At 42.1% G+C, this 144,179-nt stretch overlaps 6 protein-coding genes and 5 pseudogenes across 8 annotated transcripts; 5 read left to right on the top strand and 6 right to left on the bottom strand.

Annotated features, from left to right (window-relative positions):
* Window positions 1-2,566: 2,566 nt before the first annotated feature.
* Window positions 2,567-5,191, bottom strand: LOC127030950 (olfactory receptor 10A2-like). Its single transcript, XM_050917634.1, has 2 exons — window positions 5,176-5,191; window positions 2,567-3,528 (listed from the first exon to the last, which is right to left on the bottom strand). The coding sequence occupies exon 2, from the start codon at window positions 3,524-3,526 to the stop codon at window positions 2,567-2,569; it is 960 nt and encodes a 319-aa protein (XP_050773591.1). The 5' UTR covers window positions 3,527-3,528; window positions 5,176-5,191.
* Window positions 5,192-20,815: 15,624 nt separating this feature from the next.
* LOC127031246 (olfactory receptor 10C1-like) lies at window positions 20,816-22,061 on the top strand. 2 transcript variants are annotated; one of them, XM_050918002.1, is made up of 2 exons: window positions 20,819-21,741; window positions 22,034-22,061. In XM_050918002.1, exons 1-2 carry the CDS (start codon window positions 20,819-20,821, stop codon window positions 22,059-22,061), a joined length of 951 nt encoding a protein of 316 aa, XP_050773959.1. The 2 variants fall into 2 exon arrangements, with proteins under 2 accessions (XP_050773960.1, XP_050773959.1); XM_050918003.1 differs by lacking the exon at window positions 22,034-22,061 and having other exon boundaries at window positions 20,816-21,775.
* A 15,396-nt stretch (window positions 22,062-37,457) lies between these two features.
* Window positions 37,458-38,438, top strand: LOC127030949 (olfactory receptor 10A7-like). The gene has a single exon (XM_050917633.1). The coding sequence runs from the start codon at window positions 37,458-37,460 to the stop codon at window positions 38,436-38,438; it is 981 nt and encodes a 326-aa protein (XP_050773590.1).
* A 3,667-nt stretch (window positions 38,439-42,105) lies between these two features.
* Window positions 42,106-43,050, bottom strand: LOC127031200 (olfactory receptor 10A4-like; annotated as a pseudogene).
* Window positions 43,051-55,358: 12,308 nt separating this feature from the next.
* On the bottom strand, window positions 55,359-58,092 carry LOC127031193 (olfactory receptor 10A4-like). 2 transcript variants are annotated; one of them, XM_050917956.1, is made up of 2 exons: window positions 58,079-58,092; window positions 55,359-56,298 (listed from the first exon to the last, which is right to left on the bottom strand). In XM_050917956.1, the coding sequence occupies exons 1-2, from the start codon at window positions 58,090-58,092 to the stop codon at window positions 55,359-55,361; spliced, it is 954 nt and encodes a 317-aa protein (XP_050773913.1). The 2 variants fall into 2 exon arrangements, with proteins under 2 accessions (XP_050773913.1, XP_050773912.1); XM_050917955.1 differs by lacking the exon at window positions 58,079-58,092 and having other exon boundaries at window positions 55,359-56,303.
* A 22,191-nt stretch (window positions 58,093-80,283) lies between these two features.
* LOC127030948 (olfactory receptor 6B3-like) lies at window positions 80,284-93,713 on the top strand (annotated as a pseudogene).
* Window positions 93,714-94,289: 576 nt separating this feature from the next.
* LOC127031294 (olfactory receptor 6X1-like) lies at window positions 94,290-95,244 on the top strand (annotated as a pseudogene).
* Window positions 95,245-97,038: 1,794 nt separating this feature from the next.
* On the bottom strand, window positions 97,039-104,131 carry LOC127030947 (olfactory receptor 10A2-like; annotated as a pseudogene).
* Window positions 104,132-109,510: 5,379 nt separating this feature from the next.
* On the bottom strand, window positions 109,511-110,486 carry LOC127030946 (olfactory receptor 10A2-like). Its single transcript, XM_050917631.1, has one exon. The coding sequence runs from the start codon at window positions 110,453-110,455 to the stop codon at window positions 109,511-109,513; it is 945 nt and encodes a 314-aa protein (XP_050773588.1). The 5' UTR covers window positions 110,456-110,486.
* Window positions 110,487-122,943: 12,457 nt separating this feature from the next.
* Window positions 122,944-123,899, top strand: LOC127031161 (olfactory receptor 10A7-like; annotated as a pseudogene).
* An 8,457-nt stretch (window positions 123,900-132,356) lies between these two features.
* LOC127031270 (olfactory receptor 5V1-like) lies at window positions 132,357-136,285 on the bottom strand. The gene is made up of 2 exons (XM_050918023.1): window positions 136,264-136,285; window positions 132,357-133,255 (listed from the first exon to the last, which is right to left on the bottom strand). Exons 1-2 carry the CDS (start codon window positions 136,283-136,285, stop codon window positions 132,357-132,359), a joined length of 921 nt encoding a protein of 306 aa, XP_050773980.1.
* Between the last annotated feature and the right edge of the window lie 7,894 nt (window positions 136,286-144,179).

The following is a 144,179-nucleotide window of genomic DNA, read 5'->3' as shown; positions in this document are numbered from 1 at the left end:
TGAGATATCTCTATTTTAGGCCACCAGCTGGGACATTCAAAAACCAAGCTCTGTACCACTCGAGATGCAAAAATAACTGTTCACGCTAGCTGGCCCTTAGGCTGGGATTTCTAAATTTCAGTGTGGATTTCGCTCTCAGCAACCTTAGGTCTTCTGACAATCCCACATGTATAGCTCTTCACGTCAAGAAGATATCGAGGAAATATTTGGCTATTTAAATTAATTTTAAAAAGAGGCAACAGAGGATAAAAGATACATTTTATTGTTTTTATCAAATACTTCTCATGGGTTACAAGTTTTTAGACTCTTAGCTCTTCAGAATATTGAACTAGGTCAGGTCCTGTTCATACCTGGATTTGTGTTTCTATTGTCCCTCTCCCACCCCCCTACCACCCAGTTACATTGGTTTTGCACTACATCAGTGGAGTTACACCTGGCTTACATTGGTCTAAGACAGTGGTCTCCAACCTTTTTACATACAAGATCACGTTTTGAATTTAAAAGCAACCCAGAATATACTCCTCCCCTTCCCAAAAGCCCCACCCCTCTCACTCCATCCCCTGCTCTCTCCCATCCTCACTCACTTTCACTGTGCTGGGGTAGGGATTTGGGGTTTGGGAGGCAATGCAGGCTCTGGGCTGTGGCCAAGGGGTTTGCAGTGTGGGAGGGGGTTCTGGGCTGAGCTTGGGGCAGGTGGTTGGGGTGCAGGAGGAGATGAAGGGTGCAAGCTCTGGGAGGGAGTTTGGGTGCAGGAGGGGGCTCCATGCTGTACCAGAGAGTTGTGATGCAGGAGGGGGTTGGAGTTCAGAAAGGGGCATGGGTTGTGGTTCCAGGAGGGGGCTCAGGGCTGGAGGTTGGGATGCAGCCTCCCACCGGGCAGCACTTACCTCTGGTGGCTCCTGGGCAGCAGTGTAGCGTGGCTGCTGCTAAGGCAGGCTCCCTACCTACCCTAGTCCCCTGCTGCTCCTGGAAGGGGCCAACATGCCCCTGCAGCCCCTGGGCGGGGGGCACGTGGCTTTGCTCGCTGCCCCTTTCTGCAAGCACTGTCCCCATAGATCCCATTGGCCACAGCTCCCCATTCCCAGCCAATGGGAGCTGTAGGGGCATACTTTCAGGCAGGAGCAGTGTACGAAAGGAGACCCCCTGTCCCCCTACCCCGGGGCTGTGGGGCCACGCTGGCCTCTTCTGAGAGCCTGTCTTAGCAGCAGCCCTGTTGTGCCACCAGAGATCACAATTGACGGGGAGCTCCTCTAGGATCAACCAGTCAATCACAAAAGACCAACTGGTGACCACTGGTCAAAGAGGAAGCAGAATTTCACCTACTGAGTTTAACTGAGTTACTCTGGGCCAAGTTATTATTTGCGCAATAAATCTCCTTTACACCTGTCTAGCAGTAGAAAGGGGCCATAAAATAGAAGTACCCTTCATTTGCAATCCCTTTAAACTGCCAGTGTAATTATCACCTGATCATAAATAAGATTCCATATTATTGGACCAATTGCTGTTGGTGAAAGAGAAAGGCTTTCAAGCTTACAGAGACCTGAAGAAGAGAATGAAGCTATTACCTCACCCACCTTATCTCTCTGATATCCTGGGACCAACATGACTGCAACAATACTGTGCTCAACAATGGAAGATATCAAATTTTGTCATCTGTAATGGAAACTCCATAAAATGAAGAAAAAGGCAACCAAATTTAACAATGCTCAGACATGAAGAAGAGCTCTGTGTCAGCTCAATAGCTGGTGACTCTCACCAACAGAAGGTGGTCCAATAAAATATATCACCTCACCCACTGTGTCGCTCTAATAACCTGGGACCGAAATGGCCACAGCAACAGTGTAAATCTCTATATTTAAGCATTTTTGAGGCCAGAATCAGGCTCCATAACTTTGGGCCTGATTCTGATCTCATTAATTGTAAACCAAGAATAAGTCAACTGATGTCAATGAAGTTTGCAATGGTATAAAATGTAAGTGAGAGGGCTTCAGACCATTAATCTTTGTTCCTCGCCAGATTCTATTCTCATTGACACTGGCGTAAATCCAGAGTAAGCCATGGATGACAATGGAAATACTTTGGTTTCACATGAGTGTAACTAAGAATAGAATTTATTTCAATGATAAGTAAATATAAAGCCTATTCACTCTGAGAATAAACATAGGCTCCATTTCTATTACATCATATTTACACTAATGCTCAGTGACTTCATTGGAGTTACTCCTTATTTACAATCCACTGGCTTGGGGAAAAAAAAAACTTCTCTGATTTAAAATAAAGTAACTCAATTGAAATTAATGGAGTTGCTCCAGGTTTACACTGGCATTACTCCATTGCCTTGAAAAGAAGTCTCTCTTGATTTGCACTAGTGTGCAAGTCGATTTGTATTTAATGAAGTTACTCTTGATTTACACCGGGATAAGCGAGAGGAGAATCGGACACACTGAAGGCAGTGAAATCACTCCTAATTTACACTAGAGGCAGAGGAGAATCAGGACCATTGACGTTACTCCTGATTTATACAAGCATAACCAAGAGCAGACTAGGGCCTGTAATCCCCAGTGGCTCACAATGAAACACATTCACATGCTTTGAGAAGCTGTGTGTCGGTCCACCTTTTTCTCAGTGCTGCTTTCACACGCTGGTTTCTCAGGCTGTAGATGACAGGATTCAGCAGGGCAGGTGCCACTGTGTAGAGCAGAGAGAGCAGTTTATCCAGGCCAGACGTGTAACCAGAGTTGGGTCTCAAGTACCTAAAGACAGCACTGCCGTAGAACAGGGAAACAGAGACCAGGTGAGAGGAACACGTGTGGATGGCTTTCCGTTTCCCATCCAGCGATGGGATCCTGAGGATGGCAGTGACAATGCAAATGTAGGAGGCCAGGATGAGAGTGAAGGGGATGATGATGACCAGGATATTCATTAGAACTTTTATCACCTCATTTATATGGGAGTCTGGGCACAGCAGCTTCACCAGCGGCGGCACGTCACAGAAGAAGTGATTGATGACGTTGGAGCCACAGAAGGGCACGCTGAATATCAGAGCTGTTTGCCCAAGGGACACAGACATGCCGGTGACCCAGCATCCTGAGACCAGCAGGAGGCAGAGCCTCCTGCTCATGAGGACTGGGTAGTGCAAAGGGTTGCAGATGGCTACATAGCGGTCATAAGATATGACGGCCAGGAGGTAACACACTGCGGTGCCTAAGAATAGGAAGAAGTACATCTGGGTGGCACAGCCAGAGAAAGAGATGGTTTTCTTCTCCAAGAGAAGGTTGGCCAGCATCTTGGGGATGGTGACCGAGGTGTAGCAGATCTCCAGAAAGGCCAAGTTCCGGAGAAAGAAGTACATGGGGGTGCGGAGGACAGGGTCAGACACAGTGACGAGGATAACCAGAGCATTCCCCATCAGGATGAGGATGTAGATAGTGAGGAAGGCGAGGAAGAGTAGGGGCTGCAGCTCAGGATGGTGAAAGATCCCCAGGAGTGTGAATTCCATTATAATTGTGTCATTCCCCCCTGTCATTTCTTCTGGACCCTCCACCTGCACGGGGATGAAATACAAGTCATCTCACCAGGGATGTCTGGAGTTCATTGGTGGATGGGCAGCACAGAGCTAATGGCAACTAGATTCAGTGCTCTCCTCCCTAATTTCTCCTGGAGATGGTGTGACAGTTAATAATAATAACAACTATTTATTATGTGTTTAATAGCAGTGCCTAGACACTGGGCCAGCGGCCAGAGCAAATGCTTGGGAATGAGGAGACATGGCCTCTAGTCCTGTCTTTGCCAGTGGCTTCAGCAAGTCCTTTTACTTCTCTGTGTCTCCATTCATCTGTAAAATGAGGCTAGTACTGATCTCCTCTGTAATGCATATTGAGATTGACTAGTTGAAAATACTCTGTAAGAGCTAGATATGGTTGATATTAATAATGCGCTAGGCACTATGCAGATGCATAGTTCTTACAGTCTAAGTAGACAAAACAGGCAAAGGTTGGGAGAAAGAAGGTGATATTTATACACCTATTTTACAAATGAGAAACTGAGTCAGAGAGATTATGGCTGGGGTTGTCAAAAAAAACTAAGGGCTGGATTTGTAAAGGTATTTAGGCACCTAGTGGGATTTTTAAAAACACCAAGGCACCTAATAATATGGGAGTTGTGTGCGTAGTTGCTTTTAAAATTCTTGAATATCCCTAAATACCTTTACAAATCTGTCTATAAATTAATTAGGCACATAATGAGCTGTACCTCTTCTGAAAAATCTCACACCTCCTGACATTAAGTCCCCTCCTATAACAAGACCATTTTTCTTTTGCAAACAATGAATGTCTGAAAATGGCTTTGAAAATTTCAACCTTAATAATTAAATAAGTATTGTCAATCCATACATTTCAAAATACTTTGCTATGTGGGTTCTTTACTAGAGTGATATGTATTGAAATAAGGGGACACGTTTTAATTTTGCAGTTGGAAGAATGATCTTCACAGAGATTGCCAGAGGTTATACAGTGAATGAAAAGATAATTACTGTCAGTTACACTGCTGTAAATCTGGAGCCACTCTAGCAAAGTCAATGGAGATTTTGTGGATTTTTGTTAGCGGGTAAAATCTGGGCCTAAATCCCAGACTCTTACCCTCTTCATTTTACTGCACTCCCCAGTGACACCATATGGAAATACCAAATCTCATAAAGATAACACTTGTATTCAGAGCCTCAGTGGTTCAAAGAATACAGGTACACCACTCATTAGTAACCAGTATCAAATAGACCTTGGTCAGTGACCATCAGCCAGCTGGAAGTATGGGACTGCTGCATAGTTACCAAATTAAATAACTTGGTCATAACTTGGTCAGGACAAAAGAGCTCAACATGTCATCTAATCTGAGTTCCTGCATAGCACAGGCTGGAGCATTTCACTCTTTATTGAGCCTGCTTGGTTACTTCTCTATTGAATCATCACAACCTATCGTCTATTGGACTTGTGTCCACATACAGAAAATATACACCACCAAAACTAGCCACAGATGGAGACCTGTGCAGGGAGGCTGTTGAGTAAGCAATCTTAGAGACTGAGAATCTGGCAATCTTTCCCAGACCTGAAGCAGACCTCCATGTAGCTCAAAACTCTCTTTCACCAACAGAAATTGGTCCAATAAAATATATCATCTCACTCACCTTGTTGCTCTGTCTAATTTTATTGTCATACATGGTCCTTATTAGGGTAGCATATGGGATCTGCGGCTCAGGGTTGAAGCAACCCCCCCACCCCAGACATGATCCAGCAAAACATTGAAGCATACTCTTACCTTTAAGGACATGGCTAGTCCCATTGACTTCAATGGGAACATTTATGTGCTTAAAGTTAGGCATATGCTTAAGTGTTTTCTGGTTTGTTGTGTGTAGGGGGTGGGACGAGAAGCTGAAAAGGATTTGATAACTAGATCACTTATTGAGGTACCTTCCAGTCCTACACTTCTATGACTCTCTGATTTCCTTATGACAACCACTAGCAGGAGAAGTGTTTGAAAGCTGTGTATGTGCTTATGTTGTGTGGCTGTGTGTGTGTGCATATCAGAAGAACTTGCTTGTGGCAGAAAGTAGAAAACAACTTGTCTGGAGGGTGTTTGAGTATCTTGTGTGTATTTTGTATTTCATGCTTGTGAGATATCATGTGTGTGATGGAGAACTTGTTTCAATGGTGCATTGGCTGTGCACTGGCATCTCATATCTTGCTACCAGAGTTATTGGTTAAATAAGGGATTCTCTCTCCAGCTGTATCACTCCAGCACTATGCCCCTGTGCTGAACACACTGCTATTGATGCTCTGCAGAATTGTACTACTTTGTTTTTAAAAAGGCCTAGGTAGAAAACTAGACAAAGCAGCTGGTTGGATTCAGAAAGGGGGATTAGATAGATTGTTTACAGGGAGATTTTCAAAGGCACAAATGGCAGGTGGGTGTCAGACTCCCACTGAGAATTCTATCTGTACTTTTGAAAGTCTCCCAATACATAGATAGTTATTAAGGCCAGAGAGGACCTTCATAATCCCTGAATGGTTATTGAAAAGTTATCCAGAGAAATATGAAGTAATATTTCTTCCCAGAATAACTGTCCAACTATCATACTTTGGAGATGAATTTTACAAAAACAAAATTTAAAATCAGGGAAAATAAATAATATATTATTTAAATAATATCATTATTATCATCCAGCATGAAATATCTATCTATCTCTCTATCTCTCTATCTATCCACCATAATTATATTTCTTTTTTTCCCCCTGCTTTCTAAGGTGAGAGATATGTATGGTATCTGATAGCCAGATCATACTGTCCCAATTATTCCTCTTTGCCAATAGTCATAGATATCTTGCAATATGCTTTCTTTTGCTGCGGTTCTAGGTAATCTGTTCCTGCCTCCAATATAATTCCACGTACCTTTGGAAAAAGAGTAGTTTCATGCCAGCCTTTTAAAGATTTGCAAATTGGTGTAACCGTGCAGCAGTCTAAAGGGCCCTTATAAATAGAGAGAGATTGTCTTTGTGTCTAATCAAAGCCAGGAGGTTTCTAATCTTCCTCCACCCCACCCTCACCAGTGATAATTGACCAAGTATCTTTCAATTCCATCTAGTGGCTTCAGGGACCTGATCCCCAAGGCACCTTGGACTCTTTAGGAGAATGAATTGGAACTATGAAGACGTGTTTCAGTGTCTAGAATCACATATTGGAGCAGGTGTCCAACTGCTTTAAATGGATGTGGCTGCACTGAACTCAGTAGGCATGACCTCCCCAGTGGGTGTAAATTGCTGCATCTCCATGGAAGCCAAAAGAGCCGATCCCCAGCTAGTGTCAATTAGCACAGCTTCATTGGAGGCAATGGGGCCAGAAAATCAGTGGGCTGGACTCTCGCTTTAGAGCTATGTCAGCTTACGCCAGTTGAGGATCTGGCCCCAGGCATGCTAAAACTGTATCTCTCCTGCCCTGCAGGTTGAATCCCATGCAGTGAAAATGTCTTCTGGTAAATCCACATGCAGGACTGTAAGTGTAAGCTCTGACACATTTCCATTCCCCAGCCATGGGCATGAATGCCGGCTACACTAGAAGGGACTAAATCCTACTCTGAGTTACACCAGTGTACACAGAATTGTAGACTCGCAGGACAGGAAGGGGCCTCAAGAGGTCATCTAGTCGTTCCCTGCACTCCCAAGGCAGGACTAACTGTTGTCTGTTATATTATAAGCTGTATGTGTCATGTGACAATCTGGCCCTACAGGCTTCTTGTTGGGTCTCTACCCCCACTCAAGAAAGATATCTTAGGTATATTTTCATATATTATTACTATCTCATAGAACTGGAACGGACCCTGAAAGGTTATTGAGTCCAGCCCCCTCCCTTCACTAGGAGAACCAAGTACTGACTTTTGAGTCCAGCCCCCTCCCTTCACTAGGAGAACCAAGTACTGACTTTGCCCCTGTTCCCTAAGTGGCCCCCTCAAGGATTAAACTCACAACCCTGGGCTTAGCATACCACTGCTCAAATCACTGAGCTATCCCTGCCCCCATCTTGGTGTCACTGTGAGTAGTTCTCTGAAAACATCTACTCAATGTGTAGCGTCTGTCAAAAAAACAAACAATGTTAGAGGTCTTTAGGAAAGGGTTACGTAATAAAACAGAAACTATTATAATGCCAAGGTATAAATCCATGGTACATCCACACCTTGAATGCTGTGAGCAGTTCTGGTCACTCCATCTCAAAACAAGATATATTAGAAATAGAAAAGGTGCAGAAAAGGGCAACAAAAATGATTAGGGGGATGGGACAAGCTAAAAAGACTGGGACTTTTCAGCTTGGAAAAGAGATGACTCAAGGGGAATATGAGAGAGGGCTATAAAGTCATGAATGGCGTGGGGAAGTGTTATTTACCCCTTCACATAAAATAAGCACTAGGGGTCATCCAATGAAATTAATAGACAGCATTTCTTCACAGAACACAGTCAACCTATGGGACTCTTTGCCAGAGGACATTACGAAAGCTAAGACTATAACAGGATTCAAAAAAGAACTAGATAAATTCATGGAGAATAGATCCACCAATGGCTAGTAGACAGGATGGGCAGGGATGGTGTCCCTAGCCTCTGTTTTCCAGAAGCTGAGAATGGGTGACGGGAAATGGATCACTTGATGATCACCTGTTCAGTTCATTCTCTCTGGGGCACCTGGCATTGGCCATTGTTGGAAGACAGGATATTGGTCTAGATGGACCTTTGGTCTGACCCAGTATGGTCATTCTTGTGTTATGTTCCTTCTGGCATTACAATCTACAAATGTAGTGTAAATCTGTATTTACTCCTTTGACTTGACTTGTGTAACATAGAGAGGTTTTGACACTTCTTTCTGTAGTGTCAGTCAAGATACAAGGCATCTGATTCTGATCTCAAGGAGTTGTTTCATAAAATTGAAAGTCTGAACATTTTAAAAACAATAAAGTAAACACATTTTATTTTTAAACACAAAAAATTATCATGCCTAGGTGAGTTCCATAAGTTATTATTAACTATTTTTGAAAGCCACCAGGCTCATGGTTTCAGACATCTCTTTGTGGGACATGGGAAGATTCGTATTTATACTAATTGCAGTTTAAAAAAAATAACAAATGAGACATAGGGACTTTTGAAGGCCATAAGTAGAACTGGGTTCAAAAAGAGTTAGATAAGTTAATGGAGAATAGGTCTATCCAAGGCTATTAGGCAAGATGATTAGGGATGCAACCCCATGCTCTGTTTATCCCTAAGCCTCTGACTGTGAGATGCTGAAGCTGGATGAGAAGGGATGGATCACTTAGATGATTGCCTTGTTCCATTCATTCTTTTTGAAGCTTCTGGCGTTGGCCACTCTCAGAAGACAAGAAACTGGGCTAGATGGACCTTTGGTCCGACCCAGTATGGCCATTTTTATATATGGAGATATATCTATCTCGTAGAGCTGGAAGGGATCTTGAAAGGTCATCAAGTCCAGGCCCCTGCCTTCACTAGCAGGACTAAGTATTGATTTTACCCCAGAAGTGCTCCCCTCAAGGATTGTACTCACAGCCCTGGGTTTAGCAGGTCAATGCTCAAACCACTGAGCTCTCCCGCCAAAACTATTTGGCATTTTCAGCACAAATTTTCAAATAGTTTAAGCTGACCCAAAACAACATTTTTCAGTGAATAAACGGATCATCCAAAAATTTTCACTCAGCTCTGCTCAGGACTGCCTGCTCCCAAGAACCCCTCCACCTCCAAACCAACAATCCTTTCCACACAGGACACCAAAACCAGAAGCCAGGTTTTGACATCAGACTGTTGTGATAATTGGGCCTACAAATTTTACCCTGATTATGAGTTTAACTGTGAGAGGTGAATGAAAGTTCATAAGATGCCACAACAACCTAGGACAAGAAATGTTGATGGGGAAAGGTAGGGAAAGGGAGACAGACTGAATGAGTCCAAACACAGAGGCCTAGCTCAAGGATTGTGTTAAGATCATGACGGGTAAACAAGAAAAGCGTGGAACCAGAAATCAGTGACCCAAAAAATCAGGCCTAATTGGTGGACAAAATAATGAGAGGATGGGCTATTCCATTCACCACTCCATTCTGGGGTCCTTACAGAAAGAGACTCTGGAGAGAAATTGGCTGCTGGAGTGAGCTTCACCAACATGAGTGCTACACCCACCATCTCCTGGGCCCCCAGGCCTTCCTCATCCTGATCCTGAAAGATGTCCTGACTCGGCCAAGCCAAAGAAAGGGACCCAGATGGCATCACCAGCTCTGCTGGGTCCAGTTGAATTCCAAAAACCACCTGGGATGAAACAAGATTGGACCATAACACCACCACCACTTACAACCCATCTCAGCTAACATCTTCTCTTCCCCCAAGGACAGTTATGACCATCACTGATACCATCTAAGAGACTGTCAAAAAAGTGTTTCCTTGTTTTTTCCCTTCTAAAAACTCTCTCCAGCTAAAGGGAAAGGAAACAGGGAATTTTGTTAAAACGAAAGCCTGACTTAATACTCTAAATTTCAAACACTGTAACTGTTTTTTTCTTCTTTTCTGTATCTTTAATAAAACCTTAACAGGTTTGTTAATGGCGTGTTTGCCATGGCACTGAGGAGGCAGAGGTCTCTGAATATCAAACCTAGAACCTTTTTAAATACTGGTTAATGTTGGACAGTGCGCGGGTTATGTTAACACTTTTGGCCCATATGACCATCTAAATCAATGCAAGACCAACAAGCCAGATATTGCCTCTTTTATTTACATGGAACAGTATTTTACACCACAAGTAGACCTACTGAAATCCATGGGACTGACAGTCATAAGGTACTGCCCCATGTAAGTAAGGAAGAATTGGGCCTTTAAATTCCCAGTGGTTGGAATGCTTCATAAAGGCCAGACTGTGACTCCTTCACTCACACTGGTAAATGGTTATTGTCATGAATAGCTCTATTGACTGATCATCTGTGTAACTATTCACTGATGTGACCAAGGAGTTTGTAAACTGGCTTTCAGTTAGCACCCAGAACTGGTCACTTGCATCCTAGTGGCAGATTTTCCATGGCCTTGAAACACAATCTGCATTCCATTCCCTGATCTGCTCGGCCCTGAACTGTTCTAATGGTTTTGATAACAGCACATGTGCCAAGCCTACCCATGGTGTAATCCCACTGCCTAAAATGGAGTTACTCCCGGATAAAATCTTCTCCCGTGATGTTTACACAGAACTAGCTGTATTCCCCTTGATGCTCTTTGGAGTAATAGGTGTTTTGTCTTTCTTGAGGAATAATTGCCTTGGCCCCAAAGACATTTCCACTGCTTGCTACTGTGGGACCCCATGTGAATGTGTGTTGGGATATTCCTCTTGTGAGAATTAAGTCATGCTTCTATTCTGCCACACGTCATGGGCCCAGATCCCCAACTGGTAAAAAACAACATAGCTCCACTGACTTGCATGAGGTGATGCTAATTTACTCCCATTGAGAATCTAGCCCAGAAAGTTTTGTTCCTCACATTGGCTGAATCCCCACAGGGTCTCATTTAGTTGCTATAATTTAACATCAAGTTTGTTTTAGCCTTACCCACAACTGAGAACTCTGTATGTAACCCCTGTCTCTAGGCAGTTAGTGCAATAAGCCAAATTTATTCTGAGTATAACATTGTGGATTCAGTGCTGCTACACCAGTGGAGCCCACTGACTTTTAATGATCCCGTGTGCAACCTGTGGAGTTGAAACTCTTTTTCATGATCATTGCAAAGACTTTTTAATAATGCCCAGTGGGACCCGTTAGTCCTTTCATTGTTAGCTGATCAGCAGAGTTTAATTGTGAAGGAATAAATCAATACAAATTACAGATCAATAACATTATGACAGTGAAAGTCCATATGGGCACTAGATCAGATAGCTATCAAGGTGTTTAGAGTGATGGGCACCTCAGCTATGCATACAGGGAACAGCTCTGGATCATTTTTCCAATGTGATGATCCCAGTTACAATCTGACTGCAAAGCTAAAGTCATAGTCTCTGAGGCTGCCTGACTCTGGAGAAAACTAATTTGTTGTTTGAACAGAGCAGGGCAGCAGCGATGCAGAGTGAAGTTTGTACCATCTCTGACGTGAGATGAATTGTTGGGTCTCAGACTAGTTCATACTGCAAATAAAATACGTAAAACTGGGCTTGTTCAAAGGGCTTGAGGGAGTTTGATGTCCAGCCCTCACTGTTTTTTAAATTACTTTAGATGCATAATTCCCTTAGGCCACTTGGAAAATCCCACTCTAAAGTGACATCACAGTTAACACCAATTAAACCGCTGTGTGTGCAGGCTTAGCCGGAGAGCAGCTCCTTTCCAACCTGGGACTCCGTCCACTGTATGGTCACCATAACCACTCAGTGACCATGTTTCAGCCATCGCTACTGTTTTTGTGCAGGAGGTGTATGTGTGTGCCAGTGAATTCTGGGAAACCTGGGCAGGGGAGAGTGCCAGAGAACTTACAGACCAATCAGTTCATGGGACTAACCTCTATTAGATATCCTAGTATGGAGAGCTGGGGGAGAGAGGGAGGGAGATAGGAAACATTGGCATGGCACAGGGATGCTTTCTCCATTGCAGAAGATCAGTGTGATGTATCAGTTACAGTAGGAAAAGCACTGACCAGCCTGCACTTTGGGCAGCAGAGACACAATGTTAGCTGCCATTGGTCTGGCGACTAGCAAGTATGGGTATCTCACTTACTGGGAGTCCATGCTGAGACATCCCAAAAGAGGCCTCTAGTGCTCAGGTCTTTCTATGGATCAGGACTTTGCAAGGTGGCTCCAGGAGGGCATCCAAAATCACTGGTCACATTTGAAAATTTCCACTGTGATTTTCCAAAGGGTAAAAACAGGCAAGAGCCTTGTTCCAACTGAACATGGGTGGGAATTTGGCTCCTAACTCTGTTAGGTTCTTTGAGAGTCCCTGGCTAACATGCAGGCACAAATCATGTTTAGAGTCTGCAAGGCCACCAGCTCAGGTACCAGGCCATCAGCATGGCAAGGAGTGATTGTGTGAGCAGGGGCTTGTAGGGGGTCTGGCGAAACAAGAATAGAGGCACATTTAGGAAACATGCCCTAATGCCTATCCTGTCCTTTACTGCTGTAAAATAGGAGACGTCTGGCAAGCAACTTTTCATCTGTGCTAAATTAACTCATATACAGGCCATTTTAATAAGAATACCTGTTTTTACAAAATTTTCGTTTCTGGATCTCAGACTACTTTACAAAGAAGCTAAGTATCCTCACCCCTGTCCTACAGACGGAGAAACTTAGTCACAGTGAGGTGAAATTACTTGGCTATGGTCATCCAGGAGGTCAGTAACAGGGCAGAGAATAGAAGCCAGGTCTTCTGAGACCTAGCTCAGTGTCACAGCTACTAGCCCACATGGCCTCTAGACAAACAGTGGCGAGAGGGAGCATGCGTCTTAATTTGATGTTCACACTTAATAGTTCTCATAAAACCATATTCATCTGTGGATCTCAGAGCACTCCAATTCACAAAAAGTGTGAGTAAAATTTCAGAAGGTGTCTAAGTGGTTTAGGTGCTTGAGTCCAATTTTCAAAAGTGACTTAGACACTTAGGAGTCTGAGATTGTTAAAGGTATTTAGGCATCCAGATCATTTAGAAGCCCTTAGGTGCCAACTAGCCATGGATTTCAATAGCAGTTATGAGCCTCGGTGCATCTGAAAATCTGACTAGGCACCTATCTGCAATGTGAGGTGCCTAAATACTCTCAAAAACTGTCCCTAAGTCTCACTGAAAGTCAATGGGACTTAGAGTCCTGGTCCTGTGGGTCAGATTTTTAAAGAAAAATTGTAGACACCTAACTCCCATTGAAATCAATGCAAGTTAGGCAAGTATATATTTTAAAAAGCCTACCTTAAATCAGTTTTGAAATGAGACATAGCTATCTAAGTCAACATAAGAGCTACTGTACAGGTCCATCTAGCCCAGTATCCTGTCTCTGTCAGTGGCCTTTACCAGAGCTTCGGAGGAGTGTACAGACCAAGGCAATTATGGAGTGATTCACACTCTTCCCTTCCTGGCTTCTGGCTACCAGAGGTTTAGGGTTGCCCTCAGCATGGGGTTGTGTCCTGACCACCTTGGCTGATAGCCATTGATGGGCCGATCCTCCATGAATATATCGAGTGCTTTTCTGAACCCAGTTATACTTTTAGCCATCACAATATGCCATGACACCAAATTCCACAGGTTAATTGTGTGTTGTGTCAGGAAGGGTCAGATTTTTAAAGGTATTTAGGCACCTAACTCTCTTGACGTGCCTTTGAAAATTCCACTGAGATCCTGTCTGCTTCCTTCGGCACATAAATTTATTAAAAAATATGACCCTTACCCCATGTCAACATCTCCATTTTACAGAAGGGGAAGTGATTTGGTGTAGGCCCCACAAAGAGTCAGTGGCAGTGAGGATTAGAACCAAGGCATCTTGACTTTCTGCCCAGTTCCTGGGCTGTTAAACAGAACTCTGTGTTTCCCTCGATGCTGAAAGCAGGAAAACAAACTGTCTCATGTTTCCTTCCTATGTGAAAACAGTAGGAAGAAGGGCATGTTTAATTCTGTGGGTTGAATTCCCTTGGCTTTGTTGTATGCCCATACATGTCAGTATATTCATTTGAGTCTATCTATATAGGGTTCCGATCAGCAGGTTGAGAATCAAGAGATCCATGGCTTGAATCTTGACTCAGTTACCCCTGTGTAATTCACTTGGGCCAAATCCCCATCTGGTGTAAACCTGTATAATTCCAATGAAGTCAATGGAGCTGTGCCCCTATATACATCAGCTGAGCAAAAAGTGAGTCCTGCTTTACACCATCATAAGCAAAAGAAGAATCACTCCCTGGTTTATCTCATCTTACTGGATGAGCTTGGGCCATCGTGTCCCCTCTCTGTGCCTCAGTTTCTCCATTTATAAAACAAAGATACTTGTATCCAGCTTCTATATAGCACCTTTCATTCATAGATCTCAATGCACTTACAAATGCATGTCAATATCATTATCCCTATTTCGCAGATGGGGAAACTGAGGCATGAGAGCTAGTGTCACTTGACCAACATTTCACATCATCTCATGCTCTGAGAAGATGGAGAACCCAGGTTTTCTGACTCCCAGTTCACTTTCTGTTACAGGGTTTCATCAAATTTGAGGGAAACCTCTTATTTATATTGTGATCAGTCAGGAATACTCACATCAGTGGTTTGCTTGGGACAACTAGCTTGAGTTAGGAATACACATATAATTCAAAATTTGCCCAGCAGTCCCCACATGGATTGTACTATTTTAACACAACATTTTTATAGTGTACCACTTCCTCTCAAAGGATCTTAAAGCCCTTCACCAAAGTGGTTAACTACTCTTTATAGGGGGAGGGTTAGCTCAGTGGTTTGAGCATTGGCCTGCTTAAACCCACAGTTGTGAGTTCAATCCTTGAGGGGGCCACTTAGGGTGCTGGGGCAAAAATCAGTACTTGGTCCTGCTACTGAAGGCAGGGGGCTGGACTCAATGATCTTTCAAAATCCCTTCCAGTTATAGGGCATTGATAATCTCCTATTATTTTTAGGGGGAGTGATAGCTCAGTGGTTTGAGCATTGGTCTGCTAAACCCAGGGTTGTGAGTTCAATCCTTAAGGGGGGCCATTTGGGGAACAGGGTAAAAAGCTGAGGATTGGTCCTGCTTTGAGCAGGGGGTTAGACTAGATGATCTCCTGAGGTCTCTTCTAACTTTAATATTCTTCTCGTCTTCTTACAAACAGGGGACATAAGACACAAAGAAGGGAAGTGACTTGCTTAAAGTTACTTGGTAAAAGAGTCAGTAGAGCCAGGAATAAAACTGAACTCCCTTGACTTTCAACTCAGACACTAGCCATTGGAAAGCACTGCCTCCCAACTTCAACACTATCGGTTAAATGGAACCTTGGTGGAAAACACACTCGCTCTGCATTCTGTTTTGTAAAATTGAAACATAACTTCCATCTCTGCCCCAAGTCTGCTTTACATATTTAGGTTACAATTTTCAAAGACACAGGAAGATAAACCAGAATCAGTGTGAATGACTTCTATTTTAGATTAAGAATTAAAAAAAAGGAAACAAGAAAAAAATGAAGTAAAGTCTCCATGAGAAAGCACAATGTGTGTGAATCCCCTGTGACATGCTACATTTATTTTTCACACAAGAGACATTTATCCCAGCCAATAGACAAATATACTTCAGAGGAGCAGTGCACAGTCACAATACTTATTTAGTCATAATTCAACACAATGGCAAATGTGATAGATAGATGGCTGTGTATGGGACGTATAGTTGATGTGCATAGGATGGATAGATAGTTGGCCGTGTATGGGATGGATAAACAAATGGCTGCGTTTGGGATGGATGGATGGATAGATGGCTGTATATGGGATGGATGGATAGATAGATGGATGACTGTGTATGAGATGGATAGATGGATGGCTGTGTTGGGGATGGATAGTCAGATGGAGGACTGTGTGTGAGATAGACAGATAGATAGACAGATGGCTGTGCATGGGATAGATAGATAGTTGGCTGTGTTTGGGATGGATAGATAGAAGGCCTTATTGAGGATGGATAGATAGATAGATTGCTGTGTCAGAGATGGATAGATAGATAGAGGCCATGTCAGGGATGGATAGTTAGATGGAGGCCATGTATGGGATGGATGGATAGATGGCTGCGTAGGGGATGGATAGATAGATAGATGGCTGCATAGGGGATGGATAGATAGATAGATGGCTGTTTGGGATGGATAGATAGATACAGGCTATGTATGGGATGGATAGTTAGATAGATGACTGTGTAGGGGATGGATAGTTAGATGGATGACTGTGTAGGGGATGGATAGATAGATAGAGGCTCTGTATGGGATGGATAGTTAGATGGATGGCTGTGCATGGGATGGATGGATAGATAGTTGGCTGTGTTTGGGATGGATAGATAGATACAGGCTGTGCATGGGATGGCTGGATAGATGGCTGTATATGGGATGGATGGATAGATGGCTGTATATGGGATGGATGGATAGATGGCTGTGTTTAGGATGAATAGATAGAAAACCAAGAGTTCCTGACTACTAATACAGAAATTGCTGTACAGGACAGTAGTATTCTGTCAGCTTCAGCAAGCTTAATGAAAATCAGCTCCATTGACAACTCAGAGATGGCGATGCACTTTTCAAAGGATGTTAATGACCATTATCCCCATTTTTCAGATGGGAAAGATGTCCCCAAACTATTTTTTTCAGCCCACATTGTTTGGGTTTTGGCAGTGTATCACCCCAGAGCATCACTGTGACCAGGTCTTCCCATTGTTGTCCTTTCCCAGCTGACACACAGGGAGAATGGAACAGACATGACTTCTGCTCCGCACCGTGTCTCTCCCCTCCCCTTCCATTTGCTCCCAGGAGGTACGGGTGACTGGTGCTTTCACTCCCCCAGCTTGCAGAGCAAAGACCCAATTAGCCAGCATGCAGCCACTCATGCGGTGAGGAATTCTCACTGACACCTACTCCCTTGTGTGGCCATGCATAGGCTGAGAAGAAAGCAGCTTTTGATGTCAAAAGAAAACATGCAGAGCAACTTTGGAGAGCCTTTGGGCTTGCTCCCCACCCCTCAGGTCACAAAAGAAACCTCAAATACCTCTCAACCCATCCAGCTTCTACAGGTTTGGGGACAACTAAGGTAGAACTCCTAGTTTCGGAGGGTGAGAAAGAGTTTTCTTTGTTTCTTGACAGCTTTTACAGTCATATTAGAGCGGCTACATGGGAGACCTTAAAAAGGCACAGCTGCCTTGGTGCAGCAGTGCCACTTCAAGGTCTCTAGTGTAGAAACGGCCTGAGATTGACATAATTTTGTGGTGTAAACACGGACCAAAATTCACAGACTGAACAGAGACATTAGATTTATGGCTTATTACAACAATCTGTAAACCACTAACTTTCTTTTTATCCTGTGACTGCAGAGGTGTAAACAGGCCACTCCACCTTGAATGGTCCCTTAGGATATGTGCTAACTGCCTATGGGAAAACAATCTATTCCACTCTGTATATAGCTGTGATACTTCAAAGTACCATCCCCAGACCTGAAGCTCTGTGTGGTTCGAAAGCTTGTCTCTCTTCCCAGCAGAAGTTGGTCCGATAACACATGTGACCTTTGTAATATCCTGGGACCCACTTCTGCAATGCGGCTACAGACTGTAGTGGTCAGTCAGTACTACACCTATAGGGTCACAGATTTAGCTGGTGTACATGGCTGTGACCCCACAGATTCCAGTGTGGGTAGGCGGGTACACACCACTTGTTGTGTTGACTATTGACTTAAATGGAACAGTTTTGACTTACGCCAACTGGGGATCTGGCCCAACAAGCTTAGAGGAGTTGTGCCAATTCACACCAGCAGGAGGATCTGGCACGTTGACTTCAATGGAGCCATACCGATTGATGCCAACTGAGAATCTGGCCTACGGACCCAAAAAAAACAAACTAAATGCCAAACTGTGCTCTCTCTGAAATCTGTAACTGTTTTCTCCCTGAGTACATGAGGAGAAAGAATAGGGCTTAATAGCTCTGATAGGTTTTCCTGTAACAGAGAGTCTAAGAAGCATCAAGGAGCAGGTCCCTAAAGCATTTGCTAAAGAAGCTGTTAAATGCTCCAGTGCCATCCCTGCCCAACTCCTTTGAGAAACAGAGAGAGGAGAGGCATGTGGGCTGAAAAGGTAGGTGAGGCATTTCTCGATGCGAGTAGAATTACGCTGAACCCCTTTAGATTATCCTGAAAGACCTGAATCTAGGTGCTCTTCTGGTTAAATTCACATCATGCCTCAAACTGTAATATACCTGGCATAAAACATTGCAGGTCCTGCTTCTCATCTCACTCTGAGTGTGAAGACAGGAATTTGACCCCAGCACCGTTAATGTTATGAAACTTGCATATGAACGGCTCTATTCTGATCTCATTTACTTTGTGTTTAAATGGACATACCCGCATTGATCTCAGTGAAGTGGCTTCAGATTTAATTAAGTTTAACAGAAAGAATAACCATGTCCTAAGTGATTATAGTGTGACAAAGACCATCTGGTGTCTGTTAATATATTCATTACAGCCGAGTGCCAGTTCTGTTCCAAATAAGGTTGAGGACAAAGCAGCTTGATTTGTAAATGTCAGCTTTTTATAGTGATCAAAAATCTGCCTGTTTAGTCAGATTCATTTCAATTTCCTCGTGCCTTGTCTGGGGGCTTTCTAGTGTTCATGGCCAAAACGTGGGGACATGCGAGCAAAGGGTTTCTGGACACAGCCCTTCAAGTACAGCATTGTACAAAATCATCTCATTCTTTTAATATGAACATTCCAGGGGGTCAAACTATAGCTCTGACCATGCAAAATCAGCCACTCGGCTAGTGCATGTCACCCACTGCCCCTTTTGGGGTGCGATGCTGGAAAAACGTTTCTGAAGAACAGAGTTTAGATCTCCAAGATGGCATGTGCCCAAGGGATTGAAGTGCACATGTGAGCAAGCTCTGATGTCACATGAGTGTTTTCAGGGAGCTGGCTGTCACAGTGTCTGGATGATTTAAGGTGATACATGGTGATCATTGAAGCTGAGATTCAGCCCCCAGGTTGGGGGTTACAGCCCTGTGCTTGGTAGTTCCAAGAGGATTTGTCATGTGCACACTGCCTGCATTTTGCAGGAGCTGCTTTTAGAAGCTTTTGCCTGATATCAAGATTTCTAGTCTAAGAACAATATTTTAAAGTGCCCTAGAATCCTTATGTTTGATTTTACTTCTGCAACATTGCAAGGTGAGTAAATAGAGGGAAGGAGAAAGACAGAGTCCTCGGTCCTGAACAATGGATCAGAGTGTGAAGAAAGGAAAGTAAGTCACAAGGTAAATGGGTCATTTCCTGGTTCTCTGAAGTTTAAGTTTAACCATTCTCCACATTCTGGAAAGGTAAAATGGATTTACTGGGCAACTTTAACTCTGCATTAACAAAGTTTAAGGCATTTCTATATTAATCCATGCCTGGATTTTTAGCAGAGCCTAAAGGGGTTAAACATCCACCTTGAATTCAGTGTGGATCCAGCTTCATGTAGACTAAAAACAAACTAAAAAGGAATCTGTATAATTTAGCTCAGTTTTGTTTAAGTGTACATCCAAGAGGGCCAATCATCCTTCATGTGTGTGATCTTGAGGTCACAGAGTGAGAAATGCTTTGGCTCTCATCTCCTATATTATAGTTTTACACTGGTGCAACCCGTGAAAGGGAAGGGGAAAAAAGATGGATAGGGAGGGGATTAGAACTGGAGGGGAGAGGAGAAGTGAGTTGTTAAAAAGGTTAGTAAGAGAGAGGCTAAAGGGTAGATTAAGAGGGGCAGAAACAGAATTAAATGCATTAAAGTGGAGGGAGGGAAGAGAAAGAAATCAGGATTAAGGGTCCTGAAGTCAGTGGAGCACTTTTGCTATAAATCCGGAATAAGTGTAAGGAGAATCAGGCCATTTCTGTAGCATACTGATTAAAAACGCTCTACCCATGTGTTTCCACAGTTTGTTGTTCAAACTGTTATGTAGTGGGAAGTTCAGTGAAACAGCTATACACTTTGCTGACAAATCTGAATAGTTACACTGCCTATATCACATGTGAGCTGAGAATTGTGTATGTTTCGGTTGTATCTACGTTGCAACATCACTGCTTTGAGAGACAGATTTTGATCTTAGTTATGTCAGTGTAAATTCACTGTGCTGGATTCAGCCTTCCACAGTTGCAACTTAATTCGTGCAAATTCTCTACTGAGACTGGTATAAAACAGATGCCCTTCCAATGCAGTCTTGGAGATACACAAGCCTAAGTTTGATGTAACTGAGACAACTGAGAACCATTGACTTAAGTGAAGTTGCCGTGGATTTACACTTGTTGTGAGGACAGAATCTGGCCAATATGATGTCAGCCCTGATAGATAGATGGATATGTATGGAGACAGAGAGAGAGAGAGATGATAGATGTCTAGGGAGAAAGATAGAGAGATGAGTATGTATGAAGATAGAGATAAATAGATGTCTAGGACATAGATATATGTCTAGAGAGAGAAAGAGGGAGATATATGTCTATGGAGATAGAAAGATGGCTAAGTATGAAGATAGTTATGCTTGACTTAAATGCTGCATCAAAATAATGAATACTTTTTTCTGGTATTTTTTTTTGTATTTTTTTATTTCTCAAGATGAAATATCCTGAAGGGATCACAGAAAATCACACCTCAGTGACTGAGTTCATTATACTGGGCTTTTCTAACCTCCCACATATGGAGTGTCTTCTCTTTCTGTTGTTCATATGTATTTATTTCATCACAATGCTGGGCAACATCCTCATCCTCATCCTTATAAATGTGGACCCAGCCCTTCACACTCCCATGTATCTCTTCCTCAGGAACTTGTCCTTCCTGGAGATCTGCTACACCTCTGTCACCCTGCCCAAGATGATGGCCAACCTCCTCTCGGAGGATAAAACTATCTCCTTTGCTGGTTGTGCTGCACAGATGTATTTCTTTCTGTTATTTGGAGCGACAGAGTGCTGCCTGCTAGCCGTTATGGCTTATGACCGCTACAGCGCCATATGTAACCCACTGCGCTATGCGGACATCATGAACAAGACTGTGTGTGTCCGGCTGGCTGTTGGCTCATGGATCTGTGGCAGCCTCGTGGCCCTGGGCCACACCATGTTTATCTTCACACTCCCTTTCTGTGGGTCCAATGTGATCAACCACTTCTTCTGTGAGATCCAGCCAGTGCTGACGCTGGTCTGTGGAGATACCTACTGGAATGAGTTCCAAATCATTGTGGCAGCTGCCTTCGTCATCATGGTGCCCTTCCTGCTGATCCTGGTGTCCTACATCCACATCATTGCCACGATCCTTAAAATGAGCTCTGCCAAAGGCAGACACAGAGCTTTCTCCACCTGCTCCTCGCACCTCACTGTAGTGGTACTGTTCTATGGGACAGCCATGTTCATCTACATACGCCCCAAATCCATTTATTCCCTGGATGTGGACAAGTTGCTCTCTCTGTTCTATTCGGTGGTGACTCCAATACTGAACCCCATTATCTACAGCCTCAGGAACAAGGAAGTTAAAGAAGCAATTCGAAGAATGGGAATCAAGATCTTTCCTCCAAAAACATAGGCAATTTTCTTCCAGTTGGACAGTACACCGAGGAATAGCTCCACTCTAAAGAGAAATCTCCTTTATTGGAATATTCCCTCAGAGTCATCTTGAGTACAGTGGGAAATGTCCCCTAATGGGAAGCTCAAAGGATAAATCCTTCATATTGAACTAGTTATAATATTTTGTATTTAATATTTCTATGATATTTTATGCAGATTTTGAACTTCAATAAAAAAAATCTGCAATTATTTGCCCTCATATTTTGTTTGCATTTTTGTACCTATTAAAATGGAGCTTGTTGTAATTTTCAAAATTTTGATTTTCCCTGAATTTTTTTGAATTATGATAAAGTGTGAAAAGTGACAGTATTTTTTCCAAAATATTTTTCTTATTTGTTACAAATCTACAGAGTTCACAGAATTTTTGGAATTTTTAACTTCTCAATTAAATTTCAAATGCCATTAGAAAATTTCCAACTCCCCACATCTATTCTTCTGTTGTTTGATGGGCTCTAAGGAATATCTCAGTTCTAGAGAGAAATATTTCTTACTGTAACATCATCCAAAGCAGTGGTTTTCAAACTTGGGCCGCCACTTGTTCAGGGAAAGCCCCTGGCGGGCCGGTTTGTTCGATCGCGGCTCCCACTGGCCATGGTTCACTGTTCCAGGCCAATGGGAGCTGCAGCAAGGGCGGCCAGCACATCCCTTGGCCTGTGCCTCTTCCCGCAGCCCCCATTGGCTTGGAGCAGCAAACCAGGTCCATCTAGCCCAGCATCCTGTCTTCCAACAGTGGCCAATGTCAGGTGCCCCAGAGTAAATGAACAGATCAGGTAACTATCAAGTGATCCATCCCCTGTCACCTGCTTACACAAAATAGTAGGGGTGGGGAGGAGAAGCTCCCTCATAACTTTCAGTCCTGTGAATCAGGTACTCATCTGGGGTGCAGCATACCTCCAGTTTTAAGACTCCACCTCCAGTTGAGGAATTTTAACAGCTCACCTCTCAGGTGAGTGGCCTCACCCCTGAACTGGGGGCCATCCTGATGTGGGGATCCCTCAAGCTCTCCTGATGAAGCTATTCCACAGTGGATTAAATTATTAATGAACCATTGGGCCACAGAGAGGGAGAGAAAGCATGATAATGACCCCAGAGCCTGGTGTTTACAGCATCCACTTGGGAGGTGGAGGATCCAGTCCTCCTGCTCCACTGACCTTTTAAAATTATTTATCCACAGTGGAATAGCTTTAACAGGAGAGCGGGAGGACAGACATAACCTTCCTCTTGGTATCTCCCATTGTCTAGTGTAGGTGGCTCCCCATCTCGCATGCTGGCGTTTATGAATCCTGTTCTGAGGTGCCTGCCTTTCCCAATTCATTTCACCGGGAGCCAAACTCAGACTTCATGAATCCCAGGGATTTTCTAGGTGTGTAGAAGTTAGGCATTGCAATGGACGGCACCAGAAAGCCTATGTTTTTTTTTTTGTGAATTTAGCTCTTTGGGCCAGCTTTTTAAAGTAATTTGGATGCCCCTTGCGATATTCAGAAGAAAACTCATCGATTTCAGTGGGAGTTGGGCACCCAGATGCTTTTGAAAATCCCACTCTCTTAAAAAAAATCTGCCCCTTTCTTCATTGATCTAATTTTGTTTTCTTGGAGCCTTAATGTCTCTCCATTCATGCAGGATGGAGGAGCATGTTTTTCGAGGTGCTCAGTGCTCTTCAATGGGAAATTCTCTTCTGCTTGTAGCCATTTAACGGAAACATTTAATAGAGGATTTACTGTTGTGGTTAAATCTAATTAATTAAGGGGTGCTGGATAGGATCCTTAAGTAGGATTAAGTCAGGAGTACAGGGCTGACGAGCATATATGAGTGTGTATTAGGCATATCAGCAAAGTAAGGCTGTAATGCAAGGCCTACAGGCTGAGGCCTGTAAGATTTCAATGTAGCCATACTAGACTTTAGGCCTCATGAAGGTGTACATAGGTAGGTGACTCAAGAATAACTCTATACCAGTAAAGTTACAATATCACCTAAAAGAATGTGCCAGTGGGTGGTATTTGGAAAAAACATGCCACAATGTACCCCATCTAGATTGCAAGATACCAGATTGTAACATCATGAGAAATTCTGCAGTAACCGCAGGTTACCATAGGAGCGTCTATCCCTGAGTGCTAATGGAAATAAGAGGAACTAGGATGCTAACCTATGAAAAGCAGAGCACCCTAAAGTTTAAGGGAAGTGGAGGTGCAAATAAGGATAAGGAAGTTGACATCCCTATGCATAGGTATGAGCCTTAGTTGTTGTAAATGCAACTCAGAGTATAATGTGTTGTACAGTCTGTGTACTGTGGGTTGGCCGGAAGAAATGCATGGGGAGATGAGAATAATGACTGATTACCCAGTGTCCCCCCTGAAGGAGATGTGAGATGTGAGTGAGGCTGGATATAGGGTTAAGCACTTTATCTGCTATTATATTTTAGTATCTATGGGGTAGTTGATCTGCATTTGTTAATAAAGGAACTTACCATAAATTGGAATTGTTTCTCGTATGCTCTTAGGGTCTTCAAATGCTGATAGTTTTGCTTCATTGCTGTAGCCCTCAGGAGACCAAATCTTTAACCACAGCAGTCTAAGAGAAGAATCAATAATCCATACACCCATCTATAAATAGGGCAAGACGCACAATGTGAGTTTTTTTCTGTGCATGTGTACACAGATTATACTGTGTTTGTATTAAAATATGCCATATTCCCTGCAGGTTATCATGGCTGTGATGTTATTCTCATCGACTGAAATTATTTAAAATAATAATCATGGATTAAACATGGAAAAAGAAGAGCCTAAAGTTAGGTTCAAAAATTTGGGTTTTCAAAACTACCTTAAGGTGATGTTCACCCCTCTATAACACAATAAAGCTGTGTCCATAATATGGCCATATAAAAACTGTGTGTAGATAAGTTGTAAGGAATTTCAACTTTTTGTCCCAAGTTGGGATGGAATTTCTGAATTTCATTCTTTATCTATCTATCTATCTATCTATCTATCTATCTATCTATCTATCTATCTATCCCTTTCTGAAGTGCCTTCACTGGGACTGTATCCCTAGAAGATAAGGATCACATTCCCTTATCAATCTGCTCATGCCAACAGAAATAAAATCAATGATCTTCCTGCAGCGTTTCTAGTCCAGGAGGTGTTGTATTGACTGTGTCTCCTGAGGCATGAAGTACACTTGAAATAGGACCTTAAACTTTATGGTATGTCAGAACCAGAGTCCTGCTGCTGGGAGGAAGCAATTGAGAGGATTGTGAAAAAAAATCCCCAGGAGATGAATAAATATTTTTGTTTTTTTATTTGAACTCATTTTGGTTAGAGTTTTATCTTGTGACTCACTTGTTACCTTGCTATATAGCCCACGTCTTTAAGTTCTCAAGATAAATTATCATACAACCCAGAAAAAAACAGAGATGCTTTCATGTGCATGGTACCCAGGTTAGATTTTATTTAGCAGCTACTCTTTGGGATTAAGTGTCTGGAATACAGAATTTATTTTTATTGTTAATTCCTGCCTGCCATCAGCTTCTGAATTTGCAAGGTGCTGGCCACTGCAACTCTGATTTGACTAGGCATTTAATAATGTAGGAATTACCATGATGGTTCTAATCAGTGATCCACTTCAATACCCTTCCACTCACAGTAATCAGTGCCGCACACTTCAGAGGATGGTGCAGCAATGATATTTCCTTCCCAGAGGAGATGTTTCTCCCTGACCCACTCAGCTATGGATGGTTTGTGCCTTGAAACATGAGGGTTTACTTCCTTTATAATTTGCAATACTAGCTAATGTACTTGTGGAGATTTCTATTAACCTATTTCTAGGCAGATTTTTTCAAAGTCACCTAGGGTGTGTTTGGATTTCTATTTTCCATTAATTTTAAAAAGGTCAATAATCAAGATTTATACATAGAGAAAGTTAAAATATTTGCTTTGGAAGTTGCCTTGAAGGGCTTACGGGAGCGTGTATAACATGTTCGTATGTTGCTGTATGCTTGATTCAGAACAGAAGTTTTACCATGAGTCTTCCTCATCCCAGACAAGTGCCTGAGGCTATGTCTACACTACGGAGCACAGAGTGGCACAGTTGTAAGTTCTCCTGTTTAGCTACTCTATGGTGACGGGACAGAATGCTCTCACTGGCATAATGAAACCACTCCTAACAAGTAGCGATAGCTATGTCGATGGGAGAGCGTCTCTCACCAGCATAGCGCTGTCCACACTAGTGCTTTTGTCTGTGACACTTATGTCAATCAAGGGTGTTTTTTTTCACACTCCTGTGAAAAAAATGCTAGTGTAGACAAAGCCCTGGCCACCATGCTATAGAATCAAAGCCGCTGCCTTTCTCGCACTGACTAGTTAATTATTTATACAACATGAAACAGCATCAGGAGAGGTACTTGAGAGAAACACACTCTGGTATAGTGGTCAAGGCACTCAGCTGTGATGTAGATGACCCACAGAAAGGACAAACATTCCATCCTGAATTGGAGAAAGTTTGATGAACTGACATTTTCTGACACAAGCTGTTTGGTTGAAAATTGCAATTTTTTTCTGACTCTTCTGTTCTGCTTTCTCCGGTAGATGATCGGACAGGTGCATGTAGATCCATGGAACAGTAGCTCAGTGACAGAGTTCATTATCCTGGGTTTCCCTGGCACCCGAAAAGTACAAGTCTCACTCTTCATCCTCTTCCTAGCCATGTACCTCCTCTCCTTCACTGGCAACATTGCTATACTCATCACCCTCAGGATGGACAGATGCCTCCTTCACACTCCCATGTACCTCTTCCTGGGGAATCTAACTTTCCTAGACATGGGATATACCTCAACCACAGTCCTCATGCTACTGTCCATCCTGCTCACAGAGGTGAAAACTATTCCCTTGGCTGGCTGCTTGCTGCAATCTTACGTCTTCTTCTTCCTTGGCACGGCTGAATGCTTCCTCCTTGCAGCGATGGCCTAAGACAGATACGTAGCCATATGTTACCCTCTCAGGTACTCAACCATCATGAGCAAAAGAGCGTGCATGTTGCTGATTATTAGTTTCTGGATTGGTGGGTGTCAGGCACCATTGGTGCTGCCTTTTTGGTGATCAGTTTACCATTTTGCGGTTCCAACGTGGTCAACCATTTCTTTTGTGACATACCACCACTGCTAAAATTGGCCTGCGTGGACACATACAGAACACAGAAGGCCATATTCATGCTTTCTGCCTTAGTGATTCTCAGCACGTTCCTGTCCACTCCGGTCTCGTATATGTACATTGTCATCACCATATTGAGGATCCCTTCTGCTGAAGGCCAGCATAAAACTTTCTCTACCTGCACCTCCCACCTGACTGTAGTCTCTTTGTATTACGGGACTGTGATTTTCATGTATGTGAGCCCAACGGCCCGATCCTCCATTAACATGAACAGAATTGTACCTGTTGTGCATAGTGTAATCAATCCAGCATTGAACCCAATGATCTATAGTCTAAGGAATCAGGACATGAAAAGAGCATTGTGGAAAATATTCTTCAAAAGATGAGCTCACAGGAAAGAATTCAAGTGGCCCAAGTAAGTCTGTTTGGTAGAGGTGAAGGACAATTTCCCCAGGGGAAGGAAGGCTGATGCTGCACTCAATTAAAACTAAACAGGACAATGTTTTGGAACAGTGGTTCTGCAGGGAGACAGATAACTCCTCAAAAAGAATGTCAGCCCACATTTCAGAGGTATGTAACACAGGCCCCCTGAGTTGAGAACAGGGTCGGTGCAAGGATGTTTCGTGGCCTAGGCGAAACTTCCACCTTGTACCCGCCCCTGAACTGAGGAGCCCCCACCCTGCGGCAGTTCCCCCCCTCCGCCCTGAGGTGCCCCACCTGCAGCAGCTCCCCACCTCCACCCTGAGGTGCTCCCCCTGCATCAGCTCCCCCTCTCCGCCCTGAGGTACCTCCCCACCCCAGCTCATCCCTGCTCTGCCTCCATCCAGAGCACACCGTCGCTGCTTCACTTCTCCCACCTCCCAGGATTGCAGTGCCTAAACTGATTGGCGCCGCAAGCCTGGGAGGCAGGAGAAGTGAAGCAGCCATGGTGTGCTCAGGGAGGAGGTGAGGCAGGGGTGAGCTGGGGTAGGGAGTTCCCCTGTGTGCACCCCCTCCCTTAAATTGCTGCAGGGGGCCCTCCCCGCACTTCTCTGCCCCAGCTCCCTCCACCTAAATGCCGGTGGCAACTGGGGTGGCCGAAGATCTGGCCACCTTGGTTTCTGCCAAAGAAAATGCCACCCCCCAAATCCTAGCATCCTAGGCGACCGCCTTGGTCGCCTAAATGGTTGTACTGGCCCTGGTTGAAAATGATCCTGGGACCTTCTGATCTTAAAGCATGAACATCTACAGGAGCTAAAATAGCCAGTTTTATTAAGCAAAGCTAGAGCAGACCTTCAACTTCTGTATGTGTCCCAGAAGCAACTTAAGGGGGACAGAGCAGCACACTGAGTGGGAGTGGGTTACATGCACAAGGACAATTTTACCATCAAGCGATGAGTCTCAATCTGCATCCATGCATTAGTGATCTGTGGAATACATCCAGGTGGCTTAGAAAAGAAGCCTAAGCTAGTCAGAAATTGTCTGATGAAACACAGTGCTGTGCCTCAGGGCCAGGGAACCTAGTATTGTAGGGTGAGCGACTCCAGGGCAGAACTGCAATGTAGTCTGCTCCAGGCCAGCGGTCATCCTAGGCTCTAAAGTCTGCAGCTGCAAGGTATCCTTGCCATGCAGTCTGCTCATGAGCCAGGAACCCTTTTTCCCCCCGTCCCAATTCCAAGCAAACCCAAATTTAGAAATAACTAAATTTCTTGAGAACCAGAAATTCCACGTTTCAGCCAGCTGTAATCTAGAGAGAAAAGAACAAATTTGTGGTTCAGTCAGTGAACTGGGACACCGTAGATCTAGATTATGTTCCTGTCTCTGCCACAGACTTCTTATGATCTTAGGAAAGTCACTTAGAGCCATATTTTTAAAAGTATTTAAGTACCTGGTGCAACTTTCAGACGTACCTAACATCCATTGAATTTGATGAGTTTTAGTCTCCTAGATTCTTTTGAAAATCCCACTGGGCACCTAAATACCTTTCTAAATATGGCCTCTAATGTGGGTGTGCCTCAATTCCTAACCTGTAAAATGGGGATAAAAACAACTCCCAATCTCACCTGTTTTTTTGAGGATAAACTGATTCATACATATGAAATGCTGAGTGATGGGAACCATACAAAATTTCATTACTAAATATTGATAATGTTATTCAAGAAGATATTTCTCCTGTAATGCAGAATTAATTTCTAATATCTAAGATTTGTCATTTTTAGCTTCCTTTGAAAATCCCCTTCATGACATGTAACTAGTGCTGTTTCAGTGTACAAGCACTCACTTCTGAGAATTTAACTCAGAGATGGATTTCTATTCATGTTGTTTTGTTACCCAACCATCACACATCAGCTTGCCCAAGCCAAAACTAATTAAAGATAGCCCTGTGATGAAATGGCAGTATGTCTATGTAACTTACGAATTCTGGTTGAAACTATGAAGTTACAGTATGAAAACTTCTTGGGGTGGCCAGGTGTATGGTTTTCAATTGGACTTTAAGGGCACCTGACAGTGTCCGGTCAGATCTACTGACCAGACACCCAAAGTCTGGTTACTGCAGGCATGGGACACAGGGAGGTGCCTGGTCATCACCCAGGCCAACCCTTACTCAGCCTGAGCCACCTCCTACCTGCACTGGGTGGCTGAAGCTCCCAGACCCCAGGTTGGGAGGGATTCACCTGTGGAGCGCGGTGGTGGGAGAGAAGGCAGGAGCAGTGAGCAATCAGGAAAGGGAGGAAGAGGAGCAAATGGGGGAAGGGGAAGGGTGGAGCAGGGGCAGTGCCTGCGGGGAAGTGGCAAGGCTTTGGGGGATGGAGGAGGTTCAAGGGCTTCTGCTGGAGCATCTGGTTTTTAAATATTACAAAGCTGGCAACCCTAATGCTATACAATGAGTGCCTAGCCTATATGTATGTGGACCAACCATTACTGACAGGGCCTGTAGCACATACACCCCACACAGATGCAAAGGTAAATACTTTGGGTTAATGATGGTGTGACACTCTGCATTCCAAAGCATCCTATATTCACCATGGTGATGTAATTATTATGTTATGTACAAAGTCTTCCTTGTGAGGTATCATTCTAAAAGTCGTGATCTGTTGAACATTAATATCTTGTTGGATTGTATGTGCTATCATTGTATGTGAAGTTATGAAGTTTTACTATGTGTGTGTCACTGAAATATGTTGTGAAGTTGGGTACACCCACAACCAGCCTTTCAGTTGCAACAGTGGGAAAGCTAAACAGTGCTAGAGGCCACATCGAGGGGAATACACACTCACAAGGACTATGTCAGGACTTGTATACAAAGCCTCCCAGAGGGAGCAGGTAAGCAGTGGGTAAAGGCCCCTGCTATGACTCAGTGAAGCATGCAAGGGCATGTAAGTAGACCACATGATTCTGAACTCCATCTTGGTATCTGTGGTTTTCCACAGACTGTGCTGGGGGGGACTTGGCATGAAACAAAGGAGTTTCCTCCACGTGGAAGAAGCTATAAAAGAGAGGCCTCACTCTCCTACAAAAAACACCCATGTCAGGTGGGCTGAGGACCCCACTGAGAGTTGGTACCCAGGAACTATTCCAGAGAGGAACCAGTGCTGCAGATTGCTGAGTCCTCGTAGGTGGCTGGCAGGGAGCATGGGCTAGGATCTGTGACAGGTCCCCCCATCCAAACCCCAGATCTCACCATCCCTGAGTTTATGGTACATAATCATGTATCTAATATCTATATCTGAGAACTACAATGGGTTGAATGAAGCTTTCTCCCTCCCCTCACACACTCCATCCCATGTGCAATTTTAAAAATCTGTATGTAAATTATGAAGCTCAGATTTATGTCTACCTGATATCTGTGTTCTTGTCTGTGGAAGGCCTGTGTCATGGTAAATAGAGCAAAAGAACACTTAATATCAGCTCACATGCACAAAGGATACTGGAAATACATTCATATATACCCTATGTGTAGCTTAAATGATACAACTGCAGCTCAGCTAGAATTATTAAAGATTATTGACCAATTTCTCTGACTTCAATGGAGTTATGAGAATAGATGATATGACCCCTATAGAAGCACCCTGCCTGTAAGTAAACATGTACAGAAATGAATGCTATGTAGTGTATCAAAACAGATGTCCTCAAACTCAGCATGCCCTGCTCACGTTGGTTGGATACAGCTGTCCCTCATATGTTGGGGAATGAATTTGAATGGGTCTTATTCAATGACTGATGACTATTTGATGACTTCTAGGAAAAGACAGAATTTAGTTAAATGGAATTTTCCTGTATTAGGTCACCCATAATTTCATGACACTGGATCAATGAGAACAATTAAATTAAATCCCACAAGTCAATGAGAAATCAATAGGTTAGTATGTGAGTGCAAGGGCCTATGTGCACTTACTACTGCATCCAAGCCCAATTGTGTCAGTGAATCAGTCAGTGACTGGCTAGTTTGTTACTAGCATGGATAATTTTCCAGGTTGTAAGCCACTATTTAGAACTGGTGACCTCAGATGAGTTTCATATATTCAAACTGGAAGCCTCACATACAATAAGAGTTTGGGGATTATTTCCTGTACTCACAGCAAATGAGTAAAGCAAAGGCTGAGATTTTCAAAACTGCTTAAGAGGTTTTAATAGGAAATGAGTGTCCATGAGTGTCCTTTCTTCATTTTGATTTATTGAACTGAAGCGCCCATTCTCCTCTATGACCTAGGCTCATTGAATAGACTACATCTCCCATAATGTACCCAGACACATGTGATCCCCCCATGGTTCACCATGCAGCTTGGGCAGAAGGAAATCTGCATAGCAAGATAGGTGATGTAATCCTCCAGGAATCCTGGTCCATATGAGAGGACGGAGGCTGGAACTAGGGTAACCAGATGTCCCTATTTTATAGGGACAGTCCCGATATTCAGGACTTTACCTTATAAAGGAGCCTATTACCCCCACCTCCATCCTGATTTTTCACCCTTGCTGTCTGGTCACCCGAGCCGGAATGCTAACTCTCACAATGCAACGCAGTGATAGGGACATGCAGTTTAATGGTTTGTTGAATTGATTCAAAACTTAACATTTTGCATCAGTTAAAAACCAAAATATTCTGATTTGGGTCAAACTCACGCCACATTAACTATTCATTTTGATTTCCCCCCTAGAATTCTGTTTTTCAGAAACTGCTTTTTCTGCTCCTTCCTACAAAAAATTCAAAAGCAGAGGTACTTAAAATCCTTCCCTTGGACTGTAAAGTTTATTTTGTGCTTTTAAGAGATACTATACAAAATTACATCCTGACTGATAGCAAAACAGAAGAGTTAGAATGGCTCAAAAATGGCAGCTACAACAATACTGTAAACAGCTCATGTTATGTCTTTTAAAAAAAATTTCTCATGAAGGATTATTCAGCTTGCAATAAAAAAACAAGTCATAAAAGGTCAAACATTTACACTGTTCAGACAAGCCATTAAAAGTTTTGGTTTTAAATTAAAAAAACAAAACATATTTATCCAAACCTGATTTTTGAACCGAAGTTTTTATTTAAATTTATTATTTTGGAAGAAAACCTATTTTCTGTAAACAAAACAAAACCCAAAAAGTTTAGATGACAAAACTTGACCATCTTTACACAGAGCCCATGTGTAACACCAGCAGACCCTGGTGGTCAACTGACGGGATCAAACCTGGGCCCTCTGGAGCTTAGTGCATGAACTAAAAGCTACAAGAACCTTAGCTAAGGTTGTAGCAGACTCATTAATTTCTCTAGTAGTCTCAGTGCCACTAGCTGGGATAGAGCACCACACCCAGGAGACATGTGGGTTACACATGCACTATAGGTAAAGTTTTCTATTGTTGTGTGAGAAAAAGACAAAAACACCTATTAAATTTTATGGCAGATCAGCACTTGGATTAAGGGGATTATAAAAGGAGAGATCTCAAGTGGATCAGCAAAACATAAATGCTCTTGCTGCTTCACCACTTTCAGATATTATTTAGCAACCACCAAAACGAACAAAGCGCATTCCAGATGGAGGTGAGACTTTTGTATTTGATGTTATTTTTCTGATACATTAGCCAGAAATATAAATATATTGGGGATGATATGAGAAGGTTCGAAACTATTTCAGTGGGAAAAAAAAATGAAAGTAACATGATATATGACTGAGCCTGATTCCACTATAGAGATACTCCTGATTTATGCTTTGGTAAGTGAGAGGAGATTATTTAGTATCCACTGAATTCAATGGAGCAACTCCTGATTTAAATTGCGGTGAGTGACAGTAAAATAGGACTCATGATTTACACTGCAGTGCATGAGAATAGAATGAGATCAATTGATTTCTGATTGAACTCAGGATAATGAGAGCAGAATCAGGTCTAGTAACTTCAGTGGAGTTACTCCTGATTTACTCTTGAGTGAGTGAGAGGAGAATCAAACCCCATTGACTCCAGTTGAGTTATCCATGATTTAAAGCAGAATATAAAAGAGGATAGAGAATCAACCTCACTGACTTCAGTGGAGTTACTTCTGGTTCACACCAATATGTCTGAGAGAAGAATTTAGCTATACTGTTGGTTCTACAGGGACTAGGGTTAAAAGATGGGTGTACGTACAGAAATCAAACAATGCAATTGTTTCACACATTGATGGTGAGTGATCAAATGTATCTCAGCAATTATAAGCATGAGTCCTATTGACTCCCAATGGTATTTGTGTTTCTAATTCACTTTGGTTTGAAAATGTCACCCGGAACAAATCTCTGTTTATTCTGGTGTAAATCTAGATTCACTTCACTGACTACAGCGGAATTACTCTGAGCCAGTTTCTGCTACTTTTGCTAAGAGCTTGTCTACACTTGAAATGCTACTGCGACAGAGCTGCAGCACCTCATCTGTGCCACTGTAGTGTGTCGCTGTAGACATTATATGCTCTGACAGGATGGGTTCTCTTGTCAGAGGAGGTAATCCACTTCTCCAAGAAGTGGTAGCTAGGTCAACAGAAGAATTTTTCCATCAACACAGCACTATGTACAAAGGGATTTAGGTCAGCTTAACTGCCCCACTCAAAGAGATGGATTTTTCAAACACCTGGGCAACCTAGTCATGCTGATATAATTTTTCTAGCATAGACAAGGTCTAGGGCTGAGTGGTGTCATACTCCTTAAGTCAGATTGATTTCACTCTAATATAGCAGAGAGGAAAATCTGAGCTTTTTTTTAAATCAAAATTGAAAAAAAATAGAGCCATAAAATAGTTGACGAATGGAGCCAAAGTCTGCACTTGGTTACTCAGGAATAAATCCAGAGTAAATTCATGGATTCATAGTATTTCAGGTCAAAAGGGACTATTGTGATCATCTACTCCGACCTCCTGTACAGCGCAGACCAGTGAATTTCAATAGAGCTGATGAAAAATGGAATTTCCATCTTATAGGAAATTCCATTAGTTCAGCCTTTGTTTTCATCCTGATTCAGGACAAAAAATTGATATGCCAAATAGTGTTTGAAGAATGACAAGATTCTGAAATGAAACATTTTGACATTGTGACCCAAAATAAAATGCTTGCTTTCTTGGAAAATTCTGCAGAAATTGTTTTTTTCCCCTAGAGATTTTAGATTTTGGTGAAACCTTATTTTCAAATGGGAAAATATTTCTGTCAATGGTTTACAGGTTGTGTGTTATGCCTCAGCTTTTAAATAGTCTGTCTTGGAATCCCTCTATTTTTGACCAGTCCCAAGGCTTTACTTTTTACAAGAGTAGCAGCCGTGTTAGTCTGTATCTGCAAGAGACTCTAAGGTGCCATGAATACTCCTGTTCTTTCTACTAGAGTGAGCTCTCATGACTCTGAGACTGAGTCAACTAGCTTTACTGCTCCCATTTCTCCCTATGTGCTCTCAATAACAAGTCCAGCTTAGTTCAGACTCCTGGTTCGAGACTTTTGGGGGACAGTGCACCTAGGGAGTATCTGCAGTGACACCAGACAGACTTCTCAAGATTAGTATCAGAGGGATAGCCATGTTAGTCTGAATCTGTAAAAGCAGCAAAGAATCCTGTGGCACCTTATAGACTAACAGACATTTTGGAGCATGAGCTTTCGTGGGTGAATACCCACTTCATCAGATGCATATAGTGGAAATATCCAGGGGGAGGTATATATATGCAAGGAAGCTAGAGATAACGAGGTTAGTTCAATCAAGGAGGATGAGGCCCTGTTCTAGCAGTTGAGGTGTGAAAACCAAGGGAGGAGAAACGGCTTTTGTAGTTGGCAAGCCATTCACAGTCTTTGTTTAATCCTGAGCTGATGGTGTCACATTTGCAGATGAACTGAAGCTCAGCAATTTCTCTTTGAAGTCTGGTCCTGAAGTTTTTTTGCTGCAGGATGGCCACCTTAAGGTCTGCTATAGTGTGGCCAGGGAGGTTGAAGTGTTCTCCTACAGGTTTTTGTATATTGCCATTCCTAATATCTGATTTGTGTCCATGATCCTTTTCCTTTTTCTCTATGGAAAGGATAATGGACACAAATCAGATATTAGGAATGGCAATATACAAAAACCTTTAGCAGACCTTAAGACGGCCATCCTGCAGCAAAAAAACTTCAGGGCCAGACTTCAAAGAGAAACTGCTGAGCTTCAGTTCATCTGCAAATGTGACACCATCAGCTCAGGATTAAACAAAGACTGTGAATGGCTTGCCAACTACAAAAGCAATTTCTCCTCCCTTGGTTTTCACACCTCAACTACTAGAAGAGGGCCTCATCCTCCCTAACTGAACTAACCTCGTTATCTCTAGCTTGCTTGCATATATATACCTGCCCCTGGAAATTTCCACTACATGCATCTGACGAAGTGGGTATTCACCCACGAAAGCTCATGCTCCAAAACATCTGTTAGTCTATAAAGTGCCACAGGATTCTTTGCTGCTTTTCTAGACTAGGTAGTATTGATTAGTCAAATGGAATACTGCACTTGAGAAACTGGGTTACTCTGGTAAAGGAAAGTTTGTCAAGGTCCAGAGAAGCGGAATCCTTTGCCTGGCTTTCCAGACGTTTCTCGAGTCCATGTTTAGTTTCTGTCTCCTTGTCTTTCTCTGGCTGTGGGAGTTCTTAATACAGCCACATGACACCTGCAGTGTCTTTGTTGCCAGTTGCTGCTTCTATTGTGTTCACAAGTTCAGCCCCACCTTGGCTTAAGCATAATGTCTGGCAATTGGGTCTTCTATTGTCTCTCCAGGAGACTCTAAGCACAGGTATCCATTCCATTCAGTCCTTGATAATGTAAATGGCCCCAATCCAGATGTCATACCTGACACTCAGCCATGCCTTATTCCCTTCTCTCCTAGGAGAAATTGACCCCTTCATTTCATGCAGAGTGGATAGCAATACATGGGTGGGCAAATTCAGTCACACATATTGTTCATTACAAATATTAGAAAAATTCACGCATTCTCCACAGTGTCATTCCAAATGTTTGAACGAGCCCTAAATCTCACCCTGTATTGAGTCCACAAATTCCGGCTTAGCTATAGCATATATATTTTAGAAAGACATCCAGTCTTGATTTAAAGATTTTGTGTGAAGAATCCACCACATTCCTCAGTAATTTGTTCCGATGCTTAATTACTCTCACTGTTAAATATTTGAACCTCATTTCCCTTCTGAATTCAGTGAGGTCCAGGAAGTTATGCTAGTGTGAATCCCGAGAAGTGTACAAGATAGTTTACTTTAAAGGCACTATTCTGCATTTACACCTGGGTAATAAGAAGGAAATTGGGTCCAGTATCTATGAACACAGCAGAAGAAGGCAGAATCCAGGAGATGTGCCCTTTTGCAGCAGTGGTGAATATTTTCCTGCATGTTACTCTATGTCGTGCTTTGTCCCTGTCACTTGTCTTTTCTCTTCTCATTTCCCTTTTAGATGTGGGTGTTTGAACAGTAGATCCCTAAGAATCATTCAGTCCCAGAATATGAACTTATCTTGAAGCTCATAAATTGTTTTGTGGAAGGTATCTAGCAAATTGCGGGCACTGATGGAATACAACTGATAAATAATGAGCCAGACTCTGCTTTCACTTCAGCAGGTTCAACTCTGCGGCTGATCCCAACATAATGGCAGAATATGATTTTTATTTTTTTATAATTTCAACAGATAATATCAAGGTTTATTTGTAAATGTTTTTTTTTTCAATTGAAATTTTCACAGTTGTGGGAAATTAGGGAGATAGGGTCAGACAATCATTATTTAATTACAGTCGATGTTGAGGTTCAAAAATTTAAAGCATTTATAACTGTTAAAACATAAATTATCGACATCACATGCCAAAATATATAAGGTAACTATCCTTCAGTCAAACTCGAATAAGTTCTCAAGGAAAAGTTTTCTTTCTCTGATTATCTGTAAATTTCAGTTATTATCAATGGAAATTTGTTTTTTGTCAGTTTGTGTGTGTCTGGTAAAATTAACATTTACCAATGAATTTGAATCCTTCTAGGCCTTCATACATGTGAGAGGAAAGCCAGGCACAAGAAATTCCATGTCAGTCAAAAATCAAACCTCTGTAAGGGAGTTCATTCTGCTCGGGTTTTCTCATGTTCCTGATATGCTGCAGGGCTGGCTCTTTGTAGGGGTGGGTGCTGCTTACATGGTGATCCTACTGGGCAACAGCCTAATTATTTTCATCACGCTGGTGGATGCTGCCCTCCACACCCCCATGTATTTCTTCCTGAGAAACCTCTCCTTCCTGGAGATCTGCTATGCTTCGGTCACCATTCCGAGGATGCTGTTCAACCTACTGGTGGGGAGCAAAGCCATTTCCATTCTGGGCTGTGCCGCACAGGTGTATTTCTTCCATTCCTTCGGTATATCGGAGTGTTTCCTCCTTCTAGCCATGGCGTACGACCGATACGTTGCCATTTGCTGCCCCCTGCGCTACACGCTTATTATGAGCAGAAGCCTTTGCCTGCAGATGGTAGCTGTGTCCTGGGCTGCAGGTTCCCTGGTGTCCTCAGGACATGTCTCTTTAGTGTTTATTTTACCCTACTGCGGGCCAAATGAAATTGACCATTTCTTCTGTGATATCCCTCCTGTGCTGAAGCTGGCCTGTGCAGATACCTACAGGAGTGAGACTGAATTGTTCATGCTCATTATTCTACTGGCCATAGTCCCCTCAGTCCTGATCCTAGTATCCTACAGTCAGATCATCTCCACCATCCTGAAGATGCCCTCGACTGAAGGGAAGCGCAAAGCCTTCTCCACCTGCTCCTCTCACCTTATTGTGGTGACCCTCTTCCTGGGCACAGGGGGTGTTGTTTACTTGCAGCCCAAGTCCAGCTCTTATGTGGAAAGCAACAAGCTGCTCTCCCTGCTCTACACTGTTGTGACACCGATGTTGAACCCCATTGTCTATGGCTTGAGGAATGAGAAGCTGAAAGGAGCCCTAAGGAAATCATGCAGAAAAATCTACTGGGCTCGAAGGCACCTCAGAAAGTCATCAGATCCAGCTCCTCTGCACTGAGGCAGGACCAAGTAAACCTTGACCATTCTTGACAGGTGTTTGTCCAACCTGTTCTCAGAAACCTCCACTGATGGGCATTCTATAACCACCTTAGCAAGCCTATTCCAGAGTTTAACTACCCTGAGAGTTAGGAAGCTTTTCCTAATATCAAACCTGATTTTCCTTTGCTGCAGATTAATCCCATCACTTCCTCTATCTTCTGTGGACATGGTGAACAATTGATCCCTGTCTTCCTTATATCAACCACTAACATATTTGAAAACTTTTATCAGGTTCCCTCTCAGTCTTCTCATGATGAAACATGCCTAGTTTTTTTTAACCTTTCCTCCAAGGTCAGGTTTTCTAAACCTTTGATATTTTTTGTTGCTCTCCTCTTAGACTCCTTCCAATTCGGTTACATCTTTCTTAAAATGTGATATCCACAACTGAACACAATACTCCACCAAGCCTCATGAGTGCCAAGCAGAGCTCTGATGTTATCTCTAGAAGAATTTGGAATATTTTTCAACAAAATAGTTATTGCCCTTACTGATTTGTTTCTTTTGGTTTGTAATGAAACATTCCATGTTGTTTTATATCAAACTTTAATAATAATATTGTCAACCTTACAAAAAACCTTACCTTATGTATATTTGAATTCATAATAATAATCTAGCTAGTAAATTAAAATTTTTGAAAACTTTTTGAATAAAAAGTTAATAGAAAAAAACTGTTTTTGTTTTGATTTGCTTTTAATTCCATTTTGAATCATTCAAAATGAAATTAACATGGATTGTTAAAAGTATTTTATTTTTCATTCTTCATCCATCTTTAATTATTTTCATAATATTGCAAGGATCCTATGGAATGAAAGGGAAGAACAGTTTGATGATCGAAGGAGTGGAGACCCAATGGTTGAATGTCCCACTTGAGGTGCCACAGAAAGTCCCTGATTTTCAGAGAGTGCTGAACACCCACAAGCCTTTTTGAAGTGCCAGAGTTTGGCACCCAAAACTTAATACAGCAAAAATTGCATATAGCTTTTGAAAATTTAGCTCAGGAAAACTGAAGACGACTTTAGTTCTACCATAGACTTCCTGTTTGAGCTCAAGCAAGTCATTTGGGCAGACTGTTAAAGGCACCTAATAGGATTTCCCATTTACACTTGTGACACACCCTGACCACTGGATGTACAGGAGTCTGGTAGAAGGCAAATATATTGGCCACTGGATGAATAGTTTTCTGTTCCCTGAGTGACCAGAACAGGGTGCTGCCCTAGAGCAATCAGGAACCAATTAAGACAGGCAAGTTAATTAAGACACCTGGAGCTAATTAATTAGAATAACAGAGACTTGTTGGGACAACTCACATGACTGGAGCACTGTCATGGATGGATATAAACTGTTCAGGAAGCACAGGCAGGGCAGAAAAGGTGGGAGAGTTGCATTATATGTAAGAGAGTAGTATGATTGCTCAGAGCTCTGGTATGAAACTGCAGACAAACCTGAGAGTCTCTGAATTAAGTTTAGAAGTGAAAGGTGTAAGAAAGGTGTAAGATGATTGGTATTGATTAAAATTACATTTCTATCTTTAATCGCCCTTGGAAGAGTTCCAGTCACTCAGATTCTCTTCAGTCCAGACAGAAAAAGAAAAGTTGGGTAATGCACAGTGTTGTCCAAAGGAAGTGGGAATTACTTTCCCATGTCTGTCATGATGATACCAGCTGAAATCCTGAGTTATGAAATATAAGGACATTGGCATTTATTCTGCTTTTCATAATGATACAACTGCAGGGTTAGGTCTAAGTACACTACACTGTTTGACACTTCATGCCAGCTGCATGACATTCAGTTTACTTAAATCACTTCACATACTTTTATGAAAGAAAGAAAGAAAATCTAAACAACAGTAAAATAATAGGAAGGAGAAATGATCTGACATTTAATATTAATTCATGAATACTACATCATGTTTATATTACTATGGTGCCCAGAGACCAGGTTCTTTGTGCTATGTGTGTACAAACCATTCCCCACACAGATTACAATCTCAGAAGATAAGTGACATACAATAAGTACAAGGAGAGGGATGCAATCCTATTTATACAACTTTTATATAACCCCTGTATATTTGCAATTAAAAATATTCTGAAAGAAAGTCTTAACAGCCTCGCAAACTGACTATCATGAATTACCTGGGTTTCCATGGGCACAGCAGAAAAGCTATGTCTTGAGAAAGGTCCTTGTTCAAATGTCCTTAAATGCTACATATTTTCAAGCTGTATTTTAAATGCTGGGGAGTGAGGAGTTGGAATAAGTCACTTGCTGTGGGGGTTGCATATAGGGATGAAAATTGTTGGAAATGATATTTTAAGGCTAAGGTAAAGATATAATAAGGTCCAGGTAGAAAGAAGAAGAAATGAGAATCAGCTTATCTGAGTTTAAAATCTGTGTTTCTATGTGGAAGTGAATGTCCCTTTTTTACAGTTTTAATGGAAAAAATTAAAGTAATTTAAGATAAATTTCCTTCCTTTTAATTACTCTCCATATGAGGCGTGACTTTTTTCTCAGTCATACACGTGTGAACGAAGTATCATTTTACTAAAGTTAATGGAGTGGCAGTGGTATAAAGTAGTATCAGGACTAGAATCTTTATGTTGACTTTAATCATCATTAATTGTTTGGAATCAAGAATGACAACCTCAAATCATCTCATGCCCCTTGAATTCTATGGCAGTTCAGAATGGTCAAAACCTCAGAAGAAACAACCACTACATTGATTTGGTGTCACTAATAGGGATTGTTCTTCCTTGGCTTATTCCAAAGTCCAAATAAGTCAATTAAATGACTCTCTTGAGCTTTGAGTCAGGCCCCTTCTACAATTGGAATAACCATTTATAGAAGCAGCTGTCCATTCTGTCAGATATTTGTTTCTGTTAAATATTCCCATGAGGCGCCTTGGCAGCATTTCCAAATATTTTAATTTGTTGATTATTAGCTAACATTTCATATCTTCAATTTTTTCTCAAAAAATAAAAAAAATTTTAGGGAAGAGATGAGAAGAAGAGAGTCAAAACAAAAAATGAACAGAGCAAAATTATACTCTCAGTATTTTACTGAACATAAATCTGGTACAGTTTTCAGGACTCATTAACATACATGAGTTGAGTTTCAGTTAAAATTACCTTAGTCTTCATGAGACAAAGCCAACTCAAAATCAGTGCAAGGAGACACACAGATTTATAGTACTTAGAATAACAATTAAACAGATTAGTCTTCTCAGACTTAATTACAGCATTCCTAGTACTCCACTTTGGTAAAATTCGCTGGTGAGGAGAAGCTCTTAAAGGCAAGAGGCTAAGCAAGCAAAATAAACACACATCAAAAGGAATAGAACAAAATAATAATCTTGGCATTTTACTGAACTTAAACCACATACAGTTTGTAGGATCCATTCAAGTTCATCAGAATTTCAGATAACAATCACCCCTCCTGAATCAAAAGCTGATTCTCTTCTGCCCTACAGAAAAGATGAATTTATTTTGGGAGGTGCCAGTTCTGATTTATACCAGTATGATAGAGAAGGGATTTGACCCGTTGACTCCATGGCAGTTACTGCTGATTTACATTTGGGTAAGTAAGAGGAGAACCAGCCCCATGAACTGAATGGAGTTCTAGGCTTGAAGAAATTACATTTTCTCTGAAAATGATTTCCTGCCCAGTGTTCTCCTCAAGGCACCCTTCACCTCTTTGTTTCTCAGGCTATAAATAATGGGATTTAATATGGGGGTGACCATCATGTAGGTGAGAGAGATGAGCTTCTTGATGTCTGGGGAGTAGCTGGATTTGGGTTGGAAGTAGGTTGAGATGGCTACGCCATAGAAGAGAGTCACCACCACCCGGTGAGAGAAGCAGGTGGAGAAGGCGTTATGTCTGCCTTCTTCTGCGGGCATCCTCAGCATGGTGGTGATGATCCACACGTAGGAGATCAGGATCAGCAGGAATGGGAACGTGATGAAAAGCACAGTCACTATGAGGGCCTCAATTTCCAGGAGAGAGGTGTCAGCACAGGCCAATTCCAGCATGGGAGGGATATCGCAGAAGAAGTGATTGACTTGATTTGGCCCTCAGAATGGCAAACTGAATATCCACGTCATTTGCACAGTGGCCACTGGAAATCCAGAGAACCATGAGGCACCAGCCAACTGAAAACAAGCCCTTCTATTTATGATGTCTGGGTAGCGGAGCGGGTTGCAGATGGCCACATAGCGGTCATAGGCCATAGCAGTCAAAAGACAGCACTCAGTTGTCCCAAAGTAGGACAATAAATATATCTGAGATGCACAGCTGGCAAAGGAAATGATTTTATTTTCCACCAAAAGATTGATCAGCATCTTTGGGACGATGACCAAAGTGAAGCCGATCTCTAAAGTGGCCAAGTTCCGGAGGAAGAAGTACATGGGGCTATGGAGAGTGGAGTCAATTGATGTCACCAGGATAATGAGCATGTTTCCTGTCAGGGTTATGGTATGAACACCAAGGAATATCAGGAACAAAGGAACCTGCAAGTTGGGGTGATTGGAAAACCCCTCAAGGATGAATTCTGTCACAGTCGTGTGATTCCACATGCTCATTATGTTTCTTCAGTGTGTTTCATCTGGAAGAGAGTTTTATAAAGCATTCTTGTCAAAGAGTCCAATATCAGGGGGTAGCCGTGTTAGTCTATATGCACAAAAACAACAAGGAGTCTGGTAGCACCTTAAAGACTAACAGATTTATTTGGGCATAAGCTTTTGTGGATTTTTGAAGTGAGGTTTTTACTCATGAAAACTTATGCCCAAATAAATCTGTTTATGCCTTTAAGTTGCCACCAGACTCATTGTTTTTGTCAAAGAGTGTGTGTGATCATTTTTATCCATCAACTACACATATATTTACGAGTATATATTTCTAATTGATCACAGATAGATATAATTATATATTTATATCTTTATATTACTATTTGACTCTATCTCTCTAATAATCTTATTTTTCTATCTAGAACAAACACAGATAGACCCGCACTCTTATTTAGGGCTTAATCCTTTAGCTACTTGGAGCCCTAAGTTCCTATTGATATTGGTTAGATGTTGAGGGCCAAACTACACCTAAGACGACCACGGCTGTTACAGACTGGGGGCTTATACGCGCTACCACTTATATTGGTACATCTTACATTGCTTGGGGGTGCAGATACGCCACCATTCACAAGTGACATAATTACATTGACATAAGTGAAGGTGTGCACAGAGCTATGTTGGTGGGACAACTTCTCCAGCCAACTTAGCTACCACCTCTTGCAGAGGTGTAGTTATTATGCCAATGGGAAAACTCGCTTACTTTGGCATTTAGCATCTTCACCAGATGAGCTACAGCAGTGCAGCTGTATTGGTGGAGCTGTGTCGCTGCAGCGTTCCTAGTGTAGACTAGCCCTGAGATTGGGCTTTTCAAAAGAGCCCAAGAGCATGAGGTACATATCACAAAGAGAACTGGGCATCTAATTCTTTAAAAACTCTCTACGTTCCTTATTGTGCAAATCCTCTCTTCAGCTTTGTAGTCCTTACTCATGTAAATAGCCCTGCTGATGTTATGACATTGTTCTCTGTCATGCCAGTCTTCAGCTTGTGAAAATGAGTATCTCTCTGTTGATGTCATTATGTCAGCTGAGGCTCTGAGCTGCCCCCTTTTGGGTGAGACAAAACTGGATTCTGGCTTGTTTTGTGTGGCTGTGAAAAGGAGGAAAAGAGCAGCTGTGGGCACTCATACTGGAGCCAGAGAAAATTCTGAACAGCTGACTAGAGCTCTGGCCCATGCACATCATCTCCCAAGCACAGTATAGCCAGTCTCCGGCCTCTGAATGTAATTGTTATTGACCAGGCAGTGACAGGGGCAGCTGAGTTTGGAAGGCTCCTCCATGGTGCTATTGTGCCATGGTCAGGAGGGCTTTACAAACTACCACAAATTGAAATCAGTGTCTGAACTCCCATTGACTTCCACAGGAACAGGGTCAGACACAAAATGTACTGTACACATGATCAACCAGAAGAGGACATTTGGGATATAACGTGACATCTGTCAGAAACTCACACAGAACAGTGCACAACTGTGCAGTGATTGGGAATTTTTGTGAGAGGTATCATGGTAAACACTTACTAGCCCATTTACAAATATTGCTCTGCATTCTTTAATGCTCATGAATAAGTACTGCAGCACCATTATCTTATCTGACAGATTAAGACTATTCGCCTCACAAAGAGAGTAAACTGCATGGATGTGGATTTATGTTACCTCAGGAATCTATTTTTCTCTATCCACCCTACTAGCTTTTCATAGAATCATAGAATATTAAGGTTGGAGGAGACCCCAGGAGATCATCTAGTCCAACCACCTGCTCAAAGCAGGACAAACACCAACTAAATCATCCCAGCCAGGGCTTTGTCAAGCCAGGCCGTAAAAATCTCTAAGGATGGAGCTTTCACCACCTCCTGAGGTAACCCATTCCAGTGCTTCACCACCCTCCTAGTAAAATAATGTTTCCTAATATCCAAGCTAGACCTCCTCCACTGCAAAATGATATCATTGTGCCTTCTTCTGTCATCTGCCACCACTGAAAGCAGCTGAGCTCCATCCTCTTTGGAACCCCCCTTCAGGTAGTTGAAGTCCGTTATCTCACTCTCCTCTTCCGCAGACTGAACAAGCCCAGTTTCCTCAGTCTCTCCTCGTAAGTCATATGCCCCAGCCTCCTAATCATTTTAGTTGCCCTCCACCGGACTCTCTCCAATTTGTCCCCTTCACTTTTGTAGTGGAGGGGATCCAAACTGGAAACAATACTTCAGGTGTGGCATCACCAGTGCCAAATAGAGGGGAATAATCACTTCTCTCAATCTGCTGGCAATGCTCCTAACAAAACATTCCAATATGCCATTGGACTTCTTGGTAACAAGGTCACACTGCTGACTCATATCCAGCTTCTCATCCACTGTAATCCCCAGGTCCTTTTCCGCAGAGCTTCTATCTGGTCATTCAGTCCCTAGTCTGTAGCAGTACATGGGATTCTTTCTTCCTAAGTGCAGGACTCTGCGCTTGTCTTTGTTGAACCTAATAAGATTTCTTTTGGCCCAATCATCCAATTTGTCTAGGTAACACTGGACCTTATCTACCCTCCAGCGTATCTACCTTTCCCTGCAGCTTAGTGTCGTCTGTGAATTTGGTGAGGGTGCAATTAATTCCATCATCCAGATAATTAATAAAGGTATTGAACCAAACCGGTCCCAGGACCAACCCCTGAGGTGCTCCACTTGATACTGTCAGACAACTAGACATCAAGCCATTGAACACTACCTGTTGAGTACACATTCTAGCCAGCTTTCTATCCACCTTATAGTCCATTCATCCAATCCATACTTCTTTAACTTGCAGGCAAGAATAATGTGGGAGAACATATAAAAAGCTTTGCTAAAGTCATGATATGTCACATCCACCACTTTCCCCATATCCACAGAGACAGTTATCTTATCATAGGAGGCAATCCAGTTGGTCAGGCATGACTTGCCCTTGGCGAATCCATTATTGACTGTTCCTGATCACCATCCTCTCCTCCAAGTGCTTCAAAATGGATTCCTTGAGGACTTGTTCCATGATTTTGCTGGGGACTGAAGTGAGGTTAGCCATTCTCTAATTTCCTGGGTTGTCTTTCTTCCATTTTTTTTAAAAAGATGGGCATTATATTTGCCTTTTTCCAATCATCCAGGACCTCCCCTGATTGCTGCGAATTTTCAAAGATAATGGCCATTGGCTCTGCAATCACATCAGACAACTCCTTCAGCACACTGGGATGCATTAGATTTGGACCCATGGACTTGTGCATGTCCAGCTTTTCTAAATAGTCCTTAACCTATTCATTCACCACTGAGGACTGCTCACCTCCTCCCCATACTGTGTTACCGAGTGCAGCAGTCTGGGAGCTGACCCTTGTCTGTGAAGACTGAGGCAAAAAAAGATTGAGTATTTCAGCTTTTTCCACATCATATGTCACTATGTTGCCTCCCCCATTCAGTAAGGGTCCCACACTTTCCCTGGCCACCTTCTTGTTGCTAACAAAGCTGTAGAAACCCTTCTTGTCACCCTTCATATCCCTTACTAGATGCAACTCCTATTGTGTCTTAGCCTTCCTGATTACACCCCTGCACGCTCTAGCAATATTTTTATACTCTTCCCCAGTCATCTGTCCAAATTTCCACTTCTTGTAAGCTTCCTTTATGCGTTTAAGGTCACTGAATATTTCACTGTTAAGCCAAGCTGGTGGCCTGCTATATTTGCTATTCTTTCTGCAGATCAAGATGTCTTTTAATCCAGTATTTCCTAGTTTTTTGCATCTGGATCTGATCATTCTAAGCCATCCCAATCCAGCTATACAATAAGGAAGAAGGAAATGAATCAGTAACAGTAATAGTAAATAAAAAGATAATATTTCTCCCAAGTTTAACAAAATATTATACCATCATAGTAGTTTATCTATCCATCTATCTGTCCAGAGAGATATTAACTCAAAAAAAGTAATCACATTTATAAAAATTAGTTGTGATTAATCACTGATTTAATTGCACTGTTCAATAATAGAATGCCAATTGAAATTTATTAAATATTTTTGGATGCTTTGTACATTTTCAGATGAATTGATTTCAGTTGCAATACAGAGTACAAAGTGTACACTGCTCACTTTATATTTTATTTTGATTATAAATATTTGCACTGTAAAAATGAAAAAAGAAATAGTATTTTGTAGTTCACCTCATACAAGTACTGTAGTAGAATCTCTATCGTGAAAGAGAAACTTAAAAATGGTGATTTCTTCGAAAAATAATTGCACTGAAAAACAAACCAATATAAACATTACAGCCTACAAGTCCACCCAGTCCTATTTCTTGTTCAGTCAATTGCTGAGACAAAGAAGCTTCTTTACATTTACAGAAGCTAATGCTGTTTGCTTCTTATGTACAATGTTACTCAAAAGTGAAAACAGGTGTTCGTATGGCATTTTTCGTAGCCACCATTGCAAGGTATTTACGTGCCTGATATGCTAAATAGTTGTATCTCCCTTCATGCTTTGATCATTGTTCTAGAGTAGATGCTGCTGACGCTCATTAAAAAAATAATGCATAAATTAAATTTATGACTGAACTCCTTGGGGGAGAATTGTATGTCTCCTTCTCTGTTTTACCTGCATTCTGCCATATATTTCATGTTACAGCAGTCTCAGATGATGACTCAGCACGTTATTTGTTTGAAGAACACTTACATTTTAGATTTGACAAAACACAAAGAAGGTACAAATGTTAGATTTCTAAAGATAGCTACGGCACTTGACCCAAGGTTTAAGAGTCTGAAGGACCTTCCAAAATGTGAGAAGGACGAGGTGTGGAGCATGCTTTCAGAAGTCTTAAAAGAGCAACACTCTGATGCAGAAACTACAGGACCTGAACCACCAAAAAAGAAAATCAACCTTCTGCTGGTGGCATCTGACTCATGATGATGAAAATGAATAATGTTGGTCCACACTGCTTTAGATTGTTATTGAGAAGAAACTGTCATCCACCTAGATGCATGTCCTCTGAAATGGTGGTTGAAACATGAAGCGACATATGAATCTTTAGAGCATCTGTCATATAAATATCTTGCGATGGCAGCTACAACTGTGCCTTGAGAATGCCTGTTCTCACTTTTAGGTGACATTGTAAATAAGAAGCTGGTGGCATTAACTCCTGCAAATGTAAACAGACTTGTTCGTCAGAACAATTGCCTGAGCAAGAAGTAGGACTGAGTGGACTTGTAGGTTCTAAAGTTTTACATTGTTTTATTTTTGAATGCAGTTACTTTTTGGACATAATTATACATTTGAAAGTTTAACGTCCATGATAAAGAGATTGCACTACAATATTTGAATGAGGTGAATTGAAAAGTATTATTTCTTTTGTTTTTTTATAGCACAAATATTTATAATAAAAATTTAATATAAAGTGAGCGCGGTACATTTTGTATTCTGTATTGTACTTGAAATCAATATATTAGAAAATGTAGATCACATCCAAAATATTTAATTAAATGGTATTCTATTATTAACAGTGCAATTAATCATGATATATTTTTTAAAGTGCACAATTGATCGTGTTCAATTTTTTTAATCACTTGACAGTCCTAATTGAAAGATAGATTAGTGATAAATTAATAAGTGAGTGAATCTACAGGCATACACAGAACAATAATCTATCTAACATAGCTAGATAGAGACAGGGAGCGAGAGAGGACATGACACTGTGTTACATTAGTAGAAGTTCTTATGCTTTGAGTAAGGTACTTGGAAAAGCAAAATGAAGTCCTAGGTTTATGTGTCAAAAGGTTGAAAAGATGGGGCCTGATTTTGATGCAACCTCAGGAATTTGGAATTGAAATAGCTATTAAAAGGTAATCCCTGTGTAGAATTATTCTTTTGCCTCTCTTGGCCAAATAGAAAGTCCTTTGATGTCAATAGACTTTGAATCAAATCCTATTTGTTCATATGCTTTCTTCATTCTTATTAAAAATTAATTTCCAATGGCACATATGGCACTTCGTTCACAATGCATATTACAATCAAATTGACACTATTACCTGGAGAGTCGGTCATCAGGATATTTATCACTAAGTAATAATGTTTGTCATTGTTACAATGGAAAAATACTAATAAAAAGAAAAAAGTAGTAAATAAAATTATAAAGAAAAAAGAAAAAATATTCTCATTTAATAAATCACTTGGCAAATTAATAATTATTTTCTTTTTGTCAAAGTTACTTAAATAAACTTTAGTTTTCTTTGAAAATAGTCAACTTTACCCTTCTCTCTTATTTATGCCAATTTTAGACTGTTCTGACTTCACTCACTCCACTGGAATTATCCCTGATTTGTACCAGTGTGAAGGAGAGAAGGAGCCCCATTACCTGAAGTGGAGTTCCTCATGATTTACACCAGGGTGAGTGAGAGGAGAATTAGCTTTCTAGCACTTCTTTGTCAGCCTGGAGTATATGAAAAAGATTTTCAAATGATCCAGTATTTAGAGAGACAATACCAAAAAGACTGACCATGTGACTCCAGACTCCTGATTTTTCTCATTGTCACTGAAATCTGAATCCAACCTAGTGACTTCAGATAACATTTGATCAGTTTACAGGTAATGTATGGGTTTTTTTTGGTAGTTGTTTTTGCCCCCTCAGTGTGAACTTTTCAAATTCATCCTGGCACCTGAAGACTGAATACCCCAGGGCACTCTATCTGCTGTTCCCACTTCAGAGAATGACTTCTCCTAAATCTCCAACAATTTAGAATCAGTGTCTGCCCTTTGCTGTGCTCACATCCATCCTCAAAACTCCATTTATTTCTACTTCATATTGACACCACACAATAACTGGTTTCAGATATCAGAATCTGGCCTTAGGGAGTTACTTTGGACCAGGTTCTTAAATATATTTAGGTGCATAGTAGGATTTTTAAAACCATTTAGGTGCCTAATATATGTTGAAATTAATGGTTTTAGGCACTGAGGTCCTTGTGAAAGTTCCAATTAATGACTTTACAGGTGCCTAAATCCTCTAAACATCCAATTCTATAGCCTTTTTCTACTAACTGGACAGCATGTAGCTGCATTCTGAATTCTGTCTCTGGTTCCTCATCATTACTCACACTGAATAGAAACCTACTCCATTATTACTTTTCTTCGAATCATGGGGGACTACTTCAATTCCTAATGTACTTGAATGAGACTGTCTGAATCATGCTCTCCGTGGGTTTCGGTGCAATATGTCTTATATGTCTAAGTGGTTTTCAGTATCAGTAAGAGAAATATACAGAAGAAAGGCCCAAGATACCTCTCATGTACAATGGTGTTAATGAGGAATAAATCCACGGAAACCCAAGGAGAGGTCAGAGGAGAGTTGTGATCAAGAAACATAAGAGAATAAGTGTAAGAGAAATGTCAATTCTCATATTGCTCATCTGAGCTCAGTAATTTCTTCACTTACCTCCAAAAGCAGCTGACTCCAAAGGATTCATGGATGGATTCTACATGAGTATATGAACTTCTTGTAATGACCAATGAGACTTGACTCCTAGCCACCTTTGGGGTTAATTAGCAGAAATGACACACAAACTCATTGAAACAATGTTTACCTTTTGGGATCCCAAGAGTCAGTGCAGTGATAAGGATTCTGGGGCTAGATAATCAGTTTTTATCAGTTTTTCCTAATAGCTAATCTAAATCTCCTTTGCTGTAGATTAAGCCCTTTACTTATCTGATCTTCAGTGGACATGGATAACAATTGTTGTTGTTTTTTTTTTTATTATTACAACCCTTAATATATTTGATGACTGTTACAGGATTCCATCAGTCTTCATTACTCATGACTAAACATGACTAATTTTTTTCACCTCTTCTCCTAAGTCATAAAACATAAGAACATAAGAACGGTCATGCTGGGGCCGATCAAAGGTCCATGTAGCCCAGTTTCCTGTCTTCCAACAGTGGTCAATGCCAGCGAGAATGAGCAGAATAGGTAATCCTCAAGTGATCCATCCCCTGTTGTCCATTCCTAACTTCTGGCAAAAAGAGCCAAGGGACACCATCCCTGCCCATGAAATTATCTAGTTCTTTTTTTCAACCTTGTTATAGTCTTGGCCTTCACAGCATCCTCTGGCAAAGAGGTCAGGTTTTCTAAACCTTTGTCCATTTTTGCTACTTTCCTCTGGAGTATCTCCAATTTGTCCACATATTTCTTAAAGTGCAGCCCCCTCAAAAAAAGTTTTATATCTTACCAAAACTTTACCTTATTACCTTTTCAATAAGAGCATTACCTTGTAAATTGATTAAAAACAATTTTTTGAAAAAAAAAGTTAATGAACAAAATCTGTTTGTGTTTTCTTTTATTTTTAATTCAGTTTTGAATAATTCAAAATGAAAATAACTTGGATTGCAAAAAGTGCTTTATTTTTTATTTTTCATTTTTCATCCACCTCTCTGTATTTCGCTGTACCATAAAGATGCTATGGGAGTGAGAGGGAAGAAGAATGGTTTGGTGATGAAATAAGTGGATTTTGGAAAATAGGCCTATGTTTAAAAAAAAACTATTTTTTGGAGGCCCCATATGTTGAATGTCCCACTTGCTTGGAGGTGCCATTGAAAATCCCTGATTTTCGCCCTCCCTCTCCCCTCCCCAGCCCTGCATATGCTTTGAAAAAAACAGCCTCTTTAAAATGCTAGAATATGGGCACCCAAAACTTGATGCAGCAAAAATTGCTCATTGCTCATCAAATTACTTATTGCTCATGAATAACCTCCAAGATACCTAACCCAATATTTTTGCAGTGTTCTTTATCTTTCTTACTTACTTTCTCTCTCACATGTTAAATAAAGAACCAAAATCTGTCTTTTATTTTTTTTCTTGTTCATTCTGGTTTGTTTGAATACATGCTAGCTTCAGTGTTACTCCCATTTTGAATGGTTTTCTGCCCTGAAGGAAAAGGACTACTTCAGATACATAATGTCAGAGTTATAGTGTATAAGGCTAGAAGGGACAACCGGATTATCTAGTCTGATGTGCTAGTGGTGGTAGTGGTTCTAGTCCTCCAACACTACCCAGAAACTGCACTCTAAACCAAACAACTCAAATTAGACCAAAGTATTACAGCCACCAGGAGATTAGACTATTATGTGCCACAGGCAAAAATAGGAGGCCCGTGATTTACCAGTGCCCGAGGCCCTGTCAATGGCCGGCAATTAATGTATTCCCTCTGCCTTTCAGGCACATACTCTTTAATGAGTCAGTGAACAAAGAAATTGTTCTACGTTCTGTTGGATTGTTGATGGGGTTCAGTAAAGTACTGAGCTTTCTTACCAATGGAAGCTCCAGTTTACAAAGCTACTCTATGATCTTGGAAGTCCAGTTCCCCATTATTGCCTAATATTCCTTGTATCACACCAAATTAATGTAAGAGCAATTTTCCCATGCTGTTTTCTATCATTGTTGGGTGGAAGTTAGCATCTAAATTTGCTCAAGTAGGTCTAAGGTCCATTGAGATCCATAGGGCAGACCCTAGGATGATATAAACCAGCAATAGCTCCATTGATATGCATGGCCCAGACCCCAGTTTGTGTAAATCAGTCATAGATCCATTGATATCCATAGGGCAGACCCCTAGATGGTGTCTCAATGGAAGCCATTGTCTCTAGTGCCCCATCTGGTTGCCAACGAGTTCTGAGATCCAAAGATATGAAATGCTACTTTTTCACTAACTGAAATTCCAGCCCTCATTGGCTTTCCAAGACAATATAGTGAATCAGCACCGTACCATGGGTTTGGTTTCAGATGTTACTGCATGAGGTTGTGGGCACTCCATCATGCAGCAGGTTTAGTCTTTTACATTATTCAGAATTCCTGAGAATAGATTCTCATATTTTTCTAAAGGACTGTGTGCCTGATTTTCCTTTTCTGTCTGTCTGTCTATCCAACTGAGAGAGACCAAGGTGGGTGAGGTAATATCTTTTATTGGATCAGCTTCTCTTGGTCGAAGGAACATGCTCTCTAGCTTCACAGAGCTTGGTGAGGTTCAATGTGTGGTGCAAGAAGAAATTATGTGGCTACTCACTTTTACTGAACTATGTCATAAGAGAGAATAAGAGTCGTTAGCAATCAGGGCTCTCTGCATTATTTATAATTGATGGAATTTATTGAAGAAAGTCTCCTGGACACTTTCTGGACAGGCAACAAATCTATCTATCTATCTATCTATCTATCTAGCCACTTGCGGGAGGATTCTCTGCAGCTTGAGGTCTTCAAACCACAATTTGAGGACTTCAATAACTCAGAAATAGGTTAGGGGTTTGTTATTAAAGAGGATGGGTGAGATTCTGTGCCCTGCATTGTGCAGGAGGTCAGACTAGATGACCCTTCTGACCTTAAAGTCTGTCTATCTATCTATCTATCTATCTATCTATCTATCTATCTATCTATCATCCCCTATAAGTAAGTGCACCAGTACAACTAGATATGTAATATATTTACAAATAAATACTAGATAAATAAATATCATTCCCATTTTAATGTGAGGTGAGTTGTACTGATTAAAATCACATTTACATATTTAATCTCTATTGGAAGAGTTCCAGTCACTCAGATTCTCTTCATCCAGCCAGAAAAAGAAGAGTTGAGTGATATACACTGATGTCCAAGGGAAGTGGGAATTACTTTCCTATGTCTGGTGGTGCAGTTGTCATGATGATACCAGTTGAAATCCTGAGTTATGAAATATAAGGACCTTGGCATTTATTCTGAAATAAAGTCCTAACAGTTTCTCAAGCTGGCTATCATGAATTACTTGGGTTTCCATTGGCACAGCAGAAAAGCTATATCTCGAGAAAGGTCCTTGTTCAAATGCCCTTAAATGCTACATATTTCTAGTTGTATTTTAAATGCTGGAGAGTGAGGAGTTGGAGTAGTCACTTGCTATGGGGGTTGCATATAGGCATTCAAAGGGTTGGAAATGCTAATTTAAGGCTGAGATAAAGATATCATAAGGTCCAGGCAGGAGGAGGAGGAAGAAGAAGAAGAAGAAGAAATGAGAATCAGCTTATCTGAGTTTAAAATCTGTGTTTCTATGTGGTAGTGAATTTCCCTTTGTAATACTGGAAAAATTAAGGTAATTTAGGATAAATGTCCTTCCTTTTAATTACTCCCCATATGAGGCGTGACTTTTTTCTCAGTCATACCCATGTAAATGAAGCATTGCTTTACTAAAGTTAAAGGAGTGACAGTGGTATAAAGTAGTATCAGGACTAGAATCTTTATGTTGACGTTAATCATCACTAATTATTTGGGATCCAAGAGTGACAGTCCCAAATCACATCATGCCCCTTGAATTCTATGGCAGTTCTGAATGGTCAAAACCTCAGAAGAAACAAGCACTACATTGATTTGGTGTCACTAATAGGGATCGTTCTTCCTTAGATTATTCCAAAGCCCAAATAAGTCAATTAAATGACCCCCTTGAGCTTTGGGTAAGACCCCTTCTATGACTGGAATAACTATCCATAGAAGCAGCTGTCCATTCTATCAGATATTTGTTTCTGTTAAATATTCCCACGAGGTGCCTTGGCAGCATTTCCAAATATTTTAATTTGTTGATTATTATCTGAAATTTTATATTTTCTGTTTTTTTTAATTCAAAAAAGAACATTCTAGTGAAGAGATGAGAAGAAGAGAGTCAAAACAAAAATAAACAGAACAAAATTATACTTTCAGTATTTTACTGAACATAAACCAGTCTGCAGGATTCATTAAAATACATCAGAGTTACAGGTAAAAATAACCTTAATCATCGTGAGACAAAACCAACTCAAAACCAATGCAAGGAAACACATAGATTTATAGTACTTAGAATAACAATTAAACAGATTAGTCTTCTCAGATTTAATTACAGCAGACCTAATACTCCACTTTGGTAAAATTTGCTGGTGAAGAGAAGCTCTTAAAGGCAAGAGGCTAAGCAAGCAAAATAAACACACATCAAAAGGAATAGAACAAAATAATAATTTTAGCATTTTACTGAACTTAAACCATGTACAGTTTGCAGGATTCATTCAAGTCCATCAGAATTTCAGGTAACAATCACCCCTCCTGAATCAAAAGCTGATTCTCTTCTGCCCTACACTAGTTTCAGAAAAGATGAATTTATTTTGGGAGGTGCCAGTTCTGATTTTTAAAAGTATGACAGAGAAGGGATTTGGCCTGTTGACTCCATGGCAGTTACTGCTAATTTTTACTTGGGTAAGTAAGAGGAGAACCAGCCCCATGAACTGAATGGAGTTCTAGGCCTGAAGAAATTACATTTTCTCTGAAAATAATTTCCTGCCCAATGTTCTCCCCAAGGCGCTTTTCACCTCTTTGTTCCTCAGGCTGTAAATGATGGGGTTTAACATGGGGGTGATCACCGCATAGGAGAGAGAGATGAGCTTCCTGGTGTCTGGAGAGTAGCTGGATTTGGGTCGGAAGTAGGTCGAGCTAGCTGTGCCATAGAAGAGAGTCACCACCACCAGGTGAGAGGAGCAGGTGGAGAAGGCTTTGTGTCTGCCCTCTTCTGAGGGCATCCTCAGGATAGTGATGATGATCCGCACATAGGAGACCAGGATCAGCAGGAATGGGAACATGATGAAAAGCACAGTTGCTGTGAGGGCCTCGATTTCGAAGAGGGAGGTGTCGGCACAGGACAACTCCAGCACAGGGGGGCTGTCACAGAAGAAGTGGTTGACTTGATTTGGCCCGCAGAATGGCAGACTGAATATCCATGTCGTCTGCACAGTGGCCACTGGAAATCCAGAGAACCATGAGGCACCAGCCAACTGGAAACAAGCCCTTTGAGTCATAATGTCCGGGTAATGCAGCGGGTTGCATATGGCCACATAGCGGTCAAAGGCCATGGCGGCCAAAAGGCAGCACTCAGCTGCCCCAAAGAAGAAGAAGAAATACATTTGAGCTGCACATCCGACAAAGGAGATGCGTTTATTTTCCATCAGGAGATTGACCAGCATCTTTGGGACAATGACCAAATTGAAGCAGATCTCTAATGAGGCCAAGTTCCGGAGGAAGAAGTACATGGGGCTATTCAGAGTGGGGTCAAATGATGTTACTAGGATAATGAGCACATTTCCTGTAAGGGTTATGGTATAAATACCAAGGAAGATCAGGAACAGCGGAACCTGCAGGTTCGGATGATCGGAAAACCCCACAAGGATGAATTCTGTGACAGCAGTGTGATTCATTATTCTCATGATGTTTCTTCAATGTGTTTCACCTGGAAGAAAGTCTTATAAAACTGACTTGGTGAAGAGTTTGTATGATCACTTTTGTCCATCATCTACCTAATTATGTGGGGATATATATTGTTAATTGATGACAGATAGATAGATAGATAGATAGATAGATATTGATAGTAATATATCAAAATCTATGTATCAGTTTTTGACTCTCTCAGATAATCTTATTTCTCTATCTAGAACAAAGACAGAGAGACATGTATCTGAATAGATCTCTCTTTTCAGCATCATCTCTCTCTATATTTATCACTATTTGTTTCTCCCTTGCTCAGGAGTTAAATAGTAATCTATATTCATCTCTCTCTCTCTCTCTGTCAAGGTTCCTTCTCCACACTGAACTTTAGGGTACAGATGTGGGGACCTGCATGAACACTTCTAAGCTTAATTACCAGCTTAGATCTGGTATCGCTGCCACCCTCCCCCAAGCACTACTTTTTTTCCCTGGGTAGTTTTGAGGGACTTCACCAGTTCCCTGGTGAACACAGATCCAAACCCCTTGGATCTTAAAACAAGGAGAAATTAACCATCCCCCCTCTTTTCCCCCATCGATCCCTGGCGAGTCCAGATCCAATCCCCTTGGATCTAAAAACAAGGAAAAATCAATCAGGTATTAAGAAAAAGGCTTTTAATTAAAGAAAAGAAAAGTAAAAGAAAACCCTCTGGGAGAGATTAGCATACCAGCTACTCTCACAGACAAAAGATTCAAAACATGGAGGATGTTCCCTTGGGCACGAATTTAGTTACACAAAAAAATACCCAAATACCCAATTTGATTCTACCTCTAATTGCATAAGACAGGTTACAAAGAAATAAACATAAACCTATTTACTCTTTCTAAACTTACTACTCTGATAAGAGGCTGGTTCCTTGATCTTTTTCACTCCAGCTGAAATTGAAACTCTCAACAAAGGAAAAACTTCCCTCCTTCCTTTTGAAACATCTTGTGCCCCCATTGGTTCCTCTGATCAAGTGTTAGCTAGGCTAAGTGAACTTTTTAACCCTTTACAAGTAAAAAAGGTATTAACCCTTAATGATCTGTTTATGACACTCTCTGTCCCAGCTTTCCAAACACAAGATCTGAAACTCTGTAGATGGCCACTAACATTATTCACATTTTTATTCAATTAAGTAAAGATTAATACTTTCGTGAATCATATTTTATGCTATTTCACAAGATCTAATCTGTAGGGGTTGGCGGTCTAGGAGAATCCATAATTTTCTTTATCTCCTCATAGCATATCCTCTTTCACATTGCCGTACAAAGTTCCTTTTATTGATATGTTGAGGATGAAGTATAGGGAAGAACAGTCATTGACTCTTCAGTGGCAGAGGGAATGTGATGGAACTGTTCAGCAAAATAATCCAATTTGGAGAAGAGTGGTGTGGAGTGAAATCAGAAACCTCTCTTCTGCATAAGAACATTTTGAGGACATTTTACCAATCATTTAATGATGTTTGTCATAGGGTACGTATACACTGCAGTGTAACCCCAGGTTTCAAAATCAGATTCAAGCCACTCTCCCCTTACATCTACACCCAAATTGCTCTAACCCAGGGCTCAGAGCTATTGACCAGGCAGTAACGGGGGCAGCTGGGCTTGGCAGGCTCCTCCATGGTGATATTGTGCCGTGGTCAGCTGGGTTTCACAAACTACTATCTTGATAAAATGGAAGTGAATGACTGAACTCTCATTAAGTTCCAATGGAATGGGGTCAGACAGAAAACAGGACTGTACAAAGGACATTTGGGATAATAAGTGACATCTTTCAGAAACCCACAGTACAGTGCACATCTGTGCAACGACTGGGAACTTTTTGTGAGAGATATTGGGAAAAATGCCTACTAGTCCATCTGAAAATATTGCCCTGCATTGTTTAATGCCCATGAAGAAGTATTGTAACTTGATTCTCTTACATGCTAGACTGAAGACCATGCACCACAGAGAGAGAGAAAGAGAGAGAGAGTAAACGTCATGGACATAGATTTATGTTACCTCAGAATGTTATCAATCTTCATCCACCCTACTGATATTTGAGCAAGTAGTTCCAGGTGTTTAGGACTTGGAGCTAATTGTTCTAAGCCACCCTATCCAGCAATAAAATAAGGAAGAGTGAAATGAATCAGTAACAGTAATAAATAACAGAAATAATAAAAACAAATCATGAGCTTAACAAAATATTACACCAGCTATTATGTCCTCTCCATGTCTCTTTCTGTATTCCTAATCTATCTATCTATCTATCTGCCCAGAGAGATATTGTAGATTCTTTTCTACTGAAAGATAGATTAATTGAATACTTAATACACAGATGGCTCTACCGACTGAATATGTAGTAAACTGTTCTTCCTAGGATGGATGGATGGATAGATAGATATGAAAAAAGATTTCAGATGATCCAGTGTTTATAGCTATTATGGAAATAGCTATTAAAAGATCATCCCCTGTGTAGAATTCTTCTTTTGCATCTGTTGCCTAATACAAAGTCCTTTGCTGTTATTAAGCTTTGGATCAAACTCTATTTGTTCGTATGTGATCTTCATTCTAACTTAAAACTAATTGCCAATGGCACATATGCCATTTTGTTCACAATGTATTTTTCAGTATAATAGATATTCTTACTCAAAGAATTGGTTGTCGCTATATTTACGTCCAAGCAGCGTTGTTTCTCATGGTAACCATATAAGAGTAATAATAAAAATAATTATAATTAAATAAAATTATAGCTAAAAAGAAAAATTAATCTAATGGGAAATTAATAATTATTTTCTTGTGTGCCAAAATAACTACTTATTTAATTGAAAATAGTCAACCTTACTATCCCCTCATTTATAACAGTTTTAAACTGTTGTGACTTAGTAACTCCAGTGGAGTTATCCCTGATTTCCACCAGTTTGAAAGAGTGGAGAATGAGCCCCATTACCTGAAGTGGTTTTCCTCCTGATTTACACCAAGATGAGCGAGAGGAGAATTACATCCCTATCACTTATTTGCCAGCCTGGACTACATGGAAAATCTTTTCAAATGATCCAATATTTATAGAGATAATACCAGAAAGATCATCTGAATCCACACTCTTGATTTTTCTCATTCTCACTGAAATCTGAATCCAACTTAATGACTTCAGATAACATTTAATCAGCTTACAGGTAAAGTGGGGTGGGGTGGTAGTTGTTTTTGCCCTCTCATTGTGAGCCTTGCAAATCCATCGTGGGACCTGAAGACCAGATTCCCCAGGAAACTCTGTCTGCTGTTCTCATTTCAGGGAATGGCTTAATCTAAACTCTGGCAATTTAGAATTACTGTCTGCCCTTAGTTGTGCTCACATCAATTCTCAAAACTCCATTGACTTCTACTGAGCTACTCCATATTAATATCACATAATAACTGGTACCAGAATCTGGCCTTAGGGAGTTACTTTGGATGAGGTTCTTAAATATATTTAGGTGCCTAGCAGAATTTTCAAAACTCTCTTGGTGCTGAAATTAACGATTTTTGGTACCCAGATGCTTTTGAAAATTCTACTAAGTACCTTTACAGGTGCTTAAATACCTTCAAAAATCTGATTAATTAGCCTTTATTTCTTATCTGAAGAGAACATAGCTGTATTCTGAATTCTGTTTCTGATTCCTCCCATTCCTCACATTGAATAGAAACTCACTCCATAAGTATTCTACTTGAAATCTTGGGGACTACTTGCTATTTCTACTGTATTTGAGTAAGACTGTCTAAATGAGACTGCCTGTGGGTTTCTATGCAATATGTCTTATATGTCTGAGTGATTTTCAGTGGAAAGAAGAGAAATTTGCAGACATACCAAGATACATCTAATTTACTCCACTGAAGCCCAAGGAGCTAATATAGGCCAGAGAAAAGTTGTGACCAAGAAGCATAAGAGAATAAAAAGTATAAAAGAAATAATAATGTTTATGTTGGTTCTCTGAGTGAAAAAAATTCTTCACCTACCTTGGAAAGAAGCAGACTCCAAAGGATTCATGGTTGGATTCTACATAACTATATGAACATCCTTTAACGACCACTGGGATTTGGTCTCTTAGCCACCTTTGGGATTTATGAATGGAAATGACACAAAAACTCATTTCAATGATGTTTACATGTTGGGATCCTGACAGTCAGTGCAGTAAATCAAGATCCTATAGATTCTGGGGCTAGATCACCAGTTTTCATCATTTTTTCCTACTATCTAACCTCAATCTCCTTTGCTGCATGTTAAGCCCATTTGGTCTTCTCCTAACTTTACTGGACTTGGAGAACAGTTGACCATTTTCTTTATCACAACCCTTAACATATTTGAAGACTGTTACCATATTCTCTTCTCACGACTACATATGCTCAATTTTTTTACTCTTTCCTCCTATGTCAGTTTTTCTAATCTTTTGATCATTTTTGTTGCTTTCCTCTGAACTCTCTCCAGTTTGTCTACGTCTTTCTTAAAATGTGGCACCCAAAACTGAACACAATACTCCACTGATGCCTTGTGACTGTTGAGTAGAAAGCTGATGTTATTTCTAGAGCTGGTTGGAATATTTTCAACAAAATATTTACGGACCTTACTGATATGTTCCTTTTTCTTTGTCGTGAAATGTACCGTGTTATTTTATATCAAATTTTAATTAAAATAGTGTAAACCTTACCAAAATCTTGCCACATTTACATTTACAAAACATTAGCTGTAAATTAATTTTTTTGAAAAAATGTTTTGAATAAACAGTTAATGTTCTGTTTTATTTTTAATTCCATTTGGAATCATTCAAAATGAAAATAATTTGGATTGTTAAAAGTATTTTAATTTTTATTTTTAATCCACCTCTAATTTTTTCACAATATTGTAAGGATCCTATTGGAGCGATGAGGAAAAAAATGGTTTGGTGATAAAAGAAGTGGGTTTGGGAAAAAAGGCCTACGTTTCCAAAAATAACTAGGTTTTTTGGATGCCCAAAATGTTGAATGTCTCACTTGAGGTGACATAGAAGCAGGGCCGGCACTTCCATTTAAGTGGCCTAGGCAATCACCTAGGGCACCAGGATTATTGGGGGGCGGCATTTTGCCGGGGGGGGGCATCAGGCGGCTCCGGTTGACCTGCCGCAGTGGTGCCTGTGGAGGGTCCACTTGTCCCGCGGCTCCAGTGGAGCTGCCGCAGGCATTTCTGCGGACGGTCTGCTGCTCCCGCACCACACCTTGGGTAAACCTTTAGTGTAAAAGCAAGGGCAATTGAGGCAGTAGCCTGTGGGCTCCTTTTATGTGTTGCAGCAGGCATCGCTCTGACGAACCTGAATTTCCTTCTTGTGTAATTGGTGTGTAAAAGTCCTCCTGTACTGGTAACCAGACGTCTAAGTCGGGACAGTTCCCTAAATGAACGCCGGCTCATTTTATGTATTTAGGATGGGTCCAGACTCCTGTAAAAAAGGGTCAAAACTCCTGTAAATTTCTGGGAAAATGGTCTAGGCTAACTCAGGGGGATCCCAAAACTCAGTGGCCACTGTTAAAATCTTGAAACAAAGACTAAGTGGACGTCTTAAAGGACAAACTCGGCCAACCTAAAACTAAATTGGCTAAAGAAAAGGTTAATTGTTTCATGAAGTGGTGGGAAGAGGCAAATCATAGGTGGACAAAATCAAAACTGGCCTCTCTCACTTATTCAAATAATAAGTTAAAAGCTTTATTAAAAGCCTCCTCTCCCACCACTAGACCGAGCGCTCCCCTTTACCCCGTTCTCCAAACTCCGGATCGATCCAAACCCCTTCATACTCCCATCTCATTGTAAAAAGGACAAAAAGTCCCTTGTTCTGTTCCCCTTTGTTGTCTGCCTCAGAAACTAATTCTTTATAGTGTCCCACTACCAATTCAGCAAGGTTGGGGGTGGGGGGGGGGGCTCCTCAACTAGCCCCCACCCTTCCTGGTCCCTTCCTTGAACATTTCTTTCAAAATTGTGAAATGACCACAATATCATTCACAAACGGTTCATTGAAAAAAGCAGGATCGGGCCCAGACAAGCAGGCAAGCAACAAAAAAAAAAACAGGTTAAAAGCCCTAAGGAAATAGTGTCAGGAGTAAAAAAAAAGTAGTAAGTGCAGGCATGAACCCCTGGAACAATACTTAAAAGGGTAAAATCTAAGGTAATAAAGGTGTCATTTTAAAACATAAACAAGTAATTTAAAAAAAGAAAGTAAAAAGTTAACTATAAAGGCTAAAAAAATTAAGCAGTTAAACTTTGTAAAAAATGTTAAAAAGGACCATGTTAAAAAGAAAAAAATCTTGGTTTCTTTGCAAACATTCTAAAGGAAAAATGGGCCCTTTTCCAGAAAAGTGCCTGTAAATAATCCTTATATATATACAGCTATGCAAAAACAAAGCAGTGTAAAAAAAAAATGTTAAGAAAAAAAAATGTGTATGTATCTATTTGTCTGTGTATGTAAAGTTCTAAAAATCTAAACCAACACATCTGGTTTGTAAAACTACTGTTTTGTAGGTGTAAGATAAATTGATTTTGTTTTTGTTTTTAATGCCACTAAAAATTCATTTAACTCTTTAATTCAAAGTTGCAAAACTGACAAACCTTTTTGCAATTGCCACTGCATAAAAGCATAACAGCTTACCATTGGTATAACATTTTCTGCATGGTCTCCCACAACTACTGGCATACTAATATTACTACCCTAATTGTTTTTGGTTTTACATTGTATGTGTTTAATTAAAATGTTTAAAATGTGCTGGTGAATAAAACAAATGTATGTGTAAAGCTAAAGCCACAGGCCCAAATCACCTCCCAGTATTTTCTATTACGTGAACTAAATAAAAAGTGACACTGGCGATTAATAATCTTAGTGTCAAAAGGGGGATATGTAGAAGCAGAATTTTTTTTAAATAGCAAAAAAAAATAACCCCCTGGGACTATAGGATTCTGTTTTCCCATATGCATTACAAATTGGGCCCTCTCTAACTCTTTGTTTTAAAATTTAGGTAGTAAGAAACAGGATTCTCTATTGTGTCTGTGTTAAGTAAATTAGAGAAACATTGAAGGCCTGGGTCTCAATGTAAATTGTCTTAGTTATCAATTGTAAAACTTAGCAAGGTTTAATTTGCAATGTTTCTTTGTTCAATATAAAATACTACTGTTTGTATTCTCTAATCTATTTGTGTGAATGAGAAATGTATGCATCAGGAAAAGATAAGGTGTGAAGGCCATTGTTACAGCCAGAGTCAAGGGACGGCTGTTAAACTGTCTGGCATCTCAGAGTGGATACATGCTTCGCAGTGTAAAAATGCACAGACCCCAGTGAACCAACCACCACCTCAGGACCACGCAGAGTCAATTTTTTTGACTCCAGAAGACGACGTAGAGAAACAGCCTGCAATACCTTACAATCTACGCTCTCTTAAGGGTTGCCAGAAGCAGATGACTACATAAAGCAAGGCCCAAGAAGAAGCAGTAGTGAGCCGAGCGCCTGCTGCCTGGTGGACATAAAACTGTGAGTGCAGTTCCCTCAGTTGAGGTTGTCAGAACCAGAAGGGCCCTGCCTCCAACATGCAGCTCTGGTAGCGCCTGTTCCTCGGCTGCTGGTATCTTAAGGTCTGGGGTGCACACAATGACAATTCTTTTATCCAGCAGCAAGTGTGGATAGCTCAGACCCTTATTATTTCTAAATGCTGGGTCTGCAGCCACATCCCAGCCCACTCTCAAACTGGTGTTCCTGTCCTGGCTATCCCACTCAATTCCCCAGACCTCACTGGAGGACCTTGTCTGTTTAACACAATATGGAACAGTCATGACACCTGGGAAGAGGCTATTGGCAGTTCCTTTACCCCACTTGGGGTAGCAATACACCAGGCAAAAAGGCTCCTAAGTAGTTAAATAATGGCAAATAAAACCAAAAAAAGTTTTAAAAGCCCTGGCCAAGAAAACAGAGGCGATCGGACAGGTGACCCTCCAGAACCGTCAGGCATTGGACATAGTGCTCGAGGCCAAAGAAGGGACCTGTGCTCTCACTGGAAAACAATGTTGTATGTTTATACAATACCAATAAGGTAATAGATCACTATAGCCACTTAGAACAAATCGCATATCTTCCTCATGAAGAGCTGAGTTCTTTATGGAAGTGGCTAAGTAACCTGTTCAATTTCTTTGGCATAGGAAACTGGTTGTTTCAGGGAGCCCTAACTATCCTGTTTAAAATCTTAGTGATTTTTGTATGCTTTCAGTTAATCTGTTGTATCCAAAATTGTGTCACCCAGATGGCTGCCCCAAAACAGAGTGCTAATATAATAATTTTAAATATCACTGATAAACAAAAAATAAGAAACGGTTAATTTGTGAAACCCAGTAATTGTTGGTCATGGCGTGCGCTTGACCAAAAGGAGGGATTGTAAAAGTAAAATGAATTATATTGTGAAAATAAAAAGAATTAAAGAAATGCTGTCTGTACCTTTAAGAAAAACTGTTGGAATGCTGCAATCCAGGTGTCAGGAATACAGACATTCACATAGAACAATTGCACCATTTAAGGGCAATTGGTGAAGTATTAGCCTCAGATCCATAAAAAGTTAGTAAGGAAGTGGGATATGCATGCTGTGCCCCAGGTGAATTTTACAGTTTTGCTTTCTTTGTTCCTTTGTCTGATTCCCGCTCTTTTATCTGTATAAATAAGACTGTTTTGGCCTTGCATGGCCGCTCACATATTCTGAATGTTATTGGCAGAGCGCTGTGCTAATAAAACAAAGTGGTCTGACAAATTGTGAGTCCTGATTCTAACTTTGACAAGGAGAAAGCCACCTTTTCCATGTGTAGGTACAGAGAACCCTTTCTGCTGCTGCAAGTGAGAAACCAGGGCCATATGGGTCACAATTTAGTCCTGGGACAATGTGACTACTTGCTGCCTTTAGCTCAGGTCCTGTGGAAACTCCAAGCTATTTAACCCAATATTTGTCTGGAGTTTCTTTCTTTCTTTCTTCTCCTCTCAGGTATTAAAAAAATGAGAATTTGTTTTTTCTTATTTTTTTTAATATGTACAAGCTTCAGTCATACTATCATGTTGAATATGTTTCAGTGCCAAAGAGAGAGGACCACTTCAATTATATAATGTTACAGTCACAGAGCTTAGGGCCAGAAGGAGTCACTGATCACTTAGTCTCTTTTCCTGCATATCACAGGCAACCAAAACCACCCAGCATCTGCACAGTAGACCCAACCACTCAAATTAGACCAAACCATTACAACCCACAGACTATGATGTGCCACAGGCAGAAAATAGGAGGGGCCAAAGTTCACATGTTCCCAAAGGCCCCTACCATGGAAGGGAATCAGTGGGGTTCCCTCTGCCTTTCAGGCACAGACTCTTTGATGAGATAGTGAACAAAGAAACAGTTCTACATTCTGTTGGATTGTGAGTGGGTGTTCAGCTCACATCCCCATCATGGCCTAAGATTCTTTGTCCCATATCAAGTCAATATACAAGCCATTCATTCCACATAGGGCTTGTGTATACTTCTGACTAAATTGTCACTGCTGTGGTTGATGCAGCGGAGTTAAATTAGCAAGTCTGGTGAAGACAAACTGAGTAAATGGCAGATTACTGTCCCATAGATGTTTGCTCTCCACCTCCCTGAGAGCTGGAAGATAAGTCGGTGGGACAGTGTGTCCTGTTGGCATAGCTCAGAGTAGACACTGCTGTAAGATGATCTACGTTACATCGACTGAAGCAGCATAACTTAGTAATATAAAACTATGGACTGCTCTACACTAAAGCCGTATGTTGTCCTGCCAAGTTGACACTACCAACTAAAGGGGATTCAAGGGATGTGTGTGTGTCTAAGCTCCATTGATATCTAAGGCTAAGATCACCAGCTTGTGTAAATCAGCCACAGCTCCATTGATCCATTGCTATCCATGGGCCAGATCCCCAGATGGTGGAAATCTACCATAGGTCCATTGGCCAGATCCCCAGCTAGTGTAAATTGATGTTGTTCCCATGCAACCCAATGGGTTCAGCTTCCCAAACTAATGAAATGCTAATTCACACCCAGTGAAGATCCAGCCCTAATTGACTTTCCAATCAGCTTCTTATCTGGGCTTAGGTTTCAGACATTGCTGCCTCTCAGATATTTGCTCAGTCCACTCCAAGGCAGACATTAGTGGATGTCCTATGAAGTTGTGGGCCCTCCAACATGCAACAGGTTCAGTCTTTTACATTATTCAGAATTCCTGACAATAGATTCTTATATTCTTCTAAGGCCTGTGTGTCTGATTGTCCTTATTTGTCTATCTACCCAACTGAGAGACACAAAGGCGGGTAAGGTAATATCTTTTATTCTTTTGGTGGCAGGTGTTCTTCAGCTCTGTGGAGCTCTAAACTTTACAGAAGTTGGTCTGGTAAAAGATATCACCTCACCCACTTTGTCTCTCCCCTGTCCTGGGACAAACACAGCTACTACAACACTCTCTAATTGTCTGTCTGGGAAGCTATGTTAATCCTTGTATGCAACCTGGTGTAAACCAGGATTTACTCCATGGAACCCAATCAGCCCAATCCTCCTCTCATTCTTCCCAGTATGAAAAAGGAGCAGTTGCCAAACAGAATGAAGTTACACCAGTGTAAGGAGAGAGTAAAGACTGAGACTTTATCCCTTTTGTGGTAACCTTGCTCTGCAAAATTTTCTCCTCAGAGCCCCCTTCACCTCACTGTTCCTCAGGCTGTAGACGATGGGGTTTAACATGGGCGTGATGACTGTGTAAGAAAAAGATAACAGCTTCTTGTTTTCTGGTAAGTTGTTGGACTTTGGCCAGAAGTAGGTCAGGCCAGTTGTGCTGTAAAACAATGCCACCATGACAAGGTGGGAGAAGCAGGTGGAGACGGCTTTCCTCCTGCCCTCAGCTGATATCATCTGGACTATGATGGCAAGGATGCGGATATTGGACACCAAAGTGTCCTACATCCTATGTTCTCTGTTATATTTTCTCCAACCAACTTTTAATGAATGAAAAAAGTGATTGGGAATAGACTGAAACTGGCATCTTCAAAGAAGCCTATGGAATTAAGGCACACAACTCCTTATGTATAGCAGTTGGGTGCCTAAACCTTTTAGGCTTCTTTGAAAATGGGTCATCTTCATACATCTGAGTAACTATGAGCAAAGTTCATCATTAATATATCTCCAGTGCAAGTATGTGGCAAGATTCTGTTCTTAGTTTCGCTGTTGTCATCTGGAAAACAGTTGAATACAGTGAAATTACTCTGGATTAATAGCTGCATAATGGAGAGTAGAATTTAACCCACTGAAATTCATAGATAGAGGGAGGCAAAACAATTTAATAAATATTATTGGTTCTGAGTCTCCTCTTATTTGGCTTATCTTGGACCCGTTGATTTCAATGTTGTTACTGCAAACTTACATCATTGATTAGATGCTCTCTTGTTGTTATGTCTTTGGGACTCATCCAGAGTCCCTGCTGAAGTTAGTAGAAAGACTCTCATGGATGACAATAGGCTTTGGATCAGGCCCTTGAGCTACTAAATAAACTGTTCAACATATGTTCTAGCAAAGAGTTCTAGTGGCACATTTAACTCAATATTACAGAATAGTGTCAGAAAGTAAACCATGCTATTGATAAATATTTAGCCTATTCCCAGAAGAAGATGAGAGCGATATGTACCCCATCTTATAGAAATTCAATACGAGTGGAGCACCCCTGTCAGATAGATAGATAAATAGATTTGAAAATCTGTAGTGTTTTTGTTAGACCTACTGGTGACAGGAATCAATCTGTCCCTATCTATCTATCTATCTATCTAGCCAGGTAAAAATCTGGGTTTCATGATACATTTTGCTAGTCTAATTCTTCCCAATCTGGATTAAAAAAAAATCACTAAAAGAACCAGCTATGACTTTTTAACACCTCCCACCCCCAGATTGCAACCACTTGTAATTTGCTCGTACACCATATGGAATAAATTGGATTGTTGTGTTTCTGTCAATTAAAATGGCAGAAAATGTGGGTACTTCACCTCCTGGAGGTCTTGATCCAAAGGCAAATGTCCCATTGACTTCAAGATCACCAAATAAGGGCTTTAAAGGGTAAATCTCAAATCACTGAAGAGTGAGAACTGGTGCATTTGATAAGACTTCTTGTTTCTTTAACTCAAGCCATTTTCACTTACCTCTTCAATGAATAGTGTGTTCTTACTACCTTCAAAGGAACTGTCTGTTGACTTAATAAGAGAATTGGAATGTTTTGTGGAGTCCTCCTGGACATGGTCCCTGGAACATCTTAATACTGAGACTACTGGAACAAATAATTAATGCACTGTTACTTTAGGAACATAAAACCACACAGAGATTTAGGCCTTGATTTCAGGGAGGCTATTAAACATGTGCTTAATTTTAAATGCTTCCATACTTGAAGATTACTGAACAAATCCTATGGTTAAAGTCAGACACATGCTTAAGTACATTGCTGAATTGGGCCCTTAATAAACTTGTGTTCATCTCCTGGGAAGTTCTCTGGCCTGTGTTGTACAGGAGGTCAGACTAGATGATCACAACAGTCCCTTCTGGCCTGGGAGTCTACTAATCTATTCTTCCTCATCTACCTTGGTTGAATGTGCAGGAACTTTAATCCCTAATATTTTTTCCACATTATGAAATAAAATTTTAGAGCATGATTCTCATTTGCACTAAGGTCCCTTAATGCTAACACTTAGTTCTCAAGTAACATTTTTCATCAGTTGATCTCAATAAGCTTTACTGCTACTTCAAGACTGATGTGATACTGGAAGGGGGTCTACAGTTACATTTACAAGCACTTTAAGGTTCCTTAAAGCTGCCGGAGTATTGGAAAAGGTGGCTCAGTGTAAATAAGTATCAGGTTCTAAGTTCCTAAGGGATAAGAGCTTTATGAGTATGTCTGCATTGCAAGTAAAAACCTGCAGCTGGCCCATGCCAGTTGACTCAGGCTCACAGGACTCAGGCTGTGGGGCTGTTTAATTGCAGTGTACACTTCTGAACTGAAGTTGGAGCCTAGGCTCTAAGACCCTGCAAAGTGGGAGCATTCCAGAACTCGGGCTGCAGACCAAGACAGAATATCTATACCACAATGAAACAGCCCCATAGGTGGAGCCCCATGAGCCCAAGTCAGCTGGCATGGGTCAGCCACGGGTGTTTCATTGCAGTGTAGACATAAAGTATATGTGTGTTTAACCTCTGTACTGTGTCTCAGGGATCTTTTAACTGCATTTTCATATTGCACATGTGCAGTGTCGTGGACCTTATTCTTTTCCATCTTGTGTGGTCATTTAGACCTGTGCAAAGAGAGGGCAAAGTGAGACTAACAACAGTAGGGTCAGACTCAAACTGGGCTGAATGCGGGTATTTAATGATTATCCAGACTGTTCTTTCATTTTGATCATCCTTTAGATTAACAGATGTGTCCCTTTAAGGTGAAATCTTTGGTTTTGTCAGTGGGGAAGTAATATAGTCTAATTGTTAGGACTCTGAATTGGTATCTTGGATATCTAGTTCTAGTCCCAGCGCTACCACTGCCTTTCTGTGTAACCTAGTGCAAGTTACTTCAGATCCTTTGGAAGACTACTCAAAAGAGTCTTCAATGATAGGTATCTGCAAACAGGCACCAAGATCTTGGTTTACAAGAAAGTTGTCATCCCCCCCTTCTCTATGGGTGTGAGACTTGGGTAATCTACAGACGACATCTCAAGTGGATGGAGTAGTTCCAGCAGTGCTGTCTCAGGAGGACTCTCAGGATCAGCCGGGAAGACTGACACACTAACATCAGCATTTCTGTGCAGCTAACATCACCAGTATAGAAGCACAGATCATGAAACACCAACTCCACTGGGCTGGCCACTGTGTATGTATGCCTGACACTTGCCCCCCAAAGCAAGCACTCTTCTCTCAATTAAGTCAGGGAAGAAGCAAATACTTTTATCTCAGTTAAGTCAGGGAAGGGCTCGCATAGGGCAATGAAAGCACTTTAAGGTCATACTGAAATTACACCTTAAAAATGGAGGCATCAACCCAACAAACTGGGAGGATTTGGCGTGGAACTAAACACAGTGGTGCCACACCATATACCAAACCACCACTCACTTTGAGGGAACAGATGTGTTCATGAGACAGAGAAGCAACAAAGGAGGAAAGAAGGGGCACAACTCTCCAGCCAATAACTATGTCTCCTCCAAGATCACACCTGTCACTTCTGTGGGAAAATCTGTAGGGCACGAATTGGGCTCCTCAGCCACTTAAAAACTTACCAATGAACACCCTTGGCAGATATCATCCTTGCACTGAGCGATAGCTGAAGACTGCCATGCAAGTAGGGGTGGGCCCATGGCACTGGTCCCCTCACATGGTGTGCTTGTGTAACACTGACAGACCCTGGTTGTCTAGGGGCAGGATAGAACCTGGGACCTCTGAAATTTAGTGCCTAAGCCTCTACTGTATGAGCTAAAAGCCACAAGGCTCTTAGCTAAGTCTGTAGCAGACTTAGCAATCTCTAGGTGATCCAGGTGCCACTAGACGGTGACAGAGCACCACACCCAGCAGGCATGGGTTACACTAGGGGATCCAGATTCCATGAAAAATGGGTGAATGCTGGTACAATACATGCACTTCACCATGGATAGCACCTTCTGGACCAAGAACAAACATACCCCTCCTTTGGATGTTCTTTAGATTTAAACCTAGGTCTTGTGGTGACTGGTGTCTTGAAAACACCCAGATAAACACAGAGAACTTGAACCTCAGCTCGTGTGGTTGGGGTCAGTATGTTGGGAAGAGATTCAGTTTGGGGGATCAGGGTTTACCAATGCCACCTGGTCATATCTGTTGTTTAGGCAGAGGAAGGACAGTTGGGTTTGTCTGGGTCCTGTATTTTGGCTTAGCAAAGACTGAATACATATTGAGCAATGGCTCCTTGTGTCTCTGGAGAAAGCAAAGTACTTCCAGGTCTAATAATATAGAACTCAAAAGCAAAAGCATTGCAGTTACAGCAACTCTGCCAAAGACATGAGAGATCCCACGCCCATCCCTCCTACTTTCCATTAATCTCATATACTCTGCTGCCACTTAATGGCTTTGTATTGTCTTTGAAAGGAGAAGCAGGATAAGTTAGGGGCAAGGAAAGATACCAAATTGCTGTCATCCCATAGAGACTCACTTTGTCCTCCATGGCAGCTACCATTCCTGCACGATGCATTAGAAACCTGGGGCCAGAGCCTCAGCTGGTGGTAATCAGTTTAGATTAATTGAGTTCAATGGCTGTGCCAGTTTACACCTGTTGAAGATCAGCTGTCTGGCCTCTATTACGTCACCTGGGCAACTGATGAGACATTTATGGCCATGTTCTATTAGATAGATGGGTATACCTCCATATTATATGGAATCTATCTCATAGAGCTGGAAGGGAACTTGAAAGGTCATCAAGTCCAGTTTCCTGCCTTCACAGCAGAATTAAGTCTCATCTCTGATAGATTTTTGCCCCAGGTCCCTAAATGACTCCCTTAAGGCTTGAATTCACAACCCTGGGTTTAGTAGGCCAATGCTCAAATCACTGAACAATCTAATAAGACTGGAAAGAAAACATAACTGGGAACTATGGGGAAAATACAGCTCTGTCGCATCTTAGGTGCATTTAACATGCGTGATTTCAGCTTTACGCGGTAAGCAAAAACCAAAAAAAAAAAGAGAAGAATAACAATTTAAATACTGTTTCTGTAGTGCAGGCGATTCTGCCCGCCATTCAACTCAATACAATTTTGACTATACGCGGTTTTCACTTTACGCGCTGTGACAGACCCAAACCAGTGGGGTACAGGAGTCTGGTAGAGGGCAAATATACTGGTCACTGGCTGAGTAGTTTTCTGTTCCCTGAGTGACCAGGGCAAGGGCTGCACTAGAGTAATCAGGAACCTGCTAGAACCAATTAAGGCAGACAGGCTGATTAGAACACCTGCAGCCAATCAAGGCAGGCTAATCAGGGCACTTGGGTTTAAAAAGGAGCTCACCCCAGTCAGCTGGTGGGGAGCCAGAGGAGAGGAAGTGTGTGTGAGGAGCTGGGAGCAAGAGGCACAAGGAGCTGAGAGTGAGAGGGTGTGCTACTGGAGGACTAAGGAGTACAAGCATTATCAGACACCAGGAGGAAGGTCCTGTGGTGAGGATAAAGAAGGTGTTTGGAGGAGGCCATGGGGAAGTAGCCCAGGGAGTTGTAGCTGTCATGCAGCTGTTACAAGAGGCACTATAGACACCTGCAATCCACAGGACCCTGGGCTGGAACCTGGAGTATAAGGTGGGCCCGGGTTCCCCCCAAACCTCCCAACTCCTGATCAGACACAGGAGGAGTTGACCCAGACTGTGGGGAAGATCACTGAGGTGAGCAAATCTGCCAATAAGCGCAGGACCCACCAAGCTAGAGGAGAAACTTTGTCACAACTGGTATCCGGGGTGGGATTTGGTGTGCACAGCGCGGCAGAAGAAGGAGGGTGATTTAAAAAAAAAAAAAGTAGAGGGTTTATTTTTTTTCACCACAATGGATGACTTAGTACGGGCATTGATACAAGCTACGGAGGCCCAGCAGGAGGCTACTCGTGTCCAGGCAGCTGCCCAACAGGAGACAGTGCGGCTGCAGCAAGAGACTAATCGCCTGCTGATGGACCAGGCTTCTCAAGACTGAGCTATGTTACGGGAACTGGTAAACCAGGTAAAGATCCTTAAAGAGCTGAACTGCGGCCATGATGGGATGCAGATCATATGGGCCAGCCATTGGCTGCAGAAAATGACACGGGAGGATGATGTAGAGGCATACCTTCTGGCCTTTGAGAGGACAGTCCTACGGGAGGCCTGGCCTCGAGATCAGAGGTCTGGCATCCTTGCCCCATTCCTGTGTGGGGAGGCCCAGAAGGCTTACTACGATCTCCCTGAAGAGGCTGCAGCAGACCACCCCTCAGCTGAAAGCAGAGATCCTGGCCAGATCTGGGGTAATGACCGCAGTGCAGGCCCAGTGGTATCACGAGTGGAGGTACCAGGAAAACAAAACCGTGCAGTCCCAATTGTATGACCTCATCCAACTCGCACGAAAGTAGTTCCAAACAGAGTCCCGGAGTCCGGAAGAGATTCTAGAGGTTCTGGTCATCGACCGATACATGAGGGCACTACCGCCAGATCTTTGTGCCTAGGTGAGCCAGAACCAATCCTCCACCTATGATGAGGTTGTTGCACTGGTAAAGAGGCAAAGGACGGTGAGGGAGCTGACCCGACCAGTTAAGGAAGAGGCACCCTGGGTTAAACTAGCAGCACCAAGCCCTAGAGCTTGGGTGACTGGACCACCAGGAGATCACAGGTGGAAAAAGAGAGGGGCTGAAGGCTCACCAGAAGCCATAAAGAGTTGGAGCACAGAGGGAGAAGAGGATCATGATGTTAGATTGCCCAAACCAAGAGACCGAGGAATGCCCAGGGCTCCATACAGATGTTATGCCTGCGGGGAGTGGAGATTTATAGCTGCACAGTGTCCCAATGCTGAGGAGCCGATGCAGTGTAACCTTGGGAACTGGGCAGACCCATGCTCCCTAATCCACCTTGTGGGGGTCTCACTAACCCCACATATGTACACTAGACCAGTAAAGCTAAATGGGGTAGAGACCATGGCACTGGTTGATTCAGGGAGTGCTATCACGCTTGTCTCGGGGAAGCTTGTGAAGTGTAGTCAACTGCTGCGGGCTAAGCGTACGGGGATAACAAGCATCCATGGGACAGTTGGTTATTACCCCACCATCCCCGTAAAACTTGAGATTCACGGGAACACTACTGAGGTAGCAGCAGGTGTAGTCCCTAAACTCCCATACCTGGTGCTCATAGGGAGGGAATTCTCAGGGTTTGGAAACTTACTTCCAGTAGGAGGATTGGAGGAAAAGGGGAACCCTGAATTTAGTGAGGCCTCCGCAGTAGACTGTCAACCCCCAGTCTTCTATGAAATATCCCCAGATTTGTTTTCCATTCCCAGACAGGGCAGAAAGTCGAAAAGGGAAAGGAAGGCAGCTAAAGCCTTGGGAACCCAAATACTGATTCAAAGACAGAGGGTCGCTCTCGTAGGTAGGCAGACCCGAGCAGCTGAAAAGGAGGCCACCCAGGAGGGAGAAGCACCCAAGTCTGACCCCCACCCTAACGCTTCTGAACCAGTAGAGACAACAGAGACTGGGCCCCTAGATCTTGGGCAGATTAGCCCTGGGAGAGGAAATTTTGGATGGGACCAGGCCGAAGACCCAAGGTACGACAACATTAGGAAGGAGGTGACTGAAATAGATGGGGTCCCTGTGGAAGGGAAAACCCAGGGACCAGGACCCTACTTCATAATGAAGAAGAATCTCTTATACTGGGTCGCACCAGTACAGGGGCAGAAGGTACAGCAGATCCTAGTACCTCAAAAACACCAGAACGTTGTATTAAGTCTTGCTCATAGTCATCTTTTTGGGGGGCATTTGGGGGTAGAGAAGACCCTGGCAAGAGTCCTACGACAGATCTTCTGGCCCGGAGTACATGAAGAAGAGTGGACATACTGTGCGTCCTGCCTGGAGTGTCAACTCCACAGGCCCCGTCCCCACCTGAGGGCACCTTTAGTACCCCTTCCCATCATAGAGGTCCCCTTTGAGCGAATAGCCATGGACCTAGTGGGACCCCTGGAGAAGACAGCTCGGGGCCACCAATATACACTTGTTTTGGACTATGCTACTCGCTACCCAGAAGCCGTCCCCCTGTGGAACACAGCCTCTAAAATGACAGCCAAAAAGCTGGTGGGGATCTTTTCCCAAGTGGGGCTACCAAAGGAGATATTAACAGACCAAGGAACCCCATTTATGTCAAAACTAATGAAGGACCTCTATACGCTGCTCTATATACATACCCTGAGAACTTCAGTCTACCATCCTCAGACTGATGGATTGGTAGAAAGATTTAACTGAACCCTCAAGGCTATGAGAAGGAAGGTGGTAAGTCAGGAGGGAAGGACTGGGACACCCTACTACCCTACATTATGTTTGCTACCCTGGAGGTATCTCAGGCTTTCCCCTTCGAGTTATTATATGGGCGTCACCCCCGTGGCATACTAGACATCGCCAAAGAGATCTGGGAAGAGGAACCCAATGAGGGGGGAAATATAATAGAACATGTAATACAGATGTGAGACCAGATAGTTCGTGTCACCCCTATTCTACAGGAACATTTGGAAAAGGCACAGGAGGCCCAGAGAACCTATTACAATTGGCAGGCAAAAGTCCGACAGTTCCAACCAGGGGATTGGATGATGGTGCTGGTACCCATGGCAGAAAGCAAGCTTCTGGCCCAATGGCAGGGGCCCTATGAGGTGGTTGAACCCATGGGGGAAGTAACCTACAAGGTGCGGCAGCCAGGACGCCGAAAACAAAAACAGATTTATCACATCAACCTTCTGAAACCCTGGCATGCACAAGAGGCATGCATAACTGTCCAAAAAGACCTAACCCAGGAAAACAAGCCTTCCAAACAGGTGAGAGTGTCTCCCGATTTAACATCAGACCAGAAGAATGAGGTGTCTGAGATGATTTTCCAGAACCAAGATGTGTTCTCGACAAAACCTGGTCGAACAACCGAGACATATCACCACATCATCACGAACCCTGGGGTTAGAATAACAATGAGGTCTTATCGGATGCCAGAGGCCAAAAGGGAGGAAATAAAAGCAGAAGTAAAAAAATTACTGGAGTTGGGGATCATCAAAGAATCCCACAGTCAGTGGTCCAGCCCAATCGTACTGGTGCCCAAACCTGATGGCACCACAAGGTTTTGCAACGACTTCCGGCAACTAAACGAAATATCCCAGTTCGATGTGTATCCCATACCTCACATAGATGAGCTAGTGGACCATCTGGGTAATGCCCGGTACTTGACTACACTAGACTTGACAAACGGGTACTGGCAGATTCCCCTTGCGGAAGACGAAAAGGAAAAGACTGCATTCTCTACCCCAGGAGGTCTTTTTCAATATATAGTCCTCCCTTTTGGACTACATGGGGCCCCGGCTACTTTCCAGCACCTCATGGACAAGCTATTATCCCCGCATAACAGTTATGCTGCTGCCTACTTGGACGATGTGGTCATTCATACCCCAGACTGGGAAACTCACCTAGAGAAGGTGGAGGCAGTCCTTGATACCTTCAGGCGAACTGGCCTTACAGCAAACCCTGCCAAGTGCGCTGTAGGGTTTACGGAGGACAAATATCTTGGCTACATTGTGAGAAAAGGTCTGGTAAAACCCCAAGTGAACAAGTTGGAGGCCATCCAAAATTGGCCCTGATCACGTAGCAAGAAACAAGTCCGGGCATTCCTAGGTGTAATGGGGTATCACCCATTATTTATTCCCCATTTTGCCACAAGAGCAAGCCCCCTGACAGACCAAGTGAAAACCTGTGGATCTGATCTGATGAGATGGTCTGACGCAGCAGAGGAAGCATTCACGGACCTACGGACTGCTCTCTGCAGTAACCCCGTACTGATAGCCCCTGATTTCATCAAGGAATTTATCCTGAAGACAGATGCATCGGAAGTAGGGTTGGGGCCGTTCTATCACAGATGGTCGGGGAGGAGGAACACCCAATTCTCTACTTCAGTAGGAAACTCCTTCCGAGGGAAGAAAAATATGCGGTGGTGGAGAGAGAGTGCCTTGCCGTAAAATGGGCCATGGAAGCATTGCGCTACTACTTGCTCGGGCGCAGATTTGTCCTCGTGACTGACCATGCCCCTCTTCAATGGGTGCAGCGGAACAAGGAGAAGAACACAAGGGTGACCAGGTGGTTCTTATCCCTCTAACCTTTCCAGTTCCATGTGCAACACAGAGCAGGGAGCCTTCACAGTAATGCTGATGGCTTGTCACGTGTGCACTGTCTGGCATCCCAAGCTGCCCAACCCCGTCATGTTGAGCAGGGAGGAGGGATATGTGACAGATCCAGGCCAGTGGGGTACAGGAGTCTGGTAGAGGGCAAATATACTGGTCACTGTTCCCTGAGTGAGCAGAGCAGGGGCTGCACTAGAGTAATCAGGAATCTGCTAGAACCAATTAAGGCAGACAGGCTGATTAGAACACCTGCAGCCAATCAAGGCAGGCTAATCAGGGCACCTGGGCGTCAAAAGGAGCTCTCTCCAGTCAGGGAGCGGGGAGCCAGAGGAGAGGAAGTGCATGTGAGGAGCTGGGAGCAAGAGGCACAAGGAGCTGAAAGTGAGAGTGTGTGCTGCTGGAGGACTAAGGAGTACAAGCATTATCAGACACCAGGAGGAAGGTCCTGTGGTGAGGATAAAGAAGGTATTTGGAGGAGGCCATGGGGAAGTAGCCCAGGGAATTGTAGCTGTCATGCAGCTGTTACAGAAGGCACTATAAACAGCTGCAAACCACAGGGCCCTGGGCTGGAACCCGGAGTAGAGGGTGGGCCTGTAGTCTTAAAAGTGTTTGTTTAAATGACAGCAGTGGATGAGTCCTATGAAAAAGGTACTATAACTCATGTGAAAGGTGTGGTATAATAAGATAAGATAGCCACTCAGAGAAAAGGATAGGAAAGGATCAGTTAATGGGCACTAGGGGTAGAAGATGATGAGGTGTGGAAAAGGGGTAGCTATATTGCGTAACAACTGTAGGCCAGATTTTGAAATCAATGGGAGTTAGTCACCTGGGGACAGATGTTAAAGGTACTTAGGGACCTTATGGAACTTTCAGAAGTATCTAGCCTCCTAACTCCCATTGATTTAAATGGGCATTGGCTCTTGTGTGCTTTTGGAAATCACAATAGGCTCTTAAAATCCTTTAAAAATCTGTCCCTGACTGCCTATCTGTTCAACTTTGTGGAAAGATAGAGTGTGGGATTTTCAAAGCTATTTAGGACAGGGAAAGGTCGATTTCCTATTATTTCTATTTCATTTGTCAGGGTAGGAAGTTAGTAAAAATCCCATCAGGGAGCAGAATTAAAATAGTCCAACTGAGTTTGAGCTCAACAAGGCAAACATGTTAATAAATCCCTTTGAAATTATAATCCACAAAACTATATATACAGTGGATGACTGGGAAGTGAGAGGAGATTGGTTTGAGACCAGAAAGGCACAGGCTATTTCTCAGTGTCTCCCAAAGAAAAATAAATGGTATTAATGAGTTTATCTCGTTACTGATGGGACAATGTCCTGAAAAACCCAAAGGACATGAGAGTGCACAGCCACTCAAAAGATACGTATCTTGATAGATAGATAGATAGATGCTAACAGAAGGTTTTATGTCAGAAGGAATATCATACAAACTTCTACATCAGGTAAGATTTTCATTCTTTTTGTTAGTGTAAATTGATTGTTTTTCACCTGTTTTCAATCTGCACTCAAGAAGACAAGCAAGAGAAAATTAGGAATGGATTTATTGTATATCCAATGACAATGATTCAATGACATTGAAAGGTGATTTGTCAAGACAAGAGTTGTGTTCCTTTTAACAACAGTTAACCTAGATGAACATGCACAGTTGTAAATATCTAGACACTCACAAACGTTTGGGCTAAGACAACATTGGTGCCTTGTAACAAACACCTGTGGGGTAGCTAGACTGATTGGTGATCGCTTGACTTGAGTTAAAAGATCCTACTCTCATTAATGTTGACTTCTGATTTATACCAGTGCAATAATCAACCCCATTGACTTTAATTCACACCTGGGTGAGTTGATAATCAGGCCCATTGCATTTAATAGTTAATCATGCTTTACAATGGTACAAGTTAGATAAGAAACAGGCACTAATGTCTTTGAGGCTAAGAGGAGGGTAGGCTGAAAATTTTCCACCAAAACTGGTTTTTGATGTAAAGTTGGATTTTCAATTAAACTTTTTCTCTCCCACAAAAAATGACCAATTTCAACTTCTTTGTCCAAAAACCAAACCTGTGAAAGTGGAAAAGCTTTTGATTTTTCAGCCATTTGTGACCCAAACTGAAGAAATCTGATTTGGAAGTGCCAGCATGGTGTTTCATGGGAGTTGTATTGTTGTATCTTGTGTGCCCATTCTGTTTCGTGCATGGCATTCCTCTGCCAAGGCATCAGTAGCACAGCCAGGAATGCAACAAAAATATATGCCTTTCACTGCTGAGAAAGGATAGCTCAGTGTTCAATCATCGGATATATGTGTTCAATTCCTGGCTCTCCCAATATCGAAAATAATTCTCAGCAATTCCCCATCTGCCTTTCTGTAACTGATTTACATCTGTACAAAACATTACAGGCCATCCCCCTATCTGGAGTAAGGTGACATATCCTGGCTATGCCAGCTGAGAAGCTAGCCCGATTGTTCTGATCTGATAGTGTTTTACAAAGGTGTAAATGATGACACAAGGTATAAGACTGCTGATCTCTCTGTGCTGCAGTTCCTGATTTATGTTAGTGGTGTGAGGATAAAGGAATTAGTGTTTGTCAAGCACTCATTACACTGTTGGTTTCATGTAAGTACCTGGGTAGACAGAACCAGTAGATCATATTGGCATCACAAGCAGTAAAGCACTTCTGAGCTTTCCAATGTGTTCATAAGATTATGGAAATGTTGGAATGAAAAAGTTTAAGAGCAGGTGAGATAGTAGAAAATTGTGGGGGCATCTTTTATGGCTAAAGATTAAAAGTCCAGTTGGACAGCCGCTTCACAGGTAATTGGGGGTAGTATGTTGGGAAGAGAACTGAGTTTGGGGGGGTCAAGGATTACCTGATTAGTAACTAGTGACAGTTGCTTTTAGTATAATTGGTAGAAATCTGTAATCTTGGAGCTAAAGGGCCAGGATTCTAATCCTACTATCTGCAGTGTGTGTGTTATTGTGTCTATGTTCCATAGTACATTAATTTTTTTACAACACAACATTGTTTTTTTCTAGACAACAAATGGCTGGGCTAGAGAAGGTGAATCAAACCACTATCACAGAATTTCTGCTGGTTGGATTTGAGACCCGTCCTGAGCTGCAGATAACCCTCTTTGTGATGTTTTTCATTATCTACCTGTCAACCATTGCTGGGAACGTTCTCCTCATTCTCACAGTTTGGACTGACCATCATCTCCACACTCCCATGTACTTCTTCCTCAGCAACTTGTCCTTCCTGGAAACCGGCTATGTTTCCAATGTCATCCCCAGGCTGCTGAGGAGTTTTCTGATGTAGGACAAGACCATCTCTCTGCCAGGTTGTTGCATCCAGTTGTATGTTTTTAGCTTCCTGGGCACTACTGAATGTTTCCTCTTGACCGGGATGTCCTATGGCCAGTACTTACCAATATGCAGACCATTCCATTATGTAACTCTGATGAGCCCCAGGACTTGCCTTCTGTTGGCAGTTGCTTCTTGGATATGTGGATTTGTGGCTCCTTCCTTCACAATAATTACAACGTCTTAGTTGGCATTTTTCAGCCAGGGTGAAATTAACTCTTTTTTGTGATTTAACAGCAGTGTTGAGACTTTCCTGTGAAGACACCAGCATCATTAAGGTAACATCCCTGATCTTAGCTTCCATCATTACCCTGGCCCCATTGGTCCTGACCATTACATCCTGCATCTATGTCATCCTAACCATCGTGGGAATCCCATCCACTGCTGGGAGGAAAAAGGCCTTTTCCACTTGTTCCTCTCACCTCATTGTTGTCTCAACTTTCTACGGGGCTTTGATCATCATGTATGTGGTGCCCTCAGGAAACCAGTCTCTGGATTTCAACAAGGTGTTCTCCCTGCTCTACACAGTGGTGACTCCCATGTTCAACCCCACTGTCTGCAGCCTGAGGAACAAAGAGGTGAAAGGTGCCTTGGGAAGAGTAATCCATCTCTACAGAAAAGGATTAATGGACACAAATCAGATATTAGGAATGGCAATATACAAAAACCTGTAGGAGAACACTTCAACCTCCCTGACCACACTATAGCAGACCATAAGGTGGCCGTCCTGCAGCAAAAAAAACTTCAGGACCAGACTTCAAAAAGAAACTGCTGAGTTTCAGTTCATCTGCAAATGTGACACCATCAGTTCAGGATTAAACAGAGACTGTGAATGGCTTGCCAACTACAAAAGCAGTTTCTCCTCCCTTGGTTTTCACACCTCAACTGCTACAACAGGGCCTCATCCTCCCTGATTGAACTAACCTCATTATCTCTAGCTTGCTTGCATATATATACCTGCCCCTGGAAATTTCCACTACACGCATCTGATGAAGTGGGTATTCACCCACGGAAGTTCATGCTCCAAAATGTCGGTTAGTCTATAAGGTGCCACAGGATTCTTTGCTGCTTCCATAAAATGTTGCTTTCTCCCAAGATGTAGTAAAGTTCTATGCCCACATTTTCAAGTGAAATCACAAGGGAAGAAAATTCAGCAGAGAAATTCTAATGTCAAACACTCCAACAACATTCTAGATTCTTGAATGCAAATGATTCTGCTTCACCAATGGTTTTATAACTCAAAGGTTACCTGAAAAGTGTGCAAGTGTGTGGATGTGGGTGGGTATGAAAGAAAAAGAGAAATGAGCTATTTTGTTCATTTTTCCTTTTTCTATGATGTAGCTATCCATATTTCACATCTAGGGTAACCTGGATGTTTCTACAGACGGAGGTTTATGATTTTGGAGACACCAAGAAATTACAACCCAGTTAATGGAGAATGCCTTGCACACACAGCCCCATTAAAACTCCCTCCAGGAAAAATTTTCCAGGCTGCTGTGTTGGGTCCAAATCCACTGGACCTGTGTGCTTTACATTTCCTGAAATCTGAGCAGGCTGCAGAACTGTCTCTTCCAGGCACCTCAAGAGCATGTCCTGGGTGTAGGCAGTCCATCTGTTACCACTTTACCGTATCCCAACTGCCCTAGACCCCCACCAGGAGCAAAAATAACCCCTTTAGCCTCCCCAGTAGCCTAAGTACATCCTCTTCCAGAACTCCCCATGGTATAGATATCCTGGGTTTATAGTTTAACTGCTGGGAAGTGCCTTGATGGTAATATCTAATGATATAAGTTAGGACAGACCATTGTCGGAGAAAAACTCAGTTCTCACTTGTTGGTTGGGTGCAGCAGAGTCAGATACTTCATTTATTCTCAAGCAATTGCAAAGAGGGAGAGAGTACCCTAGGACGCAGTGTTTCCCCCTCCTACGCAGGTCTCTCTCAAAGTAAACAATTACAGCAAGCATTTATACTTTTTGTTACCTACAATAATGAGCAACAGCTGCATTTTGTTTATACATAGGCTATCTTGTTATCTTATTTTTCTCACTTCTATTTAGATGCCAATTTACATTCCTAATTATCGACACAAGATTGCAACAACTTCTCCCACAGTTCTTTCCCACTCGCTTCACACAATCCTCACTTCTACAAATCTCGCATTATTAGGGTTACAGCTAGCCTAACTCTTGCTAACAGAGACTGTCTTGCATTAAGATCCCCTACAAATCCCTGTCAGTTCTTTCTTTACTTACACACCACCTTGATATTTATTCTGCCTTGGCTGCCTTTCAGCCAAGCCTTTGTTTGGCATGGTTGTTGCTTTTCTGACTTGTTTTAATGTAAACTTGCTTAACTGACATTTATAAGCCACTGTGTAGGACAGGGGTGATATGTGCGGAGAATAGATGATAGGGAAGACACCTGAACAAACTGCCAAAACCTACTTGAGGAAAAATAGGAAAATCCCTATATGGAGTAAAGGGTAAAAAGAGAAATAACAACATGAAAATAGCATGGACAGCAAACATTATGCAAGCTGAAGCATATGCATGTGCATTGTATGAGTTGGACAAGACACATAATACTTCATGTTGATTGGAAAAGAGTAATGAATATGTAAATTGGAAGATGTGACTTCTGGAAAGTTACATGGCAGGCAGTGGTAGAACCCCTTATGGGTCTGAGTGATTCCCTATGACATCATGGATGGGTATATCTGATTTAAAATGTAAGGGGTTTGGTAGTGTGTTAGGAGAATGTCATTGCGACCCACCTACACCCCAGGGGAGGGTGACTGATGCCTGTTTTTTTCCATACATCTGTTATTTCCCACTCTAATAGGAACTGTCATCACAAGGTGCGCTTTTGGTTCAAATAAAGATTTGAATGAAGAAACCTGAGCATCTCAGACCAAGAGTGTGTCATTCTCACACAACAGCTCTTATGAAGCACTCGATAGTGACACAAACAGACACACAGGCAGGATCTGAATAGGGTTCTTGAACTCTTCATGTATCAAAGAAAATATATAGATCCAGGCAGAAATAATAAACACACCAACATGCATTTCTTTGCCTCAGTTTCCTCATTGTTCTGGAACTTTCTATGGGCTTATGACAGAGTCTTCTGGGGTGTCCAGGATCCACTGCACATCCACCTGGCTGCATCTCTGAATCATGGAGTCTCTCTTTCTCTTTCTAAGTCAGCTAGCTTTCTTCTCCCTCAGTAATCCCAGAGTTAAACAAGGACACCCTGCTAGGGAAGCAAGTCTGTCTCATACTCTCTCCTGCCCAACATTTTCTGTCTGTCTCCTCCTGACTCACTGAACCTCCATGGTTTCTAAAGGCTTGCACCACTGCCTGGGTTTCTTTGTTCTGCTGCAGGGCATTTTCCACACTCCAGAGCCCTGCAGAGAAACTTGGGCCATGTTTATACATATAGGACTGTACCAGTACAGCTGCCCCACTGCAGGGCACATGTGGTGAAGATGTTCTGTGCCGACAGGAGAAAGCTTTCTGGTTGGCATAAAACCCCACCTCTGCGAGTGGCATAAGCTGTGTCGGGAGGACAAACTCTCCCTCTGACATAGTGTTGTGCACACAAGCGCTTATGTTGGTGTAACTTATGTCACTCGGGGGATGAGTGGAATATTCACATCCCTGAGCAAAGTAAGTTTCACCAGCAGAGGATGTAGTGTAGACAGCCTTGGCTGAACTGGTTTCCCAGTTCCTTCTGAATAGGTGAACATTACGATTTAATGACCTACCCTGTCTGAAAGAGATGTGCTACAGTCCTGTCAACCATCTGCTCTTACTGAGGCATTCCATGATTCAACACTTTTATAACATCCACCAGGATTCATAAGCTGTGCATAGACAGATTCCCTGAATTGTGCGATTTTCAGAGTCATATTTTGAAGATTTAAGAAGGACTTAAGTACATGGGCTTTGTGTGATTCTGGTCATCTTTACAAAGGTAAATTTACCCCAGCCTCAAGCATTCACTAAATTATTAGGCCACAATCACCTCTTGTTTTCATTGAAAGAAGCAGCATTAGCAATGTCTACATAGACAGCTGGAGTGCTGTATCCAGTTCTGTGCTCCAAATTGACAAATTGGAACAAGTCTAGAGCAGAGCAGCAAAAGAGATCAAAGGTTTAGAAAACCTGACCTGTGAGAAAGGAGAAAACAGCTGGGCATATTTAATATTGAGAAGATAAGTCTGAGGGGGGACCTGATAGCAATCTACACATATGTTAAAGGTTGTTATAAAGAGGAAGGTGATCAATTGTTCTTGATGTCCACTGTAGAGAGGACAAGAATGGGCTTAATCTGCAGCCAGGGAGATTTAGGTTAGGTATTAGGAAAAACGTTTTAAGTCTCAGGGTACCTGAGCTCCGGAACAAGCTCCCAAGGGAGGCTGTGGAATCCCCATCATTGGAGAATTTTAAGAACAGGTTGGGCAAACACCTGTCAGGGATGGTCTATGTTTACTCAGTCCGGCCTCAGCACATGGGCTGGACTTGATGACTTCTCAAGGTAGCTTCCAATCCAACATTTCTCTGATTCTATGATCTGGTATTTCAGACAAATGTGAAACAATAAAGCATGGTTTACATAGAAAATAAATCAAAATGAGCAAAACCTGTTATGAAAAAAGTGGGGAACTCAGTTATGAACCTTGATCTCTTTCCCAAAATATGGTCTACGTACTAGATTTCACAGATGTCATATTAAAATGTAAGGGAGAGGGACAGCACATCTCCCCTCACCAGTCGCAAGAGCGATGTTTGTAACCCATTAAGGCTGAATGATTCTAATCACCAAACAACAGAGCAACCATCTGGCAGCAGCATCTTAGCATGTTGGGCTGGCTAACTGTGAGAAACAGGTCTGAGACAGAAGAAAGAAGATTTCACACCTCAGGCCTGTAACACAGATTGCTGAACAATATTGTAATTGGTGGCCAGAGAGACATAGTGAGGGTGTTTTTTAAAAAAAAAAAACAAAAAAAACCCAAGGACACAATAGGGGGAATCATGCTCTGGAAGACAAAATAGGTCCAAAAGCTCCTTGACTTACTAAGAGAAGGGAAACTGGTTCTGTTCTATTCCTGTAACTTAAGTGGAAAGACCATTGGACTTAACTTTAGTGAAACGTAAGATTAGAGGGGTCAAAACATGCATTTGGTCTGGTTGTTGTTTTGAAATGATTTCATCTAAAACTCTGTTCTGTTTGCTAATAACTGAACTTGTTTTCAGAAGGATGTTTATCACCATATCAGTGGTCATAGGCCCCCAAAGAGAGGAAACACACATGTCCAGTTGAACCTATTCAGTAATAAGAGGTTGGCATTAGATTAGGGGTTTGTACCGAGGTCCTGGTCCAAGAGTAGAAGGATCATAAGATTCCATGGGCAAGAGACCAAATAAGTGAGACAAAAGACTCGGAGAGACCAGGCAGTGGTTGGAAGTGCAATTAGCACTGTAACCATAACATCTCTTAATTGTGCCTTTTTGAGCTGCCCACATCTTGGTTTTCCTGCTATGACAGACCACATGTTTGTAATCAAGGCAACTGTTTCATTGCTCCTTAGGTATCAGTCGGGTAGCCGTGTTAGTCTGGATCTGTAAAAGCAGCAAAGAATCCTGTGGCACCTTATAGACTAACCGACGTTTTGGAGCATGAGCTTTTGTGGGTGAATACCCACTTCGTCGGATGCATGTAGCGGAAATTTCCAGGGGCAGGTATATATATGCAAGCAAGATAGAGATAACAAGGTTAGTTCAATCAGGAAGGATGAGGCCCTGTTGTAGCAGTTGAGGTGTGAAAACCAAGGGAGGAGAAACTGCTTTTGTAGTTGGCAAGCCATTCACAGTCTTTGTTTAAACCTGAGCTGATGGTGTCAAATTTGCAGATGAACTGAAGCTCAGCAGCTTCTCTTTGAAGTCTGGTCCCGAAGTTTTTTTGCTGCAGGATGGCCACCTTAAGATCTGCTATAGTGTGGCCAGGGAGGTTGAAGTGTTCTTCTACAGGTTTTTGTATATTGCCATTCCTAATATCTGATTTGTGTCCATTTATCTTTTCCCGTAGAGACTGTCGAGTTTGTCTGATGTACAGAGCAGAGGGGTATTGCTGGCATATGATGGCGTATATTACATTGGTGGACGTGCAGGTGAATGAACTGGTGATCGTGTGGCTGATCTGGTTAGGTCCTGTGATGGTGTCGCTGGTGTAGATATGTGGGCAGAGTTGGCATCGAGGTTTGTTGCATGGATTGGTTCCTGAGTTAGAGTTATTATGGTGCGGTGTGCAGTTACTGGTGAGAATATGCATCAGGTTGGCAGGTTGTCTGTGGGCGAGGACTGGCCTGCCACCCAAGGCCTGTGAAAGTGTGGGGTCATTGTCCAGGATGGGTTGTAGATCCCTGATGATGCGTTGGAGGGGTTTTAGCTGGGGACTGTATGTGATGGCTAGTGGAGTCCTGTTGGTTTCTTTCTTGGGTTTGTCTTGCGGTAGGAGGCTTCTGGGTACATATCTGGCTCTGTTGATCTGTTTCCTTATTTCCTCGTGCGGGTATTGTAGTTTTGAGAATGCTTGGTGGAGATTTTGTAGGTGTTGGTCTCTGTCTGAGGGGTTAGAGCAGATGCGGTTGTACCTCAATGGTTGGCTGTAGACAATGGATCATGTGATGTGCCTGGGATGGAAGCTGGAGGCATGAAGATAGGCATAGTGGTCGGTAGGTTTTCGGTATAGGGTGGTGTTAATGTGACCATCACTTATCACTTCTTGCCCCTTCCCTGTCTTGGGGTGGAATCTTCTTGCTGGTCTTCCACTCTTGGTGCTGGGGATGCGGCCACACTGCTCTGTGTACCAACAACATATCAGCATGCAGCTCCATCTGGGTTTCAGATAGACAATAAATATCTTTTATTGGATCAACTTCTGTTGGTGAGCGAGACAAGCTTTCAAGCCATACAGAGCTTTTCTGAAAGTCTGGGAAAACTATTTCAAGGGTCACCACAAAATGCAATGTAGAACAGACTGTTTAGTATAAGTAGTTAGCACATATTCTAAGGGCCCATTCAAGGTAGAGTGGCCCATTAACACCTCTGCAATTGCAGGACAAAAAGAAGGGTTAGTACGCTACACATCTTTGTAATAAGCCATAAATCCAAGGTCTCTGTTCAGTCCAGGATTTTTAGGGTTTAGCAAAGTTATGAATGTAAGCTCCCAGGCTTATCTTTCGTAAGCGTTGTGCAGGTTTCCTTGCAGGATGAGGATGATAAGTCAGATATAGAGTGATAGCTTTGTGAAAAGTATTTACTCACAGGTGACATGGTGTTTTTGTCTTCTATCATTTTCCTATGTGAGTGTATCTGAGTGTGTAGTGTTTGTCAATATCACCCACATAGCTGTTAGTGGGTCACTTAGTGCACGGGATGAGGTGCACCACGTGTTGTGATAAGTATGTGTAGGACCCATGGATCTTGAAAAGTGTGTTCTGGGGAGTGACGATCATTGTAGCAGTGGAGATATGTCTGCAGGTTTTGCATCTGTTATGGCAGGGTCTGTTGCTCCTTTGAGTTGGTGTGTCATAGAATCATAGACTTTAAGATCAGAAGAGACCATTATGATCGTCTAGTCTGACCTCCTGCACAACGCAGGCCACAGAATCTCACCCATTCACTCTTGTAAAAAAATCCCTAACCTATGTCTTAGCTACTGAAGTCCTCAAATTGTGGTTTAAAGACCTCAAGGTGCCAAGAATCCTCTGGCAAGTGACCCATGCCGCACACTACAGAGGAAGGCAAACCCCCACCAGGGCCTCTGCCAGTCTGCCCTGGAGGAAAATTCCTTCCCAACCCAGGGCTGCCCAGAGGATTCAGGGGGCCTGGGGCAAAGCAATTTCAGGGGCCCCTTCCATAAAAAAAAAGTTGCAATACTGTAAAATACTATATTCTCGTGGGGGCCCCTGTGGGGCCCGGGGCAAATTGCCCCACTTGGCCTGGGGCAAATTGCTCCACTTTCCCCCCCCCCCATCCCTCCAGGCCGCCCTGGGGAAAATAAACATAAAAACCTTCTGCATCTCGGCAGAAACCCAGATTTGAGAAAACTTCTTTTCTAGTCACCTTTACACGGTATCACTGGTTCTCAGCATCAGCTAGTGCTAAAAGGTATTAAAGCTCATTGAAAGGGTTGGACAAATATTTTTTGTCAAAACATTTTTTTGGATTGAAAACTAGGGTTTTTTAAAAAGCAGAAAAAATCACAGGCAATGTCTGCTTTCCTTCAAAATTAGTTGTGGTTTTTTTAATTAAAAAGCTGAAATTAGTCTGCCAAAACTGAACATGGTTTGGGGTTTCAGAAATGTGTGGCCAAATATTTGCTATCTGCTGTTTTTGATTGTTTAAAGAAACAATAAAAAAATTCTGCTTAAAAAAATCCAAAATTTTTGAACCACCTCAGCTTGTGACCAAACGCCTGAGCCCATCCAGTCAGAGATTTTTTCCAGGTTTCTGATACTCTGCTGGCTTCCTTAACTCATATCTGTCTCCATAACTTTGGGTTCATTTAGGTCAGCCCCCACCTTAAACCTGCTTTCCCTCCAGCATTTATAATAGTGTTAAATATATAAACAAAGTGTTTTCAATTTATGGGGAGGTCGCACTCAGAGGTTTGCTATGTGAAAGGAGTCACCAGTACAAAAGTTTGAGAACCACTGAATCCGACCCCCACCCACTTCCTGCCCCCCGACTACCCCCCTCAGAATCCCCAACCCATGCTGCAACTTACCCCCTGACTATCCCCCTGAGACTCCCCCAACCACCACCCCAGGACCCCACCTCCCACGAACCACCCTTGCTTCCTGTCCCCTGACAGCCCTGACCCCTATTCACCCCCTCTCCGAGTCCAGACAGACCCCCAGAATGGCCACAATCCAACCACCCATTCTCTGTCCCCTGACCGCCCCTCCACAGAACCTCTGCCCCCTCCCTGTGCCCTGACTGTCCCAGGAGCTCCCTTCCCCTTATCCAACCCCCCCAACCCCATTACCATGCTTCTTACCCCTGCCCACCCCTCTCCCGGAGCCTCAGCAGCCGAATCCAGGAATGACCCTGGACAGCACTGCAGAGGCGTGTCTCTGGAGGGACCTGAGCTCCCTCCTCTTGGCTGCAGCTTGCAGCCTCACCTGCTAACCATGGGGCTCTGAGCGGGAGGTGCTCAGTCCCAACTGGAGCAATGCCACTGCAGCACTGTCCAGGACCACTCCTGGACGAGGGGTGCTGAGGTGCCAGGGGCTGGGGGGAGGCAGGGGAGAGCCTCCGACATTCTCATGGGGGCCCTTCTGGGGCCCGGGCCTGCTTGCTCCCCCTTCTGGAAGGCCCTGTCCCAACCCTGACCCCAAATATGGCCATCAGCTAACGCTGAGCATGTGGGCAAGACTCGCCAGCCAGCACTAAGGAATGAATTCTCTGTAGTAACTCAGATCCCAACCCACCTAACATCCCATCACAGACCACTGGGCATATTTACCACTAACAGTCAAAGATCAATTAATTGCCAAAATTAGCCTATCCCATCATACTATCCACTCCATAAACTTATCAAGCTTAGTCTTGAAGCCAGATATGTCTTTTGCCCCCACTGCTCCTCTTGGAAGGTTGTTCCAGAACTTCATTCCTCTGATGGTTAGAAACCGTCACCTAATTTCAAATCTAAACTTGCTGATGTCCAGTTTATATCCATTTATTATTGTGTCCACATTGGTACTCAGTTTAAACAATTTCTCTCCCTTCCTGATATTTATCCCTCTGATATATTTATAAAGAGCAATCATATGCCTCCTCAGCCTTCTTTTGGTTAGGCTAAACAAGCCAAACTCTTTGAGTCGCCTTTCATAAGACAGCTTTTCCATTCCTCAGATCATCCTAGTAGCCCTTCTCTGTACCTGTTCCGGTTTGAATTCATCCTTCTTAAACATGGGAGACCAGAACTGTACACAATATCCCAGATGAGGTCTCACCAGTGCCTTGTATAATGGTACTAACATTAGCTATTTTTCACTACTTTCTCCTTCAATTTTTTCCCCAAGAGCTTGCATACTACAGATGTCAAACTAACAGGCCTGTAGTTGCCAGGATCACTTTTCTTTCCTTTCTTAAAAATAGGAACTATGTTAGCAATTCTCCAGTCATACAGTACAATCTCTGAGTTTACTAATTCATTACAAATTCTTCCTAATGGGCTTGCAATTTCATGTGCCAGTTCCTTTAATATACTTGGATGAAGATTATCTGGGCCCCCCAATTTAGTCCATTAAGCTGTTCGAGTTTGGCTATCACCTCGGATATGGTAATATCTACCTCCATATCCTCATTCCCATTTGTCATCCTACCATTATCCCTAAGCTCCTCATTAGACTCATTAAAAACTGAGGCAAAGTATTTGTTTAGATATTGAGCCATGCCTAGGTTACCATTAACTTCCACTCCATCCCACTTCTTATTATTTATATGGCTATAGAACCTTTTACTAATGGTTTTAATTCCCTGTGAAAGGTCCAACTCTACATGGCTTTTGGCCTTTCTCACTTTATCCCTACATGTTCTGACCTCAGTATGGTATCTTTACTTTGTTGATCACTCCCATTTTCCACTTTTTGTAGGTTTTCATAGAATATCAGGGTTGGAAGGGACCTCAGGAGGTCATTTAGTCCAACCCCTGGCTCAAAGCAGGATCAATCCCCAGACAGATTTTTGCCCCAGATTCCTGAATGATCCCCTCAAGAGCTGAACTCACAACCGTGGGTTTAGCAGGCCAGTGCTCAAACCACTGAGCTATTCCTCCCCTCTTTCTGCTTTTTCTTAATCACCTCTCTGAGATGCTTGCTCATCCAGCTTGGTCTATGACTTCTGACTACGAATGTTTTCCCCTTTCTTGGAATGCAGGCTTCTAATAGTTTCTTCAACTTTGACTTGAAGTAGTTCCAGGCGTCCTCTGCCTTTCGATCCACGTTGTCTTCAGTCCAAACCTAACTAATTTCCTTAATTTTTTAAAGTTAGCCCTTTTGAAATAAAAAACCCTAGACACAGATCTATTTTTTGTTTATCCTTCCATTTAGTTTGAACTGAATTAGCTCATGATCGCTCAAACCAAGGTTGTCCCCTACAACCATTTCTTCTATGAGGTCCTCACTACTCACCAAAACCAAATCTAAAATGGCATCCCCTCTTGTTGGTTCTTCAACTACTTGGTGAAGAAATCCATCAGCTATTACATCCAGGAAAATCTGAGCCCTATTATTACTACTAGCACTTGTCTGCCAGTCTATATCTGGGAAGTCCTGGTCTGTGGGGAGCTTGCTTCTGATGATGAGCTTGGAGAGGTTGGAGGGAGTTGCATGAAGGCCAGAAGTGGGAGTTCAGGAAAGTTTTATTTCAGGATCGGGTCCCCATCTAATATAGGTCATAGTTGTTTGATGATACCCTCTGTGGATTCCACTGTGGAATGGTCTGTGACAACTATTGGTGTGCGGTCAGAGGAGAGGTTATTTCTGTGTTGAACAGGATGTCTCGGTGTATTTGGGTGGTCCGTTCCATGATGCAATCTACTTCTCTGATGAAGTATCTGCCCACCACACTTTCAAAAGGTGAGCCTGGAAGCTTAAATTCATAACTCTGGTAAACATTAAAAATCCTGGACTGAACAGAGACACTGGATTTATGGCTTGGCTTATTACAACAATATGCGATGCACTAACCCCCTGTTTTTGCCAAATGACTGCAGAAGGGTTAATGGGCTTGTCAAGGTTCCTTCCCCACTCTGAACTTTAGGGTACAGATGTGGGGACCTGCATGGACATTTCTAAGCTTAATTACCAGCTTAGATCTGGTATCGCTGCCACCACCCCCAAGCACCACTTTTCTTCCCTGGGTGGTCTTGAAAGACTTCACCAGTTTCCTGGTGAACACAGATCCAAATCCCTTGGATCTTAAAACAAGGAGAAATTAACCATCCCCCCTCCTTTCTCTCATCAACTCCTGGTGGATCCAGATCCAACCCCCTTGAATCTAAAACCAAGGAAAAAATCAATCAGGTATTAAGAAAAAGGCTTTTAATTAAAGAAAAGAAAAGTAAAAGAAAACCCTCTGGAAGAGATTAGCATACCAGCTACTCTCACAGAAAACAGATTCCAAACACAGAGGATATTCCCCTGGGTAAAAACTTAGTTACACAAAAAATACCCAGATACCCAATTTTGATAATTCCCTTAATGATACCAAGACAAGTTATAAAGAAAATAAACATAAACCTATTTATTCCTTTCTAAAACTTACTACTCTGTTAAGAGGCTGGTTCCTTGATCTTTTTCACTCTGGCTGAAACTGAGATTCTAAACAAAGGAAAACTTCCCTCCTTCCTTTTGAAACATCTTGTTCCCCCATTGATTCCTCTGGTCAGGTGTCAGCTAGGCTAGGTGAACTTCCTAACCCTTTACAGGTAAAAGAGGCATTAACCCTTAACTATCTGTTTATGACAGGGCCACTTTACCTTGAATGGTCCTTTTTGATATGTGCTAATTACTTATTCTAAACAATCTGTTCCACCTTGCATTTAGCTGTGACGCTTGGAGGACCTTTACCTTTACCAGAGCTGAATCCAGCACAAAACTCCTAGTTGAATCTGAACATTTGGAAGAGACATCCAATCTCATTTTAAAGACTAAAATCCACCACATCCCTGGGTAAGTTGTTCCAATAATATTTACTCCCACTTTAAAAAAAATGTGCTCCTTTACTTCAAATCTGAATTTGTTTAGCTTCAGGTTCTAACCATTGAATTCTTTATCTGCTAAGATCAAACACATTTCCACAGTCAGAACTGTTCTCCCTGTTTCGGAACATACAGACTGTGATCAAGTTGCTTGTTAACATTCTCTTGCCTAAGCTAAATAAATGTAGCTTCTTGAGTGCCTCACTGGAAGACAGATTTTTCAAACCCATGATCATTCTCACAGCTCTTTTTTTAACACTTCCCAGTTTTTCAAGATCCCTTTTGAAGTGTGGACATCAGAACTGGAACCAGTATTGCAGTCACGAACACAGTAATGCTGTATATGTATGCAATACAACCTCTCTATTCCTACTTGATATTCCCTTTTGATACATCCAGAGATTGATTAACTCTCTTAGCCACATCGTCACACTGGGATCTCAAATTCAGTTGGTTATCTACCATAACACCCAAGCCCTTTTCAGAGTAACTGCTTTTGATGGTACAGTCCTCAATCCTCTATATGCAACCTACTTTCTTCCAGATATATGACATTGTGCATTAATTAGAATTAATTAATTAATTAATCAGAATGCCATGCAGTACCAAGTCAAATACCTCACAGAACTTTATGATATCAACACAGTTATCTTTATCAACTGATCTTGTAAATTCACCAAAAAATAAAAAATAGTATCAAGTCTGAAGTCTTCAAATCAAAATTTGAATCTCTCTCCAAGAGATGTGCTCTCATTCAACCAGAAGATATGAGTGTGATGCAAGAATCACTTGGGAAAATTCTCTAACCTGTGTTATGCAGGAGGTCAGACTAGATGATCACATTGGTCTCTTTTCTTGCCTTAAATTATATGAATTTTTATCAACCTTATTTATTCCCCTTTAGATAACCAATGGCTGGACTAGAGAAAGGAAACCATACACTCATTACAGAGTTCCTGCTTGTAGGATTTGAGACTCTTCCCAAGCTGCAGATAACCCTTTTTGTGGTGTTCTTCGTCATCTACCTAGCAACCATTGCTGGGAACCTTCTCCTCATTCTGACCGTATGGACTGATCACCACGTATACACCTCCATGTATTTCTTCCTCAGTAATTTATCCTTCCTGGAGACTGGCTATGTCTCCAATATCATCCCCAGGCTGCTAGTAAGTCTTGCAACAAGTGACAAGACCATTTCTCTCCTGGGCTGTTTCCTTCAGTGGTTTGTTTTTAGTTTTCTGGGAGCTACTGAGTGTTTTCTCCTGACTGGAATGTCCTATGACAGGTACTTGGCAATATGTGATCCACTGCATTATACAAGCAATATGAGCCCCAGGTTGTCCTTTCTGCTGGCCTTTGCTTCTTGGGCATTAGGCTTTGTGGCTCCTTCCTTCACAGTAATTATGGCATCCCTGTTGCCCTTCTGTGGTCCTCATGAGATCAACCACTTTTTCTGTGATTTAACAGCTGTGTTGAAGCTTCCATGTACCAGCACCAGCCTGATAGAGATAACAGCTCTTAATATCTGCCTCTTCTATATCAATGATCCCATTTGTCCTGACCATCATGTCCTACATCTATGTCATTCTGACCATCCTGAGAATCCTATCCACCACTGGGAGGAAAAAGACCTTTTCCACCTACTCCTCCCACCTCCTTGTGGTTTCAACATTCTACGGGGCTCTGATCATCATGTATGTGGCACTATCAGGAAACCAGTCTCTGGATATCAACAAAGTGTTGTCCTTGCTCTACATTGTGGTGACTCCCATGTTCAACCCCATTGTCTACAGCCTGAGGAAGCAGGAAGTGAAAGATGCCTTGAGGAGAGCTATCTGTAAAATGTGGCCCTCCATCAAAATGTAACTGACACTAAGTTTCTCTTTTTGAATGAACTTATAAGGGAGAAAAAGTTAGGAGTTAAATTTACATATCAGACAGTCCAACAATGTATTTTTTTCCTTCTTCCATGGTTTCGGTTGCTGTCTTAAATGTGATCTGAACATGGTCTAGAGAAGAGAGTTTTATTAATCATGCAGAATGAAGACCTAAATCTTTTTTGTAACTGTTCTTAGCTGAGATTTTAAAAGGGGCCTAGTGGAGTTAGGCACCCAACTCTTGTTGAAAGTCCACGCAATCGTCCTGTCTCCAACAATACCAGCTACTTCAGAGGAAAGAACCAATACCATGGTGATCATGGCTGGGATTCTTTTAAGATGTGACAAGTAATTAGGCACTCAAATTATTCTGACATTCAACCAGAATTTGAGACTTAGTCCTTTTAGCTTCCCTTGAAAATCCTAGGCCAAGTTTTCAATGTAGTGCACCTTACTGAGTTGTGGTCGGGGTAATCTCCCTTGAGCACTTGTTTCTTAACACTTAGATCTCTTGAACATCAAGTGCTGACAAGATAATGTGCATTTCTAAGAATCAGAGTCATACTTTCATGACAGGTCTCATGCCTGCTGCCGTCGATACATTAAAGAATCACGGGAATGTGATCAAGCCCATATATTTCAGATTCTTATGGAAACACCAGCCTCAATGGAAGCGGGCAAAGAAAGGTATTCCATTTCATGGAGGAGTTTTTGAGCTTCATTTCGACTAAGAGTAAATAACCGACAACATTAAAACTTCTCCATGAAGGGGGATGGAGATGTAACTCCAGGGCAGTCTAACCAGTTCTCAGCATGAGCTGCTGGTATCTCAAACACAAGTGAAATGATAATCAGTAATGCATGTACAAAATAAAATGAGTTGTTCAAACCCTTTTCAGGGTTGTGGGAAATCATGGGACGTTCACACAACAGGGGAATGTCAGACAATAGTGGTTTAATGGCAGTAAATGTTGAGATTCAAAGAGTTAATGTTTTATAATCATTAAAACAAATTGTCAACATAATGTCAAAATATATAAAGTCAGTATCCTTAAATCAAAAACTATTAAGTTCTCAAGCAGCATTTTTCTTACTTTGCCTAGCTGTAACTTTTCATAGAATTTCATAGAAATAACTTTTGGTTATTATTGATAGAAATATTTTTCATTGCTTTGTGTGTGCACATTGAAATCAATATTTGCCAACATTTACCAATAAAAATGTAATCCTTCCAAGGCCAATTATAATTAGAGCTGGTCAGGGAAAAAAAATCCCTGTGGGGAAAAATATTTTCTTTGAAATAATTCAAATTTTAATAGAAACACCAAAAGCCACCAAATAGATTTTGGTTTCCATTTTTGTTTTGTTTTATTTTTTTCCATAAACTCCCCAAATAATTTGATGAAAATGGATTTTCTTCCCCAAGAAAATTTCTGTTTTCTTGAAAACTTCTTTCATTCCAGGAAAGATTTCAACAGAAAGTTTTCAATGCACAGCAAGATTTTCAAAGGATCTAACTAGGGAGATAGGCACTTAGGAAGATTTCCAAAACTGCCAGAGTGAGTTAGTCACCTCATTGTTTACAACAGGAGATAGCTGCATAGTTTAGGTGCTTTTAAAACTCCCACCTTTGTAATTCTGACCTCATGTCTAGTCATGATGAACTCTGGTAAAACACAGATTCTAAGAGGCTCATTTCAGCCTTCTTGTTAGTTGAAATACTCACATCTGTAGCGAAACTACCACCATTGCGGTCTACACATTTTCTTGCCCAGTGTTTTCCTCAGGGGGCCTTCACCTTATTCTTCTTCAGGCTGTAGATCATGTGGTTTAGCATGGGCAAGAGGATGGTGTAGGTGAAAGATAGTAGCTTTTTGGTATCTGGGGAGTAGCTGGACTTAGGTCATAAGTAGGTCAAGCTGTCGTTACTATAGAAGAGAGTCACTACAATGAAGTGTGGAAAGCATGAAGGAAAGGCTTTTTGCCTGCTGCCTCCTGATGATTAGGCTAAGGGCCTATTTCTCAGTGAAGGCCTATTATCAGGTGATTCAAAAGCCCAGCAACATTTAACAATAATTTGTAGTAATAATGCTAAATTATATCACCTTTATTCAGAGCAGAAAATTTGAATTTAGTGAGAATGAGAAGTTTAGTCATTTAATGTTTAGTGCAACATTCTCTTTAACAGAAAAAGTGTTCTGAATGCAAGACGGACTAGTTGTGTTAGTATGGGAAGTTTGGCTATTGCAATATGTGTATCAGAGAAAGCAGATTATAAGTAATTATTCTGAGTGCAAAAAGGGAATTTATAGACTGTCAACACATCTAACTATAAAACAGTGTATGTTTGGGTTATTAATTGGATCGGACAGAATTGAGATTAGATTGCCTTGGGCTGCAGCCTTTGGTTCCATAAGGATTAGGTATTACAGGTCTCTCCTTTTTATGCACTATTCTTAAATAATAAAGATAACCAAGCTTGACTACTATTTTATAGTTACCTTCTAAGACTGGACCACTAATCAATTTTCTATCTAAAGGTAAGAGCCTGGATGGTGTAGATGATATGAATGTAAGAGACAAAGATGGGGGCAATAATAAAGAGACAAAGGGGAAAATAATAATAGAACCCATCAGGGCATACATCTGAGAAAAGCTTTAGCATGAGGGGGGAGGCTGTTGCTGAAATAATAGTGTTGATGTACTATACTTAATAGTCTGTAAGGCGTTTGACTTAATACCACACAACATTTTGTGGGTGTTGTAGTTCAGGTGCCTCACATTCTCATTTGACCAGAATTCCTGATCAGGACTACAATTCCCCTGTTACCCGTCTTGTAGATTCCCTCTGTGCACTGGTGTATCATGGGAGATGTAGTACAGCTTAGGTGCATGGCCCATAAAGGAAAACGGCGCATGAGGCAATTGAACTACAACTTCCACAAGTCACTGAGGAACAATATCCAAATTTAAATATTTCAGACTTCAGCTTAATATACTTGTTTGGGACTGAAATATGTCCAAATTTTTTATTTAAAAAATCAAAATTTTCTGCATAGAACAGACTCTTTTTGTGAAAACCTTTAATTGAAAACCCAGATTTCGCTGGAAAATTTTCAATAAACCTTACTTTTTTTTTGGTCAAAACTAGTACTGGAATAGATTTTCCAAATTTCCAAATTTCAGTTTAAATTAAAAACAACTGATAGAATTCTCTGTCTCTCTCTCTCCTTTCTTCTCTAGTGGGTCTGAATGAATGCTCCCCTGACAGCTAGCTGGGAGGGGGAGAGACTTTGGATGTGTTTATGTAAATACAGTTTGCTCCTGCATAGAGCGGTGTCAAAGTGATCATCTTTGGCAGGTGTTGGGTTACAAATCACCTTAGTAATGAATGCAGGGGTAGTGAAATATGTTTACCAATGTTGTAATTATTTTAGGAATACAGGGAAGCAGGTCTGTGCTTAACTTGTCCCAAATGTGGAAGTCACACTCAATTGTAAAAACCTCATTAAGCCAGGGACTTGAATGCCAGGGCCCTATGACAATAAAAAGGGGTGGGGATAGGTGTCTTAGATAGGAGGCTGCACCCCTGTGCCAAGGGTCCTCCCTGGACTGGTTTAACCAGTTCCTCACCACTCTTTAAAAAAAGAGCTAAGTGAGCTTCATTAGGAGTCTCTTTGTTATCTTAAATGCTCAATCAGAGTTGAAATCACTTGAGCTACTGTGTATGACATTGCACACTACAAGATTTTATGAAAATACACTACTCTAACTGGAATATGCTTCATGCAGAAGGTTTCTTGTAATGTATCATTACAAAGTGTATAATCTACTGATCATCCTATTTGTATAAATGTGCCACTCATATCTGAAAATAAAAATATACCTCTGAGAGCCTATTGTAATTATGCAAAGTGTGGGCCATTAATGGTGGTTTGGAATCTTGATGACTCCCATTAACTGGGATAATTGACTGCAGATGGCTGTTTTACCTGTAAGTCTTCCTGTATACTTGTGTGCTGGCAAGTGGGCAATGAAGTCTTACAGTAACATGTGATCATGTCACCTGAACTGGAATCCATCTTTAACCTGGTGCTTTTCCATTGGGGGGGACCCAGAGGGACAAAGAATTCCCGCCTTATGCAAAATATATATAAGTGGGTGGAACAGAGAAAAGGGAGAGCCATCATGAGGAATCCCCTGGCTACCACCTAAGCTGGAACAAGGGCTGTACCAGGGAAAAGGATTGTGCCCAGACTAGGAAAGCATCCAGTCTGTGAAAGAGATTTATTGAAACATCATTCAGGGTGAGATTTTTACCTGTACTCAGCTGCATTACTGTATTAGGCTTAGATTTGTGTGTTTTATTTTATTTTGCTTGATAATTCACTTTCTTGTCTCTGTTAGGGGTGACTCTAGGCACCAGCAAAGCAAGCACCTGCTTGGGGCAGCCCATTTGCAGGGGCGGCATGGGAGCTGAGAACCAACAGGGGGCTCCGGGAGCTGTAGTTCCTTGGTTAGCTCCTTGTCTATAGAGCCAGCCCTGGAGCAGGGAAAGAACTACATTTCCCAGCATTCCCTTGGCCACTACCAACTGGAAGGAAAGGAGGGGGACCTCATGCGGCAGCGTGCTGTGAGTGCTATGAATGGTAGAAGTACCATATTTTAACATTCAAAAAACAGGACACTCCAGGGGGAGGGAAGCCCCACCCTGCCATCATCCACTCCCTCCAACTGCCCTCCACAAAAACCCCAACCCATCCAACCCCCCCCCCCCGCTCCCTGTCCCCTGATTGCTCCCTCCCGGGACCCCTGCCCCTAACTGCCCCTTGGGACCCCACCCCCTGTCTAAGCCTCCCTTCTCCTTGTCCTCAACTGTCCCCTCCTGAGACCCTCCCCAACTTCTCCCCCAGGACCCCACCGCCTACCTGTCCCCTAACAAACCCCTGGCACTCCCATGCCTATCTAACCGCTGCTTTCCCCTGCCTGCGCCCCTGAACCTCTGACCCATCTAACCCCCCTTCTCCCTGCCCCTGACTGCCCCCCCGAACCTCCACCCCATCCAACCCCCCCTGCTCCCTCTCCTTGACTGCCCCCCCGGAACCCCCTCGCCCCTGGAGCCGGGGGGGAGTTGGATGGGTTGGGGTTTTTGTGGAGGGCAGTTGGAGGGAGTGGATGGTGGCAGGGTGGGGCTTCCTTCCCCCTGGAGTGTCCTGTTTTTTTAATGTTAAAATATGGTCTCCCCACCACTCTCCACTCACAGCAGGCAGCCGCATGAGGTCCCCCTCCCAGCGTGTCTGGCTCCGCGCAGCTCCAGACACGCTGCTGCATACATGCCTCCGTGCTCCCCTGTGGAGCCCACAGCCCCGCCCCCCCCCACACAGAGCACCTGCCTTCCAGATTTGAACACCTCAAAATTCAGGAGTGCTCAAGCTCAGTTTGGGCAGCTGTTACTTCATTTCTCCCAAATCAAATATACTGATCCACTGTAACTTGCTGTAGAAAAAGTAGGATAAAATTGAGCAAGAAATGCTTCCCATGGTTATTAGGACTGGAATTGCTATTTTCAACAGCCATTGCCTTTTTGTTTGTTTGTTTGTTTAAAAGGAAGACAGTGATATTGCATTGGCGTATTCCCCATAGAAAGAAAAAGTGGAACAAAAGAATAATAAAGGCACCTCAACTTTTCCTCATTTATGGAGGACAGTCTTATAATATGCATCCAGATATCCTCCAATCACACAAGCTGAAATTTGTTCCACTTTACTGCAGCTCTATAACCATATGGGACCCAGTCCTGTCTGTGTTCTGTGCACATCCAAAATTGCTGCTGAATGACCTGCCCTTGGAGCGAGTTACCAGTGACCCAGGGCTGCGGCGGAAGGAGGGTGCAGGTGTGGGGGGGGGAGAGCCCAGGGATGGGGCAGCAGAAGGTGTGGGGGGGCACTGGTGGGGGGAAGGGGAAAGCCCAGGACTATGGCAGCAGCCGGATGGGGGTAGGGCACTAGTGGGGGGGAAAGGGGGAGCCTAGCGCTAGGGCAGCAGGGGGTGTGGGTTGGTGGGAGGAAGAGCCAAGGGCTGGGGCAGCAGAGGGTGCGGAGGGGAGCCCAGAGCTGGGACGGGGTGTAGCCAAAAATTTTTTTGCTTGGGGCAGCAAAAAACCTAGAGCTGGCCCTGGTCTCTGTTACTACTTGGAACCACTTAAATCCTACTTTTGGTATTTAATAAAATCACTTTTTACTTATTAATTAACTCAGAGCATGTATTGATACCTGTGTGTGGGGGAGGGCAAACAGCTGTGCATATCTATCTATCAGTGTTATAGAGGGCAAACAATTTATGAGTTTACCCTGTGTAAGCTTTATACAGGATAAAACAAATTTATTTGAGTTTAGACCCCATTGGAAGTTGGGCATCTGAATGTTAAAGACAAAAACACTCCTGTGAGCTGCTTTCAGTTAAGTCTGCAGCTTTTGGGCAAGTAATTCAGACCCTGGGTCTGTGTTGGAGCAGATGGGTGTGTCTGGCTCAGCAAGAGAGGGTGCTGGGGTCCCGAGCTGGCAGGGAAAGCAGGGGCAGAAGTAGTTTTGGCATATCACTTGGCAGTTCCCAAGGGGCTTTCTGTGATCCAACCCGTCACACTGTGTTTCTGCCCAGAGCTGAAAATCACTGAGAGCTGAAATCACTCAAATTGGAGTGTTTCTGCCCAGCCTGCAAAGAGCTGAAAATCACTATGAGACTTATGTGCAGAGGTCACAGCAGAGAGGCAGATGGCAGCAGAAGGTGACTGACAATCAGCTGGTGAATGAAGAGCTGGTGAGGTGGCACAGTGAGCGAGTGGTTGGCAAGGTGCCCAGGCAGCACAGTGAGTGGCTGGTGGAGAGGTGCAGCAAGTGGCCAGCAGGGTGGCTGGCAGAGAGGGGCCATGGAGCAAGTAAGGTGTCTCCTTACTTCCACCCAGGATGGGAGGTGAACTCTGCAGATGCACCTACGAACTCTGGGTCTGCACTGACCAAGGACAGTAACTGTGAGTGGGGTGCAGAGAAGGGACAGGCACATTAAAGGGACTTTTGCGTTGCTGGACTTAAGAACCTGAAGGGAAAATGACACTGCCCAACTTATTTGGGGGTGGGTCTTTTGCTTAGGGTTTATGTTTATTAATCCTGTTTGTGGTGTTTTCCCAAATTAACATTGAGTTACTTCACTACTTTCATTAAAAGTTTCTTTTCTACACCAAGACTCTTTGCTTGCGAGTGGGGAAGTAATGCCTCTCAGAGGTGGTGTGTAATCTTCCTAGGTTACTGAGTGGAGGCTTGAGACGGTTGTGTGTTGTATCAATAGAAAGAAACGCCTAGATATTGAACCCGGCCCTGATTGCTGATGGATCTGCCTGGCAGAAGGAGTTTTATATATATATCTATATATATATATATTTTTCAGCAATCAGAAAATGTTATCGATTTTTTAAAAAATTTTCAAAATTTTGATAAACTAGTAAAAATTTCCCTGTGAAATATTTTACTGTTTTTACTGTTAGACAAAACCAACATCTTAAAACAAACCAAGAAACCAGTATATAGCCAGTGGAGATTATTTCATATGGCATGGGTTCAATACAGCCCTGAAAAGAAGTGACATCTAGGCAGTTTAGAGACACGATTGCAGACTGGAAGTCAGGACTTGTCTAGATGACTAGTTAGTGGGTGTCAAGCTGGGGTGAAAATGCAAAGCTCTGTGTATTAACCTTCAGTGTGGACCCTGCCACCATGCACTAACATTTCTCCAGTGTTCATTGACCTACTCCTGTTTCAAAAAAGAGTATAATAGAACACACTAGGGAAACTTTAGAGCTGAAAACCAGGGTCCACATGGACTGGGAGCTTATGGTACATTTTCATCCCAGCTTGCTGTGCACTAACTGTTCATTTGGACAAGCCCTTGGATTCTGATCTTGGTAACAGCAGTTTAAATCAGGAGTTTGTCACCATTAAGTGAAGCTGGAATCTGATCCGAGTTCCCTTCTTTGAAGGCTGACATTCTTAACAAACAGAATTGTGTTCATTTTATGATTTCAGTTCAAGCAGTCACCATAATATCAGAATTTCAGCTACCAAAAATATTCACCTCCTTATCAAAACACATTTCTTTGTGCAAAATTGTCTGGAGGGCCCCTTTCACCTCATTGTTCCTCAGGCTATAGATAATGGAATTTAACATTGTTGAGAAGACTGTAGAAAGAGAGAGCAGCTTCTTGGTATTTGTGGAGTAGATCGATTCGGGTCGGAGATAGGTCAAACTGGCCATGCCATAGAATAGAATCACCACAATGAAGTGAGAGGAGCAGGTGGAAAAGATTTTGGGCCTTCCTATGGCTGTTGGCATCTTTAGGATGGTGGAGATGATATGGACATAGGAAAAAAGGATAATCAGAAAGGGTGGAGAGGTAAGTATAGTGGAAGCAATTAATGCATACAAACAAAAAGGTAGGAGTCTGCACAGATGAACTCTAGAACTGGTGCATGCATCACAGAAGAAGTGGTTCAACTCACTGGACCCGCAGAATGGGAAACTAAACAACCATGTTGTTTGCAGAGTTCCCACGGGAATCCCTGAGATCCAAGAAGTCACTGCCAGCTTTTTACAAAATTTCTTGTTCATGATGGCGGTGTAATGCAACGGGCCATATATAGCTGCATAGCCATGGCGGACAGGAGGAAGGACTCTGTGATGCCAAAGAAGAAGAAATACATATGTGTCATGTCACCAGAGAAGTAGATGTCTTTATTCTTAGAGAGGAGCTTCATCGGCATCTTTGGTACAGTGACTAAATTGAATAAGATGTCCACAAAGGACAAGTTCTGGAGGAAGAAATACATGGGGCTTGACGGTAGTCTCATGCCATTTTTTTTAAAAAAAAAGCATTTATAATCTGGAGTCATGATAAAGAAAGATCTAGGAATAAATTCTGCCCTGTGTTTTTTCTTGAACAACATCAGAGCTTCTGTATATATGTAACTGAGAGCATAGCCTGGGTCTTCTTGAATTCGATCTGCTGGGGGGGTGGGGTTTGCTGTCTCCAGAATTCTAGTATAATGATAGGTTCTTTCAATTCCTCTTCAGAAATGTTTTTCTCCAGTTCCCAGTTCAAGTTAGACAACAGTCGGTATGGCTAAGACTTGGCAAAGATCCACTGTATCTCAAAACATCATCAAAATGCAGTGTCATGCTCGTTCCCTTTTACACCTCTTTAGGGTAATGATGGAGGAAAGGAGCAGATACCATCCAGAAGTATGTGTTCTGCATGAGAGAAAAAAAACTGAGAAATGGAGGGGAGGGGGACTATAGTTTTCATATGATTCCCACCATCAAACTTAATTCAGTTGATGTTGCTTAAATGCGTAACACACATCTTTGTCCCCCTCTCATACTTGCTCCACTTAAACGGAAAAGAGTCTACAACTGCTGACTGGCAGAGACACATGTAGAAATTAAATACTCTTCTTAATTTGTTTTCAAAAATTACAACATGCTACTAGGTTGACAAGTCAGGATTGCCAGTGTCAGGCCCTAGAAAGAAAAAACAAAAAAAGAAACAAACAACAACTCCCCACCCCAGAAAACCAGGATGGTGAAAAAACAAAAAAATAAAATAAATGATACAACCATAGAGCAATAGAATTCATGGCCTGAAGGGCCCATCAGATCATCTAGTGAGAACTCCTCTCTATCACAGGCCTGCAACACTAGCCATCACCTGCCCACCTAACCCAACAATGACTGGAGTCTGAAAAAAACATAAAATACAAAGAAAACAGTGAAACAAAACAGAAGAGGGGGGAAAGAGGTTCAGTGTTACAACACACACAGAAACATGCACACCCCCACACTACCCAGGCCCCACCCACACCCACGCACACCCACACACTCATCGGGAAGACAAGAGCCTTCTGAAGAATATGAAACACACAAAAATAAAGAGAATGACAAGGAAGACCAAGGACTAATCATAATAAAGAACAGTAAAAATGAAAACATGAAATAAAACACAAAGTAGACAATTTTTTCCCCATCAAATGAATAATTAAAAAAAAAACTAAAAGAGCCCAGCTGATGGAACAAGTCTCATTGTCTCATTGCTTCTTGTACTCCCCCTTTTGTCTCTCTGTCTCCATCTGTTGTCTCTTATCTTATATTGTAAGCTCTTTTTTGTTCTGAGCTTGTACAATACCTAGCACAATGGGGTCATGGTCATGGGCTAAGTCCTCAACCTATTATGGTGATACAAAGAAATAACAATAACAACAAGTGGGGCAGGATGTGGGAGTTGTTATTGGTTCGACATGCAGCCAACATAATCCCTTAACAAGAAAGAAATGATCAGTTCAGGTAAATTTGCTACTCTAACTCAACAGCTACACAGAGAGCTGTGCAGGACCTGAAATTTCTGTTTGGAAATTCTTGGGAGGTGGACAGCTGGTGGGAAGCCAGAGAAGCAGATTCAGAGCAAGCCTGGCTTATTACCATTGAAACCTTAGAAAGAATCAATATATTCCTGTAGAACAATTTGATTCTGTCAAATCAGCATTTCCTGTTGGAAGATGGTTCAGAGCAGGAAAGAGCTATAATTAATTTTAAACAGGAGGGAATAACTCAGGGCCTCTTGCTCCCATCCAGGACACTCTCCACTGGTCCACTCCAGATAAACCATCAGTGACTGCATCGCTGAAGCAAATCAGTTTTCAAAGGTACCTAAGGGAATGTGTCATCCAACTCCCATCGAAAGTCAATGAGACCTGGTTGACTGACTCCATCCGGTGCCTGTGAAAATCTCTGTCTAAATGTACAAGGAGCCTGATTCTTAGCTGTGTAGCTCAGGGCAGCTCGACTTATTTTCAGTTCCCATCATCTGGAGATTGAGATCACATGCTGCAATTTTTGGAGGCAGGAGGGGGATAAACATTCCTGTCCACCTAAAAGTTGTCATGCTTACTGTTAGGCAATCGATGTAAAACAAACAAATGGAAGTATTTTTTCACACAATACACAATCAACCTGTGGAACTCCTTGCCAGAAGATGTTGTGAAGGCCAAGACTATAACAGGGTTCAAAAAATAACTAGATAAGTTCATGGAGGGTAGGTCCATCAACAGCTATTAGCCAGGATGGACAGGGATGATGTCTCTAGTCTCTGTTTGCCAGAAGATGGGAATGGGCAACAGGGGATGACTCACTTGATGATTGCCTGTTCTGTTCATTCCCTCTCGGGCACCTGGCATTGACCACTGTCAGAAGACAGAATACTGGGCTAGATGGACCTTTGGTCTGACCACTGTTATGTTCTTATCTTCATCTGGAGGACAGTTTGGGGAAACAGCTGGAGAATAGCCAGATAAAGCAATTTCGAGTTAAAAGAAATATATTTAATCTTTTTTTAAACTTGTTTAAAAGTCCTCACTTTCTTTCTCATCTAGGCATGTGTCACAACAAGTTTGGTCTATACACACTATTTTTGCATGCATTGTTCTGCACTGACCAATCAATGGGATCTGGGCACATAAACCCATCAGGATTCTTTCAGAATTCCAGCCATCCACTTTACAAAAGTGCCTAGCACCATAGAATGAAATGTGATCACTTGTGCTACCAAATGAGTGGTAAAATTTGCAGGATCAGTCACTAAAGAATTGCTGCTCTCAGATATAGTTCTTCACTGTCAGAGGCTTAGAGCCTAATCTTTCAAAGTTGGAGTTTATGGCACTAAAAAGAAGAGAATTAATCCTTGATGGGAAAAATTATTCATCTGAACGAGAATTACTCATTGGATTAGGCCCAGACATTTATGACCATTGCAGACATTAATTATTATGATTAATAATAATAATTCAAGTAAAGAAGAAGATAGAGGCTTAGGAGGAATGTGCAGTGGCAGGGAAGCCAACGAAGAGATAGAGCAGAGAGCACAGTGTCTATATTGCTCAGGGCAGCTGGCACATCAGGAAGGATGAGAGTAAAGTAAGCTTCAATTGTATTTAGCTATAAAGAGGTTATTAGAGTCTTCAGTGAGGAGAAACCGGGTCCAAACTGGAGGCAGTTGGTTAAAGGTAAGGGAATAAAAGAGCTGTTGTTCCTGTTTCAATAGAGCGCAACAGCTGGGGAGTATCAATTTCACAAATAGTAATGAGACTGGTGAGGTCAGTTTCAGCTCCCTGCCCCTGGAGGAACCTGGAGGAAACTGGACAATTTTATGTGTCTAATGAGGTAAATCACTGGCAGTGGTGGGTGTCCATTTCTCATCTGAGTAGCATGGCAGGAACCATTACAAATGAATCCTAGTTCATTGGAAGGATTTAAATATCTCTAGACAATAACTCCCTTTACTGCAGCCCATGGACATCCTCACCCATGTCTGGAATTAGTAGTGGCGCCTCCACAGCAGAGCCACTTTACTTACCTTCAATAAATCCCCTTAAACCACAGCTGGGACTGCTGCTTCTGTGTCACCTTCTCTTTTTGTTTAGGGAATGACTCAGTAAACTGCTGTTTGACTTTCTTTACTCAAATTCACAGATATGGTCCCATGATTCCTGTGCCCATATAACTGGGGGGAAATTTTAGTGTTGGTGGGGCACCAAACTGCACCTTGTGCTTTTGATAATTTCCCCTGGTTTCCTTCTCTAGCTAATATTGATTTTAAATCAATGATTGTTCTCAGAGGTGTTTGCCTGCCTGCTTCCGTGCTTAACAGGACACAATTTTTAATACATTCATAGGACTATGCTATCCTAGCTTCACCTTCTCTATAAAAGCTGTTCTCAAGGAAATGTAGCAAAGCTGTAAATGCAGCCCTGTGTCAACTACTAGTGATGGACCACTTTCACATGTGGTGAAAATTATCATAGCTCCACTATAGCCATAGGGCCAGATTCCCAGCTGCTGTAGCCTAACATTGATCCACTGATGTTGTGCAGTTATTTTACGGCCTACATCATGAGAGAAACCTGAATAAAATCTAGTGATGAGAGCAGTTTGTTAGAAAAGAGTGAATAAATAGTGTTATTTTGTGCGACTGCAGAGGGGGAATGATCCAGTCTCATTTCTTCATGCTCACTGGGACCTCTGTGTAAGAATAATAATTAATCAGACACGGATGAATATTTATATTTATTTCTGGTTCTCATTTTGTTCTAGCCAAACCCTATTTTTTTGTTTACTCATTTAAATACTTTCCGCTCTACAATCAAATCTCTGGGTGGCCTTGAAAATCTTTTCAAAAGTACTTTTCAACAATTAAACCCAGTCAAATACCACAAGGTCAAACAACTCAGCAGCAATATATATCTGACAGAAACTGAGACCTCATCCCACCACACCCAGCTCCCAGAATCTCTCACCAGTGTTCCACAGCAAGTTTACCCAGCCCTAGCCCATCCCACATCTCCCTGTGTGCAGCAGAGAAAGATGACACTTGTTCTGTGCCCTGAAGGTTGACAAACTCATGACTAGTTGGAGCACAGGGGCTATGAGTTCCAAAGATGTGGGACCCTCATATATAACAACCTGACAAAACGCCTCCTCCCATAGACCAATGAGGCTTCAGCTCTGTTATTTCCACTGACTTTAAGTGTGGCAGAGGGTGACCTATGGATCCATTAGACAGAGTTTTATGGCAGGGAATCTGAGTTGGTTAAAGTAGTAAGGTGCCTAAATACCCTTGGAACTCAGTCAGAACTGGATGCCTAACTTCCAGCCCACATGTCAAAATGGTCATCTTAGAATCAACTTGGAAGCCAGCAGAGAACTCATGCGGAAGAGAGAAGCAAGATATAGTCATGGGAAGAAACATCACATGGACAAGTTACAGGTACACCAGGAAAGAAGAGGCTTCATTCTCATTTCATTTCAAGTGGTATAAATCTGGAGTTACTCTAGATATTCAGAGGTGTATCTGAGCTCAGAATCCCATTCATGGTCCTTGTTTAAAATATAAGCTGAGATTTTTAAAGGAGACTAAGAGACTTGGGCACCCAAATTTCCATTCAAATTGGATCCATGATGCGCGATGTATTTATATTAAAACTAAGTATAGGATTTACAATAGACATAAGGAATTTGGAGACCTATCTCCAGTTGACCCTCGTTGCCCTTTTGAAAGTCCCAACAAAAACAATACAGTTTGAGATCTGTATTCTCTCCATGTATGATACCAAAGGCCACATGGGTTAACTGAAACATTCACCTGCCTGGGGAAAAAAAAATCAAAATTGTCTTGAACATATTTGCCAGCCCAGCATTTTCCTGATGGCCCCCTTCACCTCTTTGTTCCTCAGGCTGTAGATGATTGGGTTTAACATGGGTGTGAAGACTGTGTAGGAGAGAGAGAGCAGATTCTTGGTGTCTGGGGAGTAGCTGGATTTAGGTCGGAAATAGGTCAAACCACCTGTGCTGTAGAACAGAGTCACCACCATGAGGTGAGAGGAGCAGGTGGAGAAGGTCTTGAGTCTGCCTTCAGCTGAGGGTATCCTCAGGATGGTGGCGATGATGCAGACGTAGGAGACCAGGATGAAGATGAAGGGGAATAATACAATTACAATGGTGCCAGTCACAGCATACATCTCAAATAGGTAGGTGTCTCCACACACCAGTTTCAACACTGGGGGGCTGTCACAGAAGAAGTGGTTGATTTCAGTGGGACCACAGAAGGGGAAACTGAACAGCCAAGTCGTCTGCACTGTTCCTACAGGAATTCCTGAGACCCATGAAGTCACTGCCAGCTGGATGCAAATCCTCCTATTCATGACAACTGTATAGCGCAGGGGGTTGCATATTGCCACATAGCGGTCGTAGGCCATGGTGGCCAGGAGGAAGCACTCTGTGCTGCCAAAGAAGAAGAAGAAATACATCTGCAAGATGCAGCCATGGAAGGAGATGGTTTGATTGGCAGACAGGAGGTTCGCCAGCAGCTTAGGGACGATGACTGAGGTGAAACAGATCTCCAGGCAGGACAAGTTCCGGAGGAAGAAGTACATCGGGCTATGAAGAGCAGGATCCGCTGTTGTGATGAGGATGATGAGAATGTTACCCATTAGGGTTATCACGTAAGCAGCCAGGAATATCGCAAAGAGCAGGCACTGGAGCTGGGGGAGAGTGGAGAACCCTAGGAGAATTAACTCAGTGACCACAGTCTGGTTGGCCCAGGTCATTCTGTCACCATTCAGGGCAACTTAATCTATATTTCCCCCCTTTTGTTCCACCAAGGGCACCCACTCTATGCTCTCAGTTCCTCAGTTGTCACTTCTCCGGGGTAGAGACTCATGTCTCTCCCTCTTTACCAGAGGGCTTCAAGCCCTGCCTACCTTCTGCTTTCCTCAGCAAGCCTTAGCAGGCCTACGTCTGTGCTTTCTTTTCTCTTCCAAGCCTACAAATGGATTCATTCCCCCCAGCGATATGTTACCATGAAATTCTTTCTAAGCAAGAACGTTTACTCTTAAGGTGAAAGCGTTACAGAGAAAACATATTAAAATAATAAAAGAACCTATATGCATGCTCATAAGATAACCAGAGATTACCTCAACTCCAGCAAGGGCTCTGCTAGGAGTCGTTCCTTCCCAACTCACCAAAGGGTTTTTCCCAGATTACAAGTTCATAACAGCATTAGCTCAGAACTCACACATTCATGAAAACTTTTGCCACTCCTTTATACAAACTGGACCTTTGTTTTTTAGATTCCAGGAATAGGTAATCAGCCGAGAATAGCTTTCTGCTCAGGATATAGCTTCAAATGGCTGGAGCTTCCCAGGAAAGCCACTTATCAGTATATGTTCTAAAACTATATTCTTATCTGGCCCATTCCTAAGTACAATCCTTTGAAGCTCATACTACTGCCAAGGGTTCACCACTCCTCTCCAACTCTGGAGAGGTTACAGATAATCCTGGCCCACAATAAAGTATAAACCATTCATTTAATACAATGGACTCCAAAGATACTTAAACTTAATTCAATAAGGTTTTTTAAGGATATTGCAGGAAATTGCCATATTTGCAACACATTCTTCTAAACATTTTTACTCTGAGTCTGAAAGAGGTTATGAAGAGAGTAAACCAGTTCTCCGAAAGCCTTCAGATTTTCTGTCCTCTTTGGTAAGTTTAATTATGTTCAGTGGAATTCACGCTGCAGGCAAGGTAGTATTTCCTATCAGTCTGATTGTCATGGAAAGTGGTCAGAAGTGTCACCTTCTGGACTACCCCATTTATGATCCACCTTCTGTTCCTGAGGCAGCCACTGACTATGAGCAAGATATTAAAATCTCTGAGAAATATAGTGTGATGGAAACTCTCTGTTATTTCAAGCCAGTGTCAGAGTACAAGTGGAAGCCAGTAGAAGTCTGTGATCTGCAAAACATACACGAATGAAAAAAAAACACAAAAGTAACTAGAACATTGTTTGGACTGTGGTTTTCACAGCCTCTAACTGGGGCTGGGTTTGAAATGGTTTTCCCATCCAGTAAGAATTTTTGAGATTTCAGAAAAAAATATTCCCATCTTGAATCAAGCCAAAAAATCTTTTGTGAACCAACAGACCAAGTAATTCAATTAATGAATGAATCAATCAACCAATCAAACAGTTTGAGGCAATAAAAATGTTTTGTTTTGATAATTTTGTAAAATGTTTCATTTGAATTTAACCTTTTTATTCTTTCTAAATAAAGTTTAATTTTGAAATAAAAAAGTCATTTTCAACTGAACTGCTTTGTTTAGAAGATGTCCATTTTGTGAGCAAAGAAATTCATTGAAACTCATCAGAAATTCACTCATTTTCCCATGTATGAATTCAGTTTACATGAACCAGCATTTTTCAACAAAAAATATTTTGTAAAAAATTCTCAGAGAACTCTATTTCAAAGGGAGTTAGGTGCCCAAGATCCATTGAAAGGCAATAGAAGTTGGATCTCTAAATCCTTGTCAAATTCTATCCATACTTGTAATATAAATACTGTATTAGCTAAAGCAAGAGCATGGCTGAAAATGCTACTCATACACACATTGTGCCTGGTTCACTACTGTGTTGTTCTAGTTTTATGTCAGTGCAACTCCAGGGAAACCTATGGAGTTTCACCAGAATAATGGAACCAGAGTAGTGAAACCAGCAACTTGACTCCAATGGGTTGTCCGCTGGTATAAATAAGAGCAGAACTTGTCAATCTTTTTTATCTATTTCCTACATGACCTCCAAATCAGATCAATTGTGATCCATTTTTCTCTGTTTTATCACAGAGGTCTGAACATTCTAGATGTTAATCTTATAGTTCCTCACCATTCGTAACATCTTGTGATACTGAGGGGAGAGTTTCAAAGGCAAAAATGTGAATTAATTGATTATCCCCTTTGTGACTTAGAAAATCATAGACTCATAGAATCATCGGACAGGAAGGGACCTTGAGAGGTCATTTAGTCCAATCCCTTACACTCAGGGCAAGGCTACGTCATTACTAGACCATCCCAGATGAGCGTTTGTCTGATCTGTTCTTAAAAACCCCCAATGATGGAGATTCCACACCCTCCCTAGGCAATTTGTTCCTGTGCTTAACCTCCCTGACAGTTATTAAATCTTTCCTAATGCCCAACCTAAACCACCCTTGCTGCAATTGAAGCCAATTACTTCTTGTCCTGTCCTCAGAGGTTAAGAACAATTCTTCTCTCTCCTCCCTGTAACAACCTTGTATGTACTTGAAAACTGTTATCATGTCCCCCCACTGTCTTCTCTTCTCAAGACTAAACAAACCTAGTTCTTTCAATCTTTCTTCATAGGTCATGTTTTCTAGATGTTAAATCATTTTTGTTGCTCTGCTCTGGACTTTCTCATATTTGGCCACATCTTTCCTAAAATATGGGGCCCAGAACTGGACACAATACTTCAGTTGAGGCCTAATCATCACAGAGTAGAGTGGAAAAATTACTTCTCATGTCTTGCTTAGTGCTCCTGCTAATAAATCCCAGAATGATGTTCATCTTTTTGCAACAGTGTTACACTGTTGACTCATATTTTGCTTGTGATCCACGATATGTAACTCCCAGATCCCTTTCTGCAGCACTCCTTCTTAGGCAGTCATTTCCCATTTTGTATGTGTGCAACTGATTGTTCCTTCCTAAGTGAAGTACTATGCATTTGTCCTTTAAATTATATATTTAAAAAATGAATTTTTACCAAACCTAGTTATACAGGAGGCCAAAGGAAAGCATTGAAGAGCTAGTGATGCACCATGTGGAAGGCTATTGACAAACCAGGAAGAGTAACCCTAAAGAAACACCCCTTGGATGAAGCTGGAAAAATATTCATCAGAGTCTTTTGGTAAAGGATAGTTTCGGGGGAGTGAAAGGAGGAGAACTCACTGTGGAGGCAACCAACAGGGTGGGAAGGAAGACAAGACAACAAAAATGAAGAGTACATGAGACACCAAAGGTGTTAAAACGTTCTCTTAATCTTTCAACAGTACACTACAAAAATATAATAGATTAGATAGATAGAACAGTAACCAGGATTAATAATGAAGCAAGTTTTACGTCTCTGGAAATACGAACCTGCTAGTTATTTCAACATTTTAAGAAAGTAAATTACCAACAATGGTGTGTAAAGTTTGCCTTTTGGAGCAACACAGAAATAGGTGAAAGAATGTCAACATCTGGAGGGAGAGAATACTGCTAAATTTATCTCATGAAAATCTTTACCTTTCTCTGCCAGAGTGAGGGTTTCCTACTGACAGCAAAACAGGGTTGGTTTCGTCTTCTTATCAGGATTTACTCATCAGCACTGGAACATTTCAACAGAGCCATCTGATGGTAGCAATTACAGGCAAATTGGCTGTTTACACATTACCTTAATCCTACCATAAAACTTGCTAGTATAGTTTTAGTATTGGGGTTAAGTGAGTTGATGTGATCTGGCAATGTTGCTGTCCTTCTCTGAGGTGTCTGGAAACATATTTATGGCATCATGAGATGTTTATGTGGCCTTCTCCCCAAGGGGCTTGTTTCCTGGGGACTCATTATTACCTGATGTAACTATACACATAGAGTTGGCTTGATAACTATTACCTCATTTATTGGTGGAGTGTTCTGAATGGTGATGGGCCTGAACCAACCCTGCAGGATAGAGTGCTCTTACATTTAGGAGAGTTTAGAACCCAAAAACCTGATGATGATGATGATGGTGATGGTGATGGTGATGATGAAGAAGCTGTTGAAATATCATCTATCAGGGATGGTCTAGATCAGAGGTCCTCAAACTGGAGAAATGTTCAGGGGTGCATGGCTGGGGCTCAGGACAGCACCCACAAGGGGTGGGAAGGGAGCACCACCCAGCTCCGGTCCTGGCCCTGGCTGCTGGCCCTAGTTACCAGCCCCATGACTGGCGATCTGCCGGCCCAACACTTGGGGTCCCTGCCACCAGCCCCATGCCAGGGGCCCCAGTTCCTGGCCTGGTGGAGACACTGCTCCCAGCCCTGCCCCCAGCTGTGGCCCCAGCCTCAGCCTCCTTACCCCGTCTGCATCTCCCTTCCCAGAATTGAGGCCTCGCTCCTGGTCCTGGCTCTGGATTAGGTGGGAGGATAGGGGCAAGGATGTGTGTATAAAGTGCTTGGGGACTACTGGTCTAGATGAGAGTTAGTTGTGCCACGAGTGCAGGGGACTGGACTAGATGACTTCTTGAGGTCCCTTCCAGTCTTTTGATTCTATAATTCTATGACTTATATTACTTCAGTGGCTCAAGGTCTCAGCAGAGATCAGGTCCCATTGTGACAGGCACTGGACAAACACACAGTGTGGATCAGTTCTTGCCTGGAAGAGCTCAAGGTCTAAATAGACAAGAGAGAAATTTCAGGAGGGAAAGCAGAGACCTGGAGGAGAAATGAAGTGAATTGTCCAAGTTCACAAAGTAAGTCAGTGCCAGAGCTGGCAATGGTTTCCAAATGTCCTAAATCCTATTCAAATACACCTACGGCAATGAAGGCTAGGGTTGTAAAATTAGCCTAAACTAAGGCACTCTATTGGCGCACCTAACTTCCTTGAGTTCCCTTGAAACATGCAAATGAAGAACTGAGGAATGGATAGGTAGATCAATAGGAAGAGAAGGTTATTGGATAATTATGTGGATGGATGGAAAGATAGAGTAGATAGAGGGACTGATACATAGAGCAGGTGGATAGATATAGTAGGTGGATGGATGGATTATTTAAATAGATGGATAGACACCCCCTTCCCCCAATGAGCCCCACTCACATGAGCAGCCCTACTAATGCCCAGAGCAAACCCATTCCCATGAACTATCACAAATGACTAGAGCTTGCTCACATTATCAGTCCAAGCCCCAGGCCCTGTTCACATGAGCGCTTCAGTCTCACTTCCTCATCACTGTTTTCACAGAATCACAGAGTATCAGGCCAGAAGGGACCATGTGACCAACTAGTCTGAGCTCCTGCAGTGCACAGAGCATTACATTTCACTCAGTTACTCCTTTATTGAGCCTAATAACTTATGTTGGAGTGAGGTATGGTCTACTTGGTGGATAATGCTCACTTACAGTGGTGTGATTTCTAAAGCTCACATTAATTGGTCTGCAGAGACCCTGCTGGTGTGCTCCTTGGTGTGCTTTAACACAGTGCTGTTTGAAAGAGGACTAAGTTAAAGCGCACTAGGGAACCTTTAGTGTGTGCCAGCAGGGTCTACATAAATGAATTAAAATGCAACACTTTAGTGAGCTTCAGGTATCAAACACTTATAAGTGTGCATTGCCCCACCAAGTAGACAAGCCCTAGAGCATGACTTGTGTTTCTCTAAAGCACGTCTTCCAGCAAGGAATACAGACTTAATCTGAAGACATCAACAGATGAAGAATCCACTCCTTTCCTCAGTAGTTTGTGCCAAAGGTTAATCACCACTACTGGTAAAAATGAGAGCTTTATTTGTAATTTGATTTTGTCTGGCTTCAGTTTCTAACCATTGGCTCTTATTCCACCTTTCTCAGATAAATAGACCTATTTATTGTCACAGATATACTGTGCTTACACATACACAGGTACCTTTCTCCAAGCTTAGTGGCACAAGTAGTCACTGTTGGTATTGACACACATAGTCTCACCCTTACTTTCCTCAAAAAAGTTGTTCCATGTCCTCAGGTCAATTACGTTGATCACATCATGACATCACACGTACAATGCCAGTGCAACTCAGCCAGAAGATTTCCTTATGTGAGTACATTTTACTCATGGACTTCATCCATTAGGGTGCTTAATTCTATTAAAAGTGGTTTCACCACTGAGAATTATAGGCGGAGGGAGTCACATAACTCTGTGAGGGGGCAGGCTGTAGGACACATGCCTTTCGTCAGCATCTTAAACAGGGCCGGTGCAACCATTTAGGTGACCTAGGTGGCCGCCTAGGGCGCTAGGATTTGGGGGGCGCCATTTTCTTCGGCAGTGACCACAGCGGCTGGATCTTTGGCCATCCCGGTGACCGCCGGCATTTAGGCAGAGGGAGCTGGGGCAGGGGAGCGCGGGGAGGGTCGCCTGCAGCAAGCAAGGGGGGGGGCACGCAGGAGAACTCCCCGTCCCAGCTCAGCCCTGCCCCACCTCCTCCCCGAGCACACTGTGGCTGCTTCACTTCTCCCGCCTCCCAGGCTTGCGGTGCCTAAGCTGATTGGCACCACAAGCCTGGGAGGTGGGAGAAGTGAAGCAGCGATGGCGTGCTCGGGGTGGAGGCGGAGCAGGGGTGAACCGGGGGGGGGGTTGCCTCAGGGCGGAGGGGAGGACCTGCCAGAGGTGGGGGCACCTCAGGGTGGGAGCGCAGGGAGGGAGCAAGGTGGCAGTTTTGCCTAGGGTGCGAAACATCCTTGCACCAGTCCTGGTCTTAAACTGACTAGCTCAGTGGCTCCCAACCCGGCTTTTGTGACTCGCAGTCTAAGGTACCTAGCTTTCTCCATTCATTTACAGGGATTCTAGGCACCTAACTCAGGTGTTGTGAATCACAGAACTGCTCCTGTGATTGTCTGAAAACTGAGTAGGCACTTCAGGCTCTTGTCTATTATTTTATTGCATGTTATTTTATTTTTGCTTCATGCTTGTGTAACCCTTCTGCCCCTCTGAGTTGGCAGCAACAAGGGCCGGGTTCAGTATCCAGGGGTTCCGTTTCAATAACACAATGCATAACCGGCTCGAGCCCCCACCCAGTGACCTGGAACACTTACATACCACACACCCCTGGGCGCCTCTAGGAGGCAATACTTCCCCTCTTGCAAGCATGGAGTCTGAGTGTAGCAAAATCCTTTTAAAAAAGGAAGGAAACAATGTGGCATCCCATTGGAGAAACACCACAAACAGGATTATACACAAACCATAAACAAAAACCCACCTCCAAGTACGTTTGGCAATGTCCTTTCCCCCTTAAGGTCTTAAGTCCAATCACCCCAAAGTCCAACAACCCAAAAGTCTCTGGTCAGTGCCATCCCAGAATTCAAGAGTTTATCTGCAGAGTTTTACCTCCCCAGCCTGAGGTAGAACTGGGGTAGGGGGGAGTCCACACAGGGTGTTAAGGGGCACCTTACGTGGGCCAGGGCCAACTGCTCCACCTCTCTGTGGAGTTCTGCTGCAGCCTTCACCATGACCAGCTCCACCACACCAGATGTGCCGCTCCTCCAGCTGTCCCTGCAAACCGCTTCACTCTTCTCCTCACTGTTCCATGGGCTGCTCCAACACGCTGTAAACTGCTCCGCTCTGTCAGCTGCTTAGCGATAGGTCTTCAGGCTCCCCTACTAGTTAACACAGCACTCAGTGATTTCAGCTCTTAGTAGGGGAGCCCTGGTTTTGGTGCACCATTGGCCCAACATGAATTCAGCTCAGCAGTCTCTAGATAGACTCCTAATGGAATCAAAATTAGCTCTACTCTTTAACAGAGAAGGCTGTGCAATTGGTGTTCCAGGCCCTCAAAAGGGGCCCATACCATCAGATACACACACCAGTCCCCAACCTCTCTCAATTCACTGAGTTTTTGGAACCCATGTCCCTTGTCTAGCAAGTACTACTTAATTTAGGTTGAGTCATTTCTGTCATAAAGCAGTCTCAGTTCCTCATTCACATAATTAGGATGACAGCACTTTTCTTTTCCTCCTGCCTCAATAACAAAGAAATTGGGGATCCCAGCTGTCAAAATAACCATCCCAGGCTACCTTGCTGGGTGTGCCCATGCAAATATTTGAGATTTCACATTTCCTGACATTCTTTCCACACTTCCCATAAATCACCACCAGATGTCAGGGTAGAGCGCATCCTGACTCTGCTTACATCTGTATGACAAATGCACTTCCATTATGCAACTATATGACTTTAAATAAGAGAAAAACCCACCCTTGTTTGGATGGAGAAACTGAAACCTTCTTATAGAAAAAAAGAAGTGGAAGGACAGATTAAGAGAGAGAGAGAGTGAATTTTCTCATTGTCTTCAGTGGGAAAAGGATCAGACCAAAAGAGACAGCAAGAGACTATCACAGAGAGAAAGAGACAATGTTGGAATGTGAAATGAATGCGAACCCCCCACACTATAACTATTGCACTAAAAAGCACTATGCTTCCAGGAGACCCAGGACTCTGAGGGTCAAGACAACTTCAATGTCCCAACTCTTACAGTTACAGAATATATTTCACAGATACATTTCAAGAAAGTAGAACTGAAACCCAGACCCTGTTCTCATTGTAGGCAGTTGTAAAACTGTTCTTAAACTCACCCTAACCTGAACTGTAACCCTAAGGGCTTAATTAGTGAAAGATCAGGGGACAAGAAATTAAATCTCTTCCACTAACACTGGTCAGCTGTCTAGCACTGAGCAGACACATAGGCCAGATTTCTCCTACAACACTTAGGGACCAATACAAAGAAGCTGAGAGTTTGGTCCAACTCTATTTAGGGGAACCCATGAGAATTGAATTGGAGATTCGCCATTGACCTCAGTGGAAGCAACAAAAGACTCTTAATGATTTCAGTCAACTGTTTTAACCTAGTAAATACTGGAGTATGGTTCAGAGATGTTATCTCAGTGCTCACTACTGAAAAGGCAACAGAGACAGAGTAACTTCATTAACACACGGATTTTTTGGAGTCAATGAAAAACCTTTCCAACTTCAACAGGTCGGTAAAGAATTTCCTACAGCATTTACAGGTAGTGGTACGTGGTGTGCAGATACTATGCAGCCAATGAAGGAAGGAAGAAAGAAAGAAATATAGATAAACAGACAGACAGACAGACATTCTCATAAATGATAATAACTATTCCACAGGATTTTGATACCAACATCTAGACTTATATAGCAGAGATATACATTTTTCTTCTGTTCTACAGGATTTTACAAGCGCAGCTTTGGCTTGATTGGTGTTTGTTTTTTTGCTTCTTACAGTTAAGGCATCTTAAGTAACAGATGGACAGTTTTTGGTATATTTTACTGGAAGTCCAAATAAATACATAATAATAAAATATGAAGCGAGTTTTCCCATCAGCTGATGTTTTCCAGAATTCCTAAGTGTCTATTGAATTTGTACTCCTCACTCAGTTAGGTGCTTTGAAAAATACCACTCTATACAAAAGGAGCCAATGTGATCTTTGATGTGATTGCAATGAATTCAGCAGAGTTGCCCTAGAAAATTTCTTGCCTTTTTCTGTTTAACGACCCAGTTAAAGAGAGGCAAACAGGGCCAGATTGTCAAAGATATTTAGGCAGGTTAGGAGGCTAAGTCCCATTAACATCAGTGGGAGTTAGGTAGGTGTCTAAACTGCCTAGACTTTTTAAAATCCTATTCGGTGTCTATCTGAATCTATAGCCATTCAGCTAGACTCAGTCATTTAGAATTCAAAGTGATATTGATAAACTGGGGAACTGTTCTTCAATCAACATGATGAAATATGATAAAAACAAGAGTAAAGTACAGGGGTTGCCTCAGCTGGAGCACTGTGTCCAGTTTCGGTACCACATTTTAAAAAAGCTGGGAACAAGCTGGACATAGTCCAGAGGAGAGCACCAAAAATGATCAACGGTTTAGAAAACCTGATATATGAGGACACATTGAAAGAACTTGGTATGTTTATCTACAGAAGAGAAGACGGAGTGGGGACACAATAACACTCTTCACATAAACAACAAGGAGTCTGGTGGCACCTTAAAGACTAACAGATTTATTTGGGCACAAGCTTTCATGGGTAAAAAAAAAACACTTCTTCAGATGCATCTGAAGAAGTGATTTTTTTAACCCATACATCTGAAGAAGTGGGTTTTTTTGCCCATGAAAGCTTATGCCCAAATAAATCTGTTAGTCTAGGGGTCGGCAACCTTTCAGAAGTGGTGTGCCAAGTCTTCATTTATTCACTATAATTTAAGGTTTCACGTGCCGGTAATACATTTTAACATTTTTAGAAGGTCTCTTTATCTAAGTCTATAATATATAACTAAACTATTGCTCTATGTAAAGTAAATAAGGTTTCTAAAATGTTTAAGAAGCTTCATTTAAAATTAAATTAAATGCAGAGCCCCCTGGACCAGTGGTCAGGACCCGGGCAGTGTGAGTGCCACTGAAAATCAGTTTGTGTGCCGCCTTCGGCACGCATGCCATAGGTTGCCTACCCTTGTGTTAGACTTTAAAGTGCCATCAGACTCCTTGTTGTTTTTGTGGATACAGACTAACACGGCTACCCCTTGATTCCTGACAGTCTTCACATAAGTTAAGGGAAGTTATAAAGAGGATGGTGGTCAGTTGTTCTCCATGTCCACTGAGGGTAGGATGAGAAGTAATTGGCTTAATTTGCAGCAAGGAAGGTTTAGGTTAGATATTAGGAAAAAAATCTTTCTAACTATGTGAGTAATTAAGCAGAGGAACAGGTTACCTAGAGAAGTTGTGGAATTCTCATCTTTGGAGGTTTTTAAGCACAGGAAAGATAGATAGACAGACATTTGGAAATCTCAGCCTAAGTTCTCTAGCTCTGTCAGTATAATGACTTCCAGCAAAGTTGGAATTCCAACTCCTCAGCACCACTGCAGATTGCTACACTTGTATAACTTAGTTTTCTATCAGCAGTGATAGGCTTTTATCTTCCAGAGGATCAGTCAGTAGCAGGCTATTTGACACTCATTCTTCCAGTAATTTATTTAAACCACTGAAGGTGTAACCTACACACACACACATTCACCAGATGTTGTCAATAGCTATCGATGTGGTGCTCTGCTCTGGTTCGATGACGATAAGAGTCGGCTGTGTGCATGTTCCCTCTGTTTGCTGCCCTGGCTCTGCGCAGATCGCTGACACAGCAAAACCCGAGAGAACCCCAATGACCACAGACTCTAGTAAGGTACAAAGGAACCCGAGCCAGGTTTATTGTCAAACGAAGCACAGTAATAGTTTCCCGTAGACTCTACAAGACTTACTATGAATTTGTGTCCCCTGGCAATGGACTAGCTCAGTCAGTGGTGGGACTTTCCACTGCCCCCTAGGCTGGCCAAAGATATGCACTCCAGGGCCTACTTTTAAACAGTTACAGGACAGATTACTCATCCCTAATGAGGTATTGAGGTATAGCCCCTTGATGAATTAGGGTGCTGTCTCCCCCTTTGATCATGTTGTTTCAAACAAACAGATCTATCCATCATGCTGTCCTTTTGACCCTGTCTTTAAGATGCACCTGCCTATTCCTTGTTATCTCTGTGGAGTGTCCTCGTATCGGGATGTCCAGGTGCCATCTTGGCACAAGTTCCTCTTATTAGCACTTATATGTGGATGCACCTTCTTCTAACAACCGTATTCTTACCATCTTCTGTGAGTGGGGCCTGCCTCTGGCTCACAGCCCAGCTTTTCCTTAGCAATGCCTGGAATTACTTTAGTTCAGGCTTCAGGACTCAGACTGGGCCTCTGACACAAGAGTTTATGTTTCAGGCCCTCATCTTACTACACCAGGTATAGGATAACCATAAATATAAAGGATGCTTCTTCCAGCATTTTAATGCTTGTCTTTGTAACTGAACACAAAGAGTTATTTTATTCTTGGAAGAAAAGGATCCTGCTTGGAGGGGGGATTAGTTACCCAGTAGTGTGACATAAGCATCCACTATCTGAATGTTACACCTCTTCAACATGTCTCAAGTTGGGCAACCAAAAATTGACACAACAAAAATACCTGGGTCACATTTGAGAATAACTGGAGGATTAGAAAACATGCGTTAAAGTGTGCTCAGCTACATAGATTGAGCTAAGAGAAGGTTAAGGGATGACTTGATCACAGTCTATAAATACCTACTTGGGGAACAACTATTTGATAGAGGCTTTTCAGTCTAGCATGCAAAGGTAGAAAAAGATCTGATGTCTGGAAGCTGGAGTCAGACAAATACAGACTAGAAATAAGGAGTTAATTTTTAACAGTAAGAATCATAAACCACTGGAGCAACTTACCAAAGATTGTGTTGGATTCTCCATCTCTATTTTTAAATCAAGATTGCATGCCCTTTCCCCTTAAAAAATCTGCTCTAGGAATTATTTTGGGGCAGTTCTCTGGCCTGTGTTATACAGAAGGTAAGATTAGATGATCACAGTGGTATCTTTTTGCCTTGGAATCTATGAATTTTCAACATTGTATCCAGATAACCCTTTACTGCCTTCATTGCCTCTGCAGATGACCCTCACTGAGGAAGCACAATGGAGGAATCAAACCCTCATAACTGAATTCATCCTGCTGGGGTTCTCCAACCTCCTGCACCTTCAGGGGCTGCTGGTCTGCATGATCCTGTTCATGTATATGGTGACAGTGATGGGAAACACCCTTATCATCTTTGTTGTCACAGTTGACCCTGCTCTCCACTTCCCTGTGTACTTCTTCCTTGAGAACTTGGCCTTCATTGAGATCAGCTTCACCTTGGACACAGTGCCCAAGATGCTGGTGAACCTCCTGGAGAAGGACAAGAGCATCTCATTTGCTGCCTGCGCGGTGCAGATATCTTTTTCTTTTTTGTCTGCGCAGAGTACTTCCTTCTAGCAGCCATGGCGTATGACCGCTACGTGTCCATCTGCTACCCATTGCACTACAACACCCTCATGAATCAACCAGTCTGCCACAAAATATTGGGCAGTGTCTGGGTGATCGGAGTTCCTGTCTCTCTGCTGCAGGTTGCCTGGATATTCAACTTGCCCTTCCGTGGCTCCAACGAGGTCAACCATTTCTTCTGTGATGCTCTGGCAGTGCTGAAGCTGGTCTGCATTGACACCTACCACTATGAGATGCAGGCTATCGGCACCACACTCCTGTTCCTCATGTTCCCCTTTGTGCTGATCCTGGTCTCCTATGTCCACATTCTCTTCACCATCCTGAGAATGCCATCAGCCGAGGGCAGGTGCAAGGTCTTCCCCACATGCTCCTCCCACTTCATCGTGGTAAACTTGTTCCATGGAAGTGGCAGTTTGGTGTATCTACGGCCCAAGTCTAGCTACTCCCCAGATGTCAAGAAGCTCCTATCTCTGTTCTACACAGTTCTCACACCCGTGTTGAACCCCATCATCTATAGCCTGAGGAACAATGAGGTGAAAGGGGCTCTGAAGAGGGTGATAGGGTGGAAATTGTCCTTGCAGAATTAGTAGGTACTTTTATTAGATGTTATGGCAGCATGGAGGCTTTTGACTGGTATCCTGCAATCTCCATAAATACTTGGGAGGAGGGACATTGCAGTCTGAGAGGGGCGTCGAGGAAAGGACAAAGACGCAGTTAAAATATTGATAGTCTTGCATCTGGAAATAATATGGGGCTTATTGTAAAGTATGTGGAATGGAACTCTGTAGACCTGGCTTCAAATCCTGGCTGTATCACAGAATCTCAATGCTACTTAGACTGGGATTTTCTAAGGGAAATAGGTACCCAAATCCTATTGATTTTCCATAGGACTTGAGCATCTAATTCTACTAGGCCTTATTAAAAATTCCAGCCTGCACCCCTCACTTTCCCATCTTTAATGTGGAAAAAGCAATGCGTCGGCAGTGGCAGATTGAATATGATGATGGCTTCTGTGGAAAAAAAAAAGTTTTTTCCCCAGAAAACCAAGACCTCCAAAATTTGTAATTTTGGGCTGAAAACTGGATATTTTAGCAGTTTTTGGCTAAAAAATATTCAATTTTTTGGTAGTTTTCTGGACTTTTTTTTGTGGCAGGTTGGGGGGCTGCTTAATATTTTATGTGAAATATGCCAGAAAAATTCAGCTGAAAATTGCTGAAAACCTTTGGACAGAAATAACTGCAAACATTAGTTGCTGCACAAGAAATCTTTGATTTTCAGTTTTCTCAATGGAAAAAAAATAATAAAGTAACGCATGAATTCCCATTAAAGTCTATTTTGATGAAAATCCAGTTATTCACCAATGTTTTTGACCAGCCCTGTACAGTTACAAGCGCCATATAGCACTGAGCTAGATCCAAAGAGACTGCCCAAAAGTTAGAAGCAGAACTGGTCAAAAATGTCAAAGTGAATTTTCCAGCAGAAACAACAATTTTGTTGAAACTGAAACTCTTTCACAGGCAGATGTAGATTTCAACTAATGTTTTGATGGTCAAATTTCAAAATGATTTATTCTGACTTTCTCGCTTGCTTTCATTTAACTTTGATTTGTATATCATATTTTTATTATATTATGCACTGCTACAGTGACCAGATGTCCCGATTTTATAGGGACAGTCCTGATTTTGGGGTCTTTTTCTCATATAGGCTCTATTAACGCCCCCACCCTGGTCCCAATTTTTCACATTTGCTGTCTGGTCACCCTGTGCACACAATCTATCACAATGGTTCATGACTACTTGTTCTTAGACATCCTCAATTACCATAACTGAGAAAATAATAATGATAACATGATTGAAACAGAATGGTTTTAGCTCTTCAAAATGAAAGGTTTTGGTGTTTTTGAACTGAACGTTTTCAAAAATTCTGTTATGCAGGAAGTTTCAACATTTGAAATTCAGGACTTTATTTTTTCTGCAAAAATGCCCCCAGCTCTATTGAAAATGCACAGATTGCTATTTAAATATTTGGAGGGACCTAATCCAGTCAAGTGCTAATTGTCTGCTGTAACTGTTGATATAAATCTAGGTGCCTCATACGACTGGGCAAAGAGTCTTTCTAGGTGAGGGATGCAAACCCTTGAGATAAGAGTAGAACCCTTGGAGGAAAACAGAGTGAACAGGATATCCACATTAGATGAAACTCCTATGCACCTTTCTGAGCATTGTCCCTCTGCCTAGGGTTGACTGCCATTCCCATTAAGCACTATGATTCTGCAGAGAAAGATTCTGAGGACACAACTGGCTTGGCAGTGGGCATGGGGGTTCCCACTGCCCTTTAGCTCTGCAAAGAATTGATACTCAACAAATTACCTGGTGGTTGGATGCTGAAAGATCTTAAAAGCTATGAGGGCTGGGGTAGGTAAGTACAGGAGAAATCCTGGAGGAAACCCAGAAATAGTCCCATGCACACCATGTTATTCCATTTTATTTACGGGAGACAGTGTACTGTGATCAATAGAAGAGAGTCTTTTATCTAAATCATTTTTTTTTAATTCAGAAATATGCAGTTAACATTGTCTGTGTGTCAACACTGGCCAATCTCACTATCTGTGAGATAACATTGCAGTTAACTCAGTAACATAGCTAGGCTTGACACTTTTTAAAAAATAGTTCCCACAAATAATATCATTGATTATTTTAAAGCATTTTTTTTTTAGATTTCTGTTGATTTAAATTTTTACAATTGCGTGACATTATGGGTTTTAATTATTTTTATCAATTTAAATTTTCACAGTGGTAGGAAATTTTTCGGAAGGTATCAGACATTAATTATTTAATGAAAGTAGATGCTGAGATTCAAAAAGTTAAAGCTTTAGAACTGTTACAACACAAATTTTCAACATCACACGTCAAAAGAAACACAGCACATTCCTTCACTGTAACTCCAGTAAATTCTCCAGCAGCTTTTGCCTATCTGTAAATGTTGCTTATTATCAATGGAAATATTTGTTGGTTTGTGTGTGTGCAGCGAAATCAATGTTTACCTACATTTACCCATAAAAAGCTAATCTTTCCAAGGCTGAACAAAGCCTGTGAGCTCTGAATACATGGGCCTGGAATGTTAAAATGTCATTTGTTCCTGTAGAAAGGGAATGTGTCTCTTTGACAGGAACTCAGTACTAATCAACTAATTCACTTTGCAGAGCACAATGCATGTTGTTTCTATAGGAAAAAATTTTCAAAGGCTGATATGGGGGTTAGATACCCAATTCACACGGAATTTCTATGGGACCTGGGAGCCTAGTACCATTTTATGCCTTTGAAATTCTCTTTCTAGAACTGCGTGAAGTGAAATAATGAATCATCCCTTAAAAAACATAACACCTAGGAAGCTTGCTTACCAATCATATTGAAGGGTTAAAATTCACATGCATTTTATATAACAAGCTGGTATACAGATTGTGCCAGCTCTTTTCCAGACCCAAAGTCCAGAGTTTGGTCAAGAGACCAGAGGCCTAGCAAATAGTGATCAGCTAAGAGAAAGCTGCGGTAAACAGGTTTCAGAGTAGCAGCCGTGTTAGTCTGTATCCGCAAAAAGAACAGGAGTACTTGTGGCACCTTAGAGACTAACAAATTTATTTCAGCATGAGCTTTTGTGAGCTACAGCTCACTTCTTCGGATGCACAGACCAATGATGCGGTAAACAGATAATCTTGTTTTGCTAAAAAATAGGCCTGTTCAGCAAATTGCCAGGTGTTGGAGCTAAGAATTAAATAATTGTGTCTTATTCAGAGTTGCAAATTGAACAAAGAATCCTTATTCCTATTGTGTCAGTCTCTTCTGTAGAGAACATTCTTCTCACAGTTCCAACCTTGAGTTTATGAAAATTGGCACGTCAGTATAAAATATGACATCCTTCCACCTCCCTTCTCAGGGACCAATGCCCTGCCTTAAGATATAAAGGAGACAATCTGTATTGTCATATACTCTCACTGTTTCTTTGCTTTAACCCCTAGGAATGTACCTATTGGACAATCAAAGGAGTTGCTCCATTCCTATGGACCCCAAATCAGAATTCAACACATATATATATTAATTAAATGGTAATTTGATAACTTGAGACCATGAGAGGAGACATTATGTAACCCTTTAACCATTGGCTAATGTGCTATCTTGTCTTGCTGCAATACCTATCCCAGGGTGTGGAACTAACTATGCCATCACTTTCCCCCGCCCCTGGAAAATCTATATATTCTATTGTAATCAATTGACTGGCAGTGTCTCTGAGCCTAATAAGCAAGGTGACACTCCACCAGCGCTGTGTGTAATAAACTCCTATGCTTGACCTCTACATGGTGTGGATTTATGTCCTTCACATATTAATATCCCAAGAACTTATTTTGCTGATACTTGTAAAGTTGTGTCAGGGTCTGACATTCCAGGGTGCAAGCCAGACCAAGGAGGGGCTGTGTTACCCATATCCTGCAATCTGGGTACCTCACAATACTTTACTGCTGTAGCTCCCACATGGGTTCCTCACAAACAGCCTGCCAGCCTGCAGGTCACACCCCCAGCAAACACCAGCCACACTCTGGCTTCTAGTCATCTTGGTTCCTCTTTACAGGGTGACCTCAACACAGTCCCAGTCTTGAATTCCCCCCCCCCCGCCCCGAAATGTGTGTTCTGCACTATGCAGCCCTCTCCTGGACAATCCAGATATATTAGATCTGCGGCTCCTCTAAGAGGATTAATATAGAATAGCCAGCTACCTTAAATGGAGTCACCCAAACAATTCACAACACTGGATTTGTTTTAATTATAGAATTAAACATCTTTATTTAACTACCAGGAGTTAGATTTTAAGAAAGTACAAGCATAAGGCATTAAAGTCAGATATGGTTACAAGAGAAATAAAGATAAAATGCTTCCTTTTACTAAAACATAATAAGCTAGACCACAATATTTTGGGAACACTGGGAAAAAAACCACAATATTTTGGGAACAACTTGTTTTGTTCAAACTAAAACAAAGTGCTCAGATGCCACAGTGATGAGTGAAGTACAAGAAAACAATGTAGACTAGAATAGGGAAACAATGTTGTGGTTTCTGAGTACTTTTAAACATATTTTTAAATAAAATTGAAGTAAACTTTGAAAGGCAAAGTAATTTCAAATTGAAAAATCTAAATGTTTTGTTTCAAAAATATCATTTTGATTTTTGAGCGGGTTTTATATAATCTTTTCAGTCAAAACAATTCAACAAATTCAGCATTAATTAGGAAAATATTTCAGTTGACCCATATCTGCATTTGGTTTATCTGAAACAATTCATCCAGCTGTAGGCAGTAGGGGCTCCTAAGCTGGCTCCCCATCAGTATAGCTGAGAGGATCTCCTCTGTGATGGCTCCTGGGGGCTGGAACTTGCTCCCCCCGCTTAATCTTAAACAGCCTTATCTGGCCATGCTGCAGAGTGCAGATCTGTTTGACAAGGCTCTTGGGCCTGGTCTACACTGCGGGGAGGGGTGGGATCTATCTAAGTTATGCAACTTCAGCTACGTGAATAACGTACTTAGACCTACTCACCACAGTGCCTTTACTGCGGTGGGTCGACTGCTGCTGCTTCCCCATCGACTCTGCCTGCACTTCTCACAGTGGTGGAGTACAGGAGTCGACGGGAGAGTGTTCGGGGGTTGATTTATCATGTCTACACTAGACACGATAAATCGACTCCTGCTGGATCAATTGCTGCCCGTCGATCTGGTGGGTAGTATAGACATACCTTTGGAGAGGCATAATGGCTTGCTTCCCGTAATGAGTCATAGGTGCTAAGGCCAGAAGGGAGTATTGTGATCATGCACATCCTCTGTCACTAGTTTCCTTCCCAATTCAGTAAGGGGCACACACTTTCCTTAACTTTGTTCTTGTTGCTAACAACAGAAAAGCAACAGAAAGTAAGACCCATAGATAATGTTGGACAATCCATTTTCCTTATTGGTCAGCAGAACCTTGAAGTTGGAGGAGGAAACATATAAATCCGGAGTCATCTACAAACTCCATCCTAGTAAGTTTAACTTAAGTCATCACATTTTATTTTATTTTACATTTAAAAATAAATGAAATTAAATTAAACACTGCACATCTCAAAGATAGCAATAACTCTTTCCTACTTATATAGTGATTTAACTCTGACCTCCTGATAGTAACTTTAGTTTAACGAGGGAGTACATTACTTTTGTCCAATTTTGATTACTTTCAAAGAAAACATAGAGTATTCCAGTGGAGAGGGACTAAAATGCTTTGTAACCAATAAGGCTTAAGCAAAAATTTTAGGTGGAGCTATTTCTTATCTGAAAATGATGTTTTGTTGAAATCTCAGTGTTTCGTAGATATGTGTCTAGATTAATGAAATTTTTGATTGGAAAATTTTGACATGATTTGAAATTAAAATGGAGTATTTTATTCAGCTTTCTCATGCTATTTCATTCTAAATTGAATATGGTATTTAATGAGACCCGAGTCTGCATTTCCATCATCTCAGGGTCTTCTGGCTGCTGTGTTCTATTGAGTGGTGACTCCAATACTGAATCCAGGTATAGCCTGAGAAACAAGGAGTTAAAAGCATCTGTGAAGAAAATTATAAACAAAATATTTCAATTAGTCCCTCACTCTAGTCTTAGCATGTCTTTCTCTCTGGAGGTACGTTGATACTGCACACTTCTGTCAGCAGTGTGTAGAGTAGATACATGGCTTGCCACTCAGCATGGGTATAAATAGTGGTGTAAATGGGGAGGCACTATATGGCCCTCTACTCACCCAAGCAATATCTCTTTCATCTGCACGGCTTCTTTTAGCCAGGTTGCGTCCCACTGCCTCCCTGTTGCCAGTGTCTTTCACTCCTGCTGAGCCTTTCACTGGCACGTGTACACAGCACAGTGTGGAAGTGGACTTGTTTTTCTCTGTGGCATGTAGCTACACATATCCTACATGGCACTGAAAGTGGTCTGCAATGTAGACGTAGCCGATGTGTGAATTCCTAACCACAATAAAGGTGTTATCTTGGAAGATGTCTATCTGACTTTAACTGGGTCCTACACAACTTAACTTTAAAAATAGAGGTTGAGATTCACAAAGGAGTGCAAAGAAGTAAATTGGCTAAACCCTACTGAAATCCAATGGGAGTTGGACAACTAGCCACATTAGGCACTTTTGAAAATCCCTGTATTTATTTTTGTAGATTTTTGTAGATGCCTAGGTGAGGAGGGATCACTGGAATTAACCAGTCTGTCCACCTGTATAACAGAACTTCTCCAAAAACTGTTGATTGAATGAAAGCAAATCTTCTAAAGAAACATCCCATACTGATTTAAAAATTGACAGTGATGGAGAATCCATTGCAAATTGTTCCAATGGCTAATTAGCCTCATTGTTAAAAATTTATACCAAATTTCGAGTCTGAATTTGCCTAACTTCTATTTTCAGCCATTGAATTATGAAACTATGAGTCTTCTGGATCTGAAAACCCACACTGGAAACCCACACCAATTTTTTTTAGATTTCAAAATCGGGGATGCAATTTTCCTAGCTCAGTTCCATCTCTAATTGAGATCCTATGTGCTTCCCTAAATTTTTATTCAATCTTTATACAGGCAAAACTCCTATCGACTCCAAGGAGACATTTGCCTGAGTATATCTAAAAAAATAACTTTGGGATTTAGCCCATTAGGAGGTGGAGTACATAGAGAGAAAGAAAATATCTTCAGTCAAAAGGAATCAGATGCCTCATAAACATTTTGCTAGTATTTTCAAAGGAGCTTAAGCGAGTTAAGTGAGCAATATGAGTGCAATACTAACCTATTTTATTAGTGTTATAAATGCTCAGTATAGAATCATAGAAATGTAGGACTGGAAGGGACCTCGAGAGGTCTTCTAGGCCTGTCCCCTGCACTCAAGGCTGAACTAAGTAAATATAGTATCCCTCATTGTAGCATTTGTGATTTTCAAAGTAACTAGAAGGTATCAGGGAAATAGAATTGAAATTTTCAAAGGAGCCTAAGTGAGTTATACACCCAAATGCCTTTGAAGTCCCTAATTCCCTAGGTGGCTTTGCAAATTCCAGTCTAAGTCTGTGTAAGGGGTTTGTCAGTAATAAGAATCTGAGTCAAAGAAATCTCAGGATAGGAAAATCTCTCCCTGAATGTTGTCTTCACTACAATTCCATGCTATGATTTGCCAAGAAATGAGTGCAGTTCAGAAAAGGATTGGATATTTATATTGTTAATAGTGGCCATGAATCATAGATGTTGTTAAAGCTGATGGGTGCACTAGCAATCCTTTGTTCAGGCTAAATGGAAGAAGCAATGAAATGTGCCTTTATGTAGTGATAGCTGGAAACAGAAGGAAGCCACTGCCCAAGGCAATGGGAGGCATGGCAAGACCAACCAGAAACTATGCCGCTTGAGCTTTGTCTGTGTCAGCCTCATTGCATGCAATCACCTCTCCCGTCTCTTTCTGATGGGGCCACCTTTAATAGCTCACTGTCTTGTGATCTCCAGATTCTTGGCATTGGCTGAGCCCTGTTGCTGGTTGGAGCTGAGGAATTCCTATTCATGGTTATCAAGTTGGCTATTGTTTAAGGAAAAGCAGCAAAGAGTCCTGTGGCACCTTATAGACTAACAGACGTTTTGGAGCATGAGCTTTCGTGGGTGAATACCCACTTTTTCAGATGCATGTAGTGGAAATTTCCACTACATGCATCTGACGAAGTGGGTATTCACCCACAAAAGCTCGTGCTCCAAAACGTCTGTTAGTCTATAAGGTGCCACAGGACTCTTTGCTGCTTTTACAGATCCAGACTAACATGGCTACCTCTCTGATAATTATTTAAGGAGGTACCCTTATCTAAGCTATTGTTCTGGTTTTCCCTTAGCAATCCCTTTTGACCTAACTTTATGCATTCAGTCAAGTACCACCACCACATTGAATAGGGAAATGGAATTGCACATAAAAAAGTAATACAGACATTTCTGCCTTCCTCACACATCTGACATCATCTGCCCAACAGTTTTCTCAAAGCCAGCTTCACATCCTTATTTTTCAGGCTGTAGATGATGGGGTTTAACATGGGTGTTAAGATGCTGTACTGCACGGACACTAGTTTGTCAAGAGCAAAAGTATATCCAGAGGCAGGTCTCATGTACCTGATGAATGCCGTCCCGCAGAACAACAGAACTATGGTGATATGTGAGGCACAGGTGGAGAAGGCTCTGCGCCTGCCCTCCGAGGATCTGATCCTGAGGATGGTGGAGAGGATGCAAATGTATGAAGTCAGGATGAGCAGGAGAGAGGCAAAGCCTAATGTCATGCTGAAGCAGAGTATCACCATCTCATTAGCAAAGGTGTCAGTGCAGGAGAGCTGTAGCAGAAGCGGAAGTTCGCAGCTGAAATGGTTAATTTCACGAGGACTGCAGAAACTCAAGTCTGTAAGGTAAAGTGTGTTGACCAAGGAATCCAGGAAACCAGATATCCATGCACTCAACAACATCTTCACACAGACCTGGTGGCTCATAGTGGTGCTGTATCTTAAAGGATTGCATATGGCAGCATATCGATCATATGCCATCACTGAGAGGAGAAAAATCTCTGTCCCAACCATGAAAATAAAGAAGAATATCTGGGCAATGCAGCCACTGAGTGAAATAGTCTTCTTCTCTGCCAGGAAGTTCTCCAGCATCTTCGGAACTGTGACTGAAGAATAACAGACATCAAGAAAGGATAGGTTGCTCAGGAAGAAATACATGGGGGTGTGGAGCTGAGGATCAACCTTTATTACCAGCATGATCAAAATGTTTCCCACCAGAGTGATTAGATAAATAACTAAAAACACCAGGAAGAGTGGAATCTGGAGGTGTGAGTCATTTGAAAGTCCGAGCAGGATAAACGCAGTCACTGTGGTTTGATTTTCCATCATCCTTTATTTATAAAGGCCTTGACCTGTTAGAGCTAAGAAGGTAAGATAGTGAGTTCATTAAACAAAGAAGAATGTGGTAGAGCTAATGCATTAAGTAGATCTATCTATCTATCTATCTATCTATCTATCTATTAATGTATGCTGGCTAGCATATACATATATATCATAATAATCGTATGTATTTGTATTGCTTGTATATAAAAATATGGGAAATCATGGGAGACGGGGGAGATTCCAGAAGACTGGAAGGGGGCAAATATAGTGCCCATCTATAAAAAGGGAAATAAAAACAACCCAGGAAACTACAGACCAGTTAGTTTAACTTCTGTGCCAGGGAAGATAAAGGAGCAGATAATTAAAGAAATCATCTGCAAACACTTGGAAGGTGGTAGGGTGATAAGGACTAGCCAGCATGGATTTGTAAAGAACAAATCGTGTCAAACTAATCTGACAGCATTCTTTGAAAGGATAACGAGCCTTGTGGATAAGGGAGAAGCGGTGGATGTGATATACCTAGACTTTAGTAAGGCATTTGATACGGTCTCGCATGATATTCTTATAGATAAACTAGGAAAGTACAATTTAGATGGGGCTACTATAAGGTGGGTGCATAACTGGCTGGATAACCGTACTCAGAGAGTAGTCATTAATGGCTCCCAATCCTGCTGGAAAGGTATAACAAGTGGGGTTCCGCAGGGGTCTGTTTTGGGACCTGCTCTGTTCAATATCTTCATCAACGATTTAGATGTTGGCATAGAAAGTACGCTTATTAAGTTTGCGGACGATACCAAACTGGGAGGGATTGCAACTGCTTTGGAGGACAGGGTCAAAATTCAAAATGATCTGGACAAATTGGAGAAATGGTCTGAGGTAAACAGGATGAAGTTCAATAAAGATAAATGCAAAGTGCTCCACTTAGGAAGGAACAATCAGTTTCACACATACAGAATGGGAGGAGACTGTCTAGGAAGGAGTATGGCAGAAAGAGATCTAGGGGTCATAGTGGACCACAAGCTTAATATGAGTCAACAGTGTGAAACTGTTGCAAAAAAGCAAATGTGATTCTGGGATGCATTAACAGGTGTGTTGTAAACAAGACACGAGAAGTCATTCTTCCGCTTTACTCTGCGCTGGTTAGGCCTCAACTGGAGTATTGTGTCCAGTTCTGGGCACCGCATTTCAAGAAAGATGTGGAGAAACTGAAGAGGGTCCAGAGAAGAGCAACGAGAATGATTAAAGGTATCGAGAACATGACCTATGAAGGAAGGCTGAAGGAATTGGGTTTGTTCAGTTTGGAAAAGAGAAGGCTGAGAGGGGACATGATAGCAGTTTTTCAGGTATCTAAAAGGGTGTCATCAGGAGGAAGGAGAAAACTTGTTCACCTTAGCCTCCAATGATAGAACAAGAAGCAATGGGCTTAAACTGCAGCAAGGGAGATTTAGGTTGGACATTAGGAAAAAGTTCCTAACTGTCAGGGTAGTTAAACACTGGAATAGATTGCCTAGGGAAGTTGTGGAATCTCCATCTCTGGAGATATTTAAGAGTAGGTTAGATAAATGTCTATTAGGGATGGTCTAGACAGTATTTGGTCCTGCCATGAGGGCAGGGGACTGGACTCGATGACCTCTCGAGGTCCCTTCCAGTCCTAGAGTCTATGACTCTATGTATTGTATATATATATATATATATATATGCATTAAACATCAATAATATTAAGCACAAATATTGTAACAGTGATATAGCCTAATCTGGCGTACATCATAATCCTGTTCACTTACGCTAAGTATCCCATAACACTTTGCTTTTCCTGAAGTAAGCATTTGACACAACTGGTAGGAAACTTGTCAAAATTAAGATACATTTGTTCTTTCTTAGTACAAGCTATGGAGGCACCTTCACTGACCAGTACCTGGAATGCTAGTATCCAAAACAAAGTTAAAAAAGAAACAAAACTACAAGTTAGGGAACTGGAATGAACTAATGAGTTGGATTATAGTAATGTGTAAAGAAATGTGTTACTTGTAAAATCATATAAGTAATAACTGAAATGTATAGCCTTGGGAGAACACTTTCTGCATAAGGCGAATGTGACATTGCTGCACGGGACTGCTCTTTGGAGACTGGTATCATACAAAAACTTTTCCTTGTACCATATTGATAAACAAGACTGACTTTGGTTATTTGCTCTCTTGAATTTATTTCATAACGTACCAAAGTGTAACCAAGCAATTGACTATCTATCTATCTATTGTGATGGGGCAAGGCCAGATGGCTACAGTAAAGTACTGAGGAACAGGTATGTTAGCCCCAGGCTAAACAAATCCCTAGTACCGTGGTAACCAAATGGCAGTTGCTCCAGGTTAATCAGGGCACCTGGGTTTAAAAAGGATCTCACTCCAGTCAGGCAGGGAGGAGCCAGAGGAGAAGGAGCGTGTGCGAGGAGCTGGGAGCAAGAGGCACAAGGAGCTGAGACTGAGAGGGTGTGCTACTGGAGGATTGAGGAATTATCAGACAATCAAGCATTATCAGATACCAGGAGGAAGGTCCTGTGGTGAGGATAAAGAAGGTGTTTGGAAGAGGCCATGGGGAAGTAGCCCAGGGAGTTGTAGCTGTTACAGGAGGCACTATAGACAGCTGAAATCCACAGGGCCCTGGGCTGGAACTCGGAGTAGAGGGTGGGCATGGGTTCCCCCCAAACCTCGCAACTCCTGATCAGGCACAGGAGGAGTTGACCCAGACTGTGGGTTCCACCAGAGGGGAAGATCACTGAGCTGAGCAAATCCGCCAATAAGCGCAGGACCCACCAAGGTAGAGGAGGAACTTTGTCACACTATCTATCTATCTATCTATCTATCTATCTATCTATCTATCTATCTATCTATCTATCTATCTATCTATCTATCTATCAGTACTATGTCCATAATGGTGGCATCCAAGTGTTTATTTGTTTGCTAGTATTGGCTGATATTTTTGATGGAACATAAACCCCAAGAGTGTTTGACTGTCATTAACAACTATTTTTCTGAGATCTGTCAGTTCACCTGTTCTTAATCCATTTAATGTATGCTTTATTGATATTGTATAGCGGTGAGTTTTCAATCAGAATGACATGCAATACTAAAGAGAATGCCTTACAGATGTCTAAGTATATTGCATCTATGTAATTATCCTTATCAACCAAACTTTTATTTTTATGAAAAATGAGGTGTTTGACAAGACCTCTTTTTCATAAAAAACATGTTCACTAGCATTATTAGTATCCTTGTCCTTTAATTCATTTTAAAGTGAATCATGTATCATCTTTTCTATTATTTTGTCCCAGGATTGATGTCAGGGTAACTCTAATTACCTGGGGCAGCCCTTGTGCCCTTTTTGAATACTGCCACAATATTAGCACTCTTCTACTCTTTTGGAATCGTATGGTGTTATGAGATTAAATATTGCTCGTAGATTTTTGGCTCCTACCAATGTAAGACTCTTGTATGCTGATAGGTAAAACAGAAGCCCTGACTTTACACTCCCATGGCATCATTTACTGTACTTTCCACCAAAATGAACAGAGGTAAAGAATACATTTCCACATACCTGATGCTTGTAAATAATTTTCAGTGTTCACAACTGTCTCTGGCATTCGGAGGCTCTCTCCACCTGACTCTGTATGTTTGATGAAGAATGGAAAATATAGTGTGTTAGTTATGCAATCTAGCAAATATAGTGGCAAAGAGCTAGAGACTTAATTAAAAGGGTTCTATATTAGGAAAGCCTTCTGATACCCAAGAGATTAATTATTTTTATTTATACTGTTAACTTATAGGGAAATAGTCTGTTACTGTTGGGACACACCGCATGAACTTTCCCACACTCCGTAACCAGAAATTGCCGTTTTTCCCCACGCAGCATGGCCTTTCTGTTATTGTTGTTACATATAAATAGACAGTATAGACCTAGGTTGTTAGTTATTTCCCTGTTATTTTATAGTAAATTTTCTCATTCAGATCTTCATAACTTTTCTTAAAGCAACTCTCCCTAAGGATTCTTTTGTATCTTTTACTCATCTCAAGTATTTCCCCTGCAACCTTACTTTCCTGAACTTTTGTTTTGCGTTTTGTAATACTGCGGTATAGGGTCTGGTCTATTTCCGACTGATGTCAACCAACCTCTGCGGAAATTGGATTAAGAACTTGTGTCAGATGAGGCTGCACTGAAGCAGCCTATGGGACCACGATTGGTACTGCAGCCACTTCCCTGCCTTAGTTCACAATTTTTGGCCACTTGCTTGGAGCAGGGTGAGCCGTGCCATAAGCTCAGCATCCATCTCTAAACAGTTAAAAAATCATAGAATTTATCTCTTTGTGGTTTTAAATAAAGAAAAATAAACTCAAAGGCAAACATTTAGTTGTGGGCCTGCTGGATCCCAGTTGGTTAGTGTCTCCTGCTGGTACTTTCAGGTGTCTATATGGGTATATCAACACACACCATAACAGTAAACGTCACAGCCCAGGTCAACAGCTAGTGCTATTTCTCTAAAAATAGCCGTGTAGACAGTGCTGTCGACCTGGGCTAGGAGGCTCGCTTCTGTGGAGTGTGTCATCCTGTGTGCAGGGGACTAGACTAGAAGATCTCTTCCAATCCTACAATTCTAGGATGGGTTTTGTTTGAGGCAGTAGTGGCAGAATGATAATACTTTGCTACAACCCTTAATGTGTGAGAACGTGTTTCCATCAATAACATGCCACACCAGTAAACTGGTACCCTTCACATGGGATGAATTTCAGAAAAAGGCCTATTCACCACTTATGTCCCAATAAAACCATGTGGCCCAGAGACCATATCTTAGTCACTATATCATAATGTCTCCATCTCTCCCCATCTGCAAAACAGGGCTGGTATACTTATCTGTGGGAAACACATCTCAGTTGCTGTTTTGGAACATGAACTAAACTGGTAAAACTTGGTCAGATTTCTCTACCATTGGGAAGACCAATAAAATATAAAGCGATAAAGTCCATCACCTCGTTCTGAGCTCATTCACAGTGCTGCATTTCAAAATTCATAAACTCCAATGGGAGGTGCCATGTTAGTCTTGAGTATTTAAATAGTTCCCATTTCCAAGCAATGTAGTGAGGGTTGGATTTATCCCACCGGAATCATTTGGCCCAGGGTATTACTAGAAAGAACCTAAGGGCTGCTAAATGGCCATAAACCCCTCCATAATGGGTGCATATTGAGGCCTTCTGTGATATATTGCCCTACTCAGTCAGTCAACAGTAGAATGCACAGGTTACTGAAAAAGGCTTTTCTCCATAGTGCTCTGGAGGCACCAGCCCAGAAAACAAAAGGCTTTGAGAAGTTAAGACATCTGAGAAGTCATGGCAAAAGGAGCAGACTTACTCTCCTTAGGGATATAAGCTGATCATAAAGTGAATTCATGGACTGTTTGTTCAACTTCTGAACATTACTACCCACGTGTTCTCTTTGGAATTTAACCATTACATTGACTCCTGTGCTCATCTTTTTCTCACTCGCGCTCTGTTTTCCTTGTATTTTTTTTTTCTGATGTGAAATTGATCTCCTCTAAAGCAATGATTCTCAACCAGGGGTATGCATATCCCTGAGGAAATGCAGAGATCTTCCAGGAGGTACATCAACTCATCTAGATATTTGCCTAATTTTACAACAGGCTACATAAAAAGCACTAGTAAAGTCAGTACAAACTAAAATTTCATAGACTCATAGACTCTAGGACTGGAAGGGACCTCGAGAGGTCATCGAGTCCAGTCCCCTGCCCTCATGGCAGGACCAAATACTGTCTAGACCATCCCTAATAGACATTTATCTAACCTACTCTTAAATATCTCCAGAGATGGAGATTCCACAACTTCCATAGGCAATCTATTCCAGTGTTTAACTACCCTGACAGTTAGGAACTTTTTCCTAATGTCCAACCTAAATCTCCCTTGCTGCAGTTTAAGCCCATTGCTTCTTGTTCTATCATTGGAGGCTAAGGTGAACAAGTTTTCTCCCTCTTCCTGATGACACCCTTTTAGATACCTGAAAAACTGCTATCATGTCCCCTCTCAGTCTTCTCTTTTCCAAACTGAACAAACCCAATTCCTTCAGCCTTCCTTCATAGGTCATGTTCTCGATACCTTTAATCATTCTCGTTGCTCTTCTCTGGACCCTCTTCAGTTTCTCCACATCTTTCTTGAAATGCGGTGCCCAGAACTGGACACAATACTCCAGTTGAGGCCTAACCAGCGCAGAGTAAAGCGAAAGAATGACTTCTCGTGTCTTGTTTACAACACACCTGTTAATGCATCCCAGAATCACATTTGCTTTTTTTGCAACAGTATCACACTGTTGACTCATATTAAGCTTGTGGTCCACTATGACCCCTAGATCTCTTTCTGCCATACTCCTTCCTAGACAGTCTCCTCCCATTCTGTATGTGTGAAACTGATTGTTCCTTCCTAAGTGGAGCACTTTGCATTTATCTTTATTGAACTTCATCCTGTTTACCTCAGACCATTTCTCCAATTTGTCCAGATCATTTTGAATTTTGACCCTGTCCTCCAAAGCAGTTGCAATCCCTCCCAGTTTGGTATCGTCCGCAAACTTAATAAGCGTACTTTCTATGCCAACATCTAAATCGTTGATGAAGATATTGAACAGAGCAGGTCCCAAAACAGACCCCTGCGGAACCCCACTTGTTATACCTTTCCAGCAGGATTGGGAGCCATTAATGACTACTCTCTGAGTACGGTTATCCAGCCAGTTATGCACCCACCTTATAGTAGCCCCATCTAAATTGTACTTTCCTAGTTTATCTATAAGAATATCATGCGAGACCGTATCAAATGCCTTACTAAAGTCTAGGTATATCACATCCACCACTTCTCCCTTATCCACAAGGCTCGTTATCCTATCAAAGAATGCTATTAGACTAGTTTGACATGATTTGTTCTTTACAAATCCATGCTGGCTATTCCCTATCACCCTACCACCTTCCAAGTGTTTGCAGATGATTTCTTTAATTACTTGCTCCATTATCTTCCCTGGCACAGAAGTTAAACTAACTGGTCTGTAGTTTCCTGGGTTGTTTTTATTTCCCTTTTTATAGATGGGCACTATATTTGCCCCCTTCCAGTCTTCTGGAATCTCCCCCGTCTCCCATGATTTCCCAAAGATAATAGCTAGAGGCTCAGATACCTCTTCTATTAACTCCTTGAGTATTCTAGGATGCATTTCATCAGGCCCTGGTGACTTGCAGGCATCTAACTTTTCTAAGTGATTTTTTACTTGCTCTTTTCTTATTTTCTCTTCTAAACCTACCCTCTTCCCGTAAGCATTCACTATACTAGACATTCCTTCAGACTTCTCAGTGAAGACTGAAACAAAGAAGTCATTAAGCCTCTCTGCCATTTCCAAGTCTCCCGTTACTGTTTCCCCCTCCTCATTGAGCAGTGGGCCTACCCTGTCCTTAGTCTTCCTCTTGCTTCTAATGTATTGATAAAAAGTCTTCTTGTTTCCCTTTATTCCCATAGCTAGTTTGAGTTCATTTTGTGCCTTTGCTTTTCTAATCTTGCCTCTGCATTCCTGTGTTATTTGCCTATATTCATCCTTCGTGATCTGACCTAGTTTCCATTTTTTATATGACGCCTTTTTATTTTGTAGGTCACGCAAGATCTCTAGGGTAAGCCAAGGTGGTCTTTTGCCACATTTTCTATCTTTCCTAACCATCGGAATAACTTGCTTTTGGGCCCTTAATAGCATCCCTTTGAAAAACTGCCAACTTTCCTCAGTTGTTTTTCCCCTCAGTCTTAATTCCCATGGGACCTTACCTATCAGCTCTCTGAGCTTACCAAAATCCGCCTTCCTGAAATCCATTGTCTCTTTCTGCTGTACTCCCTTCTACCCTTCCTTAGAATTGCAAATTCTATGATTTCATGATCACTTTCACCCAAGCTTCCTTCTACTTTCAAATTCTCAACAAGTTCCTCCCTATTTGTTAAAATCAAGTCTAGAACAGCTTCCCCCCAGTAGCTTTTTCAACTTTCTGAAATAATAAGTTGTCTGCAATGCAGTCCAGGAACTTATTGGATAGTCTGTGCCCCGCGGTGTTATTTTCCCAACATATATCTGGATAGTTGAAGTCCTCCATCACCACCAAATCTTGGGCTTTGGATGATTTTGTTAGTTGTTTGAAAAAAACCTCATCCACCTCTTCCACCTGATTAGGTGGCCTGTAGTAGACTCCCAGCACGACATCACCTGTGTTTTTTACCCCTTTTAGCCTAACCAGAGACTCTCCACACTTCCGTCTCCTATGTCCATCTCCACCTCAGTCCAGGTGTGTACATTTTTAATATATAAGGCAACACCTCCTCCCTTTTTCCCCTGTCTATCCTTCCTGAGCAAACTATACCCATCCACAGCAACATTCCAGTCGTGTGTATTATCCCACCAAGTTTCAGTAATGCCAATAATGTCATAGTTGTATTTATTTATTAGCACTTCCAGTTCTTCCTGCTTATTACCCATACTTCTTGCATTTGTATATAGGCATCTAAGTTACTGGTTTGATCTTGCCTCCCAGCTTTGCCCTGACCCTCCTTCCTCTCTGCCATTATAGCCCCTGCTCCCTCCTGTTTCCAACCCATCTCCCAGGTCTTGTTCCCCACTTACCTGTGGGCTTTGCTCACCTGTCCCCGTTTATACTGCTCTATATACTATACATGTAAATGTATGTACAATATTTATATTCTAACTGATTTATTTTATAACTATATGGTGAAATGAGAAAGGAAGCCATTTTTCAGTAACCGTGTGCTGTGACATTTTTGTATTTTTATGTCTGATTTTGTAAGCCAGTAGTTTTTAAGTGTAGTAAAACCTGGGTTGCGCCACCTAACCAGACTCCTGAAAGGTTGAGAGACACTGCAGGAGCTGGTGCCCAATTTCCATTGACTTTTAAAAATCCCCCTTAGGTTCCTTTGAGAATCTCAGTCTAAATACTCCACAGTGGGACTAATTGTACTTTCAGTGTGTCCATTGAATCCAGTGGACATACTCCTGACTTATGCCAAGATGAGTGAGAAAAAGATCAGGCCCATTGACTGCAATGGCGCTACTCCTAATTTATCCCAGGCTAAGTGAGAGGAGAATCACCCCACTGATTCCAATGTAGTGATTCCTGATTCATGCCTGTGCAAGTGAGAGGGAATCAGCCTCATCATTGCCAGAGGAGTTACTCCTCATTTACGCTTGGGTGAATGAGATGAGAACCAGGCCATCTGTGTTCCTTATTTATTGACAGCAATTTACACCGATGGGAAGTGAGGGCAAAATGAACCAGAGACTGTGCTCACAGTGATGATAGCTTTTTAAGCACCCAAGGATCCTCATCCTTAGCTGTAGGAAAACAATTTACATCAAGTGAGGAGGTTGGGTTTCCGATTTTCAAAGGTGTCAATGATTATGCAAGGCACAAGGTAGAGAAGAATCAGTCTCATCATCTTTAGCCTACATATATTGTCCACACAGTCTAGTGTAACTAACCTCAGCAGCTTATATACAGACAATGTGGTCATCTGAGAGGATTGACAACTGTACCTTCAGCACAAACATCACAGACCCCTTACCAATTGGTGGTTCACTAGCTTTGAGGAAATAGCAGAAGTTGGTAAAAAAACAAACAAACAAAAACAAACAATCAAACAAAAAAGGAGGTGGGATGAAAGCATCATTATGCAGACACTTGTGATATTTCATGAAAAAATAGCTTTTTTTGTTTAACGATAGAAAACCAAATATTTTCAAAATGTACAGCCAAAACCTGCCACCAGTGATTTTATTATTCTTGTTCTTATTGCCTGAAACCTGTAGCTAATTATCTTAGACCCCATCCTCTTGCATATCCTAGTCAGGCTGTACAGAGAGAAATGAATGTCTGCTCCAAAGCCTGTTTTAGTCAATAGAATGAGATAGAGGTGCAAAGACATTCTAGGATTGGGCTGTGCAAAGGGAGCACCCTTTTTCAGTCATGGCAGTGAGAGAAATCAGCTGTTGGGTCCCTGGATACTTCAAGCTTATAGAACCTGAATGGAGCCCAGGCACTGCTCCAATCTTGGGGGCCCTTTGGCACACCTTTATCTAACACTCTGTCCTGAGAGCTGGAACCCGTGGACTCAGTGCAGACCCTTCAACCCCACCCACCAGCCCCCATAGCTTAAACTCAGCCTTTCCCAGAATCCCACCAAAGGGATGAGCTCTCTGGGGCACCATTTAACTATTTCAGGACACGTGTGGAAACCAAAAAGCATATAACATACACAGAAATGCCCTTCACTAGCTCACCCTTCCCTTGGGAGGACAGACTGTCAAATCCCACAGAACGTAAAAGAGCGAGAGTGAGAGAGAGCCTGGAGCACTGTGCTTGATGTAAGACAAGAGGCTTGAACCATAGTCAGAAAAGTCCAGCCATGCCGTCAACTAAACTCAGGCCATGTATGAAAGCAGATGCTTACAAGTTCACTGTTCAATACATGACCTTGGCAAGGGCACTGCTAGCACTGCTAGAACACAGGAACTCCTAAGAAGAAACAGATACCGTGTGTGTGTATATGTGTGTGTGAACACACTTCAAAAGATTAATCCAGATATATCCTGACCTAACATCAAATAAGAGAGCTTGACAAAAGTAATGGACAGGGATGTTTTGTCCAAGACACCTGGAGCAAGGTACAAGGAGAGGTAACAAGCTGAGGGTCATGAAACATGTAAGGTGGTACATTTGTTGTTTGTCTCAGTCTGTAAATATTAGGGTACCTCTCTTTAACCCTTTGTGAAGCCAAGGGGACAGCAGACCATTCCCGCTGCTGACTGAGCCGCTCCTTGCCATGG

Source organism: Gopherus flavomarginatus, chromosome 11, assembly GCF_025201925.1.
Source record: "Gopherus flavomarginatus isolate rGopFla2 chromosome 11, rGopFla2.mat.asm, whole genome shotgun sequence".
NCBI classification, from domain to species: domain Eukaryota; kingdom Metazoa; phylum Chordata; order Testudines; family Testudinidae; genus Gopherus; species Gopherus flavomarginatus.
This window is presented reverse-complemented; position numbering and strand designations above follow the sequence as displayed.

Bases quoted from the DNA above. Each gene is read 5' to 3' on its own strand.
- LOC127030950 (XM_050917634.1), bottom strand. From the start codon at position 3,526: ATGACAGGGGGGAATGACACAATTATAATGGAATTCACACTCCTGGGG.
- LOC127031246 (XM_050918003.1), top strand. From the start codon at position 20,819: ATGAAATATCCTGAAGGGATCACAGAAAATCACACCTCAGTGACTGAG.
- LOC127030949 (XM_050917633.1), top strand. From the start codon at position 37,458: ATGTCAGTCAAAAATCAAACCTCTGTAAGGGAGTTCATTCTGCTCGGG.
- LOC127030946 (XM_050917631.1), bottom strand. From the start codon at position 110,455: ATGACCTGGGCCAACCAGACTGTGGTCACTGAGTTAATTCTCCTAGGG.
- LOC127031270 (XM_050918023.1), bottom strand. From the start codon at position 136,285: ATGACAGTCAAACACTCTTGGG. The intron at 133,256-136,263 runs GTTTATGTTCCA...ATCAAACCACAG, and splicing joins GACAGTCAAACACTCTTGGG to TGACTGCGTTTATCCTGCTC.